General features: G+C 32.5%; 18 protein-coding genes, 2 long non-coding RNA genes and 1 pseudogene across 24 annotated transcripts in view; 13 read left to right on the top strand and 8 right to left on the bottom strand.

The window, feature by feature from the left end:
* The window catches only part of LOC105122896 (phosphatidylinositol-glycan biosynthesis class F-like protein), a 4,460-nt gene extending 3,022 nt beyond the window's left edge, over positions 1-1,438 (top strand). Inside the window, exon 8 of the mRNA XM_011022266.1 lies at positions 1,034-1,438. Coding sequence (XP_011020568.1) covers positions 1,034-1,147 — 114 coding nt within the window. The 3' untranslated portion in view covers positions 1,148-1,438. The remainder of the gene's footprint in view (positions 1-1,033) is intronic.
* Positions 1,439-1,725: 287 nt separating this feature from the next.
* On the bottom strand, positions 1,726-2,658 carry LOC105122895 (RING-H2 finger protein ATL33). Its single transcript, XM_011022265.1, has one exon. The coding sequence runs from the start codon at positions 2,498-2,500 to the stop codon at positions 1,913-1,915; it is 588 nt and encodes a 195-aa protein (XP_011020567.1). The 5' UTR covers positions 2,501-2,658; the 3' UTR covers positions 1,726-1,912.
* Positions 2,659-10,278: 7,620 nt separating this feature from the next.
* On the top strand, positions 10,279-12,994 carry LOC105122894 (uncharacterized). Of its 2 annotated transcripts, none has more exons than XM_011022264.1 (3): positions 10,279-10,570; positions 12,151-12,498; positions 12,579-12,994. In XM_011022264.1, the coding sequence occupies exons 1-3, from the start codon at positions 10,514-10,516 to the stop codon at positions 12,795-12,797; spliced, it is 624 nt and encodes a 207-aa protein (XP_011020566.1). In that variant the 5' UTR covers positions 10,279-10,513; the 3' UTR covers positions 12,798-12,994. The 2 variants fall into 2 exon arrangements, with proteins under 2 accessions (XP_011020566.1, XP_011020565.1); XM_011022263.1 differs by having other exon boundaries at positions 10,280-10,570; positions 12,173-12,498.
* A 185-nt stretch (positions 12,995-13,179) lies between these two features.
* Positions 13,180-18,521, bottom strand: LOC105122893 (uncharacterized). Its single transcript, XM_011022262.1, has 6 exons — positions 18,254-18,521; positions 17,883-18,104; positions 17,627-17,800; positions 17,385-17,491; positions 15,029-15,357; positions 13,180-14,106 (listed from the first exon to the last, which is right to left on the bottom strand). The coding sequence occupies exons 1-6, from the start codon at positions 18,380-18,382 to the stop codon at positions 13,523-13,525; spliced, it is 1,545 nt and encodes a 514-aa protein (XP_011020564.1). The 5' UTR covers positions 18,383-18,521; the 3' UTR covers positions 13,180-13,522.
* Positions 18,522-20,891: 2,370 nt separating this feature from the next.
* LOC105123160 (protein ASPARTIC PROTEASE IN GUARD CELL 2-like) lies at positions 20,892-24,145 on the top strand (annotated as a pseudogene).
* Positions 24,146-31,827: 7,682 nt separating this feature from the next.
* ADAP (ARIA-interacting double AP2 domain protein) lies at positions 31,828-35,803 on the top strand. 2 transcript variants are annotated; one of them, XM_011022260.1, is made up of 8 exons: positions 31,828-32,075; positions 32,162-32,244; positions 32,425-32,433; positions 32,647-32,735; positions 32,849-32,922; positions 33,004-33,054; positions 33,894-33,970; positions 35,009-35,803. In XM_011022260.1, the coding sequence occupies exons 1-8, from the start codon at positions 31,936-31,938 to the stop codon at positions 35,539-35,541; spliced, it is 1,056 nt and encodes a 351-aa protein (XP_011020562.1). In that variant the 5' UTR covers positions 31,828-31,935; the 3' UTR covers positions 35,542-35,803. The 2 variants fall into 2 exon arrangements, with proteins under 2 accessions (XP_011020562.1, XP_011020563.1); XM_011022261.1 differs by lacking the exon at positions 32,425-32,433 and having other exon boundaries at positions 32,162-32,249; positions 32,643-32,735.
* Positions 35,804-41,856: 6,053 nt separating this feature from the next.
* LOC105122891 (tubby-like protein 8) lies at positions 41,857-43,997 on the bottom strand. 2 transcript variants are annotated; one of them, XM_011022258.1, is made up of 3 exons: positions 43,346-43,997; positions 43,116-43,225; positions 41,857-42,342 (listed from the first exon to the last, which is right to left on the bottom strand). In XM_011022258.1, the coding sequence occupies exons 1-3, from the start codon at positions 43,615-43,617 to the stop codon at positions 42,296-42,298; spliced, it is 429 nt and encodes a 142-aa protein (XP_011020560.1). In that variant the 5' UTR covers positions 43,618-43,997; the 3' UTR covers positions 41,857-42,295. The 2 variants fall into 2 exon arrangements, with proteins under 2 accessions (XP_011020560.1, XP_011020559.1); XM_011022257.1 differs by lacking the exon at positions 41,857-42,342 and adding an exon at positions 42,684-43,035.
* A 1,888-nt stretch (positions 43,998-45,885) lies between these two features.
* On the top strand, positions 45,886-48,517 carry LOC105122890 (nuclear protein). Its single transcript, XM_011022256.1, has 5 exons — positions 45,886-46,343; positions 46,765-46,982; positions 47,339-47,467; positions 48,015-48,146; positions 48,265-48,517. The coding sequence occupies exons 1-5, from the start codon at positions 46,007-46,009 to the stop codon at positions 48,376-48,378; spliced, it is 930 nt and encodes a 309-aa protein (XP_011020558.1). The 5' UTR covers positions 45,886-46,006; the 3' UTR covers positions 48,379-48,517.
* A 553-nt stretch (positions 48,518-49,070) lies between these two features.
* Positions 49,071-59,139, bottom strand: NUDT3 (nudix hydrolase homolog 3). Its single transcript, XM_011022250.1, has 21 exons — positions 58,858-59,139; positions 58,409-58,588; positions 58,218-58,295; positions 57,906-58,002; positions 57,403-57,536; positions 56,857-56,938; positions 56,342-56,428; positions 55,431-55,537; positions 55,117-55,288; positions 54,707-54,957; positions 54,513-54,594; positions 53,636-53,701; positions 53,471-53,548; positions 53,282-53,377; positions 52,933-53,039; positions 52,652-52,820; positions 51,468-51,551; positions 49,832-49,926; positions 49,652-49,742; positions 49,429-49,575; positions 49,071-49,307 (listed from the first exon to the last, which is right to left on the bottom strand). The coding sequence occupies exons 1-21, from the start codon at positions 58,956-58,958 to the stop codon at positions 49,254-49,256; spliced, it is 2,358 nt and encodes a 785-aa protein (XP_011020552.1). The 5' UTR covers positions 58,959-59,139; the 3' UTR covers positions 49,071-49,253.
* A 4,223-nt stretch (positions 59,140-63,362) lies between these two features.
* LOC105122886 (wall-associated receptor kinase-like 22) lies at positions 63,363-66,862 on the top strand. Of its 2 annotated transcripts, XM_011022253.1 has the most exons (4): positions 63,363-64,302; positions 65,099-65,212; positions 65,476-66,400; positions 66,442-66,521. In XM_011022253.1, coding segments are annotated over exons 1-4 (1,947 nt in total). In that variant the 5' UTR covers positions 63,363-63,395; the 3' UTR covers positions 66,443-66,521. The 2 variants fall into 2 exon arrangements, with proteins under 2 accessions (XP_011020555.1, XP_011020553.1); XM_011022251.1 differs by having other exon boundaries at positions 65,476-66,862.
* Positions 66,863-77,983: 11,121 nt separating this feature from the next.
* Positions 77,984-81,197, top strand: LOC105122887 (wall-associated receptor kinase-like 8). The gene is made up of 3 exons (XM_011022254.1): positions 77,984-78,836; positions 79,253-79,366; positions 79,746-81,197. The coding sequence occupies exons 1-3, from the start codon at positions 77,984-77,986 to the stop codon at positions 80,963-80,965; spliced, it is 2,187 nt and encodes a 728-aa protein (XP_011020556.1). The 3' UTR covers positions 80,966-81,197.
* Positions 81,198-86,558: 5,361 nt separating this feature from the next.
* LOC105122888 (wall-associated receptor kinase-like 8) lies at positions 86,559-90,708 on the top strand. The gene is made up of 3 exons (XM_011022255.1): positions 86,559-87,392; positions 87,745-87,858; positions 89,389-90,708. The coding sequence occupies exons 1-3, from the start codon at positions 86,570-86,572 to the stop codon at positions 90,537-90,539; spliced, it is 2,088 nt and encodes a 695-aa protein (XP_011020557.1). The 5' UTR covers positions 86,559-86,569; the 3' UTR covers positions 90,540-90,708.
* Positions 90,583-92,093, bottom strand: LOC105122889 (uncharacterized). Its single transcript, XR_841763.1, has 2 exons — positions 91,840-92,093; positions 90,583-91,222 (listed from the first exon to the last, which is right to left on the bottom strand). It is a non-coding gene; the product is annotated as an uncharacterized LOC105122889 (long non-coding RNA).
* A 1,927-nt stretch (positions 92,094-94,020) lies between these two features.
* Positions 94,021-96,782, bottom strand: LOC105122884 (probable CCR4-associated factor 1 homolog 9). Its single transcript, XM_011022249.1, has 3 exons — positions 96,695-96,782; positions 94,506-94,953; positions 94,021-94,307 (listed from the first exon to the last, which is right to left on the bottom strand). The coding sequence occupies exons 1-3, from the start codon at positions 96,750-96,752 to the stop codon at positions 94,025-94,027; spliced, it is 789 nt and encodes a 262-aa protein (XP_011020551.1). The 5' UTR covers positions 96,753-96,782; the 3' UTR covers positions 94,021-94,024.
* Positions 96,783-96,851: 69 nt separating this feature from the next.
* LOC105122883 (uncharacterized) lies at positions 96,852-99,321 on the bottom strand. The gene is made up of 2 exons (XM_011022248.1): positions 98,937-99,321; positions 96,852-97,331 (listed from the first exon to the last, which is right to left on the bottom strand). Exon 2 carries the CDS (start codon positions 97,300-97,302, stop codon positions 97,012-97,014), a length of 291 nt encoding a protein of 96 aa, XP_011020550.1. The 5' UTR covers positions 97,303-97,331; positions 98,937-99,321; the 3' UTR covers positions 96,852-97,011.
* A 3,415-nt stretch (positions 99,322-102,736) lies between these two features.
* LOC105122881 (uncharacterized) lies at positions 102,737-114,598 on the top strand. The gene is made up of 3 exons (XR_841762.1): positions 102,737-102,753; positions 104,019-104,020; positions 114,356-114,598. It is a non-coding gene; the product is annotated as an uncharacterized LOC105122881 (long non-coding RNA).
* LOC105122880 (probable serine incorporator) lies at positions 104,796-108,262 on the top strand. Its single transcript, XM_011022246.1, has 7 exons — positions 104,796-104,930; positions 105,017-105,216; positions 105,302-105,541; positions 106,105-106,216; positions 106,304-106,478; positions 107,310-107,550; positions 107,818-108,262. Exons 2-7 carry the CDS (start codon positions 105,033-105,035, stop codon positions 108,111-108,113), a joined length of 1,248 nt encoding a protein of 415 aa, XP_011020548.1. The 5' UTR covers positions 104,796-104,930; positions 105,017-105,032; the 3' UTR covers positions 108,114-108,262.
* LOC105122882 (ubiquitin receptor RAD23b-like) lies at positions 109,924-115,399 on the bottom strand. The gene is made up of 12 exons (XM_011022247.1): positions 115,184-115,399; positions 114,933-115,094; positions 114,080-114,115; positions 113,909-113,976; positions 113,775-113,816; positions 112,441-112,618; positions 112,222-112,362; positions 112,065-112,136; positions 111,604-111,651; positions 111,415-111,524; positions 110,465-110,543; positions 109,924-110,368 (listed from the first exon to the last, which is right to left on the bottom strand). The coding sequence occupies exons 1-12, from the start codon at positions 115,247-115,249 to the stop codon at positions 110,252-110,254; spliced, it is 1,119 nt and encodes a 372-aa protein (XP_011020549.1). The 5' UTR covers positions 115,250-115,399; the 3' UTR covers positions 109,924-110,251.
* A 6,443-nt stretch (positions 115,400-121,842) lies between these two features.
* On the top strand, positions 121,843-131,085 carry LOC105123159 (serine/threonine-protein kinase OSR1-like). The gene is made up of 18 exons (XM_011022671.1): positions 121,843-122,103; positions 122,634-122,888; positions 123,111-123,235; positions 123,623-123,667; positions 123,757-123,838; positions 123,935-124,003; positions 124,117-124,287; positions 124,392-124,457; positions 124,708-124,776; positions 124,866-124,997; positions 125,105-125,175; positions 125,430-125,576; positions 125,753-125,868; positions 126,103-126,200; positions 126,273-126,317; positions 130,613-130,735; positions 130,826-130,874; positions 130,961-131,085. The coding sequence occupies exons 1-18, from the start codon at positions 121,945-121,947 to the stop codon at positions 131,083-131,085; spliced, it is 1,947 nt and encodes a 648-aa protein (XP_011020973.1). The 5' UTR covers positions 121,843-121,944.
* A 2,266-nt stretch (positions 131,086-133,351) lies between these two features.
* DHS (deoxyhypusine synthase) lies at positions 133,352-137,119 on the top strand. Its single transcript, XM_011022244.1, has 7 exons — positions 133,352-133,822; positions 133,976-134,143; positions 134,649-134,867; positions 135,290-135,376; positions 135,887-135,992; positions 136,177-136,412; positions 136,633-137,119. The coding sequence occupies exons 1-7, from the start codon at positions 133,628-133,630 to the stop codon at positions 136,723-136,725; spliced, it is 1,104 nt and encodes a 367-aa protein (XP_011020546.1). The 5' UTR covers positions 133,352-133,627; the 3' UTR covers positions 136,726-137,119.
* A 49-nt stretch (positions 137,120-137,168) lies between these two features.
* The window catches only part of LOC105123158 (methionine gamma-lyase-like), a 5,509-nt gene continuing 2,377 nt past the window's right edge, over positions 137,169-140,300 (top strand). The window contains exon 1 of the mRNA XM_011022670.1: positions 137,169-137,306. Coding sequence (XP_011020972.1) covers positions 137,169-137,306 — 138 coding nt within the window. The remainder of the gene's footprint in view (positions 137,307-140,300) is intronic.

Genomic DNA, 140,300 nt, shown 5'->3' with positions numbered 1-140,300 from the left:
TGTAGCTTATAAGGAATCACTTTCTGAACCTTGTTCCTACTTTCACTCGGTGAGCATTGAGCCCCTTCTGTTTTACAGTAAATGAGTGCGGAAGTTTTGTAGGTCTTAGGTGGGAGGGAGTATAGTGATGAATGACTCTACAACGTTAGTTTCATAAGCTATAATAGCAAATGTGTTCAACTTGCTGAGAATGATGAACTTGAGGTTATTGGAGCTTGATGCTTAATCTTATTTGGAATCAAGGGAAGCATTGGTCTCAGTACATTTTTAGACAAAGCAAGGTCGAGGACTTGACCGCTTAAGTAAGGAAACATACAGGTGTTCAGATAAGTTAAAGCCTCACAACAGTTAAGATACAGCAAGAAACTTGTTTCTCTTCAGGATACAAAATAAACAAAGTGCATTATCGGGGGATTCCTTAATGACATAGGAGCTTTTGGTTTATTGAATATTTTTCCATTGTTTTTTCACTTTTCTTATAGTTTAGGAATCCTAATGCAAGTTGGAATCTATATTAGCTATATAACTTTCAACAAGGAATCATTTTTCTATAAAGATTAGGATTTAGACCTAAAACTAGTATAAATTGGGCTGTCTAGCTTGTTTTTCCGACATGTTTATGTCATTATCAATCGTTATAGATTTGAGGTTCTGTACAGACCCTGAACCTATTTTTCTAGTTTCAACTTGAATTTTCTTCAAGTCAGCCAACAATTTTTTGTTCTTTACTGTTTTGAGTTGATTTCTCTTCCACACTCCTAACCAGAGATTAATATCATTATCTGATATACGTATTTTGGGTTCTAGCAAATGCGTAGCTCAGGAACCCACTTTAGACTGAACTCTAATTTCATATTGCTACGGTACATGACTCTGATCCAGGATGATTTTGCAGGGGAAATTCCTTACTATATATTTCTGCTTCTCATTTCAGGCATCCCTGGAGTCCTGCTGACTTTTACTTGTTTCCTCGTCATATCATCTTCCTATATGATTCTTTTGAGGCTTGATGTTCATTATTTATGATTTACAGGAATGGCCGATATGTGTGACCTATGGAGCCATGACTGGATATTTGGTTGGAATGCTAGCAAGTTCTGGTTTTGTTCTTGCAAATGGGAGACGGCAACGACTTAAAGAAGACTAACATGCTAAGAAAGATTATTTACCTTGACCTAGCTGTAGGAACAAGCATGCCGTTTTGGAGATTGCTGACATACATGTTGAAGATCGCCACTGAAATACCTTTTTTTTTTTTTTATGGATACAATCAGCCAGGCTTCTTCCTGGACGAGTATTCAGCATGTATAACATCAATCATTTTTCATATTGGTTTTATCATGAAAATTCACTTTACACGACAACCAAAGGAGAATTATATGTTTTCTTATATTTTATGTTGTAGAAAATCAAGTTTTAGGCATCAATGCGCACTTTATTCATGCGTGCTTCAAAGATTTACTAAATTCATCAAGTTTTGTTATTTTTTCATCATGTCAAAAAATAACAAGATAGGCAAACTTTGCTTTTGTGGAAAGGCAAAAATGATGCCACAATATTGTTCTGGATGCTTTTTGTAATGACTGTATCCAGGTTAATTTTGAACGAGTACCATAGTAAATTTCTTATTCATCATCTCTGCCGTCTGTAATACTCTCAATTAGATACAGTCACCCTCGCCATTTTGCAAATCATCTTGCCAACATGATTACGCAATAATTCAGCAAGGAGAATTTTGGAGCTAGAACTTGCCAAGACAATAAGAAAAAATTGTAGACAAACTTCTCCTATTGATTTGTCAATTAAAAAAAAAAGAGTAAAAAATGACATTGGATTTTAGGCTGTAAAGTAGGATAATAGCTCACTCTACAATATAGGAAAGCAAAAGCCAATGAGATGCCAGATCTTGTACTCAAACCAAACTCGCCGCATCCGGCAATCCTTGCTGGAGATCGTCAACATTATTTCTAGATGTTGAAGAGGAGGCATTCTTACCAGGATGCTTGGCAGGAGGGGCAGTAGAAGCCCGACAGACAGGACAATTTGAGTGGGAACTGAGCCACATATCAATACAAGAAGCATGAAAGGAGTGCTTGCACGCACTTAGTTGCTTCAAGGCTTCCCCATCAGAAAACACAGACAAACAAACTGGACATTCACTTCCAACATCCTTCACATGCGTGTCTTTCTGAAACTTAACATCTGAAACCCGCTCTTTCTGGTCACCGCTCGTTGTACCGTTTACGTCGTCGGTATCAGCAATATCAGCAACAGAAAGGGTTTCAGAGATGATAGAACTGCTGCTTCGGTGACGCCTCCTCCTCCTGAAAGGGCCAGGAGGGCACTTGATAGAGAAGAAAAAGGTGTAGATCAGAGCGGGAACGGCGATAACTGCTATGAATGCAAGAATGAATTCAAGAGGGGCTAAATCTACACTCCTTGGTGATGCAGGGAAAGGTGGGGGTTCAGGTACCATGAAAATGGTAGGTGGATGCTCCATGTGATGACAGTGACGATTGATAACTATTACTCCAATGAAAGGATGGAAATAGCTGTAGGGTTTTATTTATTTTTGTTAGCTTATTATTATTACTTCAGATGGTGGAGTTGTTTTGTCTTGTTTACCTTTTTCCTTTTTCTGAGAAGCTGGGATCTACGGGTTACTTTTACATGCTCCCTACACCGGCGGTGGATTCTATAAATTATGAATATCAATCTAATTTTAACTAATTATTGGCATGGTAAAGTTTATTTAGCCCAGTCAAATTTAATTTGGCTAATTAATATCAACATTATTCTCTCTCTCTTTTTTTTTAATAATATCTTTTTAATAAAAATAATTAATTCAAGTATCCGTGAATTAATCCAATAATTCTAAGTTTCCGGGCCGGGTCTGGCGATGGCTGGAGCAGGAGCAATAATTGACAAAGGGATTGGTGTCTACATGTAAGAATGAAGATTCTACACGCGTCGACTTTTGTTTGACAAATGGTCCACGCATCATTTCTAGCTAGATATATTGAGTCCCTTTATTCTAGATTCCTGTGCCGACTGTTTGTTTACGTTTTCTTGCTGTAATTTTTTTAATATGATTCTTTTTTTAAAATTAATGTTTTTATTATTTTTTAAATTATTTTGATATACAAATATTAAAAATAAAATTTTAAAAATAAAAATTATATTATTTTAATGTATTTATAAACAAAAAAACACCTTAAAAAAATGTCAATCATTACCTTAATTTGGTACCTCTATTTTCTTTTCTTATTTTATATAGTCACTCTACTAACCAAATATATTAATATGACCCTTCTATTAAGATTGTGTCCGATTTATTATTAATTTGTGGTCTTACATATTAAATTATTTTTAAAAATACATTAATAAAAATTAAAAAAAAAAATTTAAAAAATTAAACATATAAAATTTCTGGATGTGTTTTTTTATATAAAATATCAAAAATAAAAAAAAATTATGTACTCATTTAATTAAATAAATTACAAACTATTATGTAAATAAATGAAAAAAATAATCAATGACAAAATAAAAACATAGCTATAAAAAAATAAATAAATATAGATTAAGATATTTAATATTATAACACATTTTTTTTTATTTAAATAAAATTAATAATTTTCAAGAGATCTAGATTAAGAAAATTCTCAAAATTCAAAAGTATAAATAACTAAGAATTGAAAAAACGAAAGAGGAAAAAGTAAATTTCTGTGAAAAACTTTACTAATAATGGTGATTACTTGGGTAATTAAAGTAATCATAGGCAACAAAAATCCAAGTCATTCATCATTCCTTCACCACTGCATTTGATTTATCACAGATCAAATCATTAGTTTATCACCCACCTAAAATTCAGCTTGTCTCATGTTAACAAACAACAACCCTAATTGATTATATCTGATATGGGTTTTGGCTTGGTCTCTCACAACTTTATTACCAACAAATATTAAATATTAAATATTTTTTCATGTATCATTAAGATCCGAGCTTTGTGACATCATTGTAGTCTTCCAATACTCCTAAATCAAATTTAAATTATAATTAACTCAACATTATCCCCCTCAAAGTTATGTATCCTGTGTATGTCCCCAAACCTGATTACAAAACGGGTAGATGCCTTCCTTTCCCATCCACTTCTCAATCATTTTGCAGGTATTCTATTTAGATCTGGCGTTAAATGCCTTTTATGTAAGATGTTTATTTTTGTTAATCTTAGTTTTTTTTTTTTTTATTAACGTGGGTGTCTGGGTCAATTTGCGCGTACTACGACTAATCCCACGGGCCCTGAAGTTAACGACCATGTAAGCCTCCAGTGGCCATCATATGAGCAACCCAGGATTCGAACCTGAGACCATAAAGGGAGAAAACCTCTTGATCCCAAACTCTTACTACTTGACCACCACCTAAATGGTTATGTTAATCTTAGTTTTTGAGTTGGTATAATCTAGTTAGAGGAGAGAAGGTCCCATTTCATGCTGATTAGGGTTGCCTGGAGAATGAAAAGAATTTCATTAATTACATTTTACAGGAGATCACCAAAATACCTTCATCGTGGATGGATATAACTAGCTTGTCATCACTTAGTTAATAAAATTTTAATAATATATTAAAAAATATTTCAATTCAAAATAATTATATAAAATCTGCGTATATAATTTATATTATCCACTTAACAAATTTCCAACTTCATCCCACACGTCATTAAATAATTAAATAACAAAGATCGCTTGGAAATTTCGAGGAAAATCCAGACCAATTTAATTTGTCCTATTAACAAGACTTGTTAATAAGCAGCTTAAAAATGACACTTGATGTTAAGGTATGAGCACACATCAACTAACTTATACTTCCAAGCAAAAGTAGTGAGAATGACCAGAACAATAAGAAATTGGATGCAGAGTGACCTCTGTCGGACACTCATTTAGACCAAAGGCGATGCTTGGATGAATTGTGATGCGATGATGATGTTGATTTGTTTTTTAAAAAATTATTTTTTATATTAGTATATTAAAATAATTTGAAAATATAAAAAAATTAATTTAAAATAAAAAATAAAAAAATTATTTTTTAAAATTTATTTTTTGAAACATAAAAATAAAAAGATTTAAATTCAAACTAGTCCAACATAAATAAATTAAAAAATAAGAAAACCAAGTGCAAAGAAGATATATTTTTATGTGATTTCTATCTTAAAATTATAAAAATTCATTATAAAATTATCTCAAATATAAATTTATTTTATATTTTTATTTTTATCTCTTCAACCACATGTTTCTATTTATATTATCTTTATTTTCTTTACCTTAAAATAGTAATCAAAAGATTTTTCTCCTTACCCCTCTTTAATTTTCAAAAACAAGTAGATGAAAAATGGAAGCTTCGTTGCCACATTTACCTCCAATTGTTATATTTTCCCCTTCTAATTATCAAATTAGAGTGTAAAATGGAGGCTTCATTTCCACATTTACCTGCTTCAGCTATCATATGCCTAAAAAACAACAACTCTTATATGCTTAGTAGTCATATAAGCACATGCCAAGGAACGCGAAGACTCCAATGGCCAGTGCTCTCCTCCTTGCCCCTGCTTTAGCTTTCATTGGTCTTGTAGCCATTAATGTCGATCAAGCAAGAAGTTTACCTGCAGGTAACCATCTTCTCCTTATATTGCTAAGAGGGATTTAATCCCTCTCGATTTATTATGTGTATTTTCTTGCTACGAGAACAATGGTGAATAAGATAAACTAACGTAAATATCAATTAATCAGGTGGCTTAAGAGGTAAATTAAGCACTTGGGTTCGGAGTGAACTCTCGCTTTGCCGGACCTCCCCTTTACTATAAATGTTCTCTCTGTTCATGTGCTTCAGAAAGATTATGTCTGGAGTTGCGAAATTAAAAGTGTTTGTTTTTTAAAATATATTAAAATAATATTTTTAAAATTAGGACATGAAAACAATAAAGAAATAATTTCTAAACATAAAAACAAGCAACTTCATCAAATAAAAATTGAAAAGTTAAAATAATATTTCGTTTATTTTAGCATTCATTCAATTTAGAATTGGAGATGCTCTTGTAAATCTCAAGCTATCTTTCACAAAATCCATTATATGAGAGGTTGATTTTGCAGCCACCAGCCGAGATCATGACGAGTCATGAAGGGACCCTGAGGTCACCTCCAAAGCCGGGGCCAACGCCATCACCAAGAGGCCAGCAAGGGAGGCCATGCAATGATCGCAGCAAATTTTTGGAGGGCTACACTAGCAGGCGAGCTAAATCCACCAGAGCCAGCGACTCCTGCTATCCAATTTATGCATCCAAAATCACCTCCACGGTTAGACCTAGTTAGTAGTTTTTGGCATGGATAGTTCGGTTTAGTTTTTATTTAAAAAACTAACTAAACTAAATTTTTATTTCTTTAATTTAGAATTAAAACTGGTTCAAACCAATCATTTTTGATTTGGTTCAATTAGATTAATTAAAAAAAATTAAAAAAATCAATACTATTTAATGGAAACGCTAAGCATAAAAGGTGAAAAAGCTTTGAAGTCGATCGAAGACAGCGAGAGAAGCAGCCGATCTTCTACCTGATTCATCTACCATATTATTTGATATATTAGAAAGACCGAGTTCCTATAAGGGAAGAATAACTTATATGGAAATGGGGAAAGGTAAAAACTCATATTCAATATAAAAATTCCTAAGATAGAAGGATTAAGTTCAGGGGTGGAGATTGACTGCCAAAAAGCATAGCAGCTCAACCAAAAAATCAAAGAATAATAAAAAAAATAGAAAAGAAGAGTGGTGAAAAAGGAATGCCTTGAAAGACATATGGTACAGGGGGCGACTAGAGTGAAGTATATTAAAGTTTAATTTTAGAGTTTTTTTTTTTTTATAGCAAGTTTAAGTGTTAGTTCAATCAGTTTAGTTTGATTTGAGTTAACCAGTTTTTGTATTACAGAACTAAAACTAAATTGAATTAGAATTTTTTAAAATATTAAACTAAATTGAATTAGAATTTTTTAAAATTTTTTAATTAGTTTAATTAATTAGTTTAATTTAATTTTTTAGGGTGTTTTTTCTTGACATCTATAGTCTATAGATATATAGTTAAGTAAGCGCACTTGCTATGATGATTAAGAGGATTTTTTTTTTTTGTTTTTTAGGTTTAGATTTTGAGATCAAAACTAGGAGAAATTTAAACATTCCTCTGAATCGATATGACACAGATATTTTTAAGATAATTTGAAAATAAAAATAGTTTTAGTTAATACACAAGTAAAATGCTATTTTTTTTTTGTCATTGGAATTGTCATGGTTTGTTTTCTGAGAGGGCATGTGGTAGGATTGATTGTTGACTGTGTAATTTTTTTTTAAAAATCTTGTTTATCATTTAAAATTTTAAAGTTATCTAGTTATTTATATTTCAACTTTATTTTTTTTAATTTTTATTTCTAACTCTTTCATAATAATTTTATTTTTTTTAATTTTATCTTTCAATTTAATTTGTAATACATTATTTTTTTTCAACTTTGTCTTTTTTATTTTTTATTTCTAATTTATTTCTTGATTTTTTTGTATAACTTTTATTTGTTTTCAATTTTATCTTTATTTTTTTCAATTCATTCTATATTTTTTTATCCTTTTTTTAAAGTGATTATTTTTTCAAATTCATCATTCAATCAAAAAATCATAGTGTTCTCTAATTTATTTTTTATTTTAATTTTGATCATTATGCTTTTAGTTGCTATATTTTTGGTTTTGAATCCTTTTGCATAATTATTTCTTTTTATCATTTCATTATACAACATTTAATCTGCTGAGATTAGGTTTTATTGTTTTTCCATGTATGATGCTTCTAGTCTAATTAGTTGAGTTATACGTTTGAAAAGTTAACGAGGGTTTATATTTTTTTGATTTTTTTTTATTTCATTGCTAAACATTATTTTTAAAAAATAAGCTTCGTGATTTTTTTTATTTTTTATTGGATTATCTTAATTTTATAACTTAGCTGTGAGTTTGATAGGTTAATCCAAATTAACTTACTTTTTATTACCCTAACAACATGTCTATCATGCTAGCTCAGGTCAACTCGAGTTGAGTTTTTTTTTTATTTTTTATCTAATTTTGTTATTCAATATTTGATTGGTTGAAAATTAAATTATTTATTTTTTATTTTTAGAAATTGTTTTTCAAGTTATTGTGATCTTCTTTTTTTAATTTTGGTTTGTTTATTATTATTATTAACTTTTTGTTATCATCTAATTAAAATAAAATAATTTATTTGATCTAGTCATATTTATAACATGAGTAATAATTTTTTTTCTTTCATTAAAATGCACTTATGATACTAAAACATAATTTTTTATAAAGAAATTTATGTGTCGGCAAGCCCACATCTAGTAAACTTGTTTTTGTCCTTTTGAGTTTCTAGAGAAGAGATGCATAAAAATCTTTGGTGGTCAACTGTGGGTGAGGCTTGGTTTTCTGGTCTGGAGAGTCAATTTAGATCTCGATTGTTTTTCTCAAAACACCAACACAAGGAAATTATTTCGATAAACAAGATTTAATGAAGTTAATGGGTTTTTGTTGGGTTCTGACTGTGATTTATCTTAGATTAAGAATCAACTTATATTTTTTAACCAACTCGTTAATTTTTTACCCTATTTTTCCATAGTGTTTGGAAACGCGGTTAAACTTGCGTTCTTAAAAAATTCAATTTTTTTTTATTTTTTATTTTTATTAAAATTTAATATGATTTGTACGTTCTAAATCGTTTTGATATACTGATGTTAAAAATAATTTTTAAAAAATAAAAAATATTATTAGCATACATTTCAGTACAAAAAATTATTTAAAAAACAACCACTTCACACTGACAAACACACTCTTCAACCCGAACTAGTTAATGCATCACCTGATTTGAGTTATATGACTATAGGTGGATGGAGGGTTTACTAGGGATTGTTGTCTCGTAATTTTTAATTACATCCGTGGTTTTTGCCCTTAGGTTATCTTAATACTGCACTTCATCATCTTGCATCACCTTCAAGAACAGGCACGTTCTACACAACCCAAAAACTTGCCACCATTTAATTATACCATTAGAATCCTGTTTTCCATGGTCAGAGTTTCTTCTGCGATGAAGACAGAGGCGAGCACCCAAAACTGGACTAACCTCACCACCAGCCCAGCCCAGACTGCCCATGGTTCATGTTGAGCCCTAAAGGCTAAGCCCCACTACATTCTCCAACCCACCATCCAAATCGAGACTTGAAGACGAAGCCAGAATCATGAGAAAACGTAAAAGGAGCTGCTTTTTCACCCATTGAAGGTCAGTAGGTGGATTGGTGAGGCTGCTCTCTCACAGAATCCAAATTTCAAGAAATCTCCACCTCCCGGCAATAAATTCCCCTACGCATCATGGGATATATACTTTTCTTACAACACGTGGTATCAAAGCACGAAGCAGAATATAATTTGCACTAACTTTCTGTAGAATGGACATGGAATATAGCTCGAAAAAGATATTAGTAATTGTGGTTTTTTTTTAAAAAAACAACTATATTGTTTTAGTTAAATTTATCCGATTCAACATTAAATTTAAATTAAACTTAAAATCATGAATTCTAATTATAATAAATAATAAAAATGGGGGGGTGGGGGTGGGGGAGGACACCAAACAAATGGCAATAAAATGATAAAACCAGGCAAATACAAACCAGCCAAAGAAGATAACACGTGCATGAAATTAAAAACACATAGAAAATGGGTGAATGCACACAACACAAAGCAGAGGTCATGGGACCCACTGTTGGCTTTAAAATCTTCAGCCTTAAGCTAAAATCCCCACCGTTCAAGATATCAACGACACCCCACCTTGATGCTACCGTCCCGGTAATGACCCTAAAATGGGTCAACTTATTTTTATCCCTGTAAGTTAATGAATATTATGGTCTGGTCCTTGTAGATCAAGATTATTCAATATCATCCCTATGATTTCTACCAATCCTTAAATACTTAGAATCCCTAAAACACCCAGGATAAAAAAAATATAAATCGTCCCCATATTTAAATGTAATTATTATTTAACACAAAAAAATTGTATTTAAATAGTTCAAAAACTATGAGATAAAGATTGATAATTGACAAGTCATTAAACTATATGGACTGTAATAGACATCATGAAATAGCTGGGGATTATCATATAGTTTACCCCCAGAAATTCAGAATAACAAATAACAACAGCATCATTTATCCACAATCTTTCCTTGGTGATTGAAGACTGAAGACGGCAAACAAAATACAAGAAAAGAAAAGGTTGAAACAGACACAGCTTGCTGTCTTCAATACCAAAGAAACCACTTCCTCCATCGCTCCCTCTCTCTGTCTAGAAGCAAAGAGAGAGCTTGATGTTCTAGCAAGTTGATATAACTTCTTTAATGGGAAAGGAGAACGATAATAATATCAAGGATATGAAGATGGTTGAAGCAGAACCTTTGAATGGCTTCTCTCCAGTCTCTTCAACTAGGGTCTTTTGGAAATCTAGAAAGAGATCAGGTAGTACCAAATAATCTTTCTTCTACTTCTTCCTTATCACCTTTTTCTTCTTTCTGTTTGCTTTCTGGGATAACAAGAGAGAGCGAGACAGAAGGAGTGTTTGAATTCGGTCATTTTTTATATGTTTGCATGTTTTACGAACATGTCTACCAAACCCCTACCTTGAAATTTGATGTTAGTCACAAATTCTAGTTCTTGTTGCATGCTCTTGAAAGATCTGTGTCAAAGACTTCATTTTTCAGACATTTTGGAGCTTAATTCTTACATTCATCGTGAGAACAAGAACAAATCCTTTGACTACTTCAATGGTCAATTATTAACCAGAACCTTCTCTCTCCATACAGTAGAGAGAGGCAAAGATGATAGCTTTAACATTTGTTAGTTAATTAGAGAGAGAATAGTTTATTGTAACTTGTTGCCTTTTTCTTTCTTTCTTTTGTGGTCACGACTTGTTTTCTTTGGTGGTACGTTAATTCATCAGTTTGGTGTAAATCACTCTCTCTCTCCCCCTTCTTCTTCTTCTTCTTCTCTTTCTTCTTATTATTATCATTATTATCCTTTTTAGTTACTTTTCCTTTTGTTATTTCTTACAAGAAAACAGCAATTATCCCCAATTATCGAGGATGGTTTCTTGAATAGTAGCATTTGGTAATGGCCCTTTTTTTTTTTAGTTTAAAATTATTATTTTTATATTTTAATATATTGATATAAAAGATAAATTTTAAAATTAAAAAAAAACACTTGATATATATATATTTTTAAACATTTTGGTTTTTTGATTTTATAATGAGAGTCAATTTCTTTAGTCACCTGATCTGGCCTACCTCTCCTGGCCTTACTTTGAACTTCGGAAATTTGCTATTAATTTTTGGCAGCGCAAAAGTGGCCATCTTGCTACGTTTTCGGTTTATTACTACCAATTTCATCTAACGGGGGACATCCTTTATAGATTAATATGAATTGTGATAAAGACAGCTTCACCTAACATTTTTGGTTGATGAATCTATGATTTATGCAATAGTAAATGGTATTTTGTTAACCGAAATTATGCCTTCTAACCTTGAAAGATGGAAAAACTGGGTGACTTGGTATAGGAGATACTGATCTTTTCTCTTTTCATCCCCTAATTACCTCTAGGAAGAAAAGGGTAATAATTTTCTGGACAAAGTGGCAATGTTGTTGTCATTCAGAAAGATTATCAATTGAGTTCTTTGCTGATAGATCAGTAATTAGCAAATTGTAGACGTCAAGTAACTTAAGCTTGGTATAAGTTTGTTCTGAAAGAGCCAAGTGTGTGGATTGTCAGTTTCATAAGTATCCATTATGGTTTGCCTAAGCTCCCAAAGAGCACAGAAAAATGTATGATAAGTGCCATCATGCATGATTAGTTCACACGTATTACAGTTTTCTGTATTCATTCAACATAATAGCATAATCGTTTCATTGTTTACAGTTCTCCTTCAAGCTCAAAATGCATAACACTGTCGATATCAGTAGCATATATGTGACTTGTTATATTTTTTAGTGCTATGGTATACATGATATAGATCTGCCATGCCTCTAAATTTGTTTGGAACTAGAATGGTAACTTCTTTCCAACAGCTGGCAGGAGGAATTTAGAGAAGGTAACGGAGAACACTGTTAATGAAACACCCAACAAACAGGAAGAATCCTTCACTGATGAAAAGATGGAGGACCCGAATCCAGCTTCAGAGCTTTCTGAGCGTCGAAAGGCCCTCTTTGAACCATTGGAACCTGTAACAAATATCAACGGCAAAAGGCTACCTGCAGAATCCCTACTCCCTCCACCGGATTTTGATGCTGCGAGCTATCCCAAGGGCTGGCTCATTGGAAAGAAGCGAAAGCTTGTTAATGTGGATGTTGTTGAGAGTATGAGGAGGATTGCCGTGCAGGAAATGAATAGAAAGGTATTAGTTTCACAAGCCTAAGATTACAAATCACCTTGACTGCGTGTGCGGAATGAATCATCATTGAATGATTTTTGCAGGACCGAGAAATTGATGGCCTAAATGAGCAGTTGGAAGAAGATGCACGGTGTCTAGAACATCTCCAACTCCAACTTCTGCAAGAAAAAAGTAAACGCACCGAGGTAGAGAGAGAGAATGCTATGCTGCAAGACCAGATATCAATGCTGATGAACATGCTTCAGGAAAATGAACAATTGGGCGACGAAGATGTGGGGGATGAAGACCCTGATGGACCTTAAATAGGTGTTTGATCGTTTATTTTTTCTTTTTGTAGGCTTGTTTGGAAAATTAGAAGAATTTATACATGAAATACACGTTTTTGTCCAGATATTTCTTTGCGGTATTTGTTACCTTATATGTTGGAACTGGTCGCACCTTGTGCACGCTCCTTGCTTGTAGCTGTCTCCCTCCTGAAATGTATATATGCTTCTGGTAATTTGTTCATGTGCCATGCCTCGTGGCTAGCAATGTTTAGATTCGATAATGCGGCTACCGATTCTTCTGCCTTGTGTTGCCCTGTGATTTTCATGTGGCATATTCTTGCCTCATGATTTCCAGTAAATGGCATGCTGCACTATAGTAGGAGTCAGATATATTTCTTCGAAACATCAGAAAGACGTGCCAAAAAATTTCGATCTTCTTTTAAGGATGAAGCCCTTGTTATGGGCGAGGTTCATAGAAAATGATTTGCTGTTTAACACTGCAACACCACATTCCACGTCAACTGTTTGGGTTACACAAGGCTGTGATCCACTAGAAACTAATAACACCTAGCTTTATATAACCGTTAGGATTGCAAAAGGTCGTACAAAGAAAACACTACAGTTCAAACACTATGGTCACCAGCAACCCCATATGAACATGGGAGGATTCTTCATCAACATCCATCTCTGAACCCCCAAACTGATGTACAAGTTGAAAGAGGTAAATTATATCCCTATACTGCTTGATTACCACAATCTTCCTATACATTGAATAAAAAATGTGGTAAAGAGGCAATCCTTGGAAGATTAAGCATCAGTTCTCCAACTGAGTCCTTCCTCGTCATGGCTGGTGCCTGCTTGCAGCAGGTAACGTTGCTAGCTTCTCCCTCAGGTGCAGGAAAATCCTCGGCAAGATTGCTTTGACATTCTGATGCAGTAACTGAATTAGTTTCGTCTACTCTCCCACCATGATCCATATCTAGATTGTCATGATGTTTCCCGTGCAAGTCCCGGGCTGTTCCAGGATCCTTCTGCAGTAGGCAGCAAAGAGAATTGACCCTTGTCATGAGGGATTGCTCATCCGAGGCTGATGTAACTTGAGAGTCTCCAAGCAAGTATTGGGTAATTTCATCCAGAATGTCACTGCTCTTTATGTCACCACCACAGAGGATAGAGTTGCCAGAGGTCATCTGTTCTGAAATGCAATGTCCAATATGGTTCACAAGATCGCTCATTGACATGGATGGATGAAGTCCAGGCACTTTAATTTGATCCCAGTTGCTAGGCAACTTCTGTTCCCCTGTTCTGTTGCTCCGGATTTCTTCAAATACATGGGTCTCCATTCCTAGAAATACGAGAGGGATGAAAATAATTACAGAAGGCAAGGTAAGAAATTAAAACATGCAAATAAATTCACAAGAGAATGAACAAATTTCAAATCACCATTCCAGATATGGACCTTAAAAATGGTAACCATGAAGGTATTACAGCTATAAGAAAAGAAGGATTTGACATAAGCAGTCAAGCAAGACTAACAGATGGTTCTTGAAAATGTTGAAGACGCTTAATGTGCACTAGGCTTAACAAAAAAATTCAACTCGGGAGCTTACATGCCTGTGCTAATACGACACTGTATGCAGTTCCCTTACTGCCAAAGGAGTTCTCCATTTCATATCCAGAGACCACAGTTTTTGTGGAGAATTCATTTTAGTTTGACATATAAATGACTCCAAGTCTCTGTAAAAGCTAGATCATATATAGTTATACCCACAAGTTACTAATTTTAGCAGCCATATAGCAAAAGCCCTTTTCCAGTTTCTTCGGAGTTTTTCAGCAATGGCTTCATGTAATCACAGAGTTCATTCCCAACTAGTCCGCATTCTGAACTATTGACTGAGGTAACTCAGGTCCCTCATGATTATCAATACACCTCCATAAGGGAATCAGTTAGCGGTCTCTGTTAATATTAACTGCAACAGACATATAGGCGATTGCAATCCACCATTTATTGTAAAAAAGAAGAAGATATATTACAGTAGATCAGATATGTCTGATTGCTTCTAAAAAAAAAATATAGGTAAAGAAAAGGGTTTTCAACATTAAGAACAGTTACGAGCATAGTGCAGCTCAGACCTCATAAAAATATGAGGTTAATTATCCAAGATGACAATGGCAGAGGGTGTAGATATAATATGCAGGCATGTTTTTACCATAACTTCATATCATCATTTTCATCAATATATTCAGTTTTAGGATTATAATCTTACCGAAGCTAGTTGAAGAGGTTTCATGGGAGATATTTTCAGGAGTTTGACACAGGAAGCCTTGACATTCATTATTCAAAGAAGATAAAAGAACTCCAGATGGTTGTCCTGCTTCCCGCAGAGAAAAAACATTGGTCTTGTCCTCAACTTCAGAATCAAGCCCTTTGCCAGATTCATGCAAGTCACTGAATGAAGAAACTCTTTCCTCAAAGTATGGAGATTCTAATATAATTTCTTGCTGTTGACTAAGAAAGTTTAGACGAGGATCACATTGAATAAGCTTTTCAAAATGCTTTCCCATGAAGCCTTGCTGGCAATGTAGAAAATGCTGCCTGCGTAAGAAGTAAGAAAATCAGCATTGCAGTTCAAATAAAATAAAAGAGCAAAAACTGAAGGAATCAATTGTTAATAGCATCTTCTATACATCATGAACAAAATGAACTTCTCAGCAATGATGTAATAAAGCTCTTGTTGAAATCTAGCCAATATGGCAGTAAGAAAGGGGCGCTTCATGGTCAAGGCATAGCCATGTAGTGTACAGAGGGAAAGACCACTTGTAATAATTACAGAAAATCAGAAACCTTGAACAAGAAGGGTGATCTGTCCACATCAGACAGGAATAAGAGTCTACCTTAACCAACACGGGAGAGTACATAACAGAGGTTCGATGGAAAATTGTACAAACCCACTGATCTCATAGACAAGATGCAATGTCATCTAATTGGACTTCAGATCATCTTAAAATACTAAAAAACCATCCAAAATATAACAGATAAATCCAATTTACTAGTTGCACTCATCAATACTTCAGACCTGATAACCTAACATAATGCAATATTTCCAATAGCCTGGACCAAGATCAGCTCATCCTTTTCTATTCAGTAAAATGATGAAAATTTGAAGCATCTCCCATAAGATTGCTAAAACATAGAAACAAACTCAACTCATATTCAAACCTAATCATTTGCAGGCCTGTTTGCAGCATCTCCCATAAGATTGCTAAAATGTAGAAAAAATGAAGGTGCAAGATGATAAAGCCCAACAAGAGAATTGGGATCTGGCGTCAAGAGAATGATAGAAGAAGCCAAGAGAGGCAAGTTAACAACTTCTTGCACAAGAGTTGGTTGGATACAATAAGAATCATACATGATGAAAAGAAGAGAGAGCTCTTCTTTAAAAAGAAAGTTATTTGGCCAGGAACCATGATGAAGAATGTGGCGGCAGCAATTAGACAAGAAAATTAGCTTAGATGAGCCATGTTTAAGCAAGTACATAAGTTCAGCAGTAACAAATTCTTCATGTGAGCTCTACAGCAACAACTCAATAATTTGTTGTTTTTCTTTTTCAAATCAACACCAAAGTTGCTAAAGAGAGAGTTATAATGGAAAACACACACAAATCAAAGGCTGAGAAGGCTAGGGAGAAGACTTTGTCCCCTGAGGGGGGAATGGCTATGAGAGAAGGTGAAAGTGTGAATGGTTGGGACCAGAGCAAGGATTCTTACACACTACAAAACCGCTCATTAAAGGCTTTGATTTTAAAGATGAAAGGATTATGGATGGGAACTGGGTTTGTGACCCCAAGCTCACACCATTGAAAATTATTCCGCTTGTTGGCAATCTATCACACTGCCATACCTGATGTGGATGAAAGAAACATGAAGATTTCAAATGAAGTGAAGCAGCATTTGTGATTGCTGCAAGAGAAATTGGTTTTGAATTCTACAAAAGGACTCAAACAAGTGTCATGGTGTGTGAGTACAATTCGAAGACAGGAAGGGAAGTCGAAAGGGTGCATACAGTTCTAAATGTATTGCAGTTTAACAGTGTGACAAAGCGGGATGTCTATGATAGAAAGAAATGAGAAAGGTGCAGCAACCATGGCAAGATGATCGATCCTCCAACACATTCCAAATTTTAAGAGTTTTGAGACTTTCAAAATTAAGGGGGAGTGTGGAATTAATTTTAAAGTCAAAGTGTTTTTTAATTCTCCTAGGTGCATTATAATTATTAAAGATATGTTTATCTTTCTAAGTCTCTTAAATTATCCTAGACTTGTATAAATTTATGTGCTCAAGTATTCTATTCAAGTCCAAGTCCATAAGACTTCCTCTCTCTAAGAGTAATATATTTTATGAAAGAGATTTATTTCCACCATGCTTCCCTTCCTGTCTTCAACCAGCTTGTTCAATTTTATAAGCTCATGTTTTTCGATGAAAGATAAAAGGGAAATGAATATCAGACACTTGATGGTATAATAAAAGTCACCAATATTGTGATCGCCAGATATTTCAACAGCGAGGCAATAACATGTATAAGTTCCCCTCAAATTAATAGAAGTTTAAACATTGTATCAGTACCTGTGTATGCTTGCTTGTCCACCAGTAAAATCTGATGTTGCCTGCCACAAAGTATGCTTCCTAGGTTGTGGATTTGTCTCTCTAAAGAAAAGGGGCTGTCTAGCCAGCTGCACCAAACACATACAACCCTCCATCACCACTATCATTATTAAGATTAAATGCGCGCGCGCGTCAGAGACAATAAAGAGGGACATGTATTATACAGGTATATGATTGTAATCAAGAGAAAGAAAGTAAAATACCACTACATCCAAGGTTTCAGGCCCATCATCAGGAAAATTTGCCTTGATTGCCACAATATCCGACCACTGAATTTCAATCTTATTCTTAAGCCCACCATCAAGCACTTCCCAAACAAGTTTATGCTTAGCAAAGTAACACTTTGCCACCAAATCCCCTTCATACCTTGACTTATACTAAGTCAACAGGAAGAAAAAAATCAGAATTCAAAAACACTAATTACTCAAATAAAAGTAAAAAATAAATCAAATGGCATACCTCCCAATTCCCTATTTTCAGAAATGAAGCAGGAAAGTTTGAAGCTTTAAGCTTATCGGCTGCAACGGAACCAGGCTTCTTTGACAACATAGTATGACTAGTGTTTTGTTGAGATAACTTCATTTGAATCAAATCCAGAAAAGATGGGCTCTTTTTCAGTGTCAAACCAATCGGGCTTGGCTCTCCAAGTGGATTGAAAGCTACACCATCTGGGTTCATCACCTGCCATCAGATAAATGAATCAAGAAATCAAAACCCCATATTTAAATCGAACAACAGAAACTCAAACAAAGACTCGGAAAGAAAGGACACGAAATATAGTTCTGTATGGTTACTGAGAAGGTGAAGAAAGGACAGAAAAGAAAGGGAACCTGTGAAGAAGGGTGGTCAAGCTTTGAACGTTTAAAAAGTGGGCTGAGTTGATCCTCTAAAGAATCCTCAGCTGCTTCCAGCTTCACAACTGCTGTTTTTTCGCCTAAAGAACTCATTAACTGAACCATCTGAAACCAACCTTTATTTTATCCTAGTGAGTTAACTCGGTTCTAACTCAGAATCCTCCTTCAACTAGCAGTCTCAATTATCAAGAGCTCTCTCTTTTATTTCTCCACAACTCTCAGCCGAAACAACAGCATTCTTTCGTCTTCTGGCTTATATTCAAACAAATGGGAACCAGGAAACTTGTGAGTTGACCACTATACCCTTTAAATGAGAGGATGGGCATGGGAGTCCCCACCGGTATGACCCGGTTTAGATTTCACATTACTGAACTGATGGGTTACCTCACGGCTGTCAACGGCTCATATTTAATTAAATGGAAACCAGATGACTTGTGAGTTGACCACTATACCCTTCAAGGGAGGGGCGATGATGATGTCAAGTCGACCGAATCATAATTTAACCTATCAGATTATTTGGATTTATCAAGATTAATTTAAAAATAATTTAAAATAAAATCCAAGTTTCGAATCAAGTTAAAAATAATTTGTAGAGCTATGCCTAGTTTAATAACTATAATCATCTGTGTCCGCTGAGGGTGGTTAAGTCATTAGGATCGTATAGGAGGGTGGAGATGGCGTCATGCGGTGGTGTCTCCATCGCGTGACAAACACGTGCGCAGCATTTTCTGGTTTTCGGATAGAGAGTGGGACCCGGTTCATGAACCTTCAGCTTGAGTACCTCTTGTCGTTTTGCGAGTCATCCTGGAAGAGGAAGGGATGTGATTGGGTGGGGGTGAAACGTGGAAGAATCTGGTGGAGTTGGAGGACACGTAAGTATATTTTCTTTATATGAAAATGAGAGGGATGCGTTGTGGATAAGAATATCCAAGTTGGATTTGCCACCTTTGTTGACTCCTCCTTTCTTCTTTCCATTATCAAATTAAAATCTATGAATTAAATTATTTGATTTTATATTTCTCATGAATTTGTCTGAGCACAAAATATAATTCAAACTCTTCCTATGATTTTTTTAACATAAAAGATTTTACTGTTGCTGAAACGATGAGGTGGTGGGTTTTTTTTTAAGTAGAAAAAGTCATGATGCATTTATAAGAAAGTGATTTTTAAATAATTAATTTTTATTAAACAACAACTTGCATATTTCAAAGCAGCCATCATGTCTTAAATGATTAATAGGTATGAACTTAATGTGACTTCTATCTTTAATTAAGTGAGTATATAAAATTAAGATGAATTAATATAAATGAATATGGAATGTATGGTATGAAATTAATTCGTATATTTGTATGGTATCTTTTCATCCGTCGTGTTGTGTTAATTAAGCAGTTGAAGCATCTCTTAATTAAATAACAAAAGTATTGTTTGACACTAATTATATTAATCTAATCTAGCCGGTTTATATATGGTTTAATAGTATAGTAATGATTATTTTTTAAAATATTTTTTGTTTAAAAATATACTTAAATAATATTTTTTATATTTTTTAAAATTTATTTTTGACATCAACCTATCAAAACAATTAAAAAACATAAAAAATTAATTTAAAAAAAAAAACATGACATCACATCCTAGACAAACATACCTTTAAAATGATTAATTATATTTACAATACTCCATCAGTTGATGATTAGGTCCAAAGCTTGAGTTATAGGTAAAAATAGTTAATTTGAATTAACACAAGTTAATCAAAATAATAATGTTTAAATTTTTTAAAAGCTTCAAATGAAAATGTTTGAGAAAAATCTCAAAAAAAAATAAATCAATCAGATTACCTACTGAATCAGGGTGGTGTCACCTGTTCAGTCGTCTTCCATCTTCATGTTGCATTTAAAATCTTAGAATAATATATAACACTGGTAAGCTTGATTGTAACATACATAAAAATAAAAGTCATTTTGTTATAATTAATATGATTTAATTATAAGTGGCGGATTTATTATTGACAGGGTGATGCAAGGAAGAAAGACTACGTCCATTCCAAGTATTCTACTTTAAACAAGCTAAGTTCATAGTTCGTAGCCATACATCGACTTCTCACTCCATCTAGAATTGTTAGATTACTTGTAACATCATGTCGTGCAAATGATTATTAAATATTATCTAGTTGTATTAGTTGCTATATTATAAACATTTCCATCATCAAAAGGTTTGTGATTACAATCACTGCATGTGTCTGCCTTTTTGGATGAGATAAAATGCTCAGATCACCAAGGTGGAAGGATTCCAATTACTGAAATATAAAATATTTTATTCGACAATACAAAACAGGGCACATAAGCTGTGGAGGCCGCCGCTGGCCTGGCCTGGCACTTGAAGGAGATAAGTCAGAAGAGTAACATGTGCATGGTGATGTGATGACCAGACCATTGAAGGACCGACCCAGAGAAGAAGTGTAGCTACAAGTCATTAATGGTCGCACAACCCATAAAGATGACTCCATGCCGATGATTCAAGATCAGATGTAAGAATTCTCCTCCTTTAATTTTATGGAGTTCCGTTATAATTAATTAATAGTTGTGCCGAGCTAGCAATTTAATCAGATTCAATGATCATGAAAGGTGCAGGCATTGCCTTGATGCTCGCTCAAATCATCGGCATTGTAAACCCTTCTAACAAGGACGAGTTCGAACTATGCATCGGACTAGGTCCTCGAGTCCAAGGTTTCCCCCCTAGCATGTAATAACGTTGTTTGAAGGGGAAAGCAACGAAGGAATGATTAATCTAATAATTAAGGCTCGCTCAGAAGATCAAGTTGATTGTTATTTTATTACTTGGCGGCACAACACAAGAATCTAATGCTATGTGCATAGATATGATTGATTGATGCAGAAGGCCGAGCACTATCGAAAGGGACAATAATTAAACACACATTATCTTATTGCGTTCAAAACGGATGTTGAGTAAATTTTGAAAAAAATATTATTTTAATATATTTTTAAATAAAAAAACACTTTATAAAACAATCATTCTAAATATTCTTTTAAGAATATATTTTTAAATAAAAAAACACTTTATAAAACAATCATTCTAAATATTCTTTTAAGTAACGACGGTTGGTCCTTCAGCCAGACATTCTAAATATTCTTTTAAGTAACGACGGTTGGTTCTGTATGAACGCTCAGCAAACTAATCAAATCATTGTAAATATCACAACCTCTTCGCATCCCACCATGTCCGCTACTAGCTACAAACACAGTAGCCCACAAACCCTTTTCTTTTCTTTTTTTTATTTATATGGGTGTCTGGGCCAACTTACGCGTATTATGACTAATCCCCCACGGCCCACTAAATACCCTGCAAACCCAGTAGGTATATAAAACATCACGGGGGTGACAGAAATGCACGCCAGGACTCGAACCCAAGACTCTTTTCTTGGTCGCCAACAACGTGCATGTGAATCTACAATAACATCTCATGCACCGGTAGGGTCCTTCAGCCAGCCGTTTCTCTCTTGTTCTCTTGCCAAACTCCAACTCTTAAGAATCTCCCACTCCTCTTCCTCCCTCCCTCTCTCTCGCACACATTCAGATACAAGTACAGTAGTGCTCATTGCCAAGATTCTTTCTTTGTTCCTTTTGTGTTCTTGGCGACTCTTTATTTCTTATCTCCCCACGTTAGTATCATCGAAATGGTGCAGGAAAGACCTCCTTTTCCTTCAAATTTTTCCTTCAAAACTCATCCATCTTTCTCTTCTTGTTTTTCTCCTCACCATTTTGGATAATGGAGTTCAAGTTTCCTCTCCCAAAAATCAAGGGATCGAGTATAGCGAAGTGAAAAGGGAAGGGCTTAGTTAGCTTCTTAATTTATCTATCTGTTCTCCGCTTTCGGGATGATCTGTACTCTACTACTTACGTTCCTTTATGCCATCACTATCTAGAACTTATTTCATGCTTTATGGGGAACACTCATCGTTACAAAACCTTATCTTGGCTTTACTTTCTTTTTCTTCGTATAAAGCACACCGTTGTAGGATTGTCTATGTACTATTAAAATATTTGCAAAATTTCTTACATTTTTTTCCCTTGAAGCCAGCTATTTTGGATCAGTGGAGATCAATGTTATACAATATTTTCTTTTTCGAGAGCCTACTGCATCCATATACAATCTTCGTTAGTAATTAATTATTTCTCTGCTTGTAGGTAAAGTTACACTAGTGTTTAATTTCTAGAATACAACTACAGTGCTCTAATATGGACTAATGCTCATTCTGTTTGGAATTTGAAGGGTGGGAGAATGGTGCAGTGATATTGGAAATGAAGCACAAAGATTCTTGCTCAGGAAAGATCTTAGACAGGAATAAGAAGCTTCAGAAACACTTGATCATGGGTAACTTTCAACTTCGATCGCTTCAATCTAGAATTGAAAACATCATTTTATCTGGAAATATTGATGATTCAGTCGATACTCAAATCCCATCAACTTCTGGTATAAGACTTCAGTCACTAAACTACATAGTTACAGTGGAATTAGGTGGTCGAAAAATGACAGTGATTGTGGACACAGGAAGTGACTTGAGTTGGGTTCAATGTCAACCTTGCAATCGATGTTATATATAATCAAGACCCTGTTTTCAACCCTGCAAAATCTACTTCATACAGAACAGTTCTATGCAATTCATCAACGTGTCGATCCCTACAGCTTGCAACTGGAAATTCAGGAGTTTGTGGGAGTAACCCTCCGACTTGTAACTATGTTGTAACTATGGTGATGGGTCCTACACAAGCGGTGAGGTGGGCATGGAGCATCTTAATTTCGGAAACATTACGGTCAGCAACTTCTTATTTGGCTGTGGTAGGAAAAATCAAGGTCTCTTTGGTGGAGCTTCAGGTCTTGTGGGATTGGGAAGGAGTAATCTCTCTTTGATTTCTCAAAATTCACCGATGTTTGGAGGAGTTTTCTCCTATTGTTTGCCTACAACAGAAGCTGAGGCTTCAGGTTCATTAGTCATGGGTGGAAATTCCTCGGTTTACAAAACTCAACTCCTATTTCATACACCAGAATGATTCACAATCCACTGCTACCCTTCTATTTTCTCAACCTAACTGGCATTACTGTTGGTGGGTTAGAAGTACGAGCACCAAGTTTCGGTAAAGACGGAATGATAATTGATTCTGGGACGGTTATTTCAAGACTTCCTCCTTCAATTTACCGGGCATTAAAGGCTGAGTTTGTGAAACAATTTTCAGGTTATCCTTCTGCACCATCTTTTATGATTTTGGATAGTTGCTTCAACCTTAGTGGATATCAAGAAGCTAATATTCCAGACATAAAAATGCACTTCGAGGGAGGTGCTGAGCTCAATGTGGATGTAACCGGGGTTTTCTATTCTGTCAAGACTGATGCGTCTCAGGTCTGCATGGCTATTGCAAGTCTCCCGTATGAAGATGAAGTTGGCATAATTGGGAATTATCAGCAGAAAAACCAGAGGGTTATATATAACACCAAGGGATCCATGTTGGGATTTGCTGGAGAAGCTTGCAGTTTCTAATAGGTCGATGATTTGGAAGAATAAAGATCAGGTGTGTGACTCTGCATGTATAATTATTTGATGCAATGCCCACTGTTCTTGTTGGAAAAGAAATCATCAAGCAGTAGTTTTTCTAAGTTCATATCACATATAAATATCTTTAATTTTCCATGGGGGAAAGGTATAGAATGTGTAAATGCCATTTCCAATTTCTTGAGTGTTTCCACAGTGCAGTCCCAACACGGCAAAGATATCTTCTGTATAATTTTCATGATGTAAGATCTGTTTGAATTTAAGAAAGGATGCAGAATGTGGTTATATAATTTCATACTCTTACATGCTCTGTGTATCTAAAGATGATTAAACGATGAAGATTTTTTTGATATTTCACAATTTTCAGGGGCTAAAATACTTGATGGGAAATTTATTTCTTTCAATTGTGGTACCATAAAAGGAGAGAGAGAGAGAGAGAGCATGAGCATTTGAGCAAACATAAATATGATGAAGAAGATTATGAGCAAAATCACTTTAATTCATTCTAGTCAGGTTGCAAGCCACATATTTCAGAACATTATCAGTAAGGCTTTGGAATGATGCTTATGTATAATAATTTGTAATCTACACAGGAAAACAAAAGAAAACACTAAAGGGACCTGCGAAGTGTTTGATTGTTGATTTGGTTCAATAATGTCCGAGAAGAATGTCTGTTGTTCAAATTGATTCCAGTGTTCATGGAAACTAGATTCTCACCAAGGGCGGATGGACTTGATCTTATCTCTCAAAAGTTGTCCAACAGAAATATCAGACAGTCAAAGATTGAAAGCAATGCGAAGGAGGTGCGACTTCTGACAAGAGGCATTCCACGGGACACTCTGTTAACAGCCTGCAGCAGAAAGTTACGTCCTTTTTTAAATTTATAGTGGAGAAGCCTTTGTGTTCTAAAGATGATGCATCAACAGTAATTCCAAGAAAGTAACATAAAAATCTTCCCTCCAAGCCAAAATTGAGAATTTAACCACAAGTCCTCAAGCAGAAACTAGCAGACTCCGAGGTCATTTTATGTTGCTGGATTAAGTGACCATCTCATTGAATTCAGATTCAAGAGAATCATCACCTTTTTTTGTCTTTAACATCTCCGCTGGAAGGATGGATAAGTTCGGATCACTTCCAGGTATCAGAAACAGAAGGCCAACTGGAACACTTCTCATAAGGCTCCGGATCAAAATGGCCATCCAAAGATTGTCAGATTGTGTCCGTGTGTGTAACCTTCAAGGATTTGAGCAAGAGACCTCCTACCCAAGTTGATGAAAGCAAACCCACATGGTCTATTGACATGAGCAAGGCAAAGAAAGTGTCCTCTGTACCAGCAGGGAAAAGCTTGGGACTAGGTACAAGAGGAGGCTGCCATTTAACGCGTTCAATCATCATAGAAATGTCTTCATCCATCGCAACAAAAAAGTAACAAGGTAAACCAATTTTCAAGTTCAGACGCAGCAATGATATCAAATCTATCAATCCTAATGCATCAAACAACAACTGAGACCAGAAAAGCAAGTCACGAAAAGGATGGTCTTTTAACCAATATTGGTAGATAAGGACCCCATAGAGGGAGCCAACTGCACCAACAGAGAATATGGAACCAACAAGGTCCTGCATGCAATGTACATAACAGGAGTTGCGTGGTTACAATTGCACTCTGTTGCAAATAGAAACTTTCGAGCATAGCGAAATTGAGTGATGATGTAGAGATAAACTTGAGAAACCAAACTGAACATTCAGTAATAGAATTGTGAAGTGCTAAAGATAATTGTGTGAAAAATTCTAGCATACAAATGGTTCCGCGGTCTCTTCTATTGCTGGGAGCTTTTTAAACATTAGAAAGTCAAGATTTGTTGCAGAAGTTTTCAATTTCAGGGTCTGAATATATTCATCACTTCGATTGACAAAACATAGAGGTATACTGCAGACGCTCCTCACTTCACAAACAGAGAAGCTGAAAATGTTTTGAAATGATGCAGATTGGTAAATGCAGAGTTACAGTTGATTTCAGAGCACACAGATAATCCTGTGACATGCAATTACTCGAGCAAGAAAATAAAGATAAAGGAAGTAGGATCTAGCTAAATATGGCACGCGGTGTCAATGGTTAGACAGTCTTTCGGCCTTCAAATAGACGTTGAGAGAATCTCTCGAACGGTGCTTGCCTGCAAGTTGGTGGGTGACTGCTCCGTTGTGAAAATGTATTGTGTGTTGGAATTGAGTGGTGTTTTAATCTTGACACGAGAAAACATTTTGTAAAGAGCGTGCGTGCCTTCTCTCCTCCAGCATTTTTAGCTGCTACGAGATTCATTACCCGAGCTCGGCGAGCAATTTTTTTTTTTTTGATGTACAAAAATATTAGAGTAAAATAATTAAAATTTTGAGTTATCTTCAAATATTAATTTAAATAATATAAAAAAAATATAACAATAATAAAAAAAATAAAAGAAACATATTTGAGTCTATTTGGATTATTAAACAATTTAATGTTAATTTAATTAAAAAACCCATAAAAAATAACAAACCAAAACTAAAATAAAATAAAATATATCTATCAGCTTTAAAATAAAATAAAAAAACCTAAATTTGTATGTTAATATAATGAGACATGTCTTCTCTCACCTTTTTTATCCTAATATAATAACCAAATACTTAAAATTACATAATATAATTTCTAAATGTTAATTTGGTACGTGGACCAATAAAAGTAAAAGCTCATAAGGAGTGCTCTAATAACTTGCCTCTCTTTGGGCCATTGGCTTTGGGCTTCATTTGCATCAAAATTTGTGTAAACCCATCGGTTTATTTCAACCCGCTTGAGCTCTAATTTCAATATATTTTAAACGGGTTTGTTTATCCCTCAAGCATATCAAAATTTATGAATAGAATTATCAAACAAATTGTTCATTCATTAGTATTAAAAAATAATATATAGATCATGCTTCTAAATCTAAAATTATTGAATTCAAGTTAATTATTAGAATTGGATTTCATTCATGCATGGATGAGTCGATAGGCGTTCAAATATGTTATTGATATTTGATAGTTATTTGATTTTAAAAATAAAATATAATTTCTAATTTGAATTTAGCATTTTTGATAATTTTATAACAAATTATTTATTACTTCAATATCAATATCTGAATTGTTTATTTTAATTTCATAATTTAATTTTAAGGGACATGATCTATCAAATTTTAAAATATCTCAATTCATACCTGAATATTTTTTTTAATTATTATTTAAACTTAGTTTGATTAAATCAAATAAAATTAACCTAGTTATTATATACATGCATATTTATGAATAAAAATTCTTTAATTATATTTGTGAGACAAATCATAATACTACAAAATACATTTAATTTGAAATTATTTGAATTGTGTTTGGTTAGGTTATCTTAATAAAAAAATAAATAAAAAATAAATATCTTTAAAATTTATTATCTGATTAAATGAAAACTTATCAATAAAATTTACTATATTGTGGAAAAGCACTTTCTATATTTTGAAAAACTTATCGATAAAGTTTACTATCCAATTAAAAGAAAACATTATCTTTAAATGGTAAAAAAAATATTTTCTAGTTTAAGAGTTTGGAAAACACTTCCAGAAAACTCAAAAACTAAAATGGTACATTACTTTTTATTATTATTATACTTTTTTATTATTATTATACAAACAATGCTATATTAATAAAATACTTTCAAATATAATATTACTTAAAAATAATAAGTTACTAATATATTTATATAGGAAATAATATATTAGGATATGTTAATATACAATATAAAAGTACATTAATTTGATATGTTAGTTTATATAAGACTTTAATTGAGATAGTATTGATAGAAAATACATTTAAATACAAAACATGTTATACTATACAATAATCATATATTTTAAATAATATAAACTGTATAATAAAACTAGGATGCCATAGGGTAAAAAAATAATATTTTCAATGCTCTCCAAACACCAAAAATTAGTTATATGTCTATATATTTAAAATATGTATTATATATAGTTATATTTTTTAAATCAAACTATACATACAATAAATTCTTTTTTTTACCATTACATTTTTTTAGACATAGTAATATTCTTGTGAGTGATAAAATAGTTATATTTACTCTTTTATACATGCTAGATAAACTTGAAAAAAAAATAATTTTTTAAATTTTTTATGGCATAAATGATTATTAAAAAATATTTTCTAATTTATTTTCTTATGATATTATTAAACATCAAAATATAATTTATTTTTTATATAAAAACTTAAATATAAAATGGCAAGTGTGTTATTTTGAAGATGGGACCAGCTAGGAGTGATGATGTGACGCGACAACGCTTAAATATCTGGATTTTCCAGCAATGTTTTGGTCATCGAAAAGCACTGTTCGTCGGCAGTCTCCACCTCTCCAGTTGGAGACGCTACATCCTGGAATTTAGGCACCCGCTGCCAAATATAGTACACCAAAAATTTACAGCATCTAATTGCCCTCGTACACATATATCATTAATTACTGCTATTCTACTACAAAACAACTCAAAAACATTTAATCACCTAAGTTCTTTATTCTTTATTTTTTTTTATTCTTATAATCTTTTTTTTTTTATCTTTTAATATTTTTATTAAATTTAACTTGAATCATTATCCGACTCAAGACTGAACTCAGGTTATTATTAAGAAGTTTAATCCAAGTTAATCAAAACTATATTTTTTGTTTATTTATATAAAAAAATTAAAGCAATTTTGTTTAAATTAAACTAAGTTTTAATTGAGATGATAGATAAGTGATTGACCAATCAAATTAACTAAATTAATATCGAATTAACTGTTTTTTTTTTTTTTGGAAACTCGCTGGAGCAAATCAACTAGAAGGCCTAACTAAAAGGTATTAGTCAACTGGAGTGATTTGTGTTGAAGGTCTCCGTATTGCTTTAACTCCTCTTCTTCTTCTTGTTCACAAAATAGGATCTCGGTAAGGAAATTTGGCATCAAATTACTCTCAAAACTTTATACCTTCGGATTGTCTGCTCCAAAGTTCTACCATTGCCAATCAACAAAAGTCCTATTTGTTGCTAGTTATGAATTGATGCTCCTTTATGCTTTGGAATTTAAAATTAATCGATCTAGTTTTTCTCTGTTGTCCAGATTAAAGAAGCCGAAAATAACAACACCAAAGTTACATGCTTGATTAATTCACTGACCAGTTATAACAGTTGAGATCACTAGCCAGTGGCCATGAGTCCTTATCTCTAAAATGGCAAGCAACATATAAAATGAATAGCAAGCTCTCCTCGCTAGGCTCCATCGCAGCGATTTGTGCTGATTCCCATTTTTGTTTTAGGTATAGTTTTCTTTGCCTATGGTCTGTAGCTAATTCCCAGTTCATAAGAACTTGCTACTTGCTACATCATAGGCTCCACCGCACCCACCACCTTCCCATGCATCAGCACCCAGAATTTAATATAGCCCACTTGTTTGGTTTATGAATTGATTTATAGCTGGGCACTTAATATTTTAAGTTAATTTTCTGTAATAGATGAGAAAAAGTCCGGGAAAAAAATTACGACTATGCCATTGCAGTGACCACAAGAAAGCATCATAAAATATTAAATATATACCGCATAAATATGAGATTTTAAGCTTAATTGTTTCGTTGATCCTGTTCAGCCTTTCAAATATGACTGTTCATGTCACTGTGAAGAGTTTTTTTTTAAGTCCCTCAAGTTTGACAAGCTTCCCACATCGGTCATTGGTCATCGTACTTTTATGTGTTGAACTGCTCTCCCTCTTTCGGAAGCAACGTTATAAGGTTCTCTTCCACCATTGAATTGCGAGTTGTTATTATGGAATTCAACTATAAATAAAAATGGAATATAGATTAAAAAGAACTGTCCAGCATTTATATTATTGGAGCGTTTAGAAACAAGATAGAAATTGTTTTTTATTTGAAAATATAATAAAATAATATTTTTTAAAATATTTTTGATATTAATATATCAAAATAATCTAAATACTTTTTTTTTTTAAATCATAACACCAAACACCTCTATGCCAAATTAAAGGTACAATGTATGTTTCCATTCATTAATTAAAAAATTTATGCTTTTTACTCTTTGATCCCTATAGTCTTGAAGGTGTATTTTCAGTAATCAAACTTTTTTATATCAAGTTTTGTCCTTAGAATTTGAGAGTGGAAAGAGAAACAATCTTTGTATAATCACATATGAAACACAAAAGCACTAATCTTGGTTTCAATGTGTTTGGTTTGAGCCTTAAATCATGTAAAAAATAAATAAATAAAATTTTGAGATCCAAAATGCTTGATTTGATTTCTAACTTCTAGACCAATTAGAGTGTCCTAATTTTGGGAATTGGGCTATATAGGTTCCCCAAATGCTATTTTTTCTTGTTTTGTTGTGTTTTTAAATGAAAATGAGTCGATAATTCAAACTCTGGTTTTCTATCACTAAAGGTTATTAGAAATTATTACGAGAAATTATTGTAATGGAAGACACGTTATCTGCCTAAATAAACAACGCATCATTTACTCCTTTACTTCTTAAAAAAAAAAAAGGAGAGAGAGCTTAGACATCAAGCTTAGCCTTGCAAGATCAGACATGCATGTACTATCCTTTTGAATCCAAACACCCTTAGGCATTGGTCTTTCGGCCCTTCCCTAATTTTTCTTTTTTATTTATTTAATTTTCATTTTTTTAATATTTTGAAATAAAATAATTACAATACTATTTTTAAAAATCATATGACGATACCATACTTTTCAAATACAAATTAGAGGTTTTTGAACTGTAATTTTAGCAATTATCTCATGAATATTGAATGATATGAAAAAAATATATTTTTCTTTATTTATTTATTTGAAATCTCTCAAATTAATTATTCCTTTGTTTTTGTATAAATTCCCTTAAGGATTATCCAGACATAATGTTTTTTGTTTTTTTATTGAAACTCGCCTTTTAAATTATATTAAAAAAAATCATGTTTCAAATAAAAAAATATATTTTATAAAAAAAGAGTTTTACTAAAGAAAAAATTGACAAAAATTCATAAGAAAAAAAACTGTTCGACAGAATGGTTCCTCGACGTTTTATTGAAGATTTTTTTTTTTAATGTTAATAGCATGGTGTTTCCTACTTTATTATAAGAATAATTTAGTTTTCATATATCTTCTACGTAAATAAACGTAGACTGGTTTATTTTTTATTTTTAATAAAAAAATATAAAATTCAAAAGGCAATTCATGGACTTAAATTTAGATCCAGAAGACATGAAAACTAATCCTTTTGAAAAACAGAAAAGCCATGGCAACATTCAATCAGGCAGTACGATCCATAAATCCAAAACCTCACGCTAGCCTCCAAATTAGAATAGTAGAAATGTCAACCCAAGACATATCAAAGCAAAAGCCCACCATTGGATCCAACCAACCCATGCCATGGCAGAACCAAAAACTTCCATGATTGAGTAGAAAAAAAGGAGCAGTACAAGTTAGTTTACGAGTGTGTGCTGAATAAGCCAAGCACACCACTTGTATTTTACGGCAAAATTACCTATGTAATGTTTAGAATATGATAAAGGTTGTTTTGAGATATTTTTTTATTTGGAAATGTATTAAAATATTTTTTTTTATTTTTTTTTAATAAAAAACAGGTTAAATGAGCAAGCCAAACACACCCTCAATCGATTAGGGCAAAGGAGCAAAAATGGTTGAAGTCCTATCATACTTTCACCCATATAACACGCTGAAGAACCTAACACAAAGTACACGGAAGTGAAGACAAGAGGGAAAGAGGCTGCACACAAAGCCGCTTATAGACGGCCACAAAAAACACCATCTCCAGCCGGCTTCTCTCTCTATTTTTCCATCCCATCAAACAAACTCCCTATATCTATTCTCTCATTTCTTTTAAAATCCCTTCTCATTGGATGACCTAGTCACGATCCTCCCCCTCCTCTCTCTCTCTCTCTCTCCCTCTCCCTCTCTCAAAATCTGCCTCCCAACACTTTTTTTACGTGTGTGTGTGTGTGTGTGTCTGTGGACTTCTATTGGTGAAGTTAGATGGGAAAAACATCGAAGCAAAGCCTAAAGAACTCTGCAAACACTAGCATTAATCCCACAACCAAGGTGAAGCGGACTAGAAAGAGTGTTCCTCGCGACTCTCCGACTCAACGCAGCTCCATCTATAGAGGCGTTACAAGGTTTAATCACATTCTTTTCTTTTTGAAGTTTTTCTATTTGATTTCTTATTCTGATCAGGATTCATTTCTGTACATGATTGCCTTAGGCATCGATGGACCGGACGTTATGAGGCTCATTTGTGGGATAAGAACTGCTGGAATGAGTCACAGAACAAGAAAGGAAGACAAGGTTATCCATCTTCTTTCTCCTACTCTTCCTCCTTCTAGTCGTTTTCCATCTTCGATCGCCTCCAAATCTTTCATCGTCTTTGTCATCATTGAATTGTTAATTTAACATTTTCATTTACTTGGTACTGTTTTTGGTTTTGACTTCAATGGTGCCATGCCGGTGGAATTGAACTGTCTGCAGTGTATTTAGGTACATGCCCTCTTTGCTTAACTTTTATATATATTGAATAATAATTCCATAATATCCTAAAATGTCTTAAACATTGTTTCTTAAAGGTGGAAAAACCAATTTTCTTATTCAAAATTCCACATAAATCCGAACTGTTTTCTTCAATTTGATATATATGCGCCCCAGCAAACTGTAGAAATAATTACATTTGTGATAATGGTTTTAATTTCTTAGGGGCCTATGATGACGAAGAAGCGGCTGGGCATGCCTATGACTTGGCAGCATTAAAGTACTGGGGACAAGATACTATCCTCAATTTTCCTGTAAATAATCTTGACAGCTCAATATTATCCATCTTCCTTAAATCTTTTCTTTCATGGCCTTGATTTTAGTTTTTTTTTTTCTTGTTATATCTAAAGAGATTAATTGATTTCAGCTGTCAACTTACGAAGAAGAGCTCAAAGAGATGGAGGGCAATTCAAAAGAAGAATATATTGGATCCCTGAGGAGGTAAATATTAAGAAACATTTACAAAAAGATAAAGGTATGTCTTATTAATGCCATGCTCATTTCTATTGATGGAATTTACAGAAAAAGTAGTGGGTTTTCACGCGGTGTGTCCAAGTATAGAGGTGTGGCCAGGTAATATATTTACTGCATTTTGTCTTCTCTCTCTCTCTCTTATTTATGTCGTGAGAAATATTCAATTGATTTTTTTTTAGAATAGAAAAATAAATTTTAGTATTTATGTTCTAAAATATTTTTTATTTGTAAATATATCAAAATAATATATATTTTTATTTTTAATATCTACATATTAAAATAATAATAATAATAATAATAAAACACTTCGCGTATGTATATACCAAATGTTTATTCTTGCACACAAATTAGATTTATCTGTGCTTTCGTTGGCTTCTATTTGAATTCTTCTTCACGGCATGACCTGATTTCCTTTTAGTGATGCCAGTGTGTGTGTGTGTAGTTTAAATATTTATGTAAAATAAATATTATGTGTCTCTATTCTAATTATAGGTTAAACAATGAGAGTTGTCTCTAATTTTCTATTTTCTTTTTAGATAATATTTTTATGTTTTTTCTTTCTTTGATATTATTTAGGTGTTTTAATTTTTCTTAATTGTTTAATCTCGTATCTTTTTATAGCAATTAACGCTTGATGTTCTCAACTAACTAGATAATTAAGACCCTTACCCGGCCCCAAAGGAAAATAAAACGAATTAATTAGACAATCATGCAACTTTTCAAAAATTGAAATATTTGATGAACACCGTATGCTGATGAACTTACAGTATTTAGTTACATTTTCACTAATCCGGGAGTTTTAATTTAATAGTGTAAAAATAACTTAAACAATGTAATAGCCCAATTTACCAGTCAAAAATCTAAGTGGTGGATGTTATCTCTATGCTTTGTGTGATAATGACTCTAATATTCAGCAATCTAAAATATTTGGCATGCAGACACCATCATAATGGAAGATGGGAAGCTCGAATTGGCAGAGTTTTCGGCAACAAGTACCTCTACCTTGGAACATATGGTAAGTTTTTCACCCTTTTAAAGTATATAATCCTTAAGGAAATGTCTATGCATATGCATTACCTTCCTTAATTTCTCCAACTATCTATCTTTAATAGCCAACTACACATAGGTTTCTATAAAAGGAAAAATAAAAGAAGCTAGAAATCATATACATATATAAGTTTAACGTAAGAAATTTTATGATGTTTGGAAATAATTACACTTATATTTACAATCGAAAAAGAGATAGATAAAAGAAGAAGTGAAAAATAATAAACCAAGAAAATAAAAAAATATTTTTCAACTTATGTGAAAATAGTTTTATCACTTTGATGAATTTCAAATATCTATCTTCAAATTAAATAACTATTTATATTTATTTCATGAATACAATAAAATTTCCCAGCAATAATGTAATGTATTTCTTAGAAAATTCATAAAAAAACTTAACATATTGAAAAAACCCTGCAAATTTCTAACTATGAGATAGGAAACTTACAGGTTAAGTACTGTTGCATAAACAAGCTTCTCTTAATCCTGATTTCCTTTTCACTTAAACACCAAACAAGTTTCATTCAAACAATTAACTCTAGTGCTTGACTTTTATGCCCACAAACCCACTTGGTTCTTTATGTGTCGAGCTACAATTGCCCCAACGTCACTTTACTTCATAATCCACACAATGATTCCAAGTAAATAAGGTTAACCTATAGTGTAAACAACCCTTTCAAACAAATTAAGAGATTAATGAACTCGATTTCATATCAATAATATGACCATGCATTAGTCAAAATATTAGGATAAAGTCTAAAAGGTAGATTTTATGGTGCAATCAGATCTTGTTGGTTGGGATATAGATGAACCAAACCCCAACTACTTGAGTCGGCAATTTAAATTTCAAAGCTCCCTCACCAAAATATTCATCCATAATTAAAATCTCCAATATCCATCCATATTGTACCAAAATTAGCTTGTATATTTAAATTGTTCTACAGATCATGTCTACCTTTTACGACAAGCTACACCTAAAGTCGTCTTACGTACGTTCTCTTTTCAGCCACTCAAGAAGAAGCAGCTACAGCATATGACATGGCAGCTATTGAGTACCGTGGACTAAATGCTGTGACAAACTTTGACCTAAGCCGCTACGTCAAATGGCTACGTCCCGATAACCAAAATAATATTAATAATCCTCAACAAAACCCTAATGGCGATGCTAGTATTCCTATACAAAACCTTGATCAAAAGCTTGAATTGGATTTCATGTCACATCAACAAAGTTCGAATGTTAATGACACAGAAGTGGCTACAACAAGGCCTTGTGGTGCTGGTGGCTCGGCGTCATCTGCATTAGGGCTTCTGTTGCAGTCCTCAAAGTTCAAGGAAATGTTGGAGAGAACATCAGCTTCGGATTGCCCTTTGACACCACCCGAATCCGACCGCGATCCGCCTCGTAGGAGCTTCCCAGATGACATCCAAACTTACTTTGATTGCCAGGACTCCAGTAGCTACACAGATGGTGATGACATTATATTTGGAGACCTACATTCATTTGCTTCACCGATTTTTCATTGCGAATTGGATGGGTAGGAAGTGGTTTTTGGCGCAAATATATCCTTACAATTATATACATATCTTTGGATTTGTGAATAGGAGGTAAGGGTGATGAACAAGGGTAAGATTAATTAAAGAGTACAATTCAGATTTTGTTTTAGGTACATGCTTCTCTTCTTTAATTAAATTTTGGAAAGAAGAGAGTTTGTTAATTGTTATTGTTTATTTACATGTAGATATAGACGAAGTTAGATATTCATTATCAATATTTCAAATAATAAGACAACTAATTTTGGCATGGTATGGACTCTTTTTTTTTTCTATTGAAAAATATATTAATTTACTTATGATCATATAACTATACTAGTTTGTATACCTACATTGCACTACAAGCGATCTAAAATTTTTTAAACATAATTTAATTTTTTTTTAGATTCAGATAATTTTTTGGCATTGTCGTTAAATACAAAAAATATAATTATTTTGATTTTTTCCATAAAAATAAATTTTCTTATAAACATATCTTTTATCTATCCTAGTCAGCACAATGTTTTTGTTTTAAAAAATGTTTTATGATTGTTAAAGCAAATTAACAAAAAAAAAATCAAAATAGTATGTTTATATTTTGTGTGATTGGAAGCTAAAATAGTAATCATAAATGTAATAAAATCATGTTCATAATCTATTTAAACATTTCAATAATAAAAAATTAATTTTAATTAAATTTTCATGAACAGTTTATTATTATTATTTGATCAGATATGGAAAAAAATCTCAGATTTTTAAAGTGTTTAGGTAATTTTCTTGTTAGGTGAAAACTAACTTGTAAATAGTAATAGCCATATACTTAGCTTTCAGTTTATTACTAATGTGGTGAGATCATATTGCAAAGGATACCGTGTACATAAAATGACACATCATGGTCTTTTTCATAAGTGGTGACATATAATGTATAGAAGCAATAACAATAATGGTCTTGCGATGAGGAAAAATAAATTAAGATGGAGACTGCGGAGGTTGGGCTGCTTAATTGAATAAAAAAACTTTAACAAAAGCTTTCTATTGGTATAAATAAGTTTTAAATCGTTAAATTACCTCTTTGGTTTCATATATAATTAATATCCATGACTTAAGATTGATTGCATATCGTTACCTTCTAAATTAATTTTCTTTAGGGTTGATTTGATTCTAGTTCTTTTTCCCCTTTAAAAACCGAATATCACATTTCACCATCAATTTTTTTTTAAATTTTTATAAATGTATTTTTTTTAAATAGTTGTTTCAAATCTAACCTTATAGTAATTAAGTTTATTTTTTAAATTCTATAATCTATGGCATGCATGAGCTCATTTTCTGTCAAGTATCAAGCATAGTATATTTATCAGAGAAATACAGTGTGGTAAGCAGATATTGAAGGGTTAAAAGTAATTTTTTTTGTTTACATGGCCCCTTCATATTCCTTTATGATTCTTAGATTGAATCAAATCAGAAATTAACTAGAGGTTAGACGGTAGGAAGTTGCCAGTAAGATCCATGAAAATGACATTTTAATGATTCAAAAGACAGACCAATAGACGATAGAAATTGGTCCAAGAATAATGGACCACAAAATTTGTACTACGCGACACCTTGTTCGCTGGAAGTTAATGTTTGAATTTAAAGAACCATCTTCCCTCTAACTTTTTAATGCCTTTAAATGATCATCCGTGTGTGCTCACAGTAAGAGAGACTCTTACAGCCTCTTGCGCTTAGGGCATTATAGGTTCGCGGCTATGCCGTCAAATACTTGGCAAGAAATTCAAGGAGGATTTTATGAGGAGTTTTGACTTTTGATTTTTGATCAGGTTAAATCAATTAGGTATTAGGCACCGAAAGCAATACGTAGGATTGGAAAAAAAATAATCAGATTTAAGTGTGGTCGGGGGGTGTTTGTCATGTTTTTTAACACGAGTTTTGTATTTTATTTTTATATTTTTAAATTATTTTGATATGTTGATATTAAAAATAAATTTTTAAAAATAAAAAATATTAATTTAATATATTTTCAAATAAAATGTTTTTTGAAAAAAAACTTTTACCATTGTTCTCAACAAGCTTTTATAGCATTGTAATAGTTTTGTGGTTTCAATTTGAAAAAAATATGTTTATGAAAAATTATAAATTGTAATTGTTTTCATAACCAACATTTAAAGAGAGTTTTTAATGACATCCACGTGAAACTGTGATATATGTATTAATTAATTAAACACTTTCAAAAATCATAATTAAAAAAAATATAGTTTCAACCATGTTTCCTTACATTACTAAACAGACCCTAACCATAACTTCTCAAACCACATTCACTTTAATGAATTAAGGAAGAAAAAAAATAGATAGTTGTTGTTGTAGAGGAGATGATAGGAAATCTATAAACATAAAATATAAAAAGTTTATTCAACTTGCTTCAATATATTGATGATATAATGATATTTTTTCCAAGTAATTTGGAAGCTCTTAAAAGTACTAAAATCATTCGTTTCAACTATGATCAAGTTTAAAATTCAACTTCCATAAAAGTCTTTTAATTGGTGTCAATCTTTGATTGGATTATAATAAAGGAGCAACAGATTCTTTGAGAAGTAAATCAAGTTTTTTACCTGTAAAATACTTGGGCCTTCCTCCATAAGCTAACATAAGACTATATTCCATTTGAAAATCAATTTTTTAAAAAATTGAATATCTTTTTATGTATATTTTGTTTATATTATTTAACCTTCCACTCTATTATATTTCATTGTCTAAAATTTCATTAGGCATAACAAAGAAAATTATCTTCACGCAAAGAAGATTTTTATAGAGTGGAGAAGTTAGTACTAAAAAAAAATGAGTAAGTAGCTTAAAAATTTCTTACATGACTAAAAGGACTAAAAGATACGAGAAATTTAGGAAAGGGGTCTGTCTTAGTTAAAACAAAGTAATGCTGTTTAAATGATTATAATGATATAATAATAATGTCACAACAACTTAAATGATTTTGTATAAAAAGGAAGTATCAGCCTTAAACTAATAAGGTAATTTCAATTTTTTTTGGAATTTTTTTCAGTTATTTATAGTGGTGTTCGTGTAACATTTAATGATATAGATAATAGTTGTTTTAGTTTTCAAAAATATAATTTTAGTGTTTATTGAAAATGAGAATCACATTGTTTTTTTAATTTCAAAATGGTTAGAAGATTTTGCTCTTATGCTTAGATTTCTTAGTCTTTATGTGGTATATAATAATTTTAAAAACACTTCTTTTAAGATTTATTGTTGTTATGCTTGTTCAAAACATCAAGTTGTGTATTGTTACTTGAATTAAAAAAAAAACAATATTATAACATTAGCAAGGTGAATTCAATGATATTAATAATACAAGCAATATGTTTTCTTCTATGGTTTTTTTTAAAGAAAATTCATAGAGAGAAGAATAATACTAGGAATCATTTGAATAAGCAAGAAGATTTTAAAAAAGCTAATTTAGTTGTATAGCTACAACTGTTTTTTATTACAAAGTTTTTAACATTTGATTTTGTGTATGGGATGTTTATGCAAGTAAGTTTTCTGACTCATTTAACTTTTTTATTCATTTCTCAGTTAAGCCATATTATTAATAGCTATAATAGCTATAACAACTGCTTAATAACAAACAAATAATAAAAACTATAGTTTCTCAAATTAAAATACCATGTTTTTTCTAACATTTTTTTTCTAAATTGTGGCTGGATATATTATTTAGGCTTGGAAATCAAGGAAGAAACGTATCAATAACATCGTGTGACAATTAGAAAGAAAATATTTAGAATTAGCAAAAGAAGCAGTATTAGAGGCTGCTTAGCATTGCGTTGGAAATGAAGTTTTAAAAAATTAAAAAAATTATTTAAAGTTATTATTTTTTATTTTTTAATAATTTTGATGTTAAAAATAATTTTTTTAAAATAAAAAAAATATTATTTTAATGTATTTTTAAATAAAAAACACTTTTAAAAAATAATGATTACTATATCCTCAGATACTCTTTTAAATAATAATAGTCAAAACTGTAAATAAAAAAATAGTGTGCGGTGAAAGCTAGTTAGTTGTAGTGGTTAGTTGGTTAGAGTTGTTAATTATTTGTTAGCTAGTCAGTTAGAGAAAGTTAGGAAGCTAGAGTTCATTATTTATTAAAATCATTATTTGTATCAAGAATTTGCACTCCCAGAAAATTGAGATAATTCTGCAGTTGGAGTACATCTCTCGCTTTTAGTTCTTTATTTTCTTTTTCTAATTCTCTCTTCAATTCCTAGGTTCTTTAGCTTTGTTTGAGGAGACCTTAACGACAACACATCCCACATCCGATTAATAGTCTTAAATTTAAGGTTTATATCACTATCTATTGAACTTTTTTTTTTAATAATATTGTTTTGAATTTTTTTTAATAAAAGTATATCATTTCAAAAAAATATATACTATTTTTTAAAAGAAATTGATTAAGTTAACTACATGAATGAATTTAAAGCAAATTTTATCCATTCAAATCTTTAATCCGCAAGTTAACCCAAGCTAGGTAGGATTTCAAAACTACAAGAAGAAAAACCGACGAAGGCATTAGATAATGTTGCTATTGACGACATTCAACAAGCTGCGAAACAATAATGAAAGGATGAGAAAAGCGTCATGATGAGGTAGAGCTTCGATACCAATATTTCAATGAAAGTGATAGAGAAAATTAGATGTTTATTAATTAAAAAATAAAAAAGCAATGGAGGAACAATGTTTTTTAATTTTTTCTTTTTATGATTAGTGGAGAAAGAATCGCGGCAATCACACTTGGAGGAACAATTTGTTCTTCTCTTCGTTTTTTTTAAATGTACAATTTATTTATTTTTTTTAAAATTGTTATTATATTTTCACATTGCAAGTTCCCCCGATCCACAAACCTGCGGATCAACTGCAGCTTGAGATGCCAAATGGTTGGTATTAGGGATGTACAGCTTCATGATTGTTCATTTTCATCGGATATTCATAGCACTCCAAGAAATGTTGGTGCAAATTGTTTACTCTATTTTCTTAAAAGAGGTTGAACTGCAACACGAGCAACAAAGTTTTGGATCAATGGATGCCAAACATATGCAAAATGCTTGCTGTAACCTGTTCGAGGATATCTGATAAACATCGATGATGGGATTGAACCTGATCCCATATGTGATACTTGGAATCCATGAGGTTTGCTGTTAACTTTCCAAATAAGCTATCATCTGAACTAGACAAAACTCCCTTCAAATTCTGAGCTATAGTAAACTCTGACTTTCCACTACCCGCTTATGATGAGCCATAGCTAGTTTCCGATTCCATCATCCCTATCCTTCCTGTGGTTCCAAGGGTGAAATCTTAATCATATCGGGTGTTAGACTTTAGCAGTGGGAAACCGAAGTACTCAGTCTCAGTGTTTCTATACGTTATGGCTGAAAGCTTTGCTCCACCCAAATAAGAACAACAACCGTAGTTCTTCAAATTAGCTGTGCACTGCAGATGCTATGTTTGTATGTGGGTAAACAGATAGATGTGTAACAGTTAACCAGGTACGCAGAAGCTATAAATCCCAAATCCTAGCCAAGACAACATCTCAGCACTCAAGTTTGAAAAATTTAAACTTCGCAATATCTTGATTTGAATTCTGCAAAAACACCATACATTGCAGAATTATAATATTCATAATCTAGCAATTCAAATCAGAATTAGTAGACTTGATGAATTAGCAGTCTCTGCATCGTATGGACTTGTCTATCCATTAGCGATTGCCTTCCAATAAGATGTTCGAAAGAACTGTATGATGCATATACTAATGTTGAAAAAAACACTCAGCACAGACCATCAAGAACACCAACTCCGGAACACATCTACGACCCTGAGTTATATGATACTCATGTGAAAGGTTTTAGGATCAAATCTATCGGTTGGTATAATGGGGAGAGTTTCATCAGTTTAAATCAATCTGTTGCTTCAGAAATAAGGGGAAGCATTTTTCAACTGAACTAAGTTGATCATTTCCAATCAATTGCCTTTTACAATATCTAATCCTCAGCCTTTTCGCAAGATCCAACCAAACTAGTCCTCCATTTGGGAGTGTTCACAGCATATGTTGTGCAGCCCCTTGAAGCCTAGAGAACACTTTTGAGACTGCACAAAACTTTTCATGCAGCAATCCTAAACACGGCTTAAATCTTAGTGCTAGACCAGTTGGATCTGGCTATAGCATCTCATTCTTACTTTTTGTGGGCCAAAGTTCGACTTTGATTGAGTTATTGTGAGAACATTTTCTTTTCACCATTTCAACCTCTATGTTTTTGTCTCCTCCTCAAGAGTGTTGTTGTGAATGATTGAAATCACTAGATTTATGTTTGAGCTCAATTTACATACAGCTATGACATCCTTCACAAGTATTAGAATTGTTGAATACTGCATAATATGTTCTTGAGTAGCTCTTTTAATTTTATTTCTTGTGGACAACCTTTTGAGATGCAACTATAGCGAGGCAATTCTAGACTAAAACGTCACTGGATTTATCTGGTTAACGGCAAACGAGATGTTTGAGAAGGCATTGAAAACCTTTGAGGTATTGAGAAAGAATTTCCAATGCCTTCATAGTGTTCTTGAAGACACTGAAGAAGTATTCTAGTTAGGGAAAAATATTCTATATTGAGAATAAGAAATAATACAGTCGCCACCAAGTTGCTTGAATTGTTTCTCCTCGCTCACCAAGTGTTGACTATCATATAGATGCTCCACTCTTTCATGTCCATCCACCAATTTTCTTGACCACTACTCCGATAAAATGAGCTGCATCATCAACAAGAATAGACCAAAAAACTAACTTATTTACACCAGGTTGGTGCTAGATGCAGCCGTGCCTGTCGCGACTAACGACTACAAAATCCGATAAATTTAGTTCAGATTTGTTAAGAATCAACAATTTTTTTGGTGAGCTTTCACCAAGTAAGTATCAAATCTCACAAATCTAACCTAAATAGTTTGGATTTGTAAATCATAGAATGGCTAAATCTACAAGTTCTTATGGAATGTTTAAGTATGTATAAATCTCCCTTGTTCTTCAAATAATGAAAACAGATAGTACAAATCGACTCTCACATGCATTGGTTAGTACTGAACATACAAGTTCATCATGAAATTCAATCGAACTCCATTTCAATTCCAAGATTGTTCCCAGTAAATTAGGAACTCGGAATCCCTTCAATAATGTTTGGTTTACCAACAACAAACTAGAATTTCCAAGGAAAAAAGATTATTAGATAACTGCCAGGGTTAACAGCACCGGACACGGCTGTCCTATTTAGACAATCCATGATCCACACATACTGGAGGGTTCCACTAGTGTGCGTGAGCCACAGACGACCGGATGTGGCAGTCACAACAGGCTCGGCAGCCCTTGTCACCAGTCATTATATTATATCTCCTAAACGAACCAAATGCCATGAAAGAGACTCACTCCAAAATCTGATTTCAATATGGAAACTGGCAACATTTGTTCGAAACGTTATCGGCAATTCATATAAGAAAAGATCAAACTATTCACAAGTAAGAGAACAGCTTACATTGATATAAAGTGAGTACAATGGACCCACCCCACCCCCACCTTAACCCTCCTGGCAGTATTTCCTTCAATATAACAGAGGTAAATCTCCCTATGTCCAGTGGCAATGGCCTGCACAATGATGCCATGAAATCCACATCCACAATACCAAGTTACGTATCAACAAAAAAAAAAAAAAACACGAACACGAACACGAACACGAACATGAACAGAAAAATAATTGTGAAATACCTATTGGGCATTGCAGACCAAGAAGATGTATGAGTATCCTCAGCATCTGAATAGTCCCAGATATTAACAGAACTTGAATTCTCAGACTGAACAGAGTTCCAAACTCTAGACTTGAAAACCTTTTCAGGCTCATTCATTTGCACACACAACTGTAAAGAAGAAGGCTTTAAAACTCTGCCAGTTGACAAAGACTTCATGTTGGTTAACTGTGGCTTTGGCAAAGCAGAGAGACCCATCTGTCGACAAAGGCTTTGAATTGTTGGGCACTGCATTTCTTTGTCAACATTACTAAAGATGGTAGTTGTCTTAATGTTATCTTTGTTGTCGGTGCTTTTGCAATGAGGTCATTCACTGCATAGCATGCTGGTGCTGGGAAACAGAGTTGTACGAGGATTGGTTTGGTGACATGTGTCTCTTGAAACCAGCCACGCTTTGGTATAGTAACAGAGAAAGTTTTGATCTTTTTGAACTTTGAGAGGGTTTGTGGTCGAGTGGTCTTTAATGGGAGTGGATTTGAATTCTGAATGTTGGCTTGTTTCGAGAAAGTCTGATTTATACAAGAAGGATTCTTTTGTGTTCTGGGAAACTGAGAGATTTGAAGGAAGTTGCATGAGGAGGGCAGGATTCTCGGTTAGTGTTTTGTACCGAGGTGAAGATGATTTAAAAAAAACAATTCTTGAAAAACAAATTATATATACATTTTTTAATTTTTTTTATCTTTACTATCAATATATTAAAATTATTGAAAATTCTTAAAAATAATTAATTATATATTTTTTCAAGTAAAATATACTTTTAAAATGCATAGAGACAAAAAATATCACTCTTTTATACATTCACTTAAAAATCCATTTATTTTGAGATTAAAAATACTTTTACTTTAACTATAACTTTAAAAATTGTACAATTATGATTATGAAATATATTTATGAGGTAGAATTCAAATTATAATAAAAATTTAAACAAATTGATTTACAACTCTCACCACAAGTGAAGAGAAAACAAATTGATTAAACACTAAAGATTAGGTTTTGATTTTTGTGATATTTTATGTTATTAGAGAGGAGAGAAAGGTTAGATTATGAAATTAATTTTGGGTTTTTTATGAAGGGTAAATTTTGATTGTTTATGTTGTATTATAGATAAAGGTAAATTTATTATTTCGTTCAAATTTAAATTGATTGACCAGAATGTAAATTATAATTTATAAAAGAAATTGGGATAAAATGAAGAGATAATTAAACTAAAAAAGAATTAGAGTAATTTTTTTGATGTAAATTTGCTTATGGTACTATTGTATTATAATAATAAAATTTTAGAAGTGTTGTTGATGACTCTAACGACAAGACTATCTAATCTAGTTGATGACCTAGTCAAGATCCAAAATTCAAGTTATAAAATGATTTATTTATCAATTAAATTAAAAATAACACTATAGTCTTATATTTGGCTGGTGGCTGGTCGGATTCAAGATTGAGATTTTAGGTTTTGATTAGATTATTTAGTTATTTGGTTTAATTTTTTTAAATAAAAAGAAATTATTTTAGTAAAAAAACAAAAATTAAAAGGTTATAACCGGGTTTTTAACCTAGGACCCGGTTTTTTCTTCTCTTATTTTTTCTTTAATCCAGTCCAATTCCAACCCTAAATTTATCGGGTTTCAAGTTGACTTATTACACCAGATCAAATTTTAAAACTATAAATAAAATTGCATAATATTATTTTTTTTTTACCAAAAATTACATTATTATTCAACGGTATCCTTTCTCGAGCAGCTCTCACCCTAAAAAATATTGATGCAAGACTTTGCAAATAAAATAGATAAATCTTTAAGGAGTTGCTATATTGACTTCAAATCATTACTTAATTTGCTATTTTTTTACAAAATATCAAGTAAAGCGTACATGTTTAATGTAATTTAGTTACAAAACATAAATTAAATTTTAGTTATTTGTTACTTGAACCGACGGAAATTTCTAGGCCTGGTTTGAGATTGCTTTTATTGGAGCTTCTTTATTACTCCAAGGAAATGATGCAGAATTTCCTTAGAAAATGCAATTTAGAAAGGGATGAATTAGTTTTTCTTTTATAAAATAAATGGATCATATAAAAAATAACAATTTGAGTTAATTGTAACTTAGTTTAGCAAAAACAATTAATTAGTCCTCATAGTTTTTTTAAAATATTATTTATTTTTTTATTTATAATTGTTTTGTAATTTTTTTTATTTTCATTCATTTTATGTTCTTTTTCATTTTTTATTTTTAATTTAAGAAATAAAAAACAAGTAGATAAAATGGAAAATTTGATGAAAAAAGAAGTAAATTTTCAAAACAAAATGTTTTTAAATTAAATATTATTAGCACTATCAAAGAATTATTTTATTATTTTTTATACTATAGAGAATTTATAAATTTTTTCATGTAAATTATAATAAACTCATAAAAATCTATGTTGAATGTAATTTGTAAGGGAAAAACAAATGACACGATGGGGGCCTGTGCTTATTTTTGGATAAATAGGTAGAAATTGAGTGGTGATCCGGATCCCCTTCTTGCTGTCACTTTGCTTCTTCAATATTAGCAGTCACCATGGCCCCAACACAATCAAAACCCATCTCCTGCACCACTAATAAACCCATCATCATCATCACCAAAACACATGGCCACCCACACACTCACAGCTACTCTCTGTAACTCCTCTCTCATTAAATCCAATTCAAAGTTCAAGTTTTTTGGCACCAGAATCATTACTAGAACTCAAAAGACTCAAACTTTAGCTATGGCCACAGCCCCAACTGCTGCCAAGGTGGCCCCAGCTGTGATTGTTGGTGGTGGAAGGGTGGGAAGGGCCTTACAAGAAATGGGTAGTGGTCAGGATTTGCTGGTGAAGAGAGGAGACCCTGTCCCACTTGATTTTGAGGGTCCCATTTTGGTTTGTACAAGAAATGACGATCTTGATGCTGTTCTTGAAGTCACACCTAAGTCTAGATGGAGCGGTACTGATACCTGATTATACGTTACTTTGCTGCTTTTATGAAAATGGTTACATAACAATTTGTTTTTGTTTTTAGTTTTGTTGATTGAATTATACTATTTTATGTTCTAATTGAATTGAGTGCTATATAGTAGGGTACTCATTTTTCTATGCTTTATTTGGGATTAATGTTTAATTGGAAGATATAGGTGTCTATAATGTTTTGGTTACCCCTCGTGTTGCTTAAAATTTTAGGATAGTTTAGTGTCAAAATGAACACGGTTGAGTGATAAAACTCCAGTGCATTCTTCATTAATGCTGTTGGATTATGTTATTATGGAATTATTTGGTCTGAAAGTTTGGATTGTTTTAATCTTTGCTATTCATTTTATGGCTTCTGATAAATGGTGAAGATTGATTGAGTGGTGTTGACAATCTAGCAGATTTGGTTTTTTTCCAGAATGGGATGCTGGAGCCATGGTTTCAAAGTAAAGGTCTTGGTGATGCAGACCAAGTGCTGGCATATTTTGCTGTCTCAAAGCTTGGAGAACCTCCTATTGATGGAAAGACTGATACCAATCCTGAAGGATTGACTGCAGCATATGGAAAATGGGCGTCTGCAGTAGCTGCTAGATTGCATGCTGGAGGTCTCTCCTGTAAGGTAAAGAAGTTTTTTTTTTTTTTTAAAAAAAATTATTGTCTGATTGAAACCGTTATGAGGGAATTCATTAGGCTTTTCAGGAAAAAAAAAATGTTAAGGTGGGGCTGTGGTGGTAGGGAGTGGAGGTTGGCGCAATAAAGCTCAGAGTGTCAGGTTTAACTATGTAATCCAATGATATTTGTATATAGAAGGCAAAGTTTGGCACTTTGATGGGATAGGTGTTTTGGGTTTCAATTTTTACAGTGGCCAAACTTAGTCTAATGTTCCCCTTCTTTCCCCTTTGCATTCAGAATTGAGGAATTCATGTTGTGATAGTAGTCTGGCATATTTACATTATTATTCATTGTTGTATTCAGGTTCTCGACAAGGAAACTTTTCAGAAGCAAATGTTAGAGAAGCTGATCTGGATTTCAGCATTCATGCTTGTTGGAGCTCGTCATCCAGGGGCAACTGTTGGTGCTGTGGAGAAAGAATTCCGCTCTGAGGTAAATGTGCTGTTGACAATGATGTGTTAAAGCATCGGAGTTTGAGGAGTTTTAAGCTACTGCATATCTTTTGCAATATTTATAGTTTATAGTGAATTTTAGATCAACTAAATTGCTTATTTCATTATTTATTTCCAGAACGCCTTCATTTAATTGCAGATAATTCACTGTGTACTTGATGCTGGTTAAAAAAGCCGACACACCCTATCAGTGTTATTTCTGTATGCTTTGTGGACTTTAAGATTTACATCAATTGGATGGTATAATTGTGAAATTAGGCATTTTTTGCTCACTGTTTTTCTGTTTTCTTTGTGGTGCGTCAATCACGATCTTGTACTTAAACTTACTAGATTATTTTATGCCTAAGACAGTCATGCCTGGACAAATTGGCAAGAAGCCCTTTCCCTTCAGCCATTCGCTAAGCTTCCTCTCCTTGTGAAGACCTTTGCTTCACAAGATTATGATTATTGAGTTCTTGGAATTGTTAAAGCACAATGAGATCTCTAACATGAATAGATCCGATTGATACTGATATTTATGTTTCCAGGTGTCTAGCCTTATCGCAGAACTTGCTTCTGCAGCAGCTGAAGAAAAAGGAATAGTATTTGAAGAAGCTATTGAGGAAAGGTTATGTGCTTACTCACGTGCTGTTGCCCATTTCCCAACAGCTGTCAAGGAGGTAAATGTTTTTGTTAGTCGTACCTTTGAAGCATTTAGCACAAAGTAGTTTGAGACTTGAGCCCTGACCTTATTTTGCTGTGATTTTGCTTCTCACATGAAAGTTGATTTCTTGCCAGTTTAAATGGAGGAATGGCTGGTTCTATTCTCTCTCCGACAAGGCTGTTGCTGAAGGGAAACCTGATCCTTGCCCCCTACACACAGCTTGGCTTAAAGAGTTAAAAGTTGTCTAGTATATGTACTTTTTCTTTGTCAATGGACTGGAATACACGCTTCTCAGAGTGTGCCTCTAATGGGCTCACAATTTTCTTTCTATCCCTTTGCTTTTTATCCAAATTGACCTAGAAATAAAGTTCACCGCAATTCATTTCATTTTTGCGTTATTATTCATTTTAGAACAGTTCCATACCTCAAACTGTTACTCCTGGTTAACCCAGTTCGAAGCTTGGGTTATTAGTCATGATGTTGACGTGGATTCATTAAAGATTTGATTCTCTTTCTAAAGAAAAATATTTGAAACTACATTTTAATAAAAGAAGAAAGGAGATTGGGTTTTCAATTGATCATTTCAGGTCAGTAAATCATCAGGATGACCAACCTGTGATTGACATATGCAGTAGCTATGGCTGTAGTGTAGCGTAATGCAGCCATAACAGTGGCTCAGAGCAGCAGCATCCTCACAACTTTCCTTGCTAAACAGAACGTTTATTTTTGCAGTTGAAATAATATTTTTTGATTTTTTTGATTTTTTAAATTGTTTTAATGTGCTGGTATTAAAAATATTTTTTAAAAATTTATTTTTATATGTTTTTGGACGTAAAATATTTTAAAAATTATTCCCTACCACACTCCTACACATTACCTTACTTTCAAATAATTTAACAAACTTTAAAATCTGCATCATAACAATGACCAACGCAAGCAATGGGGGGGAAAGCAAGAAAAAAACACATTCATCAAATGCAGATAATATGACAGCAACGTTGCTGATTTTTAATTGATGGAAACATTGAGGCTACTGTGGCAGCACTGTCCACTAATTGCCATTCACTTATTAATCAGCTTGGCTAGAAAACGAAGGGATTGGCCTAATCCCGAGACGCTACCTTTACTCTGCTATTTCATTAACAGTGGAAAATATGGGATATATATCCACAGGGACCTGAAAGGCAAGGAGAATGAACGAAATTATAGGTAACAAGTACACATTCCTGAAAACAGCCTAGCTCTCATCAGATAGAAACATGTGCAGTGGGGAACTAGAAGGGTGTCACAGCCCATACCTGAACACTCTCTAATTTTTCCAGAGCTTGTTTCAATGGCCGTGTCATTTTACAGTATTTCTGTAACAGCAAATCTGCAGCCTCCTTGTCACCTTTTGCCTGTATGGTGAGTATCTCCCTACTCAAGCTTTCAACAGCCTCTTCAACCTTTGAAATGACAACAGAGTTGGTGGTCTTACTCATTGAGATGAATCCATGAAAAAGGAAAGTTGAAGCAACATACCTTGGCAAAATCAACAGAAAATGTCTCATCAGGATGCAAGATGAAGGCTTCTTTCTCATACATCCAGTTAAATTGCAGTGCTTGTCCTTTCCTAAGGAATTTCAGTAGATACAAAGGCCTTTAGATTACGCCAAGCATGGAACCAGAGAAGAATGATTAATTAAAACATGCATAGATTACCCATGAGCTTCCTCTAAACCAAAACGAACTGACCGGAAGCATCCCGCAAGGAATGAAACATACATGGATTTTACCATACTCCTAGGAAGTAAATCCTGAGAGAACAAAAATAGAATCACGTAATATACATTACAATAAAATCATAATACTACCCAATCACACAGAAAAAATAGGCCAGCACCTACAACGTCCAGAATATTGATCAGACAACTAGATTCTTCTGTCAAACATAGTTCAACATTTCCAAGATGCATTCCCAGGATTCTAGGAAAACATATTATGAGATTTCTTGATGCATCCAAAACACTTGAAGTTACAGGTTGATGAGAACTAATATCTCTTATTTCATCATCCAATTTTTTCCCATAAGAAAAATTAGAAAAAAAAAAAAGAAATGCAAGAAAAGTGGAAAAATTGATGGTTGTTGTTGTTGTTTTGCATTCTGTTTTCATTTTCATTTTCATTTTTACTTTTGGTACAATAATGAATCTCTTTGTATTTTTTTTTTTTTTTGAATAAAAAAGCAAGTAGTGAATCCAATTTTATTTTTTTAAATACATTGTGTGGCAGGTGGATATGAAGTTAAAGCCTATGTCTTTATTATTGCAAGCTTTTTATAATTTGAATTTGGACGTGTTTTATTTCTATGGTTCAGCTGGTGGATTTGAGCCTAAAAATCCAAATCCAAATCCAAATTCTCTTTGTATTTTCTTAGGTATGGGTCATTAATTTGACAATTGAATTCAACCCAAGCTCCTTCCTTCTCAATTGGGTTCTAAAGGCCTAACACCAATTTAGTGAGAGACTAAGGGGGTTTTTAGAAATTTGATAATAGTTGCTTTTCAAAAAAAAAATTCACTCAGAAATACATCAAAATAATCTTTTTATTTTTTAAAAATCATTTAACAGCAGCATATTAAAATGATCTGAAAATACAAAAAAAGACTAATTTGAAGCAAAAAAAATAATTCAAAAGAGCTTTTGAAACGCAAAAACAAATAGGCCCATTTTTTTTTTTTATCTCTAAATAAGAGGTCAATAATCAAAATACAACTCAGGAAAGAAAAATGGATATTGACATGGATTTGTATTATAAATTCCCTTCGGTTAGAAATAAATAGTAACCTCATTGAGGATAAACTATGGTTACCATCTTTCCTAGTTGTGCAAGCAACTCTTTTAACCTATTAAGTTTTTCTTAATTTTAACCTTAAAGAAAATTAAGCGGCAATTCTACTTTTATGAATTATCTTCTTCGTGATCATCTAAATATAGGGTAAGACTGCAATGGGATATCACCTCTACTTGGAACTGGCTGCACCAGCACTTAGGTTGATGAAGACCTTTTCTTTTGGGAAGAGCCACCCTTGATACCGACAAGAATTAGAAATTGACATGTCATCCAAAGACAAGACTTGAACCCAAGACCTCTAGGCCAAGTATTAACCACTTGTGCTAACTCTTTGGATGGACCTTATTTACCCTCTGACCAAAAACCCAGACTACTTCATAAACAATTGTAAATGCACTGTTGAATGAATTTAAATTTAGCATCTTTGACATGAAATCTAAAGTGGCAGAGCATCACACAACTGGTGTCTATACATGATAATATTAATTAAATTTAGTCACTGACCTGGTTGATTAAGAACTTTAGGGCCCAAAGGCCAACTATATCAGCTTTAGCTTCTTCCAAAGCAGAGTGGAGTTCTTGCAGCTCCTGAATTAAAATATAAAGAAAAACAGGGACAGCCACAGACAGTTGCTATCAGAATGCAAATAAATTGAAACAATAAAATAATAGTCTTTAATTGAAGTGTTGTTCTGTTTCATTTCCATTACAGTTATTTTGAACAGGTAATGATAAAAGACCAGGTCATAGAAAATGATCAACTTTCATAAAAAAATACAGTTACAGAGACCATGCATGAGATGTGCTATAAGTCACAATAAATGTGCCCCATATTAAAGTAATGGATTAAGGCAACTGAATCACAAATGATGTAACTATGGAAAGGGATAAATAAACTAGTTAGATCATCACTTCAGACACCTGTATTTGGAGGACATATTTCCTTTATACATATTAAATATTGAGTTAAAAAAGAGAAAGATGAAAGGAACTCTCAGCAAGGCCCCTATCCACAGATTTCAAGGCCCAGTAGATTACTACTTCAGGCACAACTTAACAATGAAAGAAACATCCAAAGCAGAATTTCTACTGAATAAAACTGAAGAAAGGAATATGAAATGGAATAAATGATAAATTACATTGACTACCACTGAAATTGTTGCAATTACACTAACCACACCTCTTGTTTCCAAAACTGAAGTCACAAAATAAGAAAACTCCAAAGTTTGGTTTCCCTCAAACCATCTAGTAGTTTAAATTGAGGCTTAAAAATCTCAATTACAATTACTTTCTGTGAAGAGCTGAAGAAAGATTCCATATAAAGAAAACTGTTTGAAATCAAACATAAGGTTGTAAAAGATATGGCAATGCTCGTCTCATTTTAAACAGTCAAAGATGTGTAGAGTTGAGATGCTTTCAGGTTATAAAAGACACAAAAGTAAGATGGGAAAATTAAACCATAAGAGCACATGAGCAACATGGTAATTTATCCCATTTGAATTCTGGTATATAATAAAACTTCCAGTTTTATAAAATAGAAATCTCCCTCCAGTACACTGTGGAAATGAGGAATTTACTTAAAGAGAGGGTAGCTATCTATGTATGCCTCCTATTATCAAAAAACATGCAAATGCAAAACAATCCATAAATTATAGATGTAGTATAAAAAGAAAAGTTATGTAAATAACCTTTCTTACTGTTGACTTTTGGCCGTCTGGAAGTGTGATAGTATGAGGCCCAATACCATGGCAGCACTCATGGCATATAGTGTGCGTAAAGAAAGATTCAAAATCTACCAATCCTTTTTGTTCCTCGCTAATACAAACATCAGCTATGGGCTGAAGAATATGCTTGAACCTGATTAGGACAAACACGTGATATTTAAAGTATTTTCCAATACTAACAATAACATATTTTCAGAAAGCAACAATCATTATAACAGGTCTAGAAATAAGGTAAGAAATTATACTTTGCCTCTGAAACATTCTTCAGCATGACCATTGAAGTTCCTCGATCGTTTACTATACGCTCATCATTTGGTAAATTGAAAGCAACAGTTTGAGGACCCTTTACATCCTGATGTCAAATTAAAACCCATCAGCCTTGGTTTTCCCTCCTTTGAAATAGGAACTCATACATAAGGGGTGGGGAGAAGTACTTCAGCAAAAGCTTCCTCAAAAAGCTGATCTTTAAAGGATGGACCAACAGAGTTTTAGATCCCGGTATTGTAAACGGGATGGGTTCATGCCAAAAAAAGGTACAATAGGGAAACAACAAGAGGCACAGAGATTTTTCCTATATATATTCCAAGAACATACCCCTGCATTATAAAGAAGCTGGATGACCCGAATGGGAGCAGCATTGACATTTTTTGATTTGTATGCACTGTCCATTGGAAGATTTTGTTCCAAAAACTAAACAGATATACTGTGTTAGAAATCATGAATCTAAAAAGAGAAGTCCCAAGAAAAACAAGTACCAACTTTGCATGTACAATGACTCAATACCTGCAAATTATCACCAAACAGTTTTAGTTGAGCAGTCGCTTTGTCATCCCGGATACCAATGAATGCTTCAAATGTTGCCTGAGAAAACATAACAGAACTCATGAGTCATTTATGCTACCTGAAAGATTATGAATATGTCAGGAAAGAATTTAAGATCAATGCTACCTTGTAACCAAAAATTGTATCCTCGTACGTCTCATATGGACCTATGGTAACGTCCAGCTTAGAGTCCTAAATCCAGAGATAGTTTAAGACATGTCATGAATCTAGATGAGAATATTAAGAATTTAAGCACCTTAACAATGAAATGAAGATATATGCCATTCATTCTTGGAAAAACTCAACAAACACACAATTGATGTTATTAAAAGTAAATGGCTACATGAGAATAAAGACTTGGAAAATGAAAAAAATCCAATGATTGAGCCCTATCTTTTCATATTATCACGTTATTAGTTTATTTAGAAAGTGAAAACATCCAATTGCAAACATGGTTAGTTTTCATCTTTCCATGATAGGTACACTTTTTTGCTTTATTCTTAGCCTAAGCTATTTCCTTTTTCCTTGAGGAACAAAACAAACAATAAATCAGGTAAGTTATACAGACTGCTGAGACCTGTGAAATATTGCAGAATGACAGAACGTTTCCAAAAATTTTAAGTTAGAAGGCCTCAGCAGACCTTCAAGTGCCTCTCTTGCTCCTATTACAATTCCACCTCATTCAGAAAAAGGAGAGTCGTATTTAAAGAAAACAGTCACCATGATTCAGTGTCCATAACTATGTGATTGTGGTGGCCCAGAGGGAGCGGGAGTGTACACGAGCAATTCCCAGTATTAACAATCCCCCAAAATCATATCCGTTTCTCAGTATTAGAAAACTTGCCCATGCAAAACAATTCCTACAGAGCCCTTTTATCTCAAACTAGAGTGCTGATGACAAGGGGAAAAAAGTACCATGCACTGGATGTCATTCTTATCACCATACACCCAAACCAAAAACTATGAGTGTTTTCTGGAATGTCAAAGTATTCTGCATACTAACCAATTCCATCCAGGCTATATCTGATTCATAATAGTCATTTGAGAGGAATGCGTCAGCCTTGCTATGTAGTAACCTCTTCAAACTACACAGCAGAAGAACAAATTCAACAATCATCTGTAAGTGGAATAGTATTCAGTATGATGTGAACAAATGAGTTACTGGCAACAAGAAAAATCTAGTATAACTCTATATACCTAGGTGAGCCAGCCAAGTCCCCAGCTTCATGCAATAATTCTGCAGCTTTTCTAAGGAAGGAGTTATACTCCTTTGAGTAAGGAACGCTATATAGATCATGGGCAGTTATTAAATGATTTGTCCCATGAACTGCATGATTAGGTAAAGAAGAATCCAAACTAAATTCACTGTGTCTTTTGATGACGGTGAAAAAGCCCATTGCATCATTTTGTTCTTTCTCTGTCAGACTGTCATTCCATAATTTAAATTCCTGTGACATAAGAGAAACTTATTATTATAGTAGGTGTAGAGGGGGAGAGATCTAAATGATGACAGAAGCATCAAACAATTTGCCAGTCACAAATATATGATGGTGATCCTATTTTAAAAAAATTAACTTCAACTTGCATAATGATCCTCTCATGCATACCTTTTTGTCCATATCAGGAGGGTAAAAATTTGCACCAGGTGGTTTTAGCATAGGAAATGCTGCTTTAAATTCCAGACCCTTCCATCCACTGACTGGCTTTGTGGCTTCAGGAAGTAACTTGATGGCTGAATCTGTGGTTGTTAAAAATGCCTCGTTTTCATCAAGACAGGACCTGTTGATCATCAATAAATTCTAATAGACAGGTATTTCTTTTAAAAAAATATATAAAAAGTTGGGGAATGGTGAATTCTTAGCTTGTTCCAAGCGCACACACATACGAGCTCAAAGAAGCAGCACCTCAAAAAAAGACTCACCAGGGGCTCTTATTAATTGAATAATACATCCATTTAAGCTTGTCTAATTCTGATGCACTAGCCCGCTCCTTCAACCAATCTCTTAGAGCTGGATTGCTGTACCAAACCTGATTAGAAGCAGAAAAAAGCAAGAGGCAATGCTAACAGTCATTCACAGTTGCTAAGTATTGCAATCATAAATAGGCTTATTGTATTGGATTTTACAAGAGACTAATTATCTGAATTTTGTAGGAAGGAGAAACAAATCATGTAAAGTTACACAGAAGAATGACATTCACATTACTGGTACAAAGTTTCAAATACAAATATCAACTATTTCACTGACAGGAGATCCAAATGAAAGAATTTGGTCAAGTTTGCAACATAACATCAAATCACAAAGAAACTACTTCACTTTATTATGAGTCCACATCTTGAAATGTTTTATGAGTTACTTCTATACATAATGCCAAGTCATGTCTTGAATGCTTAAGCCAAAGTTCTTTCTGCTCAGTTCCCTTCTATGAGGGATTGTCTAACAACTTCAGAAGGCCTCTCACCCAGACCTTTCCATTGAACTCTCTGTTGAGTAAATTACAGGTCTTGTTTCCCAGCTTAGGGTTTTTCTCACTTTGTTTGCCCTGATCACCTTTGGCCTTCCCACCCCCAAAGGAAAAGAAAAAGGAAGGCGGACAAAATGACTGGGCATGCTTGTTACCAAATAGACCACTGCTCGAGCTAGAGAAACACTATAGTAACTATACAGATCATGAACTAAAATATCATTTCATGGGGCATGCGCAGGTAATATATTGGTATTCAAGTCTACCACATGGAAGACATCTGTAAACCAATAATTTCTGCAGATTGTATGAGTGTGTCAGCCTACTTCTTGCACATGTGCATTCACATTGTTTTGCAACAGTAAGTACCTGAAGGTAGAAGAGTTCATCCATAAGTTTTGCAGCCTTGATAAGTAAACCAAGAGTCTTCCTGTCTTTATTTGATAGACCTTTCAACTGAAGAGAGAAAGAAAAGTACTAAATTCAATCCTATTTGCATTAAGAACAAAAAACATTAGCATTTAAGAAATAGTAGTAGCAATACCAATACTAGTATTCTAGTTATGAGAATGACAAAAAATTAAAAGAGCTATAAATTTCTTGATCGCAATTGCTTAAGAGGCAGCCTCCAATTACTCAATATTTTCCACAAGTACAAATTCAAATTAATGCAGGCTCAAGCATTCTTTCACAAAACTAACCCCTTCCTCTTTTATACAGTTTTTATCCCTTTCTGAAAGGAAGAAAATAATGTAAACTAACAAGTTAAACCATCAACTTATGTTCACAACTAAGTTACATAAACAGGGCATCCTTTGCCACAGATAGCGTAGCTACTAAGATATCAGAGAGATCAATGCCAATGGGAAGAGAAAGTAGACAACCTCAGCATCCAGAGAAACAGGAGCATATCGACAGAGTTGCTTTTGTAGACTCAAACTGCGTGCTACAGTGTTCTCTGTGTACCTAAGAAAATTAGATGAAAGATATCATAAGCGGAAAGAAATTATTAGAAACCCTTCCATGAATTAAGGTGATAATATGCACACAAGTTGGCTTTTTTGGCAGGAAACTAGTACAAAGGTGTCCAAAAAAGTGTTTTACGCACCAGTTGACAACAAAAGGAAAGCTTTTCCAGATGCAGCTAAATAACATGGTGCAATATTCACAAACATGAGGGAGGAAAGCATGAACTCACCTTCAAAACTCTCAGCATGCACTCAGAAAAAGTTTTTGCATGTTGAGTCAAATGCTAAAGAAGAAATCAAATGTAACCATACAAATAAGGAGTAAATATGTTTCTTTGATTCACTTAATTGTTACAGAACTTGAGACAAAAAGATAACCATAGGATGCATTCCACCACAGTTGAGAAAAGATGTTATAACTAGCATAGTTAATTTTACTAAAAAAGATACTTTTTAGCATACCTTCTCCTAATGATTTCAAAGAGTTGGCCATACTGTTCATCTACATCATAGGGCACATAATCAGGATCTTCTTTGACAAGTAAGCTTCTATATTCCTCGAACGAGATGTATTTAACAACAGATACTTCTGTTTCCTATCATAAAGTGAAATCATAAACAAGCATTCATATTTTTCACAACTTAATAGCAGTAACCAATTAATGAAATATTCATGTCTGAAATGATAGGCATGTCACTCTCCATCAAACCTTCAAATGAAAAGAGCAAATTATTTGGCAGAAAACAAAATAATGTGCATGTACCAGAACATGTATAAAAAATTCAGATATAAAACACCAGTTGGAAAAAGTCTAAACGTGCAAGAAAAAAGAAAACTTTCAAGCATAAACAAGTGGTATTCTCCAAATTGATTTTTTTGTCAAAACCAGTCGATAATAGATAAAACATGTATTAACACAAACCAACACTCATCAAAGGAGAATGAAGTGCACACATTTTCTTACCTGAAGAGTAAATGCTTCAAGAGGAATCGGATCTACAGTTGTCACAAGATACACATCATTGAACTCATTATTGATGAATTTCCCATCATTTATAACACTGCATTCAAATATAAAGTACAATCAATTAATACAAGCCTTGTTGCATTCTCCCAATCCCCCAGTCTACGTCAACGAGATCAATTAAATCAAAATCATAATATCACAATCCATTACACCAATTAATTTAATCGGTCCGGTCTCCATAGACCAGGTATCCTATAGAACTTGTACAGTTAAATAAGGAATTTGATGTACATATAAATAAATACTAACCACTCTTGAAGATAAATAAAAATATGTTCAAACGCATCCTTTGGAAGGCTAATGCCTAGCTCTTCCTGAAGCTCTCTCCTAAACGCATAACAGTAAGAAAAATTAGTTTAATAAAAAAAAGTAATTCTTATGCAGCAAGAAATTAATTGACAAGATAATAAAATAAGAAAAACTGTTGCAAATTGACTCACTGAGCGGACACAAGTGACGAATCGCCAGCAGAAATATGGCCGGCGCTTGAGATATCCCATCGGCCTGGCCAGGAATCCTTGCAATCGGCGCGACGTTGAAGAAGCAATTCTTGTGTGCTTTCGGAGTAAATCCACACGTGAACTGCTCTGTGGTAATCTCCATCTCTATGGACTTCTCCTCTAAATTTCCAAAAAATAAAAATAACAAAAAAATAAGAAGAATCACAATTTCTTTTTCTCAGCAACCAAGCAACAAACAAAGTAACGGTAAAAAATAAAAGGAATTTTTTTAAAAAAATAAAATTGCTCTGTTTTAATTTTGAGTGCTATAAACGATGTCGCACAGGAGCGTAATTAGAGGCATTAATTAGGTGTTTAATCAAAACATACGTAACATTAAGATGATCGATTAAGAGATAGAGAGAGGAAGAAGAGAGATTAGTGATTGCCTGGGCTTTGAAATGCCGGTTTTTTGACCAGTTTTGTTGAGAACGTCGAGGCGCTCTTCTTCCACGACTACAGCTGATGATGCAGCAGCAGCGTCTTCCATTTTTCCTTTTCTCTTTTATCTGAGAGGCAATAAAAGGGCTAGCTTGTTCGGCTTGTATCCTTTTTTGATGCCTATAAATTGTTAGAGAAAAAAAGAAAAAATTCGAGTGACACACTATAGCAGGATATGCCAGCTGCCTGCGTTTTCTCCAAACCCAGTTTCTTTGTATTTAAAATATATATATATAAATGGGCTTTTCAAACATCAATTTGTATCCTGTACTTGGTTTTGGTCAATTGCATCCAATTTGGCTGAAATGTGATTGAATCCTAATGAGTTGTTAAGAAAAATATATTTCATGTCTGTACAAGTAAGAAAGGAGTTGATAGAGAATGTAAAGATTAAATGCATGCCTTTTGAATTAAAATAAATGTTAGGATTTAGTATCATACTAGAAAGATATGTGGTGCTTTGTTGCGGGTAGACTGCCTTTTTTTTTTAATTTTAAAAAATAATATTTTATATTTTTTAACATGTTTTAAAATAAATAAAAATTTTAAAACTCAAATTATAGATTATACTGGATCTATTAAGATGATTTAATTTAATTATATAATAAAAAATAAAAAATACACCAAATCAAAAGAGAAAATGATGACAAACAAGGAAAAATGATTGTTAAACAAAAATATATGAAGTTGAATTTTAAGATAACATAATATTAAAAAAGTATGAAAAAATTGAAAAATAACAACAAAAAAATAATATAACTTGAGTTAGTATAGCAAACTCGCGATCTTAGTTGTGATGTTGAGCCATTCTCATAGAAAATATATAAAGAAAATAAAAAAATTAAATTCAAACTCAATATTGATGAATGAAATTAAAAAAATTGATGTAAAAAAATATTTTTTTAAAAAATTAATAGTAATTTAAGTTAATATTGCATACTCTTAATTTAGGTTATGAGACCGCACTAACTGTATTGAAAAAAAAAACATTATAAAGTATAATTTTCAATAATTAAATTTTGAAGGATATTTTTTAATTTTAAAGAAATAATCAAAAGCAAAAAAAATCAATTAAAAGAATGAGAACCGGATATAACATAAAAATAAGATGAAATAAAATGATGCAAGGAGCTTAGGCTAATGAGAGTTAGCATGTCAAATTCACCACTGCAGTTGTGAGACTAGGTTATCTTTATAAATAGATAAAAAGAACTCAATTTTTAATAAACTCAATATTAAAAGAAGAAATTAAAAAAAAATTGTATAAAAACAAAAGATTCATCAATCAAAAATATATTATTAAATTTTTTGATCTTGTATATTTGATCTTCCTCAATCACGCTTTGACAAATTCTCAGATGTTCTGATATATTCTTTTTACTGATATATTTTTTTATATTTTATCCTAATGTTGTTTTATTTTTTGTATTTTTTGTATTTGTTTACACGAGGCACCAAAATGAATAACAACAGCTGGCCATGATGGCCATGAGGGGTTTTGGTGTCGGATATATTCTGTATTGGATGAATAGGAGCTCTGTTTGTGGTCCCTCCTGGTTGATGAAAGGCTCCCCATTTCTTGCCTTTATTCGTCTCTTTTTATCGTAGAGCAAAGGTTGGAATTGACGTAGTTTAGCATAATTTATAGGACTTGATTCTTGGAGACTTGATTGGAGATAAGTTGGAATAAGTTTAGCATATTAGAATAAAAAAACAGAAAAAGAGTTGGAATAAGTTGCTTTAGAAAAGAAAAAAACTTAATAATAAATAATAAAAAAATAAGCCCATAAAAAATGCAACACAACTAGTAGATCATCAAAGCCCACTTATATAACGTCAGTAAATAATGGTTAACAATCACAATGTGTTAGATAAAAGTCTACATGAAGGAGTAATTATGAGGTAATTGGAATTGATCAATCTAATATTTATTTTTCTCTAAAGTGACAAAAGGCTGTAAAAATTGATATTATTGAAAAAACAAAACACAAGAGTTAACAGAGCTTTCAAAAAAACAGAAGATATTGGTGTAAAATGGATGTCAAGATATGATTAAAGGAAAATTCTTCATTATTAAATTGAGCGGGAGGGATTAATAGATAATCCTAGATAATGTATAAATAAATAGTTGATAAAAAAAAAAGAAGATTTGTGTTAGTAACTGCCAGAAATGGTAAAAACAAGCTCGTAATTACCTGTGCTTTTTGTGGATAGCTGTGAAGATAACACTTCAAAACCACAGATGAAAACTTTTCGATAGTGTTAGGCGTGAATCGATCACACTTCTTAGAAACTTTTCTTTTCTTTCCTGGTGAAAAAGTTCCATATTTCCTTTCAACTTCTGGGTTGAGTTCATTGGATTGGTAAGCGCGGAAAAGTACTATTCCAAATCAATAAATTGCAGGGAACTTTCTGGGTACAATACCTAAATAAAAGTGAAAGCAATTGGTTCATAATTTAAAACTGTATCATGCATAGACATGACCAGTTTGATTATTGATTAATTTCTGATAGAAAGTGCATTCCAAGTACTTATCAACCAGATATTCCACATTATAAATAAAAAAGTTATGGCACCCAAGAAATTGGCTACTTTTCTTCCCCTGTTTTATTTATAGAAACGTCTTCTGAACGTTGTCTTTCTATAATTTTTTTTTTTTTTGTTAAGAGTTCAAGGAAATTCAAGTGGCTCAAAGAGAACAGTTCCAATCATCTTCGTAATGGGAAGACAAAAGTCATCATCATTCAATTGATAAACATTTTGGTAGTCTGGTCAAGCTCGGAAGGTGGAAAGAAACATCCTAACTCTTAATTTTACAAATAATTGAGTTACAAAAATATGAGTGCATGGCTCCAAAGGCTGCCGGTAAATAGAATTTCTTGTTGAATTTGTGGAAAATGATTTGGACACAGTTTACTGGTACTCTTCTCTGTCACAATCAGTGATTTTTTTCTTGGGATATAGTTAATCCTAGCTAGTTGAATCAAATAAAGATCATACCGCTCTCTCTCTCTCTCTCTACTTCCATTATTGAGCTCAAACTCTTGGCACCTAAATTTGTAATAAAAGGGGAAAGCATGATTCCTCATTTTGTGTCTCTAATTTTTTTTCCTGCTATTCTAGTGCTTGAAATTGCAACTGTATCAGCACTTATAGCAAGGCCTAATTAATTTTACAGAAATCTATGGAAGCATTAGCATTGCTTTTCCATCTGAAAAAGGAAACAATTGCTTCATGAATAATTAAATGGTTGTCAGTTTTTGGCAACAAATCAGCTTTGACCAATTCAATGATTTCAATCATGGCCAGGATTATTTTTTAAAAAATAAAAAATCAAGAAAAATAATTTTGAGGAATTTTAATTTTGATATTTGATAATGTCCCAAAATATTAAAATAACTTAGAAAGAAAGTGTTTGTGTTGAATAATTAGTTAATCACTTAATTCTAATAATTTGATCTATTCTCCCGAACCAACCAATCACTATTATCGATAGCTAATGTATATTTGATAAGCCAATATAACTAAAAACAAATACACATAATTTTTTTTTAATAGATACGAGAAGTTTCAAATGCTTAAATAAATATTTATTTACATCAATCAAGAAGATTAAAGAGTCACAAGGCTATAAGGTACATCCAATACCATAATTCCTGATAAATCTTCATCCATCAGTATTAGAAAACTCAAAGGACTAAACTAATATAATAAACTGAAAAACATTAAATTTAACTCTCTACAACTTTTTTGAAGTTGAAGAAAGCACCTTCTGTTATTTTAAGAATAAAAAAAATATTTTTTCTTTTGCTTGGAAGGTAAAGGAAAGAAAGTGAAGGGAAATTGATCATTCTTTTAAGCACACCAAAGCTGTGAAAGAAGAATATCATCTAGTTTTCTTCCTTCAATTTTTTAAAGTAGACTAAATGACAAAAAAATACAAAATTTTATTCTACTATATATTCTCATTAATGTAAAACAATAAAAATAAACCCCTATTTTTGCAAATGGTTGATTGAATAATAATGAATAGAGCCAAAATGTAACAATTTTCTTAATTGTAAAAATTTAGATCTAACCTAGTTTAATTTAAGTTTCGACTTATTAATTTATCAAGGCAAATCAAATCAATTTTTTAAATACCATTGTTTTTATAAAAAATTAAAAAATAATTTTTATAAGTGATTTCATCTAAATTAGGAGTTAACCCGTTAAATCCCCTGCGTTTAACAAATTTAATATTAAAAATGGTTCAAAAACAAATACGGGCAAAATTCTAGCTCAACAAAACACCATGTCAACCTGCCATACCATGTTTAAAACAAATCTTCACGTTTAGGGAAAAAAAAATTACTTCACTGGGTTCGAAGTTTTAAAGTCGTTAGAATGCAACTATTCGCGGCTTAGAAGTATCAGATGATTTTCTCATGAATACAAAAGTCTGCTAATATTGGGTTGACTAGGAGACCACGAAAGTGCAAAGAAATGTCTTCAATATTTCCCTTCCTCTTTAAAGCTGGATTTATGAACTTGAAATCATATTATATCTCGGAAAAACAAACCACAAGAATGGAGAAAATGGTTTCGAAATTGGTGTTTAAAATGAATTTGCTGATGTTAATGTTTCAGTTAGCAAAAGCAGCAGCACCTGTAGCGAAGTTTGGCTGTCCAGATCGATGCGGAGACATTACCATTCCTTACCCTTTTGGAACTGGAAAAGACTGCTACAAGGACGAACGGTTCGCGGTTGAATGCGATGAGACTGCCAACCCTCCTCGAGCTTTTATAAGCCGAATCAATGTGGAGGTGCTGAATATTTCAGTTGAAAGAGGATTGGCTACCGTCAAAAGTCCAGTAATATCCTTCAATTGTACTGGCAGGGAAGATGGTGGATCTCTGGATCTCACTGGATCTCCCTTTGTTTTCTCCGATTTCTGGAATGTGTTCGTTGCAGTTGGTTGTGATACTCGAGCTTTCCTGAGCGGGATTGAGCCGCAAGTCCTCGGTTGCGTGCCTACATGCGGTAACCAGCGGAGTAACGTTAGCTTGCAAGAAAATAATATGTGTTCAGGTCGAAATTGCTGTCAGGCTTCAATCCCTTCACTCCCTCAGGTTTTCAAACCAACATTAGTTTCTACTAACGTTGATCAAGGTAGAGAAGCATGCAAGCTAGCCGTTTTGGTGAATAGGACATGGTTTGCATCGAATTTGAGTGATCCATTCGCACTGCAGTATAACGATTACGTTCCAGCGAACTTGGGTTGGGTGATGAACATGAATGATTCTGATATTCCCATTTTTTGCAGCACGTATTACAATGAATCCTTAAAATCTGAATGTGCGTGTTGGCGTGGATTTGAGGGTAACCCATACCTTGAACATGGTTGCATAGGTAAATATTGATCTTAACTTTTTTCTTGATTTATTTATTATTTTTATTCAAGCAATAGTTTTTTGGTGTGTTTATGTAATCAAATTTAATGATGGTAAGTGTCAGATTAAAATAAATTGTTAACTAACGATGGCAAATACAGGATTGGTTTAGAATCAGGAAGTAGTTTAGTATTTTAATACTGGCGTGTTAGTTTCAAAATATTTTTTTTTTAATTTATTCCGGTTTGAATTAATTACATAGCTAGATATTTTTTTTTACCGTGGAATTAATTATTGGCAACTCACATGATGATTATTTTTTATTTGATTCAATAGGTTTCTCTTTATTGGGTCATCTAAGTATTTAAATATATATAAATTTATATGATTTATCAATTTATCTACTCTACAGAAACTACTCATTTATATTAATCACTCAAAAATACAATATAAATAAAAAAAAAAATTCTATTCAACTCAAATCTACACTCAAACACTCTTTATTGCTCTCTCTCTTGATTTTTCATTATATATATAACCCACACCTTCAGCTCTTTTTCTTATCTATTTATTGACAAGGCTAGAGAGATATTGAGCATAAATCATGCAATGATTTATGCTATCAATTAAATCTTTATTAATATTAAAGTAAAAAATTAGTATTTTCACTTATATATAATAAATAAAGATGAAATAAAGATGGTACATTGTTTATCTCCGTTAACACCTCCTCCATCTCCAAATTTTAATATCTATTAATTTCATTATTGTATATGAGATGCATGGTGATTATTTTTGCTTTCTTATTCTATTAGATGTTGACGAATGCAAGACCCCAGAGAAAAATACGTGCCAAGGGATGCTCAAATGCGTGAATACACGTGGATGGTACAGATGCGCGATAAATAAAATTTATATAATTATCATAGATACGAAGATTTCTGATTTATTCCTTTCGACCTGTTTAATGCATGTCACTAATGTTTATTTTCAGCCTTATAGTTTTTATAAAATGTTATATTGGTCCTCATACAATAAGCATTCACTAATATATGGCTTGATATAAACAGAGAAATGCTTAAATGATTAATTCTACATAATTAATCTAGCAAGCTACTATTCAGCAATCATATATGTGAGCACAGATGTCAACATATTAACTAAGATTTATTCTTTGCTGTAAATAATGCAGTTGTAGGATCAGTCATCTTTATATTGGTACTGCTGTTTGGCCTTTGGTGGATATATAAACTTGTAAAGAAGAGGCAGAACAAGGAACTCAAAAAGAAATTCTTCAAACGTAACGGTGGGCTATTGTTACAGCAACAATTATCCACTAGTGATGGTGGCGTTCAGAAAACAAAAATATACAGTTCTAAGGAGTTGGAAGTAGCCACCGATGGTTTTAATGTGAACAGAATACTTGGAGAAGGTGGTCAAGGCACTGTTTACAAGGGAATGTTAACAGATGGAAGAATTATTGCTGTTAAAAAGTCCAAAGTCGTTGATGAAGAAAATCTCGAAGAATTTATTAACGAGGTCGTCATTCTCTCACAAATAAACCACAGAAATGTGGTTAAGTTGCTTGGTTGTTGCTTGGAGACTGAAGTTCCTATACTAGTATACGAATTCATTTCCAATGGAAATCTTTACAAGTATATCCATGTTCAAAACGATGACTTCTTGTTATCTTGGGAAATGCGATTACGGATTGCCATTGAGGTTGCGGGAGCCCTTGCTTATCTACACTCGGCAGCATCGATTCCGATTTATCACCGTGATATCAAGTCTACAAACATACTCCTAGATGAGAAATATAGAGCCACAATATCAGATTTTGGATCTTCAAGATCCATTGCCATCGATCAAACTCACTTGACCACTCATGTGCAGGGTACTTTTGGGTACTTGGATCCAGAGTACTTCCAGTCTAGTCAATTTACAGAAAAAAGTGATGTTTATAGCTTTGGAGTGGTTCTGGTTGAGCTTTTAAGTGGACAAAAACCGATATTTTCCGCTAGCCCAACAGAAAGTAGAAGTTTAGCCACGCATTTTATCATGTTGATGGAAGATAACAGGTTGTTTGATATTCTTGACGCTAGAGTCAAAGAGCATTGCCATAATGAAGAAGTTGTTGCTGTCGGAAATCTTGCAAGAAAATGCTTGAATTTGAATGGGAAAAACCGGCCAACAATGAAAGAAGTAACCACAGAGTTAGAGAGGATAATTCAAAAGGGATCAAATGTTCAACAAGACAGTCAAGAGAATGAAAGTGCCATGGCTGATCTCAGTATGCAATACATGGGATGCATTTCCGACATCAATAATGACTTGTGATTTTAATAATTCTTCTTCATCAGACGTTGATCTTTTGATTATCAAACAATATGTTTTTCTTTATTAATTACCAAATAGAATGTTGGCTTGTGTGTTATTATTATCTTTTGTTTAGAAGTTGTTGAATCAACTAAGAATCATGTATTATATCGTTGTGTTATATTAATAAGATGACAGGGATCCTCCACTGCTCCTATGTATGGAAATGTTGGTGCAGATTTATTAAACGGTCGATTTTTCAATGGTGTATGCCGACGAGTACTATTGAATTAATATTTGGTTAAAGGAAAATCCCTGCGCAGAGCCATTTTCAGCTTGGCTTTTGGTGTATCATGGGGTCTTTGGTTAGCTAGAGACAAGACGGTGTTCTTGGGATATTCTACTGATTGAGATACTGTCTTTGTGCTGGTTCTTCATCGCCAGACACTTTATTTTAAGGTAAAATGGTAGTACGATGGATAATATTACTTTAAGAATAGAATGTATTCTCCACTTCTATGATTTTTTTAGTTAATCAGTTGATTAGTTTTTATCAGACAGTAGAAATTTAGTGAATTGAAGGAAAAAAATTCCATATAATTCTATGAATTAAATGTCTTCTCTTCTCTTTTTTGAAGATTCAGACCAAAAAAGTTCTAACTGACAAATGTATCCTCTAAAGGGGGTGGTTTAAACTGCCTAATTTGCATAAAATTATTAATGATAGAAACTGGGCGTCGGCAGTTTGGTTATTTTATTAATGCGGGTTGGATTTTTTTATATATATATATAAATAAAACTGAATAATCATTAATGAGGGTTGTGAACTTTCATCCATAAGTTTTGCAGCCTTGATAAGTAAACCAAGAGTCTTCCTGTCTGTATTTGATAGACCTGTCAACTGAAGAAAGAAAGACAAAAACTAAATTCAATCCTATACGTTTTTATCCCTTTCTGAAAGGAAGAAAATATTGTAAACTAACAAGTTAAACCATCAACTTATGTTCACAACCATGTTACATAAACAGAGCATCCTTTGCCACAGATGGCGTAGCTACTAAGATATCAGAGAGATCAATGCCAATGAGAAGAGAAAGTAGACGACCTCAGCATCCAGAGAAACATGAGCATATCGACAGAGTTGCTTTTGTAGACTCAAACTGCGCGCTACAGTGTTCTCTGTTTACCTAGGAAAATTAGATGAAAGACGTCATAAGCGGAAAGAAATTATTAGAAACCCTTCCATGCATTAAGGTGATAATATGCACACAATTTGGCTTTTTTGATAGGAAGCTAGTACAAAGGTGTCCAACAAAGTGTTTTACACACCAGTTGACAACAAAAGGAAAGCTTTTCCAGAGGAAGCTAAATAACATGGTGCAGTATTCACAAACATGAGGGAGGAAAGCATGAATTCACGTTCAAAACTCTTGGCTTGCACTGAGAAGAAGTTTTTGCATGTTGAGTCAAATGCTAAAGATGAAATTAAATGAAACCATACAAATAAAGAGTAAATATCAACCAGGCAAATTCCCAGACATTCTGGTATGTTGTTCACAACCAGGAAAACTACGGAGATGGCTTTGTGTTTTCTGTGTACAAGAAGCTCTGTATTTGATGAATAGGAGCTCTGTTTTTGGTTCCTCCTGGTTGATGAAGGCTCCCCATTTCTTGCCATTGTTCGTCTCTTTTTATTGTAGAGCAAAGGTTGGAATTAACGTAGTTTAGCATAATTTCTAGGACTTGATTCTTGGAGACTTGATTGAAGATTTGAGCTGCAATTATGAGATTGCAATCTGGTTTAATTGCTTAAGATCTTCTGGAGATTGCAATCTCTGTTAGTTGGGATTGCAATGAAAATATAAAATTAATAGTTGGATTTTGGGGTTTAATTGGACTAACAATGAATCAATTAAAAATAATTGGATTCAAATTGAGTAAACATGGGACTGAATTGAATCAAACTAATTCAATTAGACTGGTATGATTGAGATGAATTGAAATAAAATTCCAGACAAACATTATTTATTCTCATTATAGTCCTTGGAGTTTGAATTGTTTCAATTTGCTTTAAATCACCTTTTTCTTTCTAATTGTATCCCCAATTAAATTAATTTAGACCTGTGAATCCATCATTGGCTCCTAAAATTAAGCAATTTTAATCAATTTAACTCTCAATTTTGATTTTCTTCTTCTTCAATTAATCCCTTCGTTGATTTATAATTTGACTATTTGTTTCAAAATCATCCTTAAATGTAAAATTTCTTTAACTTTTAGCTAAATTAAATCAAATTAAGCTATTTTCTTCTTTAATTCAAACCTTATTTTTGCCTATGATACTTGATTATCGGTCCAAATTCAAATCCTAGTTATTTTTTATATATTTTTTTAAATTTCTTTGTATTTTTGTATTTTGTATTTTTTATGATTTTCAAGATGTTTTGACATACAAAATTAAATAAAAAGGAAGAAAATAATAAAATAATTAAAAAGCTAAAATTATTGAAAATACATATTTTTTTTATTTTTTCTATTTGTTTTTCAAAATATATACAAAAATGAGGGTCAAATTAGTTTCAACATTGGGCATTGAGATTAAAAAAAGAAAAAGAAAAAAAAAAGAACTAGAGTGCAATATTAATAAAAGGCATGAAGAGACAAAAAAAAAAAAAACTATTTAAGGGATACCGAAAAAGCCTTTGAGCTAGAAAAAGAGAATCGAACTTCAACATATTACCTTTCTTAGAAAAAAAGCAAAATAGAAATTGGAACAAGTTGCTTTAGAAAAGAAGAAACTTAATGATAAGAAAAAAAAAAAGCCCACGGAAAATACATCACAACTATTAGATCATCAAAGTCCACTTTTAACGTCAAGAAATAATGGTCAAGATAAAACTCTTCATGGAGGAGTAATTATGAGGTAATTGGAATTGATCAATCTAATACTTATTTTTCTCTACTTGCTTGTTGTGATTTTGTGAATTTTGAAGATGCCATAAAAGAAATAAAGTTACAAATGAAAGGCTATGAATAATGAAATTGATATTATTGAAAAAAATAACATATAAGAGTTAATGGAGCTTTCAAAAAAACAAAATACCATTTGTGTAAAATGGATGTCAAGATATGATTAAAGAAAAATTCTTCATTGTTAAATTGAGTGGGAGGGATTAATAGATAAAATCCTAGATAATGCAGATATAAATAGTTGATAAAAAAAAAAAAGATTTGTGTTAGTAACTGCCAGAAATGGTAAAAACAAGCTCGAAATTACCTGTGCCTTTTGTGGATAGCTGTGAAGATAACACTTCAAAACCATAGATGAAAACTTTTCGAGAGTATTGGGTGTGAATTGATCACACTTCTTAGAAACCTTTCTTTTCTTTCTTGGGGAAAAAGTTTCATATTTCCTTTCCTCTTTTTATTTTATTTTCTTCGGGACATGCATGAAAGTGAACATTCAACAATATCGAGGACTACAGGGGGATTATTGATTAATTTCTGATAGAAAGTTCATTCCAAGTACTTCTCTAGTAGATATTCCACATTATAAAAAAAAGTTATGGCCCTCAAGAAATTGGCGACTTTTCTTCTCCTGTTTTATTCATAGAATCGTCTTCTGAACGTTGTCTTTCTATAATTTTTTTTTTTTAATAAGAGTTCAAGGAAATTCAAGTGGTTCAAAGAGAACAGTTCTAATCATCTTCGTAGTGTCATCACTCAATTGTGAAACATTTTGGTAGTCCTAGGGGATTTATCATAGCTGGTCAAGCTTGGAGGGTGGAAAGAAACATCCTAACTCAATTTTACAAATACTTGAGCTACAAAAATATGAATGCATGGCTCCAAAGGCCACCAGTAAATAGAATTTCTGGTTGAATTTGTGGAAAATGATTTGGACACAATCTCCCTCTTGTTTTTATAGGCGAAAGCTGCCGCCCCTCCATCATCCGTCCAACACGTGGAAAGCAATGTCGGTGTCTTTTTAAAGGTGTCGGCTGGAAAGATTGATGGTGGTGACAGCGGAAGGAAGAAAAAATCAGTTTTTTCCCCTCTCTCTCTTGGATAGTGAAGGAAGATGATAGTGTCATTCAAAATGGCATCGTTTTGAGTTTTTCTTTAAAAAAAACAGTACATAAAACGATGTCGTTTTGGATAAAACACGTCGTTTCGTTTAAATGAAAAGTTAGCAAAAATGTGTGAATTTTCATATTGGTCCTCAATTTATAATTTTTTTCAAATTAACTCCTAAATTGCAATTTTAATTTAAAATCAATGCAATTGCATCCCTGCTAAAATCCAACAGCGGCTCTGAAGTTGGCTGCCTTTTTTATTTTGATTCTTGGTCTTGAAATTATACAATTTAACCCTCAATTGAGTTATAAACTTCTAATTTCTTCAATTGAGCCCCTGAACGGTTTAATTTCAGCTCCTCTACTTATGCGTCTTTTTTATTTTGATCCTTGGTTTCAGATTTCTTTAATTAAGTCCCTAATTGATCATCAAACTTCAATATTTATACAATTAAACCCCTGATTTGATCAAATTAACTTTCAAAAATTATAATTTGACCCTAGAATTTTAATTTCTTCCAATTAAAGCCTAAATTGACTCCAAAATCATTTTTTCTTGCAATCAAACTCTTCATAAATTCAATTAAACCATCAATAAAATTTAATTGAGTCCATACACATCTGATTTTGGACTTTTCTTACTTAAATTGAATTTTGTTTGTCAACAAGGTTGTCATCAGTCAATAAAATACTGCTAAATTTTAATCTTTGTATTTTTTAACCTCCTCAACTAATTTTAATTATTTTTAGGGCGCGCTAACATCATTTTTTACTATTTATATTTTTTTGATAATATTTTTTAATTGTATTATTTTTCATGCGGGGGGCCAAAAAATAGGTTATGACAATCATCATCATCATCATCATCATTATTATAGTTAACCTTTCTATGATTCAACCCCAGTCTTGTCAGGTTATTTATTACTTCGACACTCCTACACTTAGGAGAAGACATCAATCTTTTGATCATGTTAGAAACCCTAACTGGTCTCAGAGATCGGGCACAGGGACTAATTGCGTAAAGAAAATGTATTAGCATCCCAGCTACATCCTATCTAAGAAAAGCTGCATTGTTTAATTATCTTATTAAAAACACTAAAGTCTTGTTGTGTTTTCTAATTGTTGGTGTCACACCTGACATCACGGTGGCCTTAAAAAACCTTCATAAAAAGAACAAATTTTTGGCATCCTATTCTTTGATGGAAAATGATTTTATTTAAAGAGTCATCATCTAGTATTATGATCACTAAAAACCCTAACTGATCATCAGAGATTCTATAGTACGAGACTGGTTACATAAAATAAAAGATATTATTATCCCTTGAGAGTCCTGCTTGAGGCAAGTTGCATTGCTGATTTTGTCATAAATTACTAATATTTTATTGGTTTATGCTATGATGAATATTGAACTACGAATATCTCAAACTTTAGTATTAGTAAATATTATATGGCTATAAAAAATAAATAAATTTAAATGAGTATTTTTATTCCTAACTCTGATGTCAGTGAATAAACAAATAAAATTAATTTATTTTTATACATACATAATTTTTTATTTTTTTATGTAGCTAAATAAAATACAATAAAATTAAATCAAATCAATATTTTTATTACTGACTCTAGCGCGTGAATGAATAAACTAATACAAATAAATTCATAATTATATTTTTTTTTATTTATACATATATAAATTTTTATTTTTTTATTTTTTTTGGGCTGTGCCCATCTCAATACATGTGAGCCCGGTCTAAACCCAGCCAGCCAGCCCGGTCACTAGCCAAAGCCAGTGACCCGGCTGGCTGTGGCACGCATGCGTGAACTATTCACGCATGTTGTGCACAGTGGGAAGGCAATTAAAATTACCTTCTCCCTTTACTTCATACAACTATAACTGAAAGGGAGCGGGAAGCTTTCCAAGCAGCAGGAACGAAGACGATGACGAAGGCGTGGTGGCTGGCTGTTCTCTCCTCTCTCTTTTTTTTCTGGTTTGTTTCTGTTCGTTCACGCCCCGTATAATCTCTGTGTATTCTCTCCTTCCTCCTGTTCGTTCGTCTCCTCTCTGCGTCTGGGTTTTTCTTAGAGATGAAGGAACGAGGATGATGATGATGTCGGTTCTCTCTGGTGTTCTTGATTTTGGGTCCTTCTTCTTTTTCTGCTATCTTTTTAGTTTTCTTGCTTTCTTGTTGCTGCCTCCGGTTTTTATTTTCTCTGGTTTGTGTTTTCGGTCCGCTCTCTCTCGGTCTCCCCTGTCTTGCTCTCTCTCTCTCTATGTCCTCCTGCTCGTTCGTCCCCTCTGTTTTTTCGTTTCTTCCCTCCCAGTCTTTCTCTGTTTTTCCAACTCCCCTTGTTCTGTTTCCTCGTCTTCTTTTCTGTTTCGGTGCGTCCCCTGCCCGTTCGTCCTCCTGCTTCTTCCCCCCAACTGAGGTCTTGTGTCTCGGCCTCCAGAAATGGTGGGCATTGTGGAGACGAGAGATCGTGGCTTCAGAAATGGCATCGTGGGTATAGTGGGCGTGATCTGCTGAATTTTCCCTATTGAACCGGCCTTCGGCGAACAGATAATGAACAATAGTACATACAACAAAGATACCATGGATTTCAACGTCTTTTGGAAAATAAATAGTACGAATCTGACGACGTACGGTTGTACTTGCTCAGAAGTTTACGAGGGCAACCCTTCCCTCCAACGCAGAGGTAATTTTTCCCACACAAAAATATACTTTCTTTTTTCAATTATTAGAGTTGCTGTTAATTATTGTTGTTATGATTTATTTTTCTTGTGAATGTACATATAGAAGTGTTATGAACCATAGTCATTAATCATGATACATTCAATTCACTTGAACAGGTAAATAACCATGAGTTGACAAAAAAAATAAATCTAGTGCCACTAACTTCTTCTACAATTAACCCAAACCTGAGCCCATGCGTGTGTTTTTACACAAAGCCTATATTACCTATATCATCTCTCCTGTCAAAACTCTGGTATATTAACTATAAAAATTACTTATAATCTTTCAATCAAGAGTTTTTTAGGATAAATTTTCATTCATTTTAAACCAGAGACAACACTGATCATGATCAACCAGGGTAGCGACTACCAACATAAAGTTGCAAGGAATACAGGGAAAGCAAAAGGGAGAGACGGGTGCAGGGCGAAGGCAACATGGCGCAGCAGAATCAGCATAGAAGCAGGAGCGTGGACTAACCACCGTCACCAGCAGCAATAGCAGAGGTTAAGCAACCAAAATAATTGACCATTATAACACAATGGTTTGGCTATGCTTTACATCCACAAGCTATGAGAATAACTTTTATTGCAGTCAAAACTAGTGCAGGTTTTAAAAAACTTTCAAATCTGACACAACACGCTGTGAATTTCTCTTACTAATTGCTCCTCTTTTTTTTTCTTTAATTAGCCCATGAATCTGATATATTAATGTTGTATTGAATAACAAATGACATGGGAAATATAGTCTTACATGGGAAAATTAATTTTAATTCGATAAATAATATTAAAACTATTTTTTTTTTAAAAAAAGGTTTTAAAATACCTTGTTTTGGGAAAAAAAATCTCTTAGGATTTGGATAAGGATTGACTGTTCAAAAACTTCATTCGTATTGGATTTGATTTGACCAGACATATTTAGCAACTTAATCTTTGGTATTCAACTAAATACAAAGATTCCACTAAACATCGAAGAAAAAGAAAACAAAACAAGAAAAAGACGGAAATAGTTGAGAACTTCGAAATTCATCGAAGTACAGAGAAAACACATCTTCAGTCATGTCTCCTGACGAAGCTTCCCCTTTTATTCAAAACTCCATGGGGATTTTCTTCGTTATTTTGCTGCTGACATCATGTAAGATTCTCTCAAATTCATTTTCCATCTCAAAACAATTTTTTCAGTTTCACTTTGTTTGCTAGTAAGAATATCTTTAAACTAATTTTTTTACCAAAATTAAATTTATCAATTTTAAGATCTTAAATAGGTTAATCACACACACATATATATATAGGATTGTTTTTTCTTCCTTTCATCTTGAGCCTTATAATCAAAGATTTAATGGTTCAGTGACAGAGCAAGTATCAGCACTCGGACCTGTAGTACCCTGCCTAGGTCCATGTCCACTGTTCCCAAACTGCTATAAGTCCTGCGTTGCGAAAGGATACATGGGAGGTGGCTGTGCTGGATTCTTGGGCAGTCGACCAGCTTGCTGCTGTTTCCAGAGCTGAAATGCCTTCGTTGCCATAAACGAGTAAATGAATATGACAAGAACGTCATGAACATTGTCATTTCAAAATAATTGCTTGATAAATCCTATATAATAAAATAGCGACTACTTGATTTCTGACCTTTACCTGAATATTGCCATTACTTCTCTGCCTTCATAAACCTTTTGTCGCAGTAGATCATGAGTTTTTTCATTGACTATCTGCTTCATAATAATCGACAGCCTAATATCTCTTGAATGGAGAATATTTTTCTAAAAACTGTAAAAGATTTAAAAATATTATATTATTTATTAATTATATTAAATTTAATTTTTTAATTTTTTATTATTATATATATTTTATTTTAGATATTTATTTTTTAATTTTATATCTTAAAGTTTAATTTTTATATTTATTTTAGTCCTTATTTTTATAATTATTATTTGTTTTTTATTTTTTTTTTATTAAACTTTTTTATCTATCAAATTTGATCTTCGTTCTTTTGATTGTTACCTATTTTATTTGAAATAATTTATGAAATATTAATTATTATTATTTTAATTTCTTCTTCTTTTATTTTTTTAGATTTTAGATTTGATCTCTATTATTTTGATTATTATTTATTTTATTTAAGATAAATTATGAAATTATATTTTTTTTAATTTATTCTCATTCAACTTTTTTATTTACAAGATTTGTTCCTCATTATTTTAATAAACTTGAGAAAAATAAAACATTAATAAGTTATTTTCTTAAAATTCACTTTTTCAAAATTTATTTTTTAAAAAGAAATTTTTTGCTAGCAAATAAGCAGGGCTTTATTTTTTTTGTTTTTTAATTTTGATAAGAGATGTGATTTGATGGATTCTTTCATGATTATCTAGCTAAGCATAGCAAATCAAGTGTATCAAGAATTCTTAGTTGACTTATAAAATTTTGTAGATTTGATTTATTTTAGTTTTCTTGCCCCTTCCTTAGTTCCCCAATCACTCTCATAAATTCATAATAAATAACACTTTGAAATATCAAGTAATGCATATTAATTATTTTATTTTAATTTTTAATAAATAATTCTAGATATTCCCCTTGCTTTAGCTTTTCAACTTATAAGAATAATTGATAATATATATAAGTTTTAACAATTTTAATTAATATTCAATCTACAATAGAGCATTAGTCAATAACATTTAAAAATAATACTTTGATGCAATAAAAATTTTATAATTATAATAATTAGATAATTTTCTTTGCAAAATATTTTTATTCAAAAACTTTATTTTTATTATATTTTCATTTATCAAATGTTAAATTTATTAATCAAATAAATAATAAAAATAAATATTTTTTTATTAAAAATTAAATATGCATCACCAATTAATTGACTATAGATCATATACATTACCAACTAGGTTGTTGTTTAGAGACTCAAATTCCTCAATTAGTCTATGAATTCTTTCATAATGTAAATCTCTGTGTATATCCAAGAGCTAAATGAGGAGTTTGGATTTTCACGGGAAATGCAATCAAGGACTGGTACTGAAGTTGCCGGAGCACCTTCTTATCACCATTCCTATGTATTTATTCTTATTTATTACCTATGATATTAAGTTGTTAGATGAGAGATATAGATCAAAATTATCAGATTTTGGGACCTTAAGATCGATGATCAAACTCATCTAGACCACTCGTATGCAAGACACTTTTAAATGAGAGATATAGATCAAAATGTATTTTATTTACTTTGTCTTCTCTTCTCGTAATATCAACAAACATTTTTTTATCTTTTTCTTTTCTTTTTTGTCAAACCTAATCGGTCCAGGCCTGGATTGACCTGCTGGTCTCGGCTTTAAAACAATGATAAAAAAGGTGTTCTTGGTCACTTGTTAGACACTGCGTTATGGCGAGGTCGGTCAGGTCGTTATAGTTATTTGCTAAAAATTAAGATAAAAGTAATCACAGTTATCAAGAGAACGGAGAAAAAATCATCAAAGCATATAATATGGATCTGCGGATTTAAAAAACAATACATAATGGGCCAGACAATGTATTACATAATAATACTTTATATCTTTCAGAAATCTGTTTCTTTCCGAGCTTGGAGAAAAGTAAAAGCATGTATAGCTTTCAAGAGCCCAAAGGGCTTAAGATTTTTGTTCAAATCGTTTTCATACATCAAGATTAAATCCAATGTTGAAACCAAGACTTCAATTTTGTATCTTTCAGCAAGCTTACAAATTAGCTAGTCGTCTATTGATCTCAACCTAATTACTTTATTATTCTACTTTCTTTAATTTTTTGAGTTCAAATCTTAGAATTAATATTTTAAGAATGGATTATTAAGTTCTTTAAAACATATCAAATTAATTCAAGGATATATTCTTGACATCATCTAAAAAAAAATAATTTAATTGACGTACAAACTCGTTGAAAAAAGACCTTTATTATCAAATAATAATAATAATATGCAAGTTAGACACGGTGCTCCACCTGCCGAAGACTCTTGGTTTTAAAGAAATTAGCGGGATGTCTCCATTCTCCAAGAGAAGAAAAGTCTGAAGCTGCGTGTCGCGATGCCAAGTATACTGTTGGCTTCGTCAATCCACAGGATGCTGATTGATTTTAGAATGGTCACCCTTCACATCATGAGTTTGTTCATTGACTATCTGCTCCATGAGAATCTTGTAGATTTATGTTTTCTTTCAGGATTATCTTAGCATAGCAAATCAAATATATTATAAGGTTTCTTAGTTGACTTGTAAAATCTGGTAGATTGAGGTTTTCTTGCCCTTTCCTTGATCCTCCGATCACTCTCACAACGTCATAATAACTAGCACCGGGAAAGAGAATATTACAGCATCATTTTTATTTTATTTTTTTACCATTTGCACTGAGCTATCACTGATCCCTTCTTTGATTTTTTTTTTAATATAAAAAAAAAAGTCCAACCTATGCAATTGCATCTCCATTTCTTTGATGCTAGATTGACTTGGTAGCTAGAAAATGTTTAGAAATATCTTTGAACCACATTTTAACTCTGTTCAAGGGCTGATATATACCAACTTGATTGGGTTTAGTTAGCTCAAAACCCCAAAAGAAAAATGAAAATGAGATCCATATTTCGAATCAGCCTCTTACTATTGCCAATATTATTTCAGTCAGCAACAGCTGCAGCACCCATGACAAAGCCTGGATGTCAAAACCGTTGTGGAAACATCAGCATTCCTTACCCCTTTGGAACTGCACAAGATTGCTATGCAAATGAAATGTTCAAGATTGTATGCAGGGAAGCTGCCAATGAGTCAGCTCCAAGAGCTTTTATTAGCATGATCAATATGGAGGTTCTGAATATTACAGATGGTGCAGCAATTGTCAACGGTCCAATAATGTCCTCCAATTGTTCCGACAGGCAATCCAATCTACCTGCTCTGAATTTGACGGGAAGTCCCTTCTTTTTCTCCTTTGGTAATGTGTTCACTGCAGTGGGTTGCAACGTCCGCGCGTTGTTGACAGGGATAGGCCCCCTAGTTGTCGGGTGCGACTCGACTTGCAGTGCTGACTATAATCAGAAAACTCTTCTTTACGGGCAAGAAATTAACAGTCTATGTGCTGATGGAAACTGCTGTGTGGCAAGTGCACCTTACCGGATGCAGGTTTTTCAGCCAAGTTTGGATACAAAAAATAGGAGTGAAGACAGCAGTGGATGCAAGTTAGCTTTCCTAACAGACCAAAACAAATTTTCGTTTCTCAATATGACCAATCCGCAAGCGCTACAGAGTTGGAGATCTGTTCCACTGGTGCTTGCCTGGATGATGGATTACAGCATTTGGAGATATGATAACAGTACCATGGTTTGCAAGTACTTCCTTTATGAGTTATCTGTGAGTAACGTTTCAGGATATGAATGTTCTTGCAGTAACGGCTATGAAGGCAACCCTTACCTTGGGTGCGCAGGTAACTTTGCTAGAAAGATGACTAATCACATCAGTCATTCCATCCTTTCTGTTTTTTTTTTTTAATCATTTCACCGCATATAAAAATTTCTTGTTTCCTTTTCTTTGTCTTGATTCAAAATTGCTTTTGGCATTAGGAAATCTTGTTTCAAGGTCATCAACAGGCCTTCCCCGATATCCTTTTCAAATGTTTGTATCAACAAGAGCGGCCGTACCAAAAGTGAATTTGATTCCTAAAAGAACAATTTTTGTTTACCTTTTTTTTTTAATGGCAAAGGTTAATTTAGAGTACTCTAGTGGCTTCATATAACACATTCTTTATGCTGGTGTGCATATATTTTCCTTTTTAAAAAAAAAAGTTGTCGCTACTCATTAAATCTATGGCTTCATTTCTTGATTTTGGCATTTCTTCCTTAGATATTAATGAATGCAAAGACCCAAATCGGCATTCGTGCTTGGGGATAACAAAATGTGTGAATACACTGGGATCATACAAATGCGAGGTCAATAAGTATTGGATCGTCCCAATACGTAAGTTTCTCTCTACCCTGTTCTTTTTTTAGCTGCTACAATTTGATTTTGCTTTGAAATTTGTATTTACTTTGCCCCTCGAACTTCGAAATTGACAGCCAAGATTTGATACTGTGTAAGATTTCTAATTTTGTGCATGGTTCATTATGTCACTATTGACCTCATCTATGGATTTCTGTTGGCAGATTTGATTTTGATCTTACATTCTCCTTGTTAATAATGCAGTTGTTGTTGCTATCGCTGGAAAATTGTCATTGCTTGCTGGCATTGATATTACATTTTCCTTGTTGTTAATAATGCAGTTGTTGCTGCTATCGCTGGAAAATTGTCATTGCTTGCTGGCATTGATCTTACATTTTCCTTGTTGTTAATAATGCAGTTGTTGCTGCTATCGCTGGAATATTTTCATTGCTTGCTGGCATATTGTGGTTATACAAACTAGCAAGGAAAAGAAAAAACATAGAACTTAAAAGGAAATTCTTCAAACGAAATGGTGGTTTATTGTTACAGCAGCAGTTATCCTCAAATAATGGCAGTGTTCAGAAAACAAAGATATTTACTTCAAAAGAGTTGGAGAGAGCTACTGATCGTTTTAATGAAAATAGAATACTTGGTCAAGGTGGACAAGGCACGGTTTACAAGGGGATGTTAGAAGATGGAAGAATCGTTGCTGTTAAAAGGTCCACAATAGTGGGTGAAGAAAAGCTCGAGGAGTTTGTCAATGAGGTTGTCATTCTTTCACAAATTAATCATAGGAATGTGGTTAAGTTATTCGGATGTTGCTTGGAGACTGAAGTTCCTCTCCTAGTCTATGAATTCATTTCCAATGGAAATCTTTTCCAGTATCTGCATAATTTTTACCAGAATGAGGACTTCATATTGTCATGGGAAATGCGATTACAGATTGCCATTGAAGTTGCTGGAGCACTTTCCTATTTACATTCGGCAGCATCCATTCCAATTTTTCACCGTGACATTAAGTCTGCAAATATACTCTTGGATGACAAATATAGAGCAAAGGTTTCAGATTTTGGATCTTCAAGATCAATGGCTATTGATCAAACTCATATGACCACTAACGTGCAAGGCACTTTTGGTTATTTAGACCCGGAATACTACCAATCTAGTCAATTTACGGACAAGAGTGATGTTTATAGCTTCGGTGTAGTCCTCGTCGAGCTCTTAAGTGGGAAAAAACCAATTCTATCATCAACTTCACAAGAAACGAGAAGTTTGGCCACACATTTTCTCGTTCTGATGGAAGAGAACAGGCTCTTCGATATTCTTGATGTCCTAGTTAAGGAGGATTGTCTTGAGGAGGAAATAATGGCTGTAGCAAATCTTGCAAAGAGATGCTTGAATGTGAGCCGAAAACATCGACCAACAATGAAAGAGGTCTCAGCCGAGTTGGAGAGGATTGGGTTGCTGCAGAGAAAGTCAATTGTTCAACGAAAGGAAGAAGAGACTAGTGAGAACGCCATGGTAGAACGTCTCTGCAACTGGGATGCAGTTCCTATCTCAGCTACCTGTGACTTTGACAATGCTAGATCAGTTCAATCAACAGATGCCGAACCATTGATTACTTACAATACTTTATGAACAAGAAGTATGTCAAGGCTTGGGATTGCCAGGCAAGATGATCTTATTGCTCGGTTGTAGCTTTTCCTATGCTTTTGTAGTCCTGCAACCTAACAGGGTCGCTTTGGATGATCACTGTGTCAGGCTATCCACGCACGGCCGATTTATTCTGGCTTGCCAATTACACTTCCCCTCCTCCCTCCTTGGTCCCAAGCGGGTGTGGCTTTTGTTTCTGTTCAGGCGTGTTTTTCGTTTCCAGGAAACTATTGTTAGTCTAATGTTTCTTTAGCTTGTGGCCTGAGCCTGTTTTTCATAAGGCCGTTTGTTTGTGGTTGTGTGCTCTGTGTTTTGCTTACTATCAATTTGTCCTCACTGTTACATAAAAGTTTCTCGTCAAGATATGATGTTCTACAATATTTAAACTTTGCAAGTATGCCAACATCTCCATGGTCGTTCCAAGCTAGCATTTCAATTTCTTCGATAGAGTGGCTGTATTCAGGAGCTTTGGTTGTGGGGTCTGCTGGTTTTCCTTCGTTCTGCACTTCATTAGGATTTTACAAGTGCACTTCATCGCATACCTTGCCTTTCTGTTTACGTTTCTTGTTTAATTATTAATAGAGAAACGTAATATTTGGATAATCTCATTTTGCTAAGACTTGGGCTAAATCGTTCAAACATTTCATCAACTTAAAATCATTCGACAATTAGTTCCTTTACTCTCATTTAATTTTGAAGTCTATATATTTTAATGCATTTTAAATAAAATCCATATAATACTATTTTCGAAAGATTTCCGGGATGTCTTATATATAAAACTAATGAAATAACTTTTTTTATAATACCAAATAACTAACTTAATTACGTAAGTAGTTAATTTAAATTTCTTTATATAGATATTAAATTTTAAAAATAAAATTTAATAACATAACTTTAATTGTCCTATAAAAAAATTTTAATTTTTTTTTAAAACAAAAGATTTTAAGGCTATGGGTTTTTTTTTGGGACAGAAAAAAAGGATTTCTAGACGACTAGTTTTTTTTTTTAAAATGTAAATATTTCCTCCTTGCACCCTGTGACTTTAGCATATGAATCATCTTGCTGCGATGGCTGCGTGGGAAAGCCCTACCTTGGATGCGTATGTGAAAGTGTTCAAGAAAAGACTGCGATGTCGTTCTTGCACGGGGTGAAAGTGTTCTAGCAAAGTACACTTGATTCTTGCTTAGAGGAATTATTGTTCAGAAAACCTCCAAAATGTCTATATCTTTTTAAGAATTGACCTGGTCATAACTTTTGCTTTCGCAAAACGTGTTCCTTTTCAGACGAGGTACGGAACATATTTTCATAATGACCGAAACATTTGTTTTAGTCTTGTGGAATTTATAGCTGGTCAAGCTACGAGGTGGGAAGAAACATCCATAAATCTTAATTTTACAAATACTTGAATTACGAAAATACGAGGCCATGGCTGCAAAAGGCAACCTTATATGGAATTTCTCGTTGAATTTTAGTACTATAATTTGGACACTCAGTTTGTTGTGCGCTCTGGCTGCACGTCGCAGCGATCTTTTTTAAACAGTATTTTGGAATGGTCGTTGGTTTAATAAAGAGTTATTATTTATTATTATAATTATTAAAAATTCTAATTGGTTTTTCAAATATTCTAAATAAAGATTTATTATGGAACAAAAAGTATTAACACATCTAATATATTTTAATTGAGATAAAGTACATTAATTTTTTTTGTTATAATGTGATGATATTTCTATTTTTATCAATCTATTATAACAGGTGTGCTATAATAAAATTAATGAAATAACTTAACAATTTTTAAGATAAATAACTCTTAACCTAACTAATTAATTTAGAACTCTTTCTGTAGACATTAAATTTTAAAAATAAAATTTAATAACATAACTTTAATTAATTCTTCATCTATAATTCTTGTTTAAATTTTTAAAAAAAATTTTTTAAGGCTATAGGCTTTTTTTTTTTCTTTTTTTCTTTCAGATGAAGAAAAAAGGATTTTTTGGCTACTAGTTTTATTTAAATTTAAAACCAAAAATTTTGGATGTAGAACTTAAATGATAAATTTTAATTTAAAGTTATTTATTTTATTTTTAAGATTTGAAACTAATTCTATAAAAAATAAAAATAATCAATTAGGTTGAAGATTATATAAGTTAATGATATTTAAGTCAGTTTATTAATTAGTTTTAAATGCAAAATTTAAAAAAAAAAAAACAGAAAGAACAAATACTGAAAAAAGGAAAAAAGGACTTAATCCCAAATTTACCGAAATATAAGGAGTTCAAATTAAAATAAGAATGCAAGGGATAATTCTCAAATAACTTTAAATCCTAAAGAAACTTTACTAGTTTAACCTAAAAGTTATGTTTGATTTCTTTATTTTGTGCAAATTGTGGACTGAAGCCCTGTACTTTAAGGTTAGTCAAATCAACACTTATACTTGAAATTAAAAGCAATTCGAGTGTTCTATTAATCTACCAGAAACATTTTTCTGGGAGATCTTCTCCTATATCCATCCATTAAGCAACATGTGTTTCAAGATTCATATAAGAAAAATCATTAAAATTTTGTTACGAATCAACCTATGTGCTTAAATTAGAATAATCATTGGTGTTTTTTTTTGTTCTTATTTTCATTCATTAAAAGCAACCTATACTTGTATAATAATCCTTTTTACAGGAAATTGAAGACTTTCTACCGTACTTTCCCCGACATGAACAATCCGCAGGTGTTTCAGTGTCGGGAACATGTGCTTGTGGTGTTGGCTTCGTCGATGGATTACGTGCAGGATTTGGAAGTATGAAATGTAAATATTTCCTACTTGCACTCTGTGACTTTAGCGTATGAATCATCTTGCCGCGATGGCTGCTTGGGAAAGCCGTACATTGGATGCGTAGACGAAGGTGTTCAAGAAAAGACTACGATGTTGTTCTTGCACGGGGTGGAAGTGTTCAAGAAAAGTACACTTGATTCTTGCTTAGAGGAATTATTGTTCAGAAAACCTCCAAAATGTCTATATCTTTTTAAGAATTGACCTGGTCATAAATTTTGCTTTCGCAAAACATGTTCCTTTTCATACGAGGTACGGAACATATTTTCATAATAACTGAAACATTTGTTTTAGTCTTGTTGAATTTATAGCTGGTCAAGCAACGAGGTGGGAAGAAACATCCATAAATCTTAATTTTACAAATACTCGGACTACAAAAATACGAGGCCATGGCTGCAAAAGACCACCTTATATAGAATTTCTCGTTGAATTTTCGTAAAATGATTTGTGCATTCAGTTTCTTGTGCCCTCCTAGCAAGCGGGGGCTTGAAGTCTCGACAACCCTTTAAGGATGGTTTTCTAGAATGGTTTTTGGTTTGATAAAAAATTATCATTTAGTATTATAATTTTTAATTTTAAATAAGAGATTGGTTGTATAAAAAAAAATTAATACCTTAGCTAAGATAAAATATATTTTGTTTTAACTATGATGTGATGATATTTTTATTTTTATTAATCTACTATGACAAATTTGTTATGATTAAAAAATTTGGTTTACCAAACCAAGAATTTGGTCTAAAACGGTAAGATTTCCTTAATTATTATTGAAATTTTTTTCATAATAAATTTGAAAATTTTTTCTATCGTTCATTCAAATAATATTTCAAATAATTTTTTATTTTTATATTATAAGTAAATGAGTTGTGTTGCTCTTAATAATATTTTGAATATTAATCTTATACAGGTTTTTTATGCTTAAATTAAAGGTGAACCATAAAAAATTATTATTCCTAATAATATTTTGGATATTAATACTTTTATAGGTTTTTTATCTTTATATTAAAAGTAAATAATATATTTTCTTATCAAAAAAAAATTTATATTTTTGAAATATAGGCTAAAATCTTTTGGAATTTTATAAACTTGTTGTAAAATCCATACAACTTTTTTTTAAAAAAAAAAACATGCCAAAATATTTTAGATCTTTTTTTTTTAATGTTCAAATAATTTTAAGGATTTTTTTCAACGTATATAGGCTTTAGGCTTTGTTTGGTAAAAACTCATTTTTTTCTTTGTGATAAAATTGTCAAAACAGGTCTAAGAGTGTTTTCCGATCCAAACACACCTTTAGACAAAAAAAAATCCCTTTACCAAAAAGATTGCAAACTAAACAAAGCTTTATTACTTTGACCCGACTAAATTGACTTAAAATCTTTGATTCGATCATGAAACAAACAAAAAACTTTAGTTTAATCCAAAAACAACCCAAAAATAAAACCAAATCTAAAACAAATCAAACTAAAAAAAAAACACAAAAACTCAAAAAAAAAACTCTTTATTAAAATCAGAAAAAACGAAGTACACGAAGAATACCAAAAACATTCAAACTAATTTCAATAACATGAATTCTAATCCAGATCAAATTTCATGAAATAAAAGGCACATAAAGGATTGAAATCAATTATTGAATGATAATTAAGTATTAAACATTAATGATTATCAACCAACAATTGCGATAAATCAGAATAAGTTTCAATTCAAAACTGAAACATTAAAATTATAATTAAAAAAAACTTGTTATTGATGCAAATAAACTTTATATTATTAACTAATCAAGTCCAACAAAGTGTTTAATATAAAGAAATGGATCGAAATTAGTCTAAACCAGTTTTAATTGCCAATAAGGTTTTCATTTGTCAAAAATATGATGTCAAATTTTTCAATCTCAACCAATTTTTGATAATGTTATGGCCCTATGATAAATTCTTCTCACTAATATATTTTTTATTTTCTTCAAAAAAATTTCAATTTATTTTGTATTTGTCCTTTTATTTTTTATTTTTTTGTGAGGCTTTGAAATGGGTATCAGCACAGATTATTAGTCTTCTTTGTCACAGTTAGTGTTTTTTTACTGAAAATATAGTTAATCCTAGCTAGTGGAATGGAATAAAGATCATACCGCTCTCTCTCATTCTCTACTTCCAATATTAAGCTCAAACTCTTAGCATCTAAATATATCTGCAATGGAAGATCAGGAAAGCATGATTCCTGATACACATTGTGTCTAATTTTCCCCCCGCTATTCTGTTGCTTGAAATAGCAACTGTATTAGCACATATTGCAAGGCCTGCTAATTGTACAGAAATTTATGGAAACATTAGCATTGCTTTTTCATTTGAAAAAGTAAGCTAAGCGATCGCTTCATGGAAAACCAAGTTGACCACATGTTTGAAATAGCATGGAATTTCCTCATATTCATAACTAGCTAAATTGAAATCTGTGTTTAAAATCACGCAGGTCATCTGGTCAACATGCCGTATCGTGTTTAATATCTATGAAACACGCCCTTTGGGTTTAGAAAAAACAGATTATTTTACTGGCTTCGAAGTTTTAAACTCATTAGAATGCAACTTAACGTGGCTTAGAAGAAACTGAGATTTTTCTTATCAATACAAAAGTCTGCTAATTCAGACTGGTGATTCTTTGTTCGTGTTAGTTACTAGTAGACCAAGAAAATGCAAAGAAATGTCTTCAATATTTCCCTTCCTCTTTAAATGTGGATAAATGAACTTGAAATCAAATTATATCTGGAAAAAAAACCCACAAGAATGGAGAAAATGGTTTCGAAATTGGTGGTTAAAATGACTTTGCTGATGTTAATGTTTCAGTTAGCAAAAGCAGCAACACCCGTAGCAAAGTTTGGTTGTCCAGATCGATGCGGAGCCATTAGCATTCCTTACCCCTTTGGAACTAGAAAAGAATGCTACATGGATGAACGGTTCGCGATTGAGTGCAATGATACTGCCAACCCTCCTAGAGCTTTTATAAGTCGAATTAAAATGGAGGTGCTGAATATTTCAGTTGAGACAGCCACCGCTACTGTCAAAAGTCCAGTAATATCCTTCAATTGTATTGGCCGGGTAGATGGTGTGCCTCTGAATCTCACTGGAACTCCCTTTGTTTTCTCCTCTAAAAGGAACTGGTTCGTTGCAGTGGGTTGTGATACTCAAGCTTTTATGACCGGAACTGAGCCAGATCTCGTCATTGGCGAGTCTACATGGGGTAACCTGCAAAGTAACGTTAGATTGCAAGAAAATAAAATGTGTTCAGTTCAAAATTGTAGTCAGGCTAGAATCCCTTCACTCCTTCAGGTTTTTAATCCGCGCTTGGTTTCTACTAACGCTAATCAAGTTGGAGAAGGATGCAAGCTAGCCTTCCTGGTGAATCCGACATGGTTTGAATCGAATATAAGCGATCCCTTCGCAATGCAGTATAGAGATTATGTTCCAATGGACTTGGGTTGGATGATGAACTTGAATGATAATGGAATTTCCACGCATTGCGAAGAAAGTTACAATCAATCCTCAAAATCCGAATGCGTGTGCGAGGATGGATTGGAGGGCAACCCTTACCTTGAACGTGGTTGTACGGGTAAAAATTCCTCTCTGAAAAAGAAAACATTGCTACTTTTATTATCCTAACTTTTTTTTCTTGGGTTTATTTTATTATTTTTATTCGAGCGATTATTTTAATTTAATTTCTTCTATGTTTTGTAATCAAAGTTAAACGATGTTAAGTGTCGGATAATGATGGTAAATGCACAGTTAGCTTAGAATTAGGAAGTAATTTAGTGCTTCAATTTTGGTATGTTGATTTGTAAATTTTGGTATGTTGATTTGTAAAAAAGAAAAATAGATTTACTCTAGTTTGAATTAATTACTTTTGAGTTCTATAACAAATCCCATATAAATATTTGTTGATTTTCGCTTTCTTATTTTATTAGATGTTGATGAATGCAAGACCCCGGAGAAAAATACGTGTCAAGGGATGCTTAAATGCTTGAATACACGTGGAGGGTATAGATGCGTTATAAATAAAATTTATATAATTATCATAGGTACGCAGGTTTCTGATTTATTCCTTTTGACCTATTTAATTTAATGCCTATCACATCCCTGCCCCAAATAAATACCTGAAATTAATGTTCATTTTCATCCCTATAATTTTTATGAAATGTTATTCTGACTCTCATATGATGATTATTCATTTTCCTTATCTAGTAAAGATGGTCAAATGATTAATTCTACATAATAAATCTGCATTTTTGTCTCTTGTGAAAATAATCTCTCTTATTGTTTATGTATTATTAATTTAAATTTTATATTCTCATCAAATTCTAAAATAAATACAATTTAAAGTAGTGTTATAGCTATAATATACTATGAATTGCTTATTTGTCAATATATTTTAAGTTTTGATCAATTAAATTTTGATATATTTAAAAAAAAAATAAGAACACATATTGACACATATACAGATACAAATAGAAAAATAAAAAAAAATATTGATGATTATCCAAAAAAAATAGAAAGATAAAAAAAAATATTGATACCATGTTGAAAATATGAGAAATTTTTTTTCAACTAAATCATTATTTCTTGACATGAGTTTATTATAAAAGTTTTTCTTAATCCAGTAGAAAATTCATATCATAAGTTTAAATTATTTTATGATGCATCTTAAATATTTTTCAGAAAGATGTAAAAATAAAATATCAAAAAACATATATCTTAACTCATAACAAAGATTTTTTAAGTTATTAAAAAGTTTATAATGATATACGAGTTCACTTATTTATTATTTGATTAATTAGTATTGTTTTTTTAAATTCAATATGCATTAAAAAAATAAAACTATATTATATAGTTTTTTTCCTTTAAAATTGATACCAAGTTAAGAAAAAAACAAATTCTGTAAAATTATACAAAATTTAAGTTAAATATTTTATGGTTATGAAATACGTTAATATTCTTGTTTAAACACATATAATTATAACAAGTACTACAATATAAAAAATAATATAGTTAGAGTACTAAATAACTTATTATTTTATAGTTAGAGCACTAAATACATAAACAATCGAATAACTAAAATTGTGTTGTTGGGTGTCATTATAATTAACCAGCCTTGAAATCAACTAAACGTGCCATTATAATTACATATTTTGGTAAATCCTTGAAAACACTGAACGTGCCGTTAAAATTAACCAGCCTCACCATGTACACGCTAATTACCAAAATAACCATACAGTAAATTAGCTAGAAAATTCAATTAAGTGGTCGGGCCCAGTCCCTCAAGTTTTCGAACTTGGTTAAATCAACACATGTACCTTAGTTTTGGACATTTCAACCCCCACACTATCAAGTTAAGGTTCCTTGTGATTCCTTGTCCACTTAGCTTTGTACACGTGGAATTCAAGGTTAACAATGGGAAAACATAAGCTATATGGACATTACCCTTTTGAAATTAATTCCGAAAAAAATAGTTTCGGAGAAATTTTAATTAAGAGAACCAAAATTCATGTGGTAATTTTTATTTTCCAGCGGAATGAAAACCTAAAGTGATGTTTTTTTTGCTCCCTATACAGTTATAGGTCTGGTTGGAGTACTCTTCCTGCTCACTGGTGCTCGGTGGATATACAATTGCATTCGGTTGAAGAAGAAGTTTTTCAAACGGAATGGTGGTCTATTATTGCAGCAGCAATTATCCTCAAGTGATGGTAGTGTTCAAAAGACAAAAATATTCAGTTCAAATGAGTTGGAAAAGGCAACCGATTATTTTAATGAGAGCAGAATACTTGGTCATGGCGGCCAAGGCACCGTTTACAAGGGAATGTTAGCTGATGGGACTATCGTTGCAGTTAAGAAGTCTAAGATAATGGATGAAGATAAACTAGAAGAATTCATCAACGAGGTTGTCATTCTTTCACAAATCAGTCACAGAAATGTGGTTAGGCTACTTGGATGTTGCCTGGAGACTGATGTTCCTCTGCTAGTCTATGAATTCATTCCCAATGGAACTCTTTTCCAATATCTCCATGAGCAAAACGAGGACTTTACGTTATCATGGGAGCTGCGGTTACGAATTGCCTCGGAAGCTGCAGGTGCGATATCCTATCTTCACTCGACGGCATCTATCCCGATTTATCACCGAGACATTAAGTCCACAAACATACTCTTAGATGAGAAATATACAGCAAAAGTTTCGGATTTCGGAACTTCAAGATCAGTTTCCATTGATCAAACTCATCTGACCACCAAGGTCCAAGGTACTTTTGGTTACTTAGATCCAGAGTATTTTCGAACCAGTCAATTAACAGAAAAGAGTGATGTTTATAGTTTTGGAGTAGTTCTCGTCGAGCTCTTAAGTGGGAAAAAACCTATTTTCTTAACCCATTCACTGGAAACCATGAGCTTAGCCGAACATTTCATTGAATTGATGGAAGATAGTAGACTCTTTGATATCATTGATGCTCAAGTTAAGGGGGATTGCAGTGAAGAGGAAGCCATAGCTATAGCGAATCTTGCAAAGAGATGTTTGAATTTGAATGGAAGAAACCGACCAACAATGAGAGAAGTTGCAATGGAATTGGAGGGGATTCTATTATCACGTAACGGTATCAATATTCAACAAATTGAAGCGGATAATTCATCGAGGTCGATTTCCTGCAGCAGTTTTGAGATTAGTATAGATCTACCATTAGATTGCAAACCTTCGACTTCTTCTGAAACGTGGTGAGGGATTAAGAAAATATATCACAAATCATATGTTTCTTTCTTGTTTTTAAGACTGTTAGGAGCGTTTCTGATTTAATAAAAACTTATATTTGTATTGTGGTCTGTGTTTTAGCACATGTTCTTAGTCTTTCATGTTAAGAACTTAATAAATTAAAAATACTTCGCGTTGATTATAATAGAGTTTCTTTGATCAATTGGAAGCTTGAGCCATGTCTCTATCTGGAGGTATCAAGGTCATCATCAGTTAGCAAAGATTTCATTTGAGAAGTATTTAGTCTCTCGAATCCTCTGGTGTGAACATGCTGATGAGACTCTGCAGATAAATTAGGCTTAAATTCTGATAGCTGGGGATGCTGATGGTTTCTAGATTTGATTTACTGTTTGTCTGTGGTTAAGGCAATATCAATTGAGCTTTTGTGGAAACACAGCAACAAAGTTTGTCTTCATACTAAATTCCAAGACGATTAAGCCATCTAATAACATACCAAAAAAACTCGTTACTCATTTTAAACCAAAGACAACACTGATCATGATCAACGAGGGCTGCGACTGCGAACATAAAGGTGTAAGGAATACCGCGTGAGCAAAAACAGAGTGGGGAGCATAGCGAGTGCAACATGGAGCAGCAGAATCAGCATAGATACAGCAGGAGCATGGACTAACCACCATCACCAGCAGCAGCAACTGAGATTAAGCAACCAAAATAATTAACCATTATGACCAGATAGTAAAAGCAGAATCAGCAGCAGAGAGACCATCAAATTAGCAGACGACGAAAGCAGCTAGCAGTAACATCAATGGTAGTTGATAGCAGAAAAAACCACGAGCTCAGAGCAGAGATAGAAGCACAAGATCAAATTACACAGTGATTTCAATAGAAAATGTTTAACTCTCCATTACTAATAAAAGTGTATGCGTGTTTAGTGAATGATAGATAATTAAATGATTAAGTAGCAAAGTAAGAGCAAGAAAAGCCAAATAATTAAATAGCAAAGTAAGAGGGAAAATAATTTATTGTATAGATTTATCTCTGAAAAAAAAATGATAAGGGGAAAAAAAATTAATTGTCTTAGATATTAAGCCACGACATCATTGTTACTTCAAGTTTGATATGACATTATAAACATCAAATATTAATTTTCTGTGCGGTAATATAATAAAAATTATTTTTTAAAATATTTTTCGTTTGAAAATATATCAAAATAATAATTTTATAAAAGATTTTTTTAATAATATAAAAATATGAGAAGGAAGGGCTTGAGACAGCAAACTCTTGTCAAGATTTAGCAGAAAGACAGTACCTGGACCAGGGAATTCAGTGTCCAGTGAAATGAAGGAGAAGCAAGAGATTGCTTCCTTGTTAGAGAAAATTCAGCTACGAGGTTGTCTTCCCAGACTTCGCGAACATGTATTCGTTTGCTGATCTTCATCGCTGACGCTGTTGTTGTTTTGAGATGGGATGATCTAATTGAGTTATGAGTGCAGTTTCAATCGCTTCTGTTGTCAATTTCAGAAGGCTTAATCCGAAGATGATTGGGATTTCCTGTAGATGCAGAGATTTCTATCTTAAAGTTAAACGCCGCTTAAATATCTTTTATCTAATTAAGAAATCCTACGTACGGTCAAAGCTTGCCTAATGATATCCAATTCATTAAAACGAAAAATTAAAATAAAACAGAAATTTCATGTTTTTTTTTATTAATATGGATATTTAGATTAACGTGGGCATATCTTAATTAATTTAAAATTAATAATAATATAAATTTTCTAGTAATTCTAAAATTTATAAAATTTAAATTAATAATTTTTAATAAATAAATTTAAAATTTAACTAGTTAGACTACATCTTTTATTATTAAAAATTACCGTTAACTTTCAGGGATTTTAGAGAGTAATGTGTTGGGAATTTCGACCGGTGATGTACTGATATTTGCTCATAGGAGGCCAAGCACATTGACACAATATTTAATGTGGTTCGGCAAAACCGCCTACATCCACGGGAGAAGCCATTGCATTATGTAGGGAGAGTACAAGATTTACAACAATAGAGGAGGAGGAATCATCCCCTCTTTCATAACTCTCAACCTCACTCTATTTCTCTCTTTTTAGTGCTGCAATGGCAGCCCACTCTCTCCTACATTTCTCACATCTTTGGCTCTTTTCTTTCTCTCATTTTGCTCTCTAACATATGCCTCTATTATAGGCATTCACAGAGGCTTTTCTTGGTTTGTTGTCAACATTGGTGGCTACCAACTCTAGCTCATTCAACAATGGTGGCTACCAATAGTCAATGGTCAATGGTTGGTGCCTTACATGAAATGGCAACCAACCTAACATAATGTAGTGTTAGAACCTAAGCAAATCAAGCAAAAATATAAAATAAAAGGGACATGAAAATTTAACAAGGTTCAAAAAAGCGTGCGTATTCTACAAAACTCCATTATCAGCCACTAATCAAGCGCACACATATTATCCAAAACCTAACTACACTAAACAAATCTCTTACAGGAAAATAATACCACGGTAGTAATTCTCTTGAAGGCTAAAAACTGAAGGGTGGTTGCCATAGGAAATTATGGCCGTCCCTCTCATGCAGAGTACACAACACACATCTATAGTACTACTGAAAAAGTTAGGTTTCGATCTTGAGCACATAAAAAGGGTTTTTAGGTTGCAATATAAAGGGTTTTTAGGTTGCAATATCTTGTAGGTTTCAATCTTTAGTCCATAAAAAAAAAAAAAAAGGTTTCGATGCCAGGGATAAAGATTGTTTCTGTTAAGGTTTGAATCTTAAACCTTTGAGAAAAATATGATTGTAAAATATACGGCCTCACATGTAAAGTGGATCGTGGATGATAGTACAAGTCCAAACTTTTCGTTTAGAGAGTGGATATTTAGTGCCGAACCACTATAAAATTTGGGCTTAATCTCTCTCTCCTCATTATTTTTACTTTTGCTTTATTATTGCTTTAAGATTGCCTTGTGTTTATGTGTTGTTTACTTAGATAAGAAAGAGTTTGTGGGTGGTATTAAATTCTTTGAAAAGAATCTAATTCACCCCCTTCAATTTTAGGCAAAGAAAGCTCCCAATATCTAAGGCAAGTCAGTTGTGTGATTATTATGAAAAACACATCATCTTCGCAACTTAAGTGTCTGTAGTTTTGTATTTTCCTTTTAGTTTTGGTTTAATGGCAGAGAGAGAGTAATGTTCAGTTCTGGTCACTGAACTGTTTAAAACTTTAAATCGCGTTTCTCACTTTCCCACTTTGTGTTATAGGATCAGGTTTCTCCCTCTTTTTTATATTGATATGGGCATGGGTTCTTAGCCAGCCCGAGCCGTCCACCACCAGCGATAATAGATCTGACCTCAACACAAACTTTGCTTGATGCGAAACAAATCAAAATATAGCTAATGGAAAAAATTAAAACAAATAATCGAGAAACTTGGATTAAAAGGTTTTACAACCAAATTTGAGGGGAAAAAGATTACACTGAAAACACTTCCTTAAACTGAGGTTTCAACCGGGTAGAGGTTTCAAAATTGTATACTTCAGGTCTACGATCGAATCCCAGCCAGCCTTCACATAGTCCAAAAATCATTCCCTCACAGCCATTCAAGTTTTCAAGATCAAGATTAGCGCAAGAATCCTTAAATCTCACGAATGTTTGCTGGGTTAATAGGCTATCAGATCCTGCCTGGTGCCTTCTTCCGGTTGTCCGTTCTACACCCAGTAACTTAGCCACCCTCTCCAATCCACCGCGCAAACCACTGATAGATCCCATCATGAATTTTGTATCATAAACTCGAACCCCAAAGAAGAAACTAACCATCCCCAGAAAAGACGCCATATCACATGGCAACTCTCGTCGAGTTAAAATCTTGATCAAGAACCCAAAATCATAAGCACCATGAAAAGTAATCCAAGTTATTGAAAAGTTGTTGAAAACGAGTCCGGAAGTCAAAAGCATCCATGCAAAATCTGAGGAATCGAGACCCTTTTCTCTGTTCTTCTTGAGATCAATACCTTGGCGTTCAAGTAACCCAATAGATTCGTCGTTGTAAGGATCATGCTGGATGTTGAAATCCCGGAAATTAAACTGCCAAACGTAGTGGAATTCTGTTCCGAAACTTGGAAGATTTCCTTGTGAATCAGACAGGGTCATCCCAAGCTGAATTATTTTCAAGATATCAACATTGCACTTCATGAGACGGTAATTGTGAGAAGGAGGGGCTTGAGACAGCAAACTCTTGTCAAGATTTGACAGAAAGAGAGTACCAGGGAATTCAGTGTCCAATGAAACGAAGGAGAAGCTAGAGATTGCTTCCTTGATTAGAGAAAACTCAGCTACGAGGTTCTCTGCCCAGACTTCGCGCACATGTATTGGTGTAATGCTCTTCATCGTTAACGCCATTGCTGTTTTTGAGATTGAAAAATCAAATTAAGTTATGCTGTTTCAATGGCTTAGGTTGTCAATTTAAAGCCACCATCAGAAGGGAAAGTCCGAAGTTTATAAGGTACATAATGCAACCTAGTTTCTTCTTCTGGTTTCCCTCTCAAAATTGGAAGACTTTTCGGATTTCCTGAGGTGAGAAGGATTGTGTCTTAATTTAATACGAGTTCTTTCAGTTACTTAAATTAAGTCGGTTTATTATTACTAGGATCTCTTATATAGAATTAAGCGTAATTATAAATCATAAGTCACTCAACAGATCAATAAAAAAATTATAAAATCAAAGCAGTATCATTAAAAAAAAAAAATCAATCAAATTGTAATCGACTTGCAGGCCAACTCTAAATTGACTTTTTTTATGTCTAGCCTGGGATAGTGATATATAGGTTGGCCGGATTCTAAACTGGATAATGTTTAATTACAGTGGAATTAAGAGTCCTTAACTAGGATATCAGATATCCGATCAAGGAAAGATTAACTCCCGGAGATATCCTAAATGTTAAAACAAAAAAACTAAATAAACAAGGCAAATTACATGTATTAATCGTTCCCCGTCAGGAAATAAATGAAGTCACTAATTAAATAAAAAAAAAATGCTGTTTTCTGTAGCAAAGGAGGATTTCGCTAAATCTAGAAGACAGATCCCTGTTCTGAACTGTAACCACCAAAGTTTTGGCTTCAGCTTCATCGGATGCGTTTTCGTCAAGTAACCTTAGACCTGCATTTTATGTCCAACTATTTTCGACTATTATTAACAGGAAAATAAAATGTCTCAAATCTTATGGTATGTTAACACATAACTGCGGCTGGACTCTTATTTTCCAGCTTATATATCAAGTTTTTTGAAATCTTATGGTATGTTAACACATAACTGCAGCTGGACTCTTATTTTCTAGCTTATATATCAAATTTTTTGAACGTCAACGTAATTACAGAGCAGGTATACCTTAAAGATAAGCAAATTAGGTCTGTTGATCCACTTTATGCCATGTAACCAAGCTAATTTCTCTGAAATAAAAAGCTATTTTTGTGGAATAAAAGTATGGTTAGAAGTTCTGCACATATACTCAATTAACAGCAATCTGGCGGCTAGAGATCAGGAATATTGTATTGAAAAAACCGTAGATGTATTAACTCTGAAACCAACTAGCTCCACTTCAGTGTCCGGTTCCTATCTGTTCATGATGGGATTTACCCACCACTCGTTAAAAACGCTTATCTTTCTTTCACTTGCTAAATGAAAATTCAAAATAGTGATTTAGCCTGAACTTAACACGGCCTATTGTATTGATGTGCATCCTATAAATGGCGGAACGACACTAGATCTATTCGACTAGCAAAGTTAAATGCCAAAAAGTGGTTTGTGAAATCTCATATAGAGATGTGCACGAACGAAAGAAGGCCTTCAGGGAAGTAAAAGCCCCTCAATCAAAGGTTGACCGAGGCTAAAGGAAGCACTACGTTTCTCTTTTCTAATACGAGATTGGGTTTGTCTCAAGCTGATTTTACTCGGAACTCCATGTAAGCTACCTGCGTGGGGTAATTGTCAGTCTCTTTCTTGCTAACAGCATTTCTGAAGCTATTCTTTTCACCGTCAAACATAAATTGAGGAAAGCTACAATTTGTCAAGCAACTATCAAGAAAAAAATTGTTTGCCATCTGTTATCACTGGGAACTAGTCTAGATTTCTTCTGGCTTGTTTACCTTTGGCTTTGTAGCGGGGATTGGCTCCTGCTTCTCTTTCATTGAATAACGGATTCATTCAGTCATTCATTCATCAAACAAGCTTATGAAGCAGACATTCAACTAAACCTAAAAGAATCAGAAAACATAATGTAGTCATATGAAATCACCTGGGAAATTATAAATAACAATGAAGAATTATCATTGGATGTGGTTGAAATTTTTCAAGACAAATCCTGGTACAACATATCGTGTATACAACAATCACTAGGAGCTCAAGCATATCCCTTTCAAATAAGAGACAAAGAAAACTCTACCAAGTACTGATTGAGAGTCATCTATGTGCTAGAAAAACTTAGTTTTCCATGGCCTACAGAATCCTTTGCCAGCTCCATATGACATAATGCCTTTTTGGTTCCGGTAAATCCAGAACATGATTCAGTGGCCCCTAGAGTAACAGCAAAGTAGAGATAGATTGTGCATAAGAAAGCCAAGAGAACCAAGGCCGTTAAGAGGAAACGGTGTCTCTGAAGGAGAGTTGACCAGCTACCCAAATCATCCCGTGGGAATTGCTTCCGGAAGGATGGTGATCTCAGGTGAGGAGAAGTTATCATGCTATCAAGAACCATATCTTATATTCTGAACTTGCTAGAACAACCTGAAATAATCCTGATTTGGTGAAATAGAAACAAAAAATACATTGAAAACAAACAGCAAATATCAAGAAGAAATTATTCTGAGTGTTAATTATCATCAGCTACTAATGTTTATTGCGATGTTTGAGTGGCTTTAAATTTGGTACAACCACATCTTGCTTGGAGAACAAGGGGTGCAGACAAACACCTCTATTTCTCCATCTCCCTCACTCTCTCTCACATACACACACAAAAGACCACATAATTCCACATGATTACGAAAACTATAATCTATTTTCATCAACTATTTAACTCTGGCATCCCTGTAAGAAACAAAGCATGGAAATTACGGCCATTCCATCATTCATACGCATTATGCTGAGAACTCACTTAAGCAACAAAGCATCTACATTACAATGCAGCAAATGAAATCATCTAAGAAGTTTAGAAGATGATTATTTGCAACTATGCTCAAGTAATCCATGATACAGGAAAAAGGTATCCAGCCCAAACACCATTTGGATTTACCATCCATACAAAGCAATATAAACTAATTCATTTCGCTGGAAGCCCTGAGCAAGCATCCACAATCCTATATCTAAAGAATTGAGAAGAACAGTCTACACATGCCACAATTCCGACAAGTTTTATCTTCAACTTCAGTCGATCATCTCAATGGTTACTAAATGACACTAAAAGAAAAGATCGTGAAGCTACCAGGGAAAACAGACCTTTCAAGGATACCCTGCCTAAGTGCTTCAACAGAAACAAAGAGCTTAAGCAGTGAAGTGTCCAGGCAATGTTCCATCAAGAACATTGAAATATCAAACTGAATCACAAAGGCTCATTTATAACAATGACTTGTTAAAGATTGATGGTCAACAATGCCCATGTACCAATAAACTTGTGTATGCTCTACTAAAAACAAGCCCACTGGCATTGGAAACGAATGTGGATTAAAGGTGATTGCTATGCGTGCAGAAATGACTGTAGATTCATGTTTTGATTGAATGAGCAATCACACACTAATACAAGTCATAAGGCAGAACGAAAATAGGAAACTCATTCAATGGCACATAATACATAATGATAGATCCAATTCCAATTTATCATCAGTCCACAGCAAGTAATGACAATCAGCACTTAAGAAACACCATAATACAGATCAAAATCAGCATCCATAAAAAGCAGATCTTTTTTCTTATAACCAATCAGTAAAGGAGATGATTAAGAATCAAAGTCCTATTTTTGCACATAGATGAATCATCTGAGCTCTTCTGCCCATCGAAACTGATCCGAATACTCATCACAATGCCAACTAACTATGGTTCAGATTCTCTACTACAAAAGGCAACATTTATCACATTTCAGCAAAATCCAATTTAGATCTCTTTCTCTTCATTTCACCCAGATACAACAAAAGTAAAACAAAATCATTCCAATAAAAAAATCTACAAGAACCCACATCCAACCACATGACACAAAACCATTTTACAATCAAGCACAAAGCTCCCAAAAATCACATTCCCAAAAAAATAAAGAAAACCCATCACTAGCACATCCATAAGAATACAAAACAAAATCCAAAATCTGGGAAATTTCAATCAGATCTAAAAAAAGAGACTTACAGTGGAAGAAGACCAATCAGTTAATAAAAGCTTTGGCTTTTATCCTTCTTGCTGTGTTAAACTATTTCTCTTCTTGAAGCTTGTATGATTTTATGTTATAGCAATAACAATAATGTCTTGCTTCTTCTCCGTTTCTCTCGGCCAGAAATTAAGAAGAAAGAGATGATGGCGGGGCAGAACGTCCACGCTATTCCCTCCTCTTCCTTTCCGCCCCCACAATTACCAATAATAAGTATAGTTTTCTTTTCTTTTCTTTTCTTTTCTTTTATAGATAGAAAGTTGGTGAGAGACGGGCAGACAGCACGTACATTGCGCGTTCAAAGACTTCTGTAGGAGGATTGACGCTGTTGGTTTTCATAAAGGGTATAAGATTAGCCAGCTAAGCTAGCTATCTATGTCTTGTTCGACATCATCAATACAAAAGAAAAGAGGGCTCCTGCTACATCCTACGACAACTACTTATTACTACTACTATTATTATTAATATTAATAAAAAAAATTAAAATATATAGTTATAAGTTTTATCCTTGAAAACACTCTTAATAAACTGGCTTTTTAGGGGTAAAATAATCTTTACCTTTTGTTCGGTTGTTATTTTTAAATTGTTAAAGAGTGTTTTGATTTTTATTTTTGCACTAAAATGACTTTGTTATTATTAAAAATAAATAATTATTTAAGCATGGTTTAGGGTTTTTTAACATTTGATATTTTTACTATGTACAATTATTTTATTACTCTAAAATTCAAAATTTAAAAATCTTGAATTGAGGGGTTAATTTGTAATTTTAAAATGATTTTTTTATAATAATACTTGTGTCCTAATAGTATGGTAGTGTTCAAAAAAAATATAAAAAGTTGTTGATATATGTTGCTACTCTAGTGATCAAAAATATTATTATACCAAGTAATTCAAATTATCTTAATCTTTTTTATCTTCATGTATGATGCATGTAGTTGTTGGATTTTCCATGCACTACTATTTTTTTTTCTCTTTTCTCATAAAAATTCATGTCTAGCCCTCCACATTTTTATATCATCCCTTTAAATTATTTTTCTTTTGATTTTGTCCCTCATTTTTTTATTTTTATTTGTTTTATTTTAATTTATTTTTCAAATTTTATTTTGTTTTCAATTGCATCCTCCTTTAATTTTTTTCAAACAAGTTTGATTTTCATTCTTTTAATTTTTTTATTTAAATTTTTTTTTTAATTTCACCCCTTCATTTTCTTCTCTTTTTATATTTTATGCTCATTCTTTTTTTCTTTTTCTTTTGCTTTGGTTAGTTTTTTAATTAGGTATTTTTGAAAAAAATAGTATTAAATTGGTTGATAATTGAAACTCTTAATTGAACCCGGATTTTTGATTTTATATGTTGTGAATTTGAAATGTTAGTTTAGAATTAAAAAATTCAAGCACATATCGGTTGAAATAGTTAATTTATAGATTTTTTATATTTAAATTATTATGAATTAACCATTCTTTTAATTGATCAAGGTTATTGTTGTATTTTCTATTCTTTTTTGCAAAGTTGTTGCAAAAATGCTTATGAATACAAAATAACACTTAACTTGGGTCTAAAGGTTTTTTCTTTTTTAAAAAATCACTTTCTGACTTCATGGGTTTAATAGTCATTTTAGAGATAATTTGGTCTTTTTACTTAATATTAATAATAATTAGAAAAACTATTTTATTTATTTTTCTCGTTTTCATTTATTAATATTGAATTAGTTGAGAAATAGACTTCATAAATGGTTTTTTCTGCTTTGTTTTAGGGTTATTATAATTTCAAACAAATATTTATTTTAGGATTGATACTTGAAATTGTGAGTATGTGATTTTTATCATATAATTAAGTAAGAATTGTTTTAAATTGTTTTTTATTAAACCCAAACTAACTTCATAAATCAAGTTATATATGACTGAGATCATTTAATATATCATTATCTTAAAACTGTTAAAAAAATTTCTTGTTTACCTGGGTTTAATAGCATTGCCAAGAAAACTCTAATGCTCTTAATGTTTTTTATTACATTTAAAAAAAAAATGATCTAGCCTATGGCAAAATGCAATCCAATACACTAGGATGATTTTATTATTTATTTTAATAGTGTTTTTTTTCTTTGTTTTTTTTTCTAAATCTATATTTTTTTTTTAATTTCATACTTCAACATTTAGTTTATTAGAAATTGGGCTTTATGTTTTATTTTAGTTTATTTTTTATAAGGTTATTTCAATCTCATTACTCGAATCATGAGTTTAATAAGTTAACTTATTTATTTTCTTTTTAGCCTGTTTGTTTTTGCATTTTAAAAGCTATTTTAAAAAAAATAATTTTTTTTTATTTTTTAGCTTCAAACCATTATTTTTTGTGTTTTTAAATGATTTTGATGTGCTGATATCAAAAATAATTTTTTTAAAATAAAAAAATATTTAACACATTTTCAAGCCAAAAACACTCTAAAAAACAACTACTGTCATACTCTCAACACACCCCTTTAATCGGTATTTTTTATTTTCATTCTTCAATACTGAGTTAATTATAAATTAGATTTCATGATTTATTTTGGTTTGCTATCTACAAGGTTATCCCGATTTTATAACTCATGTCACGTGTTTTGCGGGTTAACCCGTGTGACCGAGGTCGTTTTATTATGTCCTGTTTTTATATTGATTTTTTTTTTAATTTCAACCTCCAATAATGGATTTATTAAAAATTAAGTTTTATAATTTTTTTAATTTACTTTCTATGTAGTTATCACAGTTTATAATCTTCATTACAGGTTAGGAAGTTAAACCAAGTTGACTTGAGTTATTTATTTATTTATTTATTATGAAGTTGTCCTAATCTCATAACCCAAGTTACGAGTTTAATATGTTAACTTAAATCAAAAATGTTATTTTTTATTTTTTTTTTAATTTCATCCTTCAACATTTGTTTGGTTTAGAACTAGGCTTTCATAATTTTTTTTTCCTGTAAAGTTATACTGGTCTTATTATCTGAGTTACGGGTCTTGAGAGTTAACCCAAGTTGATTCAGATTATTATTTTTTAATTTTATTTTTCAACATTGAGATTGCTTATCTAGAGTCATGCGTTAACTCAAGTTTTTATTCTCCTTTTTTGGTTTTTTTTTTAATTTCAACCTTTAAGATTTGATTAATTTGAATTTAGGGTTTTTTTTTTGTACGAGGTTTTCTTGATCTCATTACATGGATCATAGATTTGGTTGGCTAACCCGAATTTACTTGAGTTTTTGTAATCTTTTTTTAATTAATATGTTTTTTTTATTTCATCGTTCAACACTTGATTGATTGGGAGTTGAGCTTCATAATTTATTTTTATTTGCTTTCTATGGAGTTATCCTAGTCAAATGACCGAGGTTACAATTTTGATAAGATAACCTGAGTTGACTTGATTTTTTTTTATTTTTTGGTTTTTTTAATTGATTTAAAAAAATACATTTTTCGATATTAGTTTATTTGAGAATTGGGTTTCATATTTGGTTTTGATTTGCTTTCTATGAAATTATTCTAATCTCATAATTCAAGTCACAAATTTGGCATGTTATCCTAAGTTATTCAAATATATTTTCATCTTATTATTAAAAAAAAACATTTTTCTTCGATTTGTTTTTTGAAACTATGTTTTTAACACTTTTTTAAGTTATTTTAGGACTTGTCAAGTTTATCGGGTCAAACCCTAAATAATTTAATATTTTTTTTATCAGAAAACATGTTAGCAACACCTACATTAAAAAAAAAAAATTTGATCTAACCCGCAACATAACACATGCAACAATCTAGTAGTAGTAGTAGTTGTTATACGCTAAAGGATATAGTTTTCACTGTAGCAATGAACAGTGAGAACCAACCTATTTTTGCATTTTGGTCCTCAAATTTTTAAAGATTTTTTTTATTTCATACTTATTTTTTTTTAATTTTATTATTCAATATTGATTTTACTGAATATGAAACTTTATAATTTATTTTGATTTATTTTTTATGGAGTTATCCCAGTCTCATAACCTGAATCATAAATTTTGTGGATTTGTTATGTTGACTTGGGTCATTTTTTTTATTTTTTTAATTTCATCCTTCAATATTTGGAAGATTAGAAATCGAGTTTCATAAATTTTTTTGATTTATTTTTTATAAGGTTATCTTAATCTTATTACCAATGTTTGAAAAATTAACTTAAATTGACTTGAGTTATTTTTTAGTTGTATTTCGTTTTCAATTTCATCATTCAATATATTGAGATAATTGAGAATTAAATTTAATAATATTTTTTATTTGTTTTCCATATAGTTATCATGGTCTCATGACCTAGATAACAAATTAAACAGGTTAACCTGAATTTATTAAGATCCATCTAATATGTTATTGTTTTAAAATTTAAAAGAAGATGTTGTTCTGATTTTTTAAAGTAATATTGCATTTTTATCGATTATTCAGATTATTTTTGAATTTATCAAGACAATCATATCATATCAGATCAATCTCTATATAATTATTTTTTTGCTAAAAAACACTTAACACTACTTGAATATTATTTTTTTATGTTAAAGAATTTGATTCGATCCATATAAAAGTATGGACAATGACCTAGTTTAAAGACTATCCTTTTTAGGATTTTTAAAACTAGTTATGACTAAGTTTAGATGTTCATGGTAGATGAAAATTGTTGATTGAAGTTTAAATTTAATAACGATTTCTTTCTAATTGGAGGAGATTGATGCAGGATTTTTTTTTAAAATAAATATTTTTTTTAATTTTATTTTTTCCTTCTATTTTTTATTATTATGCTTTTTTAGTTATTTTTCATATTTGAAGATAATAGTTTTTCAAATTTATTTTTCCTATCTAGTATCACAAGAGTTTTCTAGTTTTTTTCTTTATAAAAACCCATAAAAACTTATAGCAAGCGAAGACTATGGTGAATCAACATTAAGTATTTTGAGTTTCTTTATAATTATAGTATTCTTGATTTTTAAGAATTTTTTTCAACTTGCAATAAACTTCTTATTTTCTGTTTTTATTTGCGTCGTAGATGATTTAGATTCTTAAAAATGTTTATATATAGAAGTTAATTTATTTTGAATTGACCTTTTCTTTTGTGTTTGAAACCAAAACCATTTCTAGGTGTTCGCAACACACACACAATAATAATAATAATAATAATAATAATAATAATAATAATATAAAATAAAGTAATTTAATTGATAACTTAGTTTCTGTAAGAGAAGAAAGTGGATCTCTAGTTAATATTTCGTAAAATATGAAGAAAATCATAAAGATAAAAGGAGGCAAATTTACTGTGATAGCTATAAGTTTAACATATTTAAATGGCAACAATCAATGTTCTTATTCTTTCGTGATCCAAGAACCTTACTCATTTCCAAATTCTATTATATTTCTCAACATCCCAACATCTAAAATAAACAATCAAATGAAGTAGATCATTGGACTATAAAAATAAAGAATCTCTATAGTGCATGAAATAAAAATGATAAAAAAAAACCTTGCATGCTTCTCTAATTCAGAGTTGTCAAATCTGGAACCCAGAAAGAAAATAAATTAATTATTTTCAATGAAAGCTGTTTTTATTTTTTATATTAAAATGATAAATTTTTATTTTTTAAAAAATTAAGTTTAAACCGAATTTAATTGCATCAATTAAATAATAATAATAAAGAAAAAACAACTGATGAACGGGGTGACACCGCGTAATTGTTTTTAATTTAACTTGAAATCCGGCGCAATTAAGCTCGGTGATTTTCTAGATAAAACAACCACTGTGCCCTGATCCTTACCCTCCACAAAGACAGGTCCCACCCGCATAATCCAACGGCAAGCATCAACGAACCTTCCAGGAAAAGCAGAAAACCACACCGTAGAGACCAAAAAGCACCAATCTTTCTTGAACGAGTAAGCAAAGAACAAACTCATCCTTTTCCCCTCTTGTAATCAGATCCTCTGCTTCCAATTCTCTCAGGTACCCACCATCTAATTTCTCCTTCTCCGATTAGGGTTTTGTTCTTTTGGATCAAGTTTTGATTTTTCTTTATTTATTTTGTTTAGATTGTTGAAAAACAAGATGTGGGCAGCTTCTTGCCTGGCGTCGTGTTGCGCTACTTGTGCGTGTCATGCCTGTACGACTGTAGTATCTGGAATTAGCAGACGATCCGCCAGGATCGCCTACTGTGGTCTCTTTGCTTTGTCTTTAATAGTTTCTTGGATTCTGCGTGAAGTTGCGGCCCCTCTTATGGAAAAACTCCCTTGTAAGCAAGCCCCTTTAATTTCGCCGAAGAATTTTCACCAATTTTAATGATGATGATTATAATTTTTGTTGGTTTTGGATGTTAGGGATTAATCATTTTCATAAGACGCCGGATAGAGAATGGTTCGAGACGGACGCGGTTTTGCGTGTTAGTTTGGGGAATTTTATGTTTTTTACTATACTGGCGACCATGATGGTTGGTGTGAAAAATCAGAAGGATCCGCGTGATAGTTTGCATCATGGTGGATGGATGGCTAAAGTTGTTTGTTGGTGTATTTTGGTGATCCTTATGTTTTTCCTTCCGAATGAGATCGTCAGCTTTTATGGTAAATTGGTTTTGTGACTGGCCCATTGGACTCTGGTTGAGTGCTGAATTGTGGTTTTTTTTGGTAGTTTTGTTGTTTTGAAATGTGTTAGATTGTTATGAGTTGTTGATCGGTTTGTTGTGCAATTTGGAGAGGATGTGTTGAGAGTTGAGTGCGCTTGATATTGAATGCAAATGTGAAAAGGGGTTCTCTTTATGTAGTGATAGAAAGTATGATATATGGGCAGGTCAATGACCTACCGCTTTGAACACAACAGCATTAGCCTGTTTGAGTAGCAATGATTGAAATGAACTTACTTCAGGAGTTAAATATACTGTACACTGTATCAGTTAGTTGGATTGCATTACTTATCAAATTCTGATTAGGGTTATTGATAGATATTAACTTGTGTTATTGATATGATGTTTACTAAGGCAATGCTTAATCTAAAATTCTTAGTACGTGCTGACTGATGACATGCTATTAGATATTGATTGTCTGCTTCTGATCTTCCAATGTCGTTCTCTGTGAAACACTTTTTGTAGTTTGACACTAGCTGATAAGTTAGACTTTTTAATTTGCAGAGTCAATATCCAAATTTGGCTCAGGATTGTTTCTTCTTGTTCAAGTTGTGCTTTTATTGGATTTCGTTCATGGATGGAATGACAAATGGGTTGGATATGATGAAAAGTTCTGGTTAGTTTTTCCTTTTCTTTTAGCCCTCTTATTTCCCATTCCATGACCAGATTAACTGATTCTTATTTTGCAATTTTATTTGTTTAGGTATGTTGCTCTATTTGTTGTGTCGCTTGTTTGTTACGTGGGAACATTTGCCTTCTCGGGACTTCTCTTTCATTGGTTCACTCCATCTGGACAGGATTGTGGATTAAACACCTTCTTTATCGTTATGACCCTGATTTTCGCATTTGTTTTTGCTATCGTTGCACTGCACCCTGCAGTAAGTTTTAATTCTCTGTGTTCCAATAAATCCAACCATTATGACCATTCATCTTCTTACTTTCTCAAGTGTGCTTTCAAAACTGATACATTGTAAGAGAGATGTGCTTGATTCCAAAATAAGTTTGTTTTTACGTGTTGTGTTCTATTTTGATTAGAAAAGACTGAGCCTACAAAATTGGTTATAAGGAGTATAATACTTTTAATTATACAAGAAAGGCTCATCAAGGATTGCAGTGAACATGTATGCCCCAACCCTGTCAACGTTTATATGTATTAGGTGCACGTGCGCACACATATCACAGATTTGGACCAGTGGTCCCATGACCAGTGTCATGCAATTTCAAGCTTTTAGGAGTTCTAAGTTAGATAAACCTATTATGCTGATAGGATGGTTTACTAAATGGTCCATATTTGTTTGTTATCCCTCTACGATGTGTTAATAAGCTTTGGAGTACTGAAATCTTAGAAGAATGCAAGATTTATCTGATATTTGTCCCTGTATCAAGGGACTTATTGTCTTCCATGAATGATGATATACATGTTGGGACTTCTAATCATTTCATGGATGCTACTTAATTCCTCATGGTCCTCAGGAATAAGGAAACTTCTGTGCTGTGCTCATGTTGCATGTTCTTTTGCAATGAAAAACCTGTAATGTGCTCTCCACGAGGGTGCTCGTGGTTGTTCTGTTTGCAGATTTGATAATATCTATCATGGTTTGTTATGTTATTTTCATGGATGCCTAGTGTGCATAGCTGTACTTGTTTCTTTCCTGGTATTAGAACTTTTGATTTTCTGTCTCATAGGCTGTCATTTTCATGGAACACAGGTAAATGGCAGTGTTTTGCCTGCTTCAGTTATATCCTTGTACTGCATGTACCTATGCTACAGTGGACTTGCCAGCGAACCAAGGGAATATGAATGCAATGGTCTTCACAGGCATTCAAAAGCTGTTTCTACCGGCACTCTTTCCATTGGTCTGCTGACCACTGTTCTGTCAGTAGTCTACTCTGCTGTCCGTGCTGGATCCTCTACTGCCCTGCTCTCACCACCAAGTTCACCCCGTGCAGGTATATCCTTATCAAACATTTCAGACTTTTTATAAGAGTTTTCATATGATATCCCAAGAACTTGTGCAGAAATTCTTTTGAATAAAAATGTTTCTGCACCATGAAAAATTCCAAAACTTCATCTATATGTCTCATTTAGGAGTACCTACTTTTCTACATGTTCTTTTTTGCCCCCAAATGTGCTTTCATAAGAATTTGTTTTTGCTTCTCGTGTCCCTCTGATATGACTTTTTTTTAATGGAATCTGACATTTTGCTTGTGGATTAGGTGCTGATAAACCTTTGCTTCCATTGGACAACAAGGCAAACGAACAAGAAGAAAAGGAGAAGGCCCGTAAGCCAGTCACTTATTCTTATTCCTTCTTCCACATCATCTTCTCTCTTGCAAGCATGTACTCTGCAATGCTTTTGACTGGATGGTCAACCTCCATTGGGGAGAGTGGAAAGCTGGTAGATGTGGGGTGGCCCTCTGTATGGGTACGTATCTTGACTGGGTGGGCAACTGCAGGTCTCTACACCTGGTCTCTGGTCGCTCCTATTCTGTTCCCAGACAGGGAGTTCTGAGTCTCCTTGGTGATATAAATATTAATGAATGTTGCAAATTGGTGTATATTTATGCAACTTCTGGCTTGTCTTTAAACAGAGAATTCCATAAATTGTACTTTCTATGACCATGTAAAACGTGCTTTCTATATAACCTGTGGTTTCTGAAATCTGGTTTCATCTGACTCTCCCTGGCCTCAATAGCAAAGAGCTTGCCTCCGCTGTGGTCAGACTATATATTTTAAAACTTAAAAAAAGTGCAATGAGATATTTTTTCTAACAATATCAAGTGCTTATCTTGAATCCTACTCATTTGGTTTTTTTTTTTTGTATGAAAGTTAATTTGACGAGTTTAAATACAGCTTGGCTTGGTTGACTGACTAGTAGAAAATTTGAAAATTTGAGATATATATTTTTTTTTAATATTGAAATGATATCAGATTGAATTAGTTTTAGTTATTTTAGTTTTGGGTATCTTACAATTTAGATTATGAATTTTGGTTATTTTACAATTTTGATCATGAATTTTTAATTTTGGTCATTTTACAATTTAGATCATGAATTTATTTTAGTAAGTGTAATAATTTTGTTGTTTTTATAAATTATTGTTATTCAGTTTTATAATAAAAATAAATATTTATAAAATTAAATTCCAACTTTAAAAAGATATTTATACGAGATTGTGATAATTCTAAAAATATATGTTTATAAAATTAACTATTAACTTTTAAAAAAATATTTAGGTGAAATTGTAAGATTTTTATAGAAAATTCTAATTCTCAATTAATTTATAGAAAAATATTTAGAAAAATTAAAGGATAAAAAACTAAAAAAATAAATTTAGGTATGATGTGTAAACTTATTAAACCTGTGAATGAGGTAATTTAGATTATCACATCAAATCAGATAATGGATTCCATTATGATTAATAACTTGTTTTTTTAAATTATTTTTTTATTTAATTATATGATAATAAAAATAGACAATCATAAAATTAAGCGTTAATCCAATTTTAATTTTTTTTTTTTGTAAATTATGATAACCTTATAAAAAAAATAAAATGAATTATGAAACTCAATTCAAAAAATCATTAATTAAAAAAAAGAGAAAAATTAAAGTTAAATTCACCAAACCCATCAACATACCCAAGGACTTTCTAAAATTTAATATTTTTTTTAAATACATGACAATGAGATTATATAATCGAGTTTAATTAAAAAAAAAAAATACCTTGCTAAAAGCAACCAGGTGAAACTTGCAATTTGAGTCTGATTTTATAAAATTTAATAATCTAATTTTTTTAAAAATTATTTTTTATCTAACTATATCTTTTTAAAAATAAACTGTATTGCTATGATAAAATATTTTTTTGATACCATCTCAAAATTAAAATATTTTTGAATAACATATGATCATATAATAAAATAAAATAAATTATTAAATCTAATTTTGCATAAACATATTATATAAAAACTACATTAAAAAAAAACAATAACAAAAAAAAGGTGTCAAAATACATGGAGAAAAAATCTGTGCTAATGGGCGTGGATAAACTGTTTTCCCCTCGTCTTTTTTGCTTTATACTTATTTAATTAATTAATTAATAATGAAGGTGCAGGGATTTAGGAGAAGATAAAAGAGAAGGAAACACAGAACAGTTATGTTCCACCTTCTCTCGAAACAAGAAAATGGAGTCGAGAGTAGAGGTACTGGTCTTTTTGAATACTCATTAGTATTAAATTCCATAGCTCTCAACACAACTAACTTTGTTCCCTGACGTTTTCCAAAATGGCAACAGATCATTGGCAGCAATGTGCGAGTAATTTTATAGTGCTCGGAATAGAGCTCACTTCAGAAAAGAGAGATACACAGGGAAGAATTTAGATGTAATCCCCATTGGCTGTCATATTTCAGCTGCCATTCAGAACCCATGGCATCAGAGAGTTAAAGAGACGAAGGGAGAATTGAAGGCAGCTTATCAAACGCCATTCAAAAACCCATTATCAAAAATTAATTTTCAAGATTCATAGTTAGAAACTACAGAGTATACCAAACACTACCACTACCACACTAAAGATTCTCACACGGACACGGACACGGACCAGGACCACCCTTACAGAAAAATCAAAACTATGGATCCAGCCACTCAATGTCAATACTCAATCTTCAAAATCTCCAGCATTTTCCAATAGATAGTTGGCTGCCAGTTGCTCATTGCGATCACAAGCCAAGAATGCTTCTATGACAAGGGCTCTATCAAAACCCATTGCCTCGAGCTGTAACAGGTGAAAGGAGAAAAACAGAGGCAATGTTTCAAAGAATAACAAAGAAGAAAATCCCAAGACAGAATAAATGAAATGATATAGGCATACCCGTTCAATAGCTTCTTGTTCAGCTGGGGTCACATTGATAGCATGGGGCATATCTTGGTCAGGCTGATCAAATATATCCCTGAGAATAACAGATTATACCATATTGTGACATTAACGATCAGGGTGGATAAATAATCTAGTTTTCTGCAGACAGCATATCTTTTATATATATATAAAACCAAACTATTAAATGACTTCTCAGGCCAATCCTAGGATCCAACACATGGTTGGTCTCAAACCCAAGGCTTGCATTTTCCACCAAGGCATATGCCAACAGACCGCATAGGCATTGGGAAAACTAATTTTTTTATTATAATTAATGACAACCTATTTTTAAGGTTTTTGAATATCAAAACCAAGAAAAGCCAAAAGTTCACTCATTTCAGGCTCATGCCAACTAAATTCCAACACGTTTGAGCTCAGTAATTATTCCAGTACGCCAGCTTAACTGAAGCTTGTACATGGCGCCTTAGAGCCCATATAAAACTAAAGACTTGCTTACTTCACCATACAGTAATATTAAATAAATTTGCAGTTAACAAAAGACAAGTTACAACTCAAAACTGACAGTATATCAAGCCCCACATCCTGGGGCCTGCCAGATTTAATCCCAATTAAACCAGCATCACACGAATGCCAGGAAGGTGTGGGTGCTTTCCATATCAGACAACTCCCCCACCACCCGGCCCTCTTTTATGGATTAAGTGGTGTCGTATAGCATGAAACCATCATTTTTCAAATGTCCAACACCATCACCATTTCTATCATAGAAATTGTGGAAAAGATTTATGTGTAACAAATATGAAGTACATCAATAACTACCCACACTCATGATGAAGAGCTAACCTAATTGACCAACATCTGCTAGATCCCTTCATCTTTCAATGAACCAGGATACATGCTTTGAATTTTTTTGAGATTCCACTAAATACACCAATAAAGATACTCACCCTTCAGAACCATCAAGAGGTTCATTTATTAACTGAAGAAACTCTGCATGATGCTCTTGAATAATTCTCAAAAGCTGGGGGTTTTGCTTCCCAAGCTCCTGAAGCATGGGCTGTAACAAAGTGGCTGATTAAACCTCAAGACAACAAATGTCGATATAGAAAAATAATAAATAAAGAAATGTAAAGCACCTGCAAGATTTGTGGATTTGCTTGAACCATTGAACGCAATGCTTGAAACTAAATGCAAGAAAGATAGAAAAAATGAAATTATTTGATATCATGTATGAAATTGATAATCACTGCAAATCCTATATCAAACAATATCAATTGTTATTTGGCGCTTGGCATTAAATGACATATATCAACTTGATAACCATTAGAAATCCTAAATCATGTCTTATCAAAGGTTAATTTGGCAATGGCATTAAATGAAAATTTAGCACCCACCCCAAAACCCATCTAAGCAAGTCAAGCAAAATTGTTAAGGTTTAGTTATACAATCATACCTAAATATTTCCTGCCTTTATCCATGATTCTCTCACACAATTTATTACCCTATTTCTAAATCCAATGCCATGAAAGATTGACATGAATTGTGAATACCAATGAGTTTAGCATTAAAATGCATTGCATTTAAAATCCAACCATACTTGTTGATTGTTTCTAAGGAAATCAAGAGAGCCAAGCCCGCCACCAGCACCACCTCCACCACCAGAAATTGTCTGCTGGACAAGTTCCAAATCAATAACACCAGCAAACACTATACAGTTAATACATTATGAAAACCTTCTAAAATCTGAAGTTTACCTCAGGAAACATATTCAATGGAGATGAATTAGGTGCTCCAAATGCAGGTGCAGGGGCAGCTGGAGCTGCACCTGTTTCAGTAGCCTGATCTGCAGGAAACCTAGCCACTGGGACAGCAACTTCTGCTGTTTCTGGAATGCCCTGAAGACAGAACACTGGTTTCAGCGTGCTAATTCTAAGAAAAGACTGTAACAGGCTACACACTAAATTTAGACTTACCGAGTACAAGTAATCCACTGCCCGCTCTGGGTTATTATAGGCAGCTCGAAGTGCACGAGTAACTATTTCTTTATCCCAGGTTCCACCTCCCATATCCATTATTTGCTGAATAGTCTGCTCCAAATTACTACCAGCAACTAAATTGGAAGCAGCTTGTCCATAAGTATCACTCTGTGCACTGCAGACATGGTATTATCACCATTAGAATAGTCAAGAACTAAAGCTGTGAATTACAGGTTACAGATTTATTAACAAAGTAGATTTTATAAAATGCCCTCAACAAGATCTCAGATAGTTAACCCACACTTGCTAAAAATGCAAAGCAAGAATTACATCAAACTGATGTGGATCACGCAATTACAACATGCACATATGAGTAATATTTAGGTGTCAATATTAAAAGAGAAGAAACCAGCCTTTTCTTTTTAGGAAATGCTAATGGCTACACTACGAAATAAAGAGAAAAGGTGTACTCTGTGAAATTGCCAGAAGAAGATTTCCTTAAAGTGTCAGACATGCAGACTGCTATTCCATGTGTAAGAGGGAGAACATGCATTGGACCACTCAAATCAATTTTGGTATTGACAGGCATGCCCTCTCCTTGAACGCATTATCCAAGAACTGAAGGAGGCAAAACTCAAACTAGCTACAAGTTACCAAACTGATCTCTCTATTTTACCCAGCATTAAAAATAAATAGCCATGCCCTCTACAATATCTAATCTGTCTTTTATAGAAAATTGCATGAGCCTAGGATGATGCTTTAAATGCACTTTAGCTTCTTATATTCAGGACAACTCACACTAACAAGTGATGGAAACTATCCACAAGAAGCAGTTCAAATCAATTGGATGGCTGACAATCCTCATTACAACATGTATGGTTATATGGAATAATGACCAATGTAATCCCTAATAGCAAAGAGTAAATTTGTAACTTAATATCAGAAGAAGTTTCCAACTCTGGTTAGAAGTTGAGGACATAATTGTCTTAAAATAACTTGAATCCTCTTAGATATCCCAATAAACCAAATTTTATCTTCAAGTTTCTTGCTATATAATTTTGAGATCTCATAAATGTTTCAAATGTGGCTTGAGTAGAAAGAATAGAAAGGAGATGTGCATTATAAGCAACAAAATCATTTGAGGTCGTTGCTGAACTTCCACGACAGACTATAAAGATTCTTCCTCAAAACAAAACCACATAAACCAGTAGCCTCAACGGGAACTAAGTTTTACATACTATATCAATATTATGCATTTACAAATAAGAATTACAGCCCTATTATCTTAAAATAACCAAAATATGCATAGTGCAACTGGAGATAGGGCATACTTGGCTGTTGTTGAGTCAGAAGCAGATGCACTCTTTGAGTCCCTGCAGTGAAATATTTAATATATAAGAAAGATGAATTCAGTTACTCCAGAATATTTAAGCACTGAAGATATATGTGGTATAATTAAACTCACAATGCTTGAGCATCAGGTGCGGGAGTCGAAATTGAAGTTGGTGTGGTGGTAGGTGGAGTAGAAACAGGCTGAAGTACATAATAGAAGGAAAAAGGCTTATAAAAAAGAATAGAAATAAATACAAGAGCAAGATATACCAGAAGAAAAGTAGAAAACAAAGGGTGAAAATACCTGGGTGGAAGAAGTACCACCTGTGCCTGTTTTACTCTGTATATAGCATATACATGGAAGAACATGTTAAGGTTCAAGCAACCAAATGAAGCATTAAATCATAAATTCCACAATAGCGCATGCAGTTCATGAATAAAACAAATATTAAAAAAGATGCTAACGACAAATACTTATAAACACAAGCTAATGTGCTTGCAAACGCTTCATGCAGCTTCTAATGATATATTAATTGGAAAATGCTATTAAGCGCCCTTAGGGCACCCTTAAAGTGGTTAGTAGTAGTTAAATGTTGTAAGAATTAGACAAATTTGATTTCAAGTTTTCATCCGACCATCATTAGCTATCCATCAATTACAGGCAAACATCCAAAGATATCATTTTTCTTTTGTAACATGATTGGATAAAAAAGCCTGAACTTCAAGCTGCCTAATTAGTAAAACAAAAAGCTACCAAAACCGATAATTCGGATATATCAAGAGATCCATTAATGGTAGTTATTAATTTTCCACCATATGTATTAAAAAAAAATCACAAAATTTCTCAGCTTCATATAAGAGTCTTCACCCAAATTTATTGTTCATGAAAACAATCACAATACACTAGCAGTCAAAGACATTATCTCACACACTACAACACAGAAAAAATACTCAAAATTTCACACGAAAAATCCCGAAACATGTAATACATTCCCCGAATAAATTCGCCTCATCAAAATCAGCAACACAAACATAAATATAGGAAAACATTAAAAGCACTACCAAAATAATTAATTAAACTGAAAAACCACAACATAGAACTAATGAATTAATGACTAAACAAAAAAAACAAAACAAAAGAAGTAGCAAAGTATTACCTTGCTAAGCATGACAACAAGAAAACCATCTTCAGTAACCTTGCTATCAGCTAAAGTAGTCTCATCTTTCAATACTTTCCCATTATGAATCAACAATTGTTGTCCACATGGGTAATTGTCTTTTCCTTGCGCATCTTCAATATTCTTCTTTACGCCCATAATCTTCACATATTTTATGATTAAAATCACTAAAAAAAATTGTGGTATTAATTATAGTTATAATTATAATTAAGTTAGGTTTAATTACTTACAGTGTCGGTGGGATGAACCTTAATTTCGAAATGGCTGCCTTTCAGAGTCTTGACCGTGAGCTTCATTGTCGACGAATATGGGGGAGAGACGCAAAAACGACAGCGTTGTTAGGAGGAAACCCTAGAGAGAACCAGAGTGTGCTGGCTGTGGCAGGTACAGGAATCTATAAAGAGCTAGCAGAGGCAAGGGGAGTGTGAATTTTTGGGTTTAAATTCACTCCAACCACATTTTACTTTTGGTGTTTTACCGTTATGCAATAGCTAATACTAACTAAAAATAAAAAAAATATTAATTAAAACAACTCAGGCAAGCACGGTATGTTATGAGGAAAAATATGATCTATTCGCCTGATATCTTACTTTTATTGTTTTAGTTTTTTTTTATAATTATTTTTATAATAATTTTGCTAGAAATCAATGGATCAAAATTAAAAAAAAAATGAAAAGCTTTTTGCTCTTAAAAAACTTTGGTGAAAATTATGTTTCTCTCTTTTTTTTTCCTTTAATTATTTTTTTAATTTAATCATTCAATATTATATTTATTGGAATTTATGATTGATAATTTATTTTGATCTATTTTTTATTTGGTTGTTTTAATCTTAAAAAGAAAATTTTACCATTGAATGATACTTGATTTAAAAAAATTGATCTTATTATTTAAAGAAAATTAAAATTAAAAAAATTAAAATTGAAATAGATAAAAATGAGAGGAATTTTTTAGAAAACAAATTTGTGTCTGTGCCTTTATGCAAGAGATTTTACCAAATTTCCTTCTTGATTGTTTTAGTTTGGAGATTAAACAATTTAGCTCAAAATTTTATTTTGATCTTGTTTTAGTTTTTGAGTTTTGAGAAGAGATCCCAACTTGTGTGTGTGTGCATATATTAAATTATTTAGTAGTTTTATTTACTAATATATATATATGTTCTTATTGTTATTTCTTACTTGTGTTTTTATGATATTTTTGCATTTTTCAAAGAAAAAACCCATTTCTTAAAAAATGCATTATGTTTCTTTAAAAAATATTCATATTCTTAAAGAACCTGTTTTATCAAACAATTTATAAAATGCTTTGGGGATGTGGAGACTTATGAACTAAGTGCTAGTATAAAATATATATAAAAATGTGTATTCAAAGAAAAATAATTAAAATCTCTCATATTTCTAATTTTCAAATGTAACTATGTTGAAATTCATGTTTATACGGTTATAAAATATCTTTGAAGTTATTTGACAAATTCCCAACAATAAGCTTTAGCATTTTTAAATATAATATTTTCTGGTTACTAATACTATTATTAAATAATTACCACCCAAAAGGAAAATAAAAGATATTCATTTAAAAGTTAATTAGTGATTCTGAAATGTTAAATAAATTCATTTAATGAATTATAAAGAATAATATTTATTTATATATATACTCTATAACAATGATAGCTACGTAGCAACCAAGTATAATTTTGATAGCCAAAAACTTTCTTGTTGTCTTGAGGAAGAAATAATATTATTAAAACGGTAAAGAAATCATTTTACAGTAATTACAAGCTTACAAGTATTTACACTTATTTTATCATAAAGTTATCTTATTATTAATTTTATAAATTTGAGAGTATTATAATTATAATATCTTGAAGTAGTCATAACAAGTTATCTTATTATTAATTTTATAAATTTGAGAGTATTATAATTATAATATCTTGAAGTAGTCATAACAAGTCCCCAAAGAATTCTTTCTTTTAATAACATTCTACATAACAACAATGATTTATTGGTCTTACAATCCTGCGAAGCCAAGAAATCTGATAAGATCATATTGAAACCAACAATGAGCTTGAGAAGGGGAGAATCAACCAGCAAAAAATCACAGTTCTTAAACATGCAAAATCAGAATTCCTTAATTTCTAAGTACTGGATTATGCCTCCCAATGTACGGGCACCTCAAAATAAGACCATCGTTTTGACAGTCTACAGAGATTAGAAACAATTCAAGAACAAACCACCCCTGAGCCTCAGAAACGACCAGCCATGAAGCCAAATCAAGCAAGTTCATAGTGCAGAGAGTCTAGATTCACAGTGCCAAAACAGTTCTTTTCCCACGCGATTTAGAGTATAAGGTAATAATGTAATATAACACCATCTGTAAAACCTTCTAGTCTTAGTTCATAAGAACTTATACGTATACCTGCAGAAACAAATTAGCTTTCCTGATGGCAATGTTTTCAGCTTCGTTTAGATTCTTTGAAACCCATAGGACATGAGAGCATACACTTAAAATTACCTGCTGAATGCCTGAGAACCCCTCCAATGCTGCGCTTGTCCCTATTTCCCAAGGGCAGAACCATCTATTTTCCACTTCAAGTGCCAAACGTGGTAGGTCTAGTTCTCCTCGGGTTAACGCTTTTTTATCAGAGCAATTTCTTTCTTTTGCAAACAATTAGGCAAGCAGCTTTGCTGACGCCATGTGAATCAATGACCAGTATTCAATTCTGTGTAATGGGCAGTATTCAATTCTTAAAGTAGCTGATAATTTATAGGATGTGACTAGCTGTGGAAAACATGAACTAGAAGATCACGAAGCCTCTGCATGCTCCTCCTGAATGGATTGTGTTTTTGGTTAAATCTATCATCTTCACTGTCACTTTGTTTTTACCGGTTAGACTTTGGTTTTTTTTTTTTAATTTGGTTTTTTTTTTTAATTCGAGAAAATTTTAATTTTTAAAAAGTATATTTTATGAGTTTAGATAAAGAAGTAAAATTTTAGTTATTTTTAACTTTTATAAAATATATATGTCTTGATTTAAATTCAAAATCTTGAGACGTGTTGTGATGATCTTAAATATTACGAACTGTACCTTTTAAAATTTTAGTTTTATTTGATATGAATTTAGAGTTAAAGTTGATCAATAATCAGGTTTTTTTATGCATAAATTATGAAAACTATAAAAAATAAAATAAAATTAATGGGATTATTCAATCATCTTAATTATATATTTAACTCTATTTATTTCTATTTATTTAAAAAAGAAAAGAAAAGAAAAGGCAATTCAAGGATGAATTAAATAATAAATTATATACATAATGCTTGTCTTTTTCAAAGATCAACTAAACTTGATAGGATTAAGCGTGGGTGATGAGCAAAAGGAATTAATAACTTAAAGGAGAATTGGAGATTTCCTGCAGGGTGGTGGGTTCGTCCAACTGGCTACGAGATTCTCCATTTTTATTGTTATTTTTATCCGAAAGTATTATCTTTATCCCGAAGCTTTTAATGGCATTAATTTCTACCACAGCCCTACGATGTTGATGTTTACGAATACCAGCCTGCTAGGCTCCCATGCAATTTGCTCTATGCACCATATGGATAAAGTTTGCGTTCTTAATTATCATGCTTCAGGGATTATAGTTCCGCCTTTAATTAATTAATCCTTTCCTTCTAATCATCCACAAATAATTAATGTCCATTAATTAGTTATTCCTTCGATAACGATGGTGGATCGATAGGGTAGATTGTATTGGATATTGCTTTTATGATACATCATTTAATTAATTAAAAATAACTTGCCAATTAATCTATTAACAGGTGTCCAAGCAGCACTGTTATCCATTCCATTATCTATTTCTTAAACGGAATTATAATTCCAGATTAAAGTTAGACTCGCACTGTGATCTTGATCAAAGAGTTTTTGATTTTTAGAAGGAAGATATTTTTCTTAGTTAATTTTATGTTATTTTATTTTATTTTATTATGTTTTTATAGATTTTGTGTCTATTTAAAATGATTTTTAATTTTTTCTTTCAAATCAGTATTTCTAGATTTTTCTATTTTTTTATTGTTTATACAAAGGGTTTTGATTATTTTTTTTCGACAACAGAAACTCTGATAAATAAAAATTGAATTTTTAAATGTCTTCCCAAATTATGTTATTAGCTTTTTAGAGTTTTGATTTATAACAAGCTCTATTAATCTTTGCTTTTATGTCTTAGTTGTTTTGGATGAAGATTGTAAATGATATATATTGTCACTTAATATTTTTTTTATAGTTAGTTAAAATATATTGTTAAATAACTATAGTCGAAAGAAATCATAAAATAAGACAAGCTTAAATATAAAGGGAATAGGAGGTCCCCTCTCTCGAAAGTGATGTGTAAAACTAGTATATCTATTATTTTCATTTAAACTAGTTACTATTTCTGAAAATTTTAATGGTAAGATCCATGATAAGTTACTCTATTATGAGAATGATATAGTATGATAAGTGAAACGTTTCAATATAGAGCTATTTTTATATATGGTGTATTAGGAATTTTTGGAATATCAAAATAGCCAAAAACAAAATTTTATTTGTGAAACAAGCTATAAGTTGGTCTTGTAATTATAATCTCACTTTCACCCATCTTGCTCAATTGATTAAGGGGAGTACTCTTAATTTTACTTGTATAGGAAATGACTTGATGAGATTTTTTAATAGGCATGTTTAACTTTTATTTTTTTTATTTAGTATTTTTTTAATGATGCTGTTTTAATAATACATCTTGATTACTATAAAAATAAAAAGATTAGATGACCTATACAAAATTATTACGTTAGGAATCTATGATGAGAGGATCTATGATAAAGTTGTTCATGTATGAAAAAATATTTATAATAGAGAATAATTTTTTACCGAGATCTAAACCTAAAAACAAGTTCTTCTATTTAGGAATACCGTTGTTTTTTTTAAAAAAACATACACTTTTGTTGATTAATTTTATGTGTTTTCTATTTTTATTTTCCTATTCTATATTATTATATTTTCTTAATTTTTTTTCTATTTGAAGGGAATAACTTTTCTACTTTATTTTTCATCTCGAGTACTACTAGGGTTTTTTTTTCCTTCTATATAAAATGTTATTATAACCTTTTAGTAACTAAGACTTGGATGAATAAAAAATAAATATTCTAAATTTTTTTATGATATTCTTGATTTTAAAGATAACTTATAACAAATTCTATTATACTTTGCAATTGTATATGTTAGTTTTATATTCTTGGACTAAAAATAAAAGATCTATTTGGTATATATGGTAGTGTTAATTATACTATTATATTTTTTTTAACCAAAGAGACTGGATTAATAAAATGTTTTTCTATTTCAATTATTTTATATATTATATAAAATGAGACTATCTAGAAACGAGAGTTCATCCCTCTTATATATGCAAGAATATCACTAAGCTACAGGCTCCTTTTGTTATTCTCACTTTGTTTTGTTTCTCTCATTTCAATATTACTAGTCTTATTTAATAATAATTTTTTTAATTTTCTTTAATTCTTTGAAGTAATTAATTTTAAAATGAACTTTTTTATATTCTTAAAAAAAATTAAGAATATTTATGACCTTATTTCCCAAAAATACAAATCGATGTAATTGGTTTCTTCTAAATTAAACATTGAGGTGGTATGTATTAAAACTTTTTAAATAAATTACATAATAAAGCATGATCCCAAATCTTTTAAAAACCAAATATCATAAACAATAAATCATAAATTATCACCAATATTTTATTATTATAAAATATTTGTATCAGTAACAAAAAATTATCATTGTCATATTTACTTAGTAATTAAGTGATGTACTGATAGTATTATCACTTAAGACATTAACGAAAACATAACAGATTATTCTTAAAAGCCTTGTGATTTAATTAATTACTTGAAAAGTAAAGCAGATAAAATAATAATAATCCAAAACAAATAAAATCATAGCGATACTTAGGCTCTACAATGTCTCCGGGTTAATTTCAAGTAGGAGGCACAATCAGAAACGGATCAAGAAAAAAAAACAATAAACATATTTAATTTCTCATAATAATAAAAATATTTATCTAGAAAATCCATATAAGTAATAAGAAACTCTAGAAATAGAAGTATTAAACTCTATCGATTCACCCATGACAAGAGATCCAAATTATATATAATTAAAAAAATTAACGTAGATTTTATTTCACTGGAAATAGAAGTGCTCATAAATTTCTATGCTTAATTGGGTGGTAATTCCTATAATTTAATTAATGAGATGAGATTTACATCTAGAAAATTCCAAAAAAAAATTAAAAGAAAAGAAAAGTTCATATGAAATTGGTGTTCGTCATATTATTCTTATAATGAAACACATAAGGGGAAAAAAAATAATCAAAGGCTGATTAATTAATCAATATATTTCCTAATTATCAGTAATCAGCTTTTTATTAAAGGTAATTGATATCCATACATTTACTGAATTTCCAAACTTAATTTATAATGAAGAAATAGAAACCAAAAAAGGCAAAACTTCAAGGAAAAAAAAAAAACCCTAACCGAGCACGAAAAAATAAGGGTGGTAGCATGGTAGGAAGAGGAATCCATGCATAATAAGGATAACAATACACACATATATAAAACATAAACCCTAAGAAACCTATCATTAAGTTCTCAAAAAGCAGAACACAGCAATAGTTTTAGCGGCTATCCGCCAGCCTCGCTTTCCTCTCAATCTCACGAGACAAATCCTTGAAGTCAACATCCTCATCAATGCATAATCCTCTTTCCTTTCTTTTCACTCCTCGACACCACCACCAACACCATGTGAATATCTATTAACCTTCGCTGATCTCTTTATTATTATTATGGATCTTCTTCTTCTTCTGATTACGAGCATCATTAACGTGTGAAAGAGCCTCTTCTTAATATCATGGTGTGATTTTTGTAGAGAGAAGGAAAAAACAAAGATTTGCGTAAGACAATGGAGAAGAAGAAGTATCCGATTGGACCAGAGAATTATGTTCTCTATGAAGAGATTGGTCAAGGTGCTACTGCTTCTGTTCATCGTGCCTTGTGTGTTCCTTTTAACGAGATTGTCGCTATCAAGATTCTCGACTTTGAACGTGATAACGCTGATCTGGTAAAGTTTCTCTCTTTTTGTTGCTTGAATTTTTTTTCCCGTGATCTTCATATTATATTTTTTGTTAGTCGAATTTGATAGGGTTGGATTTCAATCAAATTCCATTGTCAATATCATAGAACGAAATCAAGTTTGAGAAAAATATATATTTGGTATATGTAGGGCTAGTTCTCCAGATACCTAATAGCTTGAAAATATTTTTAAAAAAAAGCCCTGTACTTGAAAATTTTGGCCATCGGATCGTGGGGTCATTAGAACTAGGAATAAAATTTAGTTTTTTACGGTATTTTGTAGCAATGCTTCTGCTAGGTTTTGTGTTGTCATGTATTGGCTCTTAACTGCACAGCATGATTTTTTTAATAACTAAAAGAAGTATGATTGTAAGCTTATTACACCTGGCTTTTGGGCGTGTTGTCTATGATGGGCTATAGGAATAGCACTGTGTTTTAAATTCTACCATCCTTTTCTTGTTTATTTTTTTATTTTTATTATTAATTTTGGTTTGTATATATGTGCTGCTTCTCTGACAGCGTACTATTTCACGGGAAGTGCAAACAATGATCTTGGTGGACCATCCTAATGTTCTCAAATCACACTGCTCCTTCGTCAGTGATCATAATTTGTGGGTTGTTATGCCATACATGTCGGGGGGATCTTGTCTTCATATATTGAAGGCTGCGTATCCAGATGGTTTCGAGGAGTTGGTGATAGCAACAATACTACGTGAGGTATTGAAGGGAATAGATTATCTTCATCATCAAGGCTACATACATCGCGATGTTAAAGTAAGGAAATATTGAATCTTTAAACCTTTTAGTCCTATCTTTATCTCCTGAGTATCTTACCCTTTTTGTTATTCCTCATATATAGTAGCAGTTTTTGCTATAATTTCTTATGAAGCACCTCAAGAATGGAACATATATAGAGTTGTATTAATGTTAGTGTTTTACACAACTGTAACTCATTTATTTAGTTCTTTGACTGTGATTATGTTATGCTTTTTAAAGGCTGGAAATATTCTCGTTGATGGACGTGGCGCAGTCAAGTTGGGAGATTTTGGTGTTTCTGCTTGCCTTTTCGAATCTGGAGACAGGCAACGCACGAGGAATACATTTGTTGGGACGCCTTGCTGGTACGCATGCATGCTTTCAAGAATTCGCACATAATAAGTTCTTGATTCTGTTTCTTAATTTATATGCAATTATCAAGGCTAAAAAGCGTGTGCAATGGAGTTTACTGTAGAAATATTTAATTATATATAAAAAAAATTAATTCATACTTGAGAAAAGAGTATTCAAGAAAAAACTCGTTAAACAAAATAATATTCAATCATACATCTACAAAAGTTTATATTGGAATCCACAGAAAGGATTCAATACATACCGTTGAAGATGCACAATGAGGATCATACCAATACGATTTTTTCATTTCTTGACACATATGATCTGCTTCATTATTCTAAAAAATATGTTTAGGGATCTAATTTTTTTAATACTGCAACCTGTCTTTTGTTTTTCAGGATGGCACCTGAGGTTATGGAGCAGTTAAACGGATATGACTTCAAGTAATTAGTCCATTCTCCAGTCAAGAGTTTCTCCATCTCGTATAGTTAGATATCATGGAGCTGATGTTTAGCTGACAATTTTCCTACAGGGCTGATATCTGGTCATTTGGGATAACTGCTTTGGAGCTTGCACATGGCCATGCTCCTTTCTCAAAATATCCTCCAATGAAGGTGCCTAGACTGTACTAATCCACACATTATTTGCATAATATTATATCAGGCACCGTGGCTTTTATCGCAATCTAAATAAAAATTTCTCTTGTGAAGGTGTTGCTTATGACCTTGCAAAATGCACCCCCTGGCCTGGATTTAGAAAGGGATAAGAAGTTCTCTAAGGTATGCTTTGAACGAACTCGAAGGTTTTCATACTAAAAAAAATGAGAACTAGCAGAGTTAATAGCGTTTGGTTCAAGCAAGTTGCATGATATGCCTTTGTGCTTTTTCTCCAGTCTTTCAAGCAGATGATTGCTAGTTGCTTGGTAAAAGATCCTTCGAAACGACCTTCTGCAAACAAGTTGTTAAAGCATTCCTTTTTCAAGCAAGCGAGGTCAAATGACTATATAGTACGGAAATTGTTGGATGGATTGCCCGATCTTGGTGATCGTATCCAGGCATTGAAGGTTTGTGAGTTAACTCTAGAATACATGGCTGCACCAATAATTAGCCTTATTTCCTGTTATGATTTTAATTGTACACTTAAAAATCGCCCCATTTTGAAATGCAGAGAAAGGAAGAAGACATGCTTGCTCAAAAGAAGATGCCCGATGGGGAAAAGGAGGAATTATCGCAGGTTCGAATGTTCTGTTGTCTAAAGTAGAGATTAATTCGATTGCCTAGTAGCACTACAATATTTTGCTGCTATAGTTATAGTCTGTCTGTTTGTTTACAGTATAACTTTGGTGGAGTTAATTCATAGCCTGTCATTAGTGTTTGGCCTTCATGCTTCATCGATACTTAAAATATACTTCCAAAGGAATCGTTCTATCCGCTTGTATATCATTACACTTAATTTTTAATAGTTTGCTTGTAATTCTATGTAGAATGAATACAAACGAGGACTTAGCGATTGGAATTTCAACATTGAAGATGTGAAGGCTCAGGCTTCCCTGGTACAGCAATGGCTTATAAGTACTGTATCAAGTTAGTAGCATTGGTTAGGATTCCCTGTTTCATGTTCTCTCTGGTTTTTTTGATTCAGATACCAGATTCTGAGGACCCTATGACCGATAATAATCTGGGAGAAAGCTTGAATTCTTTGCCTACACTGGATGGAGTTGAAAAGCAATCAGACACTCAGAATTCTTCCCCGGGACAAGTCACAGAGATGACGGTATTTTGATATCTGGTTCTTGCAGCTTGTAGAGGGCTACTTGCTTCAATATTCACCTTATTTTTCATGAATGTTTCTGTGGTTCCTAATGCTCATAAATTTCTCAGGATGATGATGATGTCTCACAAAATCGAGCTGCCAGGCTTCCATTAGTCGACTCCTCTCTAAATATTGCCAAGTATTTTCCTAAACTATTTATTTTTTCTTTATATAGCCACTTATGCCAGTAACCAGCACTGAGCAGCAGCACATCTACAAGGAAAAGCTGATGCTCCGCATTCTCATTAAATAAAACCCAATCCAATAGAAAATTCTCGTGTTTATGTCTCTGTGATTAATGCTGTAGATTTATATCTTTAATTTATTGTCAGAGAATCCATTAGTTATATATACAATGACCGAAATCTAATATGGATTATGAATTATTTTCAGAGTTAGATTTGTAAAATCCGATGATGACTCGAGCACTGCAAGTCCATGCAACGAACGACATGTTTCGCAAAATTCTTCATTTGGTTGTGATAATCTTGAAGGCAACGCAGCTGAAAGGCCAGCTTTTAATATCAATGGAAAACCTAGGTTTGGCTCCTGATCCTGTGTATTAATTTGAACTTGGATTTTTATCATTGAATATATTCTACATTTTTTACATTTCACGTACTAACATGTGACTGAAGAATATTCTTTTTCTCACATGAAAATTTATCTTAACATCCTTCCGCATGTTTTTACCAAGATTTTTGGTATGTATATAGTGAAAAGCTGCAAAATCGACCACCAAATAGTTCAAACATCAGTGGAGCAACAATCGTTCAAGATGGAGATGATGGACCTTCTGAAAATCCTTCCAAAGCGTTACATAAACCATCAGGCAAGTATTTAAATTTTCCTTCAAGCATTTCCTTTTCATATACTCGAATTCTCGGTTTCTCATTGCTTGTTACATGATGGCTTCTGTCTTGGATTTTCTTCGTAATTGTTGCATTTTCTTCGGACGTAAAAAAATTCCCAGTTTTGCATCCCTTAATTGATATAGCATGCATTTTCCCTCTTGCTCTTATAAGATAATTTCAGTTCGTCACATAATCAAAGAGTTGTTTTGCAGGAGCGAGCAGTGATGAACTTGATGAAAAAGCAAAGCTGCCAGTTGTTCAGCAAAGAGGACGATTCAAAGTTACTTCAGAGAACGTTGATATAGAGAAGGTGACTGAGTTTCTTCAGTCTCGATGTCCCTTCTTTCATTCAGATGGGATATAACTCACCTTTTCTTTTCAGGCGCCCTCACCTCAGCTGGTTCTGCAGAAGAGTTACAGCATGCAGGTTCGTAATTTTGAGATCAGCACATTTGTGTCAATGTACCTGCTGCTATAGATTGTCCGATTATTCCTTGATCATTTCTCGTTTATGTTTCATTAGGCTCTAAAAATTTTAAGGAATAACATGTGAATAAGATTTCTAAACACTAAATAATATAGTTTTAGCGGACAACTAAAAATCAAATGAGATGAATTAATCTATACTAAGATTGATTATGGTAAAGTTAGTAGAAACTAGCTCTCGAAAATGTAAGAAACGCTAAGATAATTCTAAGCTAAAAGTAGCCCCACATAGAACTTCATGAAAACAACATAGAAATCACAAAGTAATCCTACATAGAATTTCATGAAAACAACATAGAAATCACACTTGGAAGGGGTGGAAATTTAGCTAGAGCTGCAAGTGCGGTATCGAAACATTGCAAAAGAGAGTAAATCGGCAACATTAAAATGCACCTTCCAGGGAGTTTCGTTTATTAATATCCAAAAATAGCTCAGTCGGACAAGTAGGGCTGGCTGCTAGAGAACTTAACTTTTACATATTCTCCTTCGACAGACTATTCTGTTTGAAGAGGCACCACCATTTTGTAGCTCTCAAAACTCAAAACCATCTAGGTTTCCTACTTTCAACTGTACTTAAAAAAATAACCAGTCAATTCTTTGTATATTTATGATTGTTAAATTGGAAAGTTTTATTGTTGTGCACAACTGATACAACTAAGTATTCCTTCAACAGGGCCTGGTCGATAACAGTTGTAGGAGCAGAATGACTTGTAATGGTTTTTCAGATTATTACTGGGATAGAGCAAAGCCTAAATCAAGTCCCAGGTCTTAAGTTAGGTTGTCTTGGACTAAAGATGTAAAACAATTCATCCCTTTTGATGCAATAAAATTTTAATTTTATTAGATATCACCTATTTAAATCACTTCGCCTGGAAAAATAAAGGGCTCTGAGGTCTTGCCTGCAGCGCCTCAGCATCTCTCGACGACATTGCCTTATATTAGAGGAAGAATTCCTCATTCACTGGAAAAGCCTTGTATTTCTCAATTAGCTCATTCGACGGTTTCTTGACCTTGTAGATCCATTTATACATGTCTTCGAGTTTCTTTGCTGCCTCCTTGGTTTCGTTTCACCTAAGATGAATTGCTACTTCTTACCACTTGAATTTTTTATGCCTCTTCATATATAAACATCATCTTTACCACTTGTTTTTCTCTAACTAAGACTTGCAAATACAAAACTTGCGAATATAGTGAATCTTATAAAATAAGCATGGTTTTTTCATGAGCTTCACATCTATCACCAGTCTATAAACGACTCTTTTCCTCCAGCTCCTCGCTAGTTAGACATGTATATTACTCCTTTATAATTGAATTTGATGGGTTAGTTTCCACCAGATTATTGATTTTTAGTAACTCTTCTTCTTCCATTACCTCTCTATCGAGCCATCGAATACTTTTTCTTGACCATCATGATGAAGCTTCCTCGTCATCTAATTTAGTCAATATGTAAATTATGCTTAAATGTCCTATTATTCTTCAGTGTCAACATGTTGAGTTGACTTAGGTGATAAAGTTATGTTTCCTTTTACATATTTTCTTTTTAGTAGACTATATTGAGCGTAATGTCCTTGCCTATCGTAGTTGAAAGTTGAAGCATTTTGTCATAGCTCATCACATCGATCATTATATCAATTTTCTTGATTCCAACGAGCTCCCCATATCTTAAGCCAATTTCTTGTTGCTTATTTGAATTATTATATATCATCTTCATTTTCTTTTAATTTTTTAAGATATTTACCTCCTGCTCGACCTTTTTTATAATTACTAAATAGATTTGTTTCATCTTTCTTTAGTTAAACTCAAGTCATTTGTTTAACTAATTTTTTCTCATTTGCTGATAAATTTTCTAAATCTTCAATAGATGGTTGGACTGCTCATCCTCTAATTGAGTTGGTAAAACCACAAAACACAGGTCTCAGGCCATGAATAAGAATAGAGTTATGCTTTATGTTTTGGTACAATGCAAGTATAAATCCATAAAGCATTGCTAAAATAATTTTTGCACATAGTATTAATCTCTAAAATACTTAAGATATTTTATACATGCCCTCAAGAGTTTATAAGTCCTTAGTAATTGTCTAGATTGGCTTTTGTAAAAAGAAAGTCTTTAAAAAGTCAGCTATGAAGGATTTTGTTATAAAATAAAGATTCTCATACTAAATCATGTTTTTTCTAATAAACTCATGGAGTCATCAAGCTTGTCTCAAACCTAGGTATTTTTTCTAATGCTGGAGTGAGATGGTGAAGATCTACGTTGACTAAATCATTTAGAATGGTTCATATGAGAGCAATGAATATATATCTTTTTTAGTTTATGAGTGTGAGCATTACTCGCTTGAATTTTGATCTTTTTTTTAATAGAATTGAAGTCATTATTGCACACCTAGTGTGACATTCATGGGAGCTTGTTATTGTTATTATATTAGAGATCGAGTGTGAAGATGCAATTACATCACTACGAGAATATTATTGAGTAACTGTCTCTGATTGAAGAGTTGTTAAATATTTGGGAGTATTAGAGTCCTTGTAACAGGGGATTGATCATTCTTCCTTGTACTAGAATTTTGTTAAGCATGGAAAGAGCTTTTGGTAAAAAGTGAAAGGGAGTGAATTGATTTTTTATTTAGTTTTCACATATAATATCATAAATGAAGTTGTGAAAAAACTTCACAAAAAAAAATGTTGGATTTTTCATGATCTATTATGTGATATTAGTTTGTGAGTTGAGGGTTTCTAAAAAAATAAATCTTTTATGAAATAAGAGATTCTTTGATACTTAAGTTAGTACTTATCGGAAAGAATAAGATGATGTATAAAAAAATATATATGTTATATGCATATCCAAGTTTAGTCTTTATTTAGCTTTGTTCAAAGTTGGTATTTGCTTTGTGAGATTGGATATATTTATACACTTGCTTCGAATTTATTCATGCAAGAAAAGATTATATCATTGGCCAACTAAAATAGCTTATTGGTTGGTGTGAACTTGAGTTTCATGCATAGTACATGATCAAAAGAAAAATTGATGTGTTTATATAAGGGGGTATATTTTTGTTAGAATAATTCAATTAATACAAAATAAATATAAACACAAAAAATAGGGATGCTAGAATCTTTCTTAATTAATTTTTAAAAAATATATTATTTAAGTGTTTATATAAGGGGGTATATTTTTGTTAGAATAATTCAATTAACACAAAATAAATATAAACACAAAAAATAGGGATGCTAGAATCTTTCTTAATTAATTTGTAAAAAATATATTATTTAATTTAAATACAAAGAGCTTATATATAGGTTAAACTAAACATATTATTCTACTTTTAATAAATAAAATAAGATAAATATATTATTTAACAATTTTTTTATTGATCTTCGTGTAGGCTAGTAGTTGACTTAGGGTAAAGATAAGTGATAAATATGGAATTTTATAAGGATGATCATTTTCAATTTAGTTTGGTTTTTATCTAAAAAATAACAAAACTAAATTTTTTTTTTTATCTAAAAAATAACAAAACTAAATTTTAAAAAAAAAAAATTGATTTAAACCAATTGGTTTTGGTTTTGTTATTTTAGAACAAAAACTGAAACCTAACCAATTAGTTTTGGTTCAGTTCGGTTATTTTATATTAAAAACCAAAAACTATATTTTTTTAGGTTTTTTTAATTTCTAATTGGTTTTTTTTTTCTGTTTGGTTCGGTTATTAATTTTGGTTTAGTATTTCAGTTTCAAACTTATAAAACCAAAACCAAACTGGTTAATATTTTTAACTATTTTAATCGGTTTTTTTTTCACGATTTGATTTTTTTAGTCATTTATTTTTTTAATTTTTTCAGTTTGATTAATTTTTTGATTTTTTTGTTCACCCTTTGAATCTTAATTGTGCAAGACAAGCAAGATAATATATATATATACACACATTTCATGTAAAATTATCATATAATAATTTAAAGAATTAAACATAAAAGTGCGTACCATGTTGCTGATAAAAAATAAGAGAGAAAATTGGGTTGCTTGCTAGCCAGGCGATGAAAGAGGTTAGGTGGCTGGCCAGGTCGCACTTTCTAATTAGATCATTAGAAAGGCCAATCATTTCTGATTGACTTTTTCTCTAGAGAGCAGGTTTCTGTACATATGGTGCTTGATGGTTTTTTGATGACCCTAATCTCATGAACCAAAAAAGTTTGCATTCTTTATCGTGTTCTTCTCTCATGACAATGTTATGTTTTATGTAGGTGCTTACCCAACATCCTGGAATTTCTTTACCATCAATATCTGAAGCCATGCCATCAACTCTTTCGGGTCCTTCTCTGTTTCCAATATTGCATTCTGTTTTACAGACAAATATTACTCAAAGGGTATGTCTTCCCCAGTTTAGTCTCATATTTTTTCCATCCTAAATCTAATGAAAACCTTTTCATTTGTCAACTCTCGTCTCCCCTCGACAGGATGGTATTCTGTATCTGATGAGGCAAATATCTGGAGGTGACACTGCAGGTACAGCAATTACTTGCCTTCTGAGTAAGCTTTACTTCCTTACTCTGTTCTGTTTTCTTATTTGAATATGGATTTTGATTTCCTAGGCAACCGAACGATTGACGGGGGATGGACAACGGCACAAGGGGTGTCTACAGAGAAATCTTTGGCACGTAATTCTAGCGCTGGTTGCTTTCAAAGGCCTATGTTGATTCTCTTACAGTTTATATAGTCTCCATTCCCCAGTCAAGTTTTGTGATTTCAGTTGCATTTATTTTCTGAACTAGGTTGTTCTACCTTGTTCTTGAAGCTAAGGGAATTTTGTGTGGGATTTGCAGCTAGAAGCAGCTTATGATAGGGAAAAGGAATTGCTTCATGAAATAGCCGAGTTGCAACGGAGGTAATTGTAATGCTATGCAAATGAATTTGCGTGATGTAGTCACATTTGTATCAAAGTAGAAATGAAATCTTCGCTTTCCACCTTTTTCTGTAAATATAGGCTTATACGAACACAGGAAGAGCTCCAAAAGCATAAAACAGAAAATTCTCAGGTTAGCACTTGATATCCCTTGAGTCAAAACCTCACCACCCTACACGAGGATTTGGGTGTGATTTCCTTATCCAAATGAAGCTTGATTGCTGCAGAACAAATCTCAAAAAGCTGACTAGCTAAATGGATGAAGCTCATAGAAGAGACAGGCTCTAGCTAGATTAATCTTTGACTCAGGATTTATTGCTGGCAGTTCATTGTTTTTGTAGCACAGATTTGCTTCAGCTTGTAATGTTATATACCCCACGTGCAGATTCACCATTGTTAATTTGATATACCAAAAATGTAAACAAGCAAAGGATTCTTTCTATAAATCAACTTGTTAGTGTACATACTTCTAGAGGCTAATAGTAGGCGTACGTGCATTCATGATTCACCTCTGTAACAAAATGTATACATTCATGTGCGTTTCTGTGCTCTAGTTCTGCTTTCTTTGAAGAGAAATCTACTGTATTGAGCCTTCTCAAATGCATTTGGATCTTGCCATCTGAACTTTTCATTGATATCCTTCTCAAAATCTTTTATGGGTTTTGCTCCGATGATCCAAGGTTGCGACCTGTGAACTCGATCATGTCAAATTATCAGGGGTATAAAAAATTGCGTTGTTACATGGTTTCAGAGCAGCAATCATTTCGTTTTAAAATATTTATTAAAAAAACATTTTAATAATATTATTAAAGATAAAAGAGTTAATTTTTAAAGGTTGAAAAATTCATTGTAAAAGTAGATTGTACACTTACATTAAGTTAATAAATCCAAGAAGCTTGAATCTAATATGATTATCAAAATTAAATAACTTAGATCTTAAATCTAGTGTAATTTGATTTTATGATAATAGTTATAATTTTAAGAATTAAAAAACAAAAGCAAACAACATTTATTAGAAGCAATTTTAAAATTTAATTATTTTATTTAATATTTTATTTAAAATATTAAAATTATAATATATTATAAATTGAATTCAAATCTATTTATAAATATATTTCAATTTAACAGGTAATTTAATTTCAAACATATACAAAATTAAATATACATTGCAATTCATATACATCTCTCAACAAATCAAATCTCTAAACAAATTACAAAATCATGTATCGCAATTAAATGAATATACATGATAATTTTTTTTTAAATCAAGATATATGTAACAACACCTAATTTCCATCCATCCAAATAATTAAACATGTAAGATTTTCAGATATCATCACTGCAACCTCTTACTTCTGTTTTATTACATTCGAATAGTTGTAATCATGATATATTGATTATGATGACTAAAAATATAAATACTAAATTCTCCGACATTATAAATTTATCACATTTATTCATTTTAAAAATAACTATTTCTTTTTCAAAGATCCGATCTAGATATGCTCCTGAGACAAATCTCTTCTTCTTAATTAAGGCACGCTAGATTGATACATTCAAAACAAGTTCTTCATATTCCAACTATCATCCTCAAGAAATTCATAGTAAGAAAATATTATATTATTTAAAAAAATAAAAAGAAAAAGACATTTTTACCCTGTGAATTTGTCATTGAGAAGTCACTAGCTTGACAATATTTTATCAAAACTATTCATTTAATCCCTATTTCATAAAAAAAAAAAAAGAAATCGGAAAATAACATAAATTCATAAAAGTACTAAGATATAAGAAAACGGGCACAAAAGGACTAAAATAAAACAGATATAAGAATAGGAATTAAATATATAGTTTCTAAAACTACAATAACCAACTAATCAGTTTGGTTAAATTATAGGACTGAGTTGCAATTAACACAACTCCTTTATGCATTGATGTTAAACTTGACCCGGCCAGTTGGGTCCACCTATAAAAAAAATAATTTAGAATTGACCCGATTATTTTGGCGAATTAACTTACTACCTGATAAAAAGCTGGACTGGCCTCTTTTTTTAACTAACGGGTGGTTAACCACCTGGTTTGTGACCCGAGACTCACACCAACTCTACCCGAGTCGGGCATAATAGCCACGCCTTTAATTACCAGAATTGAAGGGTTCAGGCTTTAAAGCAGGGAGCCTAAGTTATAATTAACACTCAAAAGCAGCAGCGGCGGGCAGCCATTCTCCACGTTTGACGTCTCTCTTACATTACATAGAACCTGATTCTGTCAAAAAGCTAGGCATCAAGTTAAAGCACTTTGCAAACAGGTGTACTTCTGTCTGAACTGGGTTGCATTGTTTTTTGCCTGTCATAAATCCATGGAGGAGAATTTGCTATCATCAGTACGTTCCACAGTGTTTAAAGAATCAGAAGCTCTTGATGGGAAATGCATTAAGATTGAAGGTTATGATTTTAATCAAGGAGTGAACTACTCTAAGCTTCTCAAATCCATGGTCTCTACGGGGTTTCAAGCTTCCAACCTTGGAGATGCCATTCAAGTTGTTAATAACATGGTTAGTAAGTTAATCTCGTTTGTTTAAAACCCTAGACTTCATTTTCTTTTGGGCTCTTTTGTTTTGGTGTTTTTTGATGATTCTATGTCTTTTTGTGTTTGATTTTGATACCTAATTAGTTGATTTAATGAGTTTTTTTTTTTTGGAATGAAGCTAGACTGGAGGCTTGCTGATGAAGAGATAACAGAAGATTGTAGTGATGAGGAGAGGGAGTTGGCCTATAGAGAGTCTGTGAGATGCAAACTGTTCTTGGGTTTTACATCAAATCTTGTTTCTTCAGGTGTTAGAGATACAATTCGATATCTTGTTCAGCATCATATGGTGAGTTAATTTCATGGTTTGATATTGATTAATATATTCGTTGTCTTGTGTTTGATGGAATGGCTTTAAGATGTTTATGTGGAAACTGTGCCAACATAAATACAAAGCAGAATCAAATGGTTATTGACAATTTTGGGTTGGCATTGAAATTTCCCCTTTAATTGGATATGCTGGATGCCCTGTAACAAAAAATATTGCCTATTCTTGTTGGTGGTATGTCAAATCTTTAAACTTTAGAGCTGTTCGCTTCAGATGTTTGCATTATTCTAACTATTTGGGCTTGTTTTATGAGAAAGTATATATAGAGGTCAGGTACTTGTGAAACCTATGATCATCTTAATGTCATTTATAAAAAATTTAAGGTTTCTGAATCAATGTGTTGCATCAATTCGCTGTTGTTTGGCTGTAACCTGTAAATAATTTTAAGCTGTCCGCCCTCTTGATTGTATTCTTGCCTTTCATCTCAAATTGGTTTATGCATGCCTTATTTGTAAGATGACTGCAGGTTGATGTAGTGGTTACAACGGCAGGTGGCATAGAAGAAGATCTTATAAAATGCCTGGCACCAACATACAAAGGTGACTTTTCTCTACCCGGGGCTCAATTACGATCAAAAGGGTTGAATCGAATTGGTAACTTGTTGGTACCTAATGACAACTACTGCAAATTTGAGGATTGGATCATTCCAATCTTTGACCAAATGTTGAAGGAACAAATTGAAGAGGTATTTCTCTCATAGTCACAACTCACAACAAGTATGTTTCTGTGCCTGAGTTTGAGGAATGTTCGCTGAGTTTTTGTTTCCCCCTTTCCCCATCCATTATTTTCTCTGACAAACATGCTGTCAAAAGTGGTACTTTTAGATATTTTAACTGATCTGACATGCTGACATGACAACAATAAAAGCCACATCTGCACAATATTAGCAGATATCTAAATCTGAACTGATTTGGTTGGTTTTAAAGAGTTGAGACACAAAACTTAGAAAAAAGTCAAGTGGCAGTACTTGATTCATCAATTGCATTTTTTCCCTCCTGGTAAAGTTGATCGCTAAAATCTAAATATACTAACTTAGGATTTACTCATTTGATTTACTTTAGAAGATAGTTCCATCATCCTTATCACATCTTCTTTTGGGCATTGCAGAATTTCACCTGGACACCTTCTAAATTAATAGCTCGCTTGGGGAAAGAAATAAATAATGAGAGTTCATACCTTTATTGGGCATATAAGGTAACTGATTTATCCGCTCTCAGCTGACATGGTTCATTTATATGAGAATTATTTTCATGAGATTTATTCAAACTATTATCACCTATTTGGTTTTTTCATCTGCTATTCATGTTTTTTCATTCTATTTCTACAATGATTGTGTTACTTGTATTTGTTACATGTGCCACATTGATGACAAACATATGGCTGCTGCGGATGTAGTTCTAGTTTTCACATAGTAGATGGCACATTGTTATGTGTCCCCCTATTTGTAATGACAGTGAAATTTGTGGTTCTCTTGTGAATCTTAGTTAAATAACAATAAAATATCACAACTCTTAGGTTTTGATCTGTCAATCAAACCAATTACTCCTTTGCAACGTGGGATGAGGTGATAAAAACATGACAATTACACTATATATTAAGGAACACTGGAAAATCTGATATGTTATTCTTTTCGATGTTATTAATTCTATGAGAACAATGGCATTAACATTTTTGTGAGTTGATGTTGTGTTTTATGTTTTTCAGAACTACATTCCAGTATTCTGTCCAGGCTTAACCGATGGTTCTCTAGGGGACATGCTATACTTTCATTCCTTCCGCAGCCCTGGTCTAATTGTTGACATAGTTCAAGGTTCCTGTTTGCTTCTGCAATGTGATTTTTTTCATGATAAATATAATTTGAAGATACAAACCCTATAATGATACTTTTTGAACAGATATTAGAGCCATGAATGGTGAAGCTGAGAAGCAATGTTATTTTTTTCATGATAAATATAATTTGAGATACAAACCCTATAATGATACTTTTTGAACAGATATTAGAGCCATGAATGGTGAAGCTGTCCACGCAAGTCCTAGAAAAACTGGTATCATCATTCTTGGAGGTGGGCTTCCTAAGCATCATATATGCAACGCCAATATGATGCGTAACGGTGCAGATTATGCTGTATTCATCAATACAGCACAAGAATTTGATGGGAGTGATTCTGGAGCTCATCCTGATGAGGCTGTCTCGTGGGGGAAAATACGAGGTTCTGCTAAAACTGTTAAGGTATGGATTACTATCTCTTCATCCCTCCTTTGCTTGTGCCCTTTCAGGTGTTGTTATCAATGCCACTTGCAGATCTCACAATTAGCTACGAGCATCATACTTCTGTGCTTTATTTCCTTTCGTGTATGAGTTGTGAGATTCCATTGCAGTTTCCTCTTCTAATGATATTCTGTTTTCAGTGCAATAATAATTCTTCTTCCGTCTTGTTGGATTTAACCAGGTCCACTGTGATGCAACTATTGCTTTTCCTCTCCTAGTTGCTGAAACATTTGCCCCTAGGAGGAACAGATTCTGCAGCGGTACTCAAAGCTAGGGCTGTGTGCAATTCTTGGCCAGAAAATTGATTCATTTTTATTTGTATTATGACTGAACGATCCTCATGATGGGTAGTGGGCTCCATTGATGCCAGACTTTTTTTTTTTCCTCAGAATTAAGGGACCCGACAGAAGACACTGCTCTCAACCTCAGACAATTGTTGCCTCTACTGGGAGTAGCATAACCAATTGAATTGCGCTACTCCTGGCAGCGAGTCTTAGTTGCGTCATTTATTCTAAGTAGCGCAACCAACTAAATTATGCTAGTTCCCAAATTTATTGACTGATATTTTCTAAAGAAAAACTCCTATATGCTGTTGGAACCATATCTTTAGAAAATGTACTAGATATAGAAAGATTAATCATGCCGGTTGGTTACTCAGTACTCTGTCATCGCTTGTGTTCACCGAGAGATGAGTAACATGGTCAAAGTGAGAAGACGATGCTCGGAACATTCAGAGTCAGGCTTAGGAAAAGAGAACTAGGTATCGGTCACGGTAAACCTGGCACAAAGCTCAACAAATTGAGAGAACCTCCACCATCCCCTGACCTTCCCAGATTACCCAGCGAGCTTCCATCAGTATTAACTCCGACGATTCCATAAGCAGGACAACTCCATGACACCAGCTGGGACTGCTTGTTTTCTAAAGGAGACTCGCAATCCCCGAAGGCCACATTACTGTTAGCAACTATCTGTCGTATGCTCCATAATTAAGATTGCTAATTAACAACCTTCCCTTCAATGGTAAACTTAGCCAAATTTCCGAGCAAGAAAATAGAAAACAACGCATGCTGTCCCGTTCTGCTTGTTGAAACATACTTTCATTAACCAATCATTCCATTCCACCCTTTAACAAAGAAGCTAGGCGTGATCGACCCGCCAGGATATTGAAGCCAAATGTCCTTAGCCCACATGAAATCACGAAGACCACGAACAGCTTTAGCAAATAGCATCTTAACTTAACCATCTAGGTGGTGGTCAAGTGGTAAGAACTTGGGATCAAGGGGTTTGCTCCCTCTGTGGTCTCAGATTCGAGTCCTTGGTTGCTCATATGATGGCCACTGGAGGCTTACATAGTCGTTAACTTCAGGGCCCGTGGGATTAGTCGTGGTGCGCGCAAGCTGGCCCGAATCTAAAAAAAAAAAAATAGCATCTTAACAAATGGTAATGAAGTTGATGGTTGCTATTAGAACAAATAGTGAAATGTGGTCGGTTTCATTGTTTTGCTCGTTCTTCATTGCCAGGCAAAGAGAGATTTGTCCAAGCTCCATCCATGCGACGCTAGAACTCTATTTTGAAAATGCATTTTTCATAACTTTACCTCAATATGCTTTTAGTTGGGACGAATTAAGTGAAATTATGTTGCAATCTTTTCTCTAATGTTTAAGCAAAGAACATTTGAAGAGCTTCCATACCTGTTAAAAAGAAATACCAAGAGAGGCATAAAATGATTTATCACGAAAAGGACGAGAGAAAAATGAAAACTTCTACCAAGAACAGGAAAAAAAAAAAAAACCTCTATTTGAAGTCATGCTTCCCTCAGGGATCAAGATCCTCAGCAAATAAAGCATGTATTCAAAGCAAGGTTACAAGTGATCAAACTTCTCTCGGCAAGAATCAAATCCAAGCATGATCAAGCATCCAAATTAAGCGGTGATCAAGCATTCCAGCATGTGAAAAAACTTTAGCATAAAGACATTTGGAATAAATTTAAAGCAAGGGCCCATGGAAATCTTTTATGTAAATAGTAATATTACATAAATATGGTATTAGAAAGTGAGAAGAGAGGCTAGTCTTCCTCAGCATTTGAGTGTAAAAGAGAAAGCATTGTGACATTTGACTGATTCTGTGGACCAATATCACCTTCAAAAAAATATTCAAAGCCTTGTTTGCAAATTTTAGAGGATTTGAAGGTCTTTCCCTCCTTTATTTTTCATTAAAACCAAACTGAGTTCAAGTTTAAGAATAATTAAGATCCGGAATAATTTCTTAATTATGACTTGAAAAGAAAAAAAAGTTAATTAGACGAATAAATTGTTTTGAAAGTGGAGATGTGGAAAACGTGTGCCCACATCCATATTTTTATTGTATATTTTATTTTCATCTCAATATCATAATTTAATCCCAGCCAAAAAAAAGAAAATTGAATTTTGAGTCCCGAGAGGAAATTGCTTCTTGACCCGCAAGACTTGTTAAAATCCATGTTTAACACTAGCACCCCATTCATACCTTTACTCGGTAGACTCCTCGGCAGTATCCCATTCAAACATCCACCTAGTAGACTACCAATCACTATCCATTTCTTTTAGGTCCATCCATGTTGCGACCCACCTGTTAAAATTTTTAAATATAATTATTTTTATTATAATTACAAGTATTTATATCAAAAATATTATTATTTGTGTTATGAATAATAATATTTTTATTATAATTAAAATTATTAATATTAAAAATAGTAGTATTTGTTTTATAAATATCATTGTTTTTATTATAATTAATATTATTAATAGAAAAATTAAAAAAAATATTATCAATATTAAAAAACAATTATAAATTTGATTAGAAGGATAAAATAACAAATTATTTTCATCGTCATTACAATCATCATCATTAATAAATTTTTTAAAAATATTATTGTTATTGAAGAAAAACCATACATTTGATTCGAATATAAAAACTTGAGTCAAGATATTATTGTTATTGAAGAAAAACCATACAGAATATAAAAACTTGAGTCAAAAGAGTTTAATATTATTTTTAATATTATAAATATTATTATATTCATTAATTTTATTAAATTTAAAATAAATATTATTACTATAAAAAAACATAAAATTGATTTGAATGGTGAAATCAATTATTATTATTATTATTATTATTATTATTAACTCGGGTCAGATATCCCCTTGGAGATTCAAGAAACTTAAGGCTGGAAAGGGCACCTTGTCTATGTTGCTTGGGTGTCATAGAAGCGCAAACCCAAATCAATTAGGTATTACAGGACTATGGGTCCTTAATCGGAACCCAGGGTCCTAACACCACTATCCAAAATTAATGGGTCTATGTTAGAATTCCATTTTTTTAGGTCTTGTTTTAGGACCCAGGTTGCTTGGGTGCGGCGTCCGAACTCAATTTTCTCGTGTGCGGTGTCAGGACCCAATATAGTTGGGTCAACCGTCTAATAGGTCCTGAAGTCAGGACCCAAAGCAAATGGGTCATTAACATAACCCAATTCTCTTAGGTTTACACCAAGACCTAAAGTTCTTGGGTTTCTAAATATAATTATATATATTATAAATATTATTATAATTAATATTATTAATAAAATAATTCATAAATTTTAAAAAATTATTATCAATATTGAAAAATAATCATAGATTTGATTTGAAGGGTAAAATAAAATTAAAAAATAAAAATTATTATTACAATTATTATCATTAATAAATTTAGAAAACTATTATTATTATCGAAGAGAAACCATAATTTTTTTTAAGATTAAAAAAATATAAAAATTTGAACAGACAAGTTAAATATTATTATAAATATTATTTTTGAATCTGATATAACAATCAA

This window comes from Populus euphratica, unplaced genomic scaffold (genome assembly GCF_000495115.2).
Source record: "Populus euphratica unplaced genomic scaffold, PopEup_1.0 scaffold8.1, whole genome shotgun sequence".
Lineage (NCBI taxonomy): Eukaryota > Viridiplantae > Streptophyta > Magnoliopsida > Malpighiales > Salicaceae > Populus > Populus euphratica.
The sequence above is the reverse complement of the archived record's forward strand: the minus strand, read 5'-3'. Positions and strand labels throughout refer to the sequence as shown.

Bases quoted from the DNA above. Each gene is read 5' to 3' on its own strand.
- LOC105122895 (XM_011022265.1), bottom strand. From the start codon at position 2,500: ATGGAGCATCCACCTACCATTTTCATGGTACCTGAACCCCCACCTTTC.
- LOC105122894 (XM_011022263.1), top strand. From the start codon at position 10,453: ATGGGAAAGGAGAACGATAATAATATCAAGGATATGAAGATGGTTGAA. The intron at 10,571-12,172 runs GTAGTACCAAAT...TCTTTCCAACAG, and splicing joins GAAATCTAGAAAGAGATCAG to CTGGCAGGAGGAATTTAGAG. The intron at 12,499-12,578 runs GTATTAGTTTCA...TGATTTTTGCAG, and splicing joins TGCAGGAAATGAATAGAAAG to GACCGAGAAATTGATGGCCT.
- LOC105122893 (XM_011022262.1), bottom strand. From the start codon at position 18,382: ATGGTTCAGTTAATGAGTTCTTTAGGCGAAAAAACAGCAGTTGTGAAG. The intron at 17,492-17,626 runs GTATTTTACTTT...TGTTTGGTGCAG, and splicing joins CTGAAACCTTGGATGTAGTG to CTGGCTAGACAGCCCCTTTT. The intron at 15,358-17,384 runs GTACTGATACAA...CTTCTTACGCAG, and splicing joins GGACAAGCAAGCATACACAG to GCAGCATTTTCTACATTGCC.
- ADAP (XM_011022260.1), top strand. From the start codon at position 31,936: ATGGGAAAAACATCGAAGCAAAGCCTAAAGAACTCTGCAAACACTAGC. The intron at 32,923-33,003 runs GTAAATATTAAG...TGGAATTTACAG, and splicing joins TATATTGGATCCCTGAGGAG to AAAAAGTAGTGGGTTTTCAC. The intron at 33,055-33,893 runs GTAATATATTTA...TTTGGCATGCAG, and splicing joins AAGTATAGAGGTGTGGCCAG to ACACCATCATAATGGAAGAT.
- LOC105122891 (XM_011022257.1), bottom strand. From the start codon at position 43,617: ATGCAGTGCCCAACAATTCAAAGCCTTTGTCGACAGATGGGTCTCTCT. The intron at 43,226-43,345 runs GTATTTCACAAT...ATCATTGTGCAG, and splicing joins TGGTCTGCAATGCCCAATAG to GCCATTGCCACTGGACATAG. The intron at 43,036-43,115 runs GTAAGCTGTTCT...AAATGTTGCCAG, and splicing joins TGTACTCACTTTATATCAAT to TTTCCATATTGAAATCAGAT.
- LOC105122890 (XM_011022256.1), top strand. From the start codon at position 46,007: ATGGCCACCCACACACTCACAGCTACTCTCTGTAACTCCTCTCTCATT. The intron at 46,344-46,764 runs GTACTGATACCT...ACAATCTAGCAG, and splicing joins ACCTAAGTCTAGATGGAGCG to ATTTGGTTTTTTTCCAGAAT. The intron at 47,468-48,014 runs GTAAATGTGCTG...TTATGTTTCCAG, and splicing joins AGAAAGAATTCCGCTCTGAG to GTGTCTAGCCTTATCGCAGA.
- NUDT3 (XM_011022250.1), bottom strand. From the start codon at position 58,958: ATGGAAGACGCTGCTGCTGCATCATCAGCTGTAGTCGTGGAAGAAGAG. The intron at 58,589-58,857 runs GCAATCACTAAT...TTGGAAATTTAG, and splicing joins ACCGGCATTTCAAAGCCCAG to AGGAGAAGTCCATAGAGATG. The intron at 54,595-54,706 runs GTATATAGAGTT...TCTGCTGTGTAG, and splicing joins GACTTGGCTGGCTCACCTAG to TTTGAAGAGGTTACTACATA.
- LOC105122886 (XM_011022251.1), top strand. From the start codon at position 63,396: ATGTCTTCAATATTTCCCTTCCTCTTTAAAGCTGGATTTATGAACTTG. The intron at 64,303-65,098 runs GTAAATATTGAT...TTATTCTATTAG, and splicing joins CCTTGAACATGGTTGCATAG to ATGTTGACGAATGCAAGACC. The intron at 65,213-65,475 runs ATACGAAGATTT...TAAATAATGCAG, and splicing joins AATTTATATAATTATCATAG to TTGTAGGATCAGTCATCTTT.
- LOC105122887 (XM_011022254.1), top strand. From the start codon at position 77,984: ATGAAAATGAGATCCATATTTCGAATCAGCCTCTTACTATTGCCAATA. The intron at 78,837-79,252 runs GTAACTTTGCTA...TTTCTTCCTTAG, and splicing joins CCCTTACCTTGGGTGCGCAG to ATATTAATGAATGCAAAGAC. The intron at 79,367-79,745 runs GTAAGTTTCTCT...TTAATAATGCAG, and splicing joins GTATTGGATCGTCCCAATAC to TTGTTGCTGCTATCGCTGGA.
- LOC105122888 (XM_011022255.1), top strand. From the start codon at position 86,570: ATGGAGAAAATGGTTTCGAAATTGGTGGTTAAAATGACTTTGCTGATG. The intron at 87,393-87,744 runs GTAAAAATTCCT...TTATTTTATTAG, and splicing joins CCTTGAACGTGGTTGTACGG to ATGTTGATGAATGCAAGACC. The intron at 87,859-89,388 runs GTACGCAGGTTT...CTCCCTATACAG, and splicing joins AATTTATATAATTATCATAG to TTATAGGTCTGGTTGGAGTA.
- LOC105122884 (XM_011022249.1), bottom strand. From the start codon at position 96,752: ATGAATCCGTTATTCAATGAAAGAGAAGCAGGAGCCAATCCCCGCTAC. The intron at 94,954-96,694 runs GTAAACAAGCCA...TCTCAAAAACAG, and splicing joins TCCCCGCTACAAAGCCAAAG to CAATGGCGTTAACGATGAAG. The intron at 94,308-94,505 runs GCTTTTGACTTC...GGGATCTATCAG, and splicing joins TCCTCAGATTTTGCATGGAT to TGGTTTGCGCGGTGGATTGG.
- LOC105122883 (XM_011022248.1), bottom strand. From the start codon at position 97,302: ATGGTTCTTGATAGCATGATAACTTCTCCTCACCTGAGATCACCATCC.
- LOC105122880 (XM_011022246.1), top strand. From the start codon at position 105,033: ATGTGGGCAGCTTCTTGCCTGGCGTCGTGTTGCGCTACTTGTGCGTGT. The intron at 105,217-105,301 runs GTAAGCAAGCCC...TTTGGATGTTAG, and splicing joins TCTTATGGAAAAACTCCCTT to GGATTAATCATTTTCATAAG. The intron at 105,542-106,104 runs GTAAATTGGTTT...TTTAATTTGCAG, and splicing joins TGAGATCGTCAGCTTTTATG to AGTCAATATCCAAATTTGGC.
- LOC105122882 (XM_011022247.1), bottom strand. From the start codon at position 115,249: ATGAAGCTCACGGTCAAGACTCTGAAAGGCAGCCATTTCGAAATTAAG. The intron at 112,619-113,774 runs GTATGCCCTATC...CCATGTCTGCAG, and splicing joins TCTGACTCAACAACAGCCAA to TGCACAGAGTGATACTTATG. The intron at 111,652-112,064 runs GTATGGTTGGAT...TCTTGCATTTAG, and splicing joins TCCTTAGAAACAATCAACAA to TTTCAAGCATTGCGTTCAAT.
- LOC105123159 (XM_011022671.1), top strand. From the start codon at position 121,945: ATGGAGAAGAAGAAGTATCCGATTGGACCAGAGAATTATGTTCTCTAT. The intron at 122,104-122,633 runs GTAAAGTTTCTC...CTTCTCTGACAG, and splicing joins AACGTGATAACGCTGATCTG to CGTACTATTTCACGGGAAGT. The intron at 124,777-124,865 runs GTACAGCAATGG...TTTTTGATTCAG, and splicing joins TGAAGGCTCAGGCTTCCCTG to ATACCAGATTCTGAGGACCC.
- DHS (XM_011022244.1), top strand. From the start codon at position 133,628: ATGGAGGAGAATTTGCTATCATCAGTACGTTCCACAGTGTTTAAAGAA. The intron at 135,377-135,886 runs GTAACTGATTTA...TATGTTTTTCAG, and splicing joins ACCTTTATTGGGCATATAAG to AACTACATTCCAGTATTCTG. The intron at 136,413-136,632 runs GTATGGATTACT...GGATTTAACCAG, and splicing joins GTTCTGCTAAAACTGTTAAG to GTCCACTGTGATGCAACTAT.